This window comes from Phragmites australis, chromosome 6 (assembly GCF_958298935.1).
Source record: "Phragmites australis chromosome 6, lpPhrAust1.1, whole genome shotgun sequence".
NCBI classification, from domain to species: domain Eukaryota; kingdom Viridiplantae; phylum Streptophyta; class Magnoliopsida; order Poales; family Poaceae; genus Phragmites; species Phragmites australis.
This window is the reverse complement of record NC_084926.1, coordinates 43,250,657-43,392,222: the sequence shown is the minus strand read 5'-3', so window position 1 is coordinate 43,392,222 and position 141,566 is coordinate 43,250,657. Positions and strand designations below refer to the sequence as shown.

General features: G+C 42.1%; 9 protein-coding genes and 3 pseudogenes across 23 annotated transcripts; 11 read left to right on the top strand and 1 right to left on the bottom strand.

The window, feature by feature from the left end:
• The first annotated feature begins 8,527 nt into the window (after positions 1-8,527).
• Positions 8,528-13,586, top strand: LOC133922677 (uncharacterized). 4 transcript variants are annotated; one of them, XR_009910521.1, is made up of 3 exons: positions 8,528-12,456; positions 12,996-13,050; positions 13,140-13,586. XR_009910521.1 is itself a non-coding variant. In XM_062368105.1 (2 exons), the coding sequence occupies exon 1, from the start codon at positions 8,609-8,611 to the stop codon at positions 12,449-12,451; it is 3,843 nt and encodes a 1,280-aa protein (XP_062224089.1). In that variant the 5' UTR covers positions 8,528-8,608; the 3' UTR covers positions 12,452-12,456; positions 13,259-13,586. The 4 variants fall into 4 exon arrangements, 2 of the variants coding, with proteins under 2 accessions (XP_062224089.1, XP_062224090.1); XR_009910520.1 differs by having other exon boundaries at positions 12,996-13,053; XM_062368105.1 differs by lacking the exon at positions 12,996-13,050 and having other exon boundaries at positions 13,259-13,586.
• A 3,040-nt stretch (positions 13,587-16,626) lies between these two features.
• LOC133922679 (dolichol kinase EVAN-like) lies at positions 16,627-22,706 on the top strand. The gene is made up of 14 exons (XM_062368107.1): positions 16,627-16,918; positions 19,141-19,253; positions 19,433-19,621; positions 19,716-19,820; positions 20,090-20,160; positions 20,238-20,312; positions 20,376-20,602; positions 21,023-21,212; positions 21,320-21,385; positions 21,504-21,592; positions 21,686-21,800; positions 21,882-21,933; positions 22,015-22,115; positions 22,210-22,706. Exons 1-14 carry the CDS (start codon positions 16,686-16,688, stop codon positions 22,321-22,323), a joined length of 1,740 nt encoding a protein of 579 aa, XP_062224091.1. The 5' UTR covers positions 16,627-16,685; the 3' UTR covers positions 22,324-22,706.
• A 3,260-nt stretch (positions 22,707-25,966) lies between these two features.
• Positions 25,967-29,655, top strand: LOC133922676 (eukaryotic initiation factor 4A-3-like). Its single transcript, XM_062368104.1, has 5 exons — positions 25,967-26,177; positions 27,434-27,506; positions 27,636-27,742; positions 27,823-28,253; positions 28,749-29,655. Exons 2-5 carry the CDS (start codon positions 27,436-27,438, stop codon positions 29,382-29,384), a joined length of 1,245 nt encoding a protein of 414 aa, XP_062224088.1. The 5' UTR covers positions 25,967-26,177; positions 27,434-27,435; the 3' UTR covers positions 29,385-29,655.
• Positions 29,656-40,326: 10,671 nt separating this feature from the next.
• On the top strand, positions 40,327-48,181 carry LOC133922675 (26S proteasome non-ATPase regulatory subunit 2 homolog A-like). Its single transcript, XM_062368103.1, has 25 exons — positions 40,327-40,614; positions 40,761-40,861; positions 41,162-41,282; positions 41,372-41,431; positions 41,580-41,647; positions 42,229-42,271; positions 42,840-42,905; positions 43,026-43,064; positions 43,160-43,242; positions 43,399-43,507; positions 43,587-43,670; positions 43,882-44,040; positions 44,128-44,232; positions 44,314-44,418; positions 44,501-44,641; positions 44,746-44,850; positions 44,935-45,156; positions 45,565-45,678; positions 45,853-46,068; positions 46,678-46,737; positions 46,822-46,935; positions 47,046-47,131; positions 47,210-47,318; positions 47,408-47,586; positions 47,672-48,181. The coding sequence occupies exons 1-25, from the start codon at positions 40,501-40,503 to the stop codon at positions 47,742-47,744; spliced, it is 2,676 nt and encodes an 891-aa protein (XP_062224087.1). The 5' UTR covers positions 40,327-40,500; the 3' UTR covers positions 47,745-48,181.
• A 5,650-nt stretch (positions 48,182-53,831) lies between these two features.
• Positions 53,832-57,757, top strand: LOC133923260 (cyclin-D6-1-like; annotated as a pseudogene).
• Positions 57,758-62,104: 4,347 nt separating this feature from the next.
• On the top strand, positions 62,105-68,594 carry LOC133922674 (pathogenesis-related homeodomain protein-like). Of its 6 annotated transcripts, none has more exons than XM_062368100.1 (13): positions 62,105-62,387; positions 62,490-62,533; positions 63,241-63,694; positions 64,408-64,573; positions 64,659-64,779; positions 65,202-65,317; positions 65,413-65,760; positions 65,896-66,093; positions 66,307-66,396; positions 66,671-66,721; positions 67,053-67,130; positions 67,425-67,667; positions 67,758-68,594. In XM_062368100.1, exons 3-13 carry the CDS (start codon positions 63,276-63,278, stop codon positions 68,208-68,210), a joined length of 2,283 nt encoding a protein of 760 aa, XP_062224084.1. In that variant the 5' UTR covers positions 62,105-62,387; positions 62,490-62,533; positions 63,241-63,275; the 3' UTR covers positions 68,211-68,594. The 6 variants fall into 6 exon arrangements, with proteins under 6 accessions (XP_062224084.1, XP_062224080.1, XP_062224081.1 ...); XM_062368096.1 differs by having other exon boundaries at positions 64,408-64,585; XM_062368097.1 differs by having other exon boundaries at positions 62,105-62,393; positions 64,408-64,585.
• An 11,732-nt stretch (positions 68,595-80,326) lies between these two features.
• LOC133922671 (protein CHLOROPLAST IMPORT APPARATUS 2-like) lies at positions 80,327-84,082 on the top strand. 3 transcript variants are annotated; one of them, XM_062368093.1, is made up of 3 exons: positions 80,327-82,381; positions 83,475-83,685; positions 83,798-84,082. In XM_062368093.1, the coding sequence occupies exons 1-2, from the start codon at positions 81,164-81,166 to the stop codon at positions 83,658-83,660; spliced, it is 1,404 nt and encodes a 467-aa protein (XP_062224077.1). In that variant the 5' UTR covers positions 80,327-81,163; the 3' UTR covers positions 83,661-83,685; positions 83,798-84,082. The 3 variants fall into 3 exon arrangements, with proteins under 3 accessions (XP_062224077.1, XP_062224076.1, XP_062224075.1); XM_062368092.1 differs by having other exon boundaries at positions 80,328-82,381; positions 83,475-83,680; XM_062368091.1 differs by having other exon boundaries at positions 80,330-82,381; positions 83,475-83,639.
• Positions 84,083-88,189: 4,107 nt separating this feature from the next.
• LOC133922673 (mitogen-activated protein kinase 3) lies at positions 88,190-92,326 on the bottom strand. Of its 2 annotated transcripts, none has more exons than XM_062368094.1 (3): positions 92,014-92,326; positions 89,927-90,355; positions 88,190-89,146 (listed from the first exon to the last, which is right to left on the bottom strand). In XM_062368094.1, exons 2-3 carry the CDS (start codon positions 90,347-90,349, stop codon positions 88,457-88,459), a joined length of 1,113 nt encoding a protein of 370 aa, XP_062224078.1. In that variant the 5' UTR covers positions 90,350-90,355; positions 92,014-92,326; the 3' UTR covers positions 88,190-88,456. The 2 variants fall into 2 exon arrangements, with proteins under 2 accessions (XP_062224078.1, XP_062224079.1); XM_062368095.1 differs by having other exon boundaries at positions 89,927-90,352.
• A 1,359-nt stretch (positions 92,327-93,685) lies between these two features.
• Positions 93,686-104,397, top strand: LOC133922670 (COP1-interactive protein 1). 2 transcript variants are annotated; one of them, XM_062368090.1, is made up of 9 exons: positions 93,686-94,025; positions 94,123-94,308; positions 94,399-100,284; positions 100,784-101,567; positions 101,700-102,388; positions 102,506-102,632; positions 102,714-102,795; positions 102,875-102,989; positions 103,870-104,397. In XM_062368090.1, exons 1-8 carry the CDS (start codon positions 93,945-93,947, stop codon positions 102,972-102,974), a joined length of 7,935 nt encoding a protein of 2,644 aa, XP_062224074.1. In that variant the 5' UTR covers positions 93,686-93,944; the 3' UTR covers positions 102,975-102,989; positions 103,870-104,397. The 2 variants fall into 2 exon arrangements, with proteins under 2 accessions (XP_062224074.1, XP_062224073.1); XM_062368089.1 differs by having other exon boundaries at positions 100,781-101,567.
• A 9,610-nt stretch (positions 104,398-114,007) lies between these two features.
• LOC133920711 (uncharacterized) lies at positions 114,008-125,585 on the top strand (annotated as a pseudogene).
• An 832-nt stretch (positions 125,586-126,417) lies between these two features.
• On the top strand, positions 126,418-129,753 carry LOC133922669 (protein At-4/1-like). Of its 3 annotated transcripts, XM_062368087.1 has the most exons (9): positions 126,421-126,629; positions 127,190-127,264; positions 127,367-127,472; positions 127,898-127,953; positions 128,441-128,518; positions 128,595-128,668; positions 128,770-128,903; positions 129,004-129,099; positions 129,295-129,753. In XM_062368087.1, the coding sequence occupies exons 2-9, from the start codon at positions 127,238-127,240 to the stop codon at positions 129,444-129,446; spliced, it is 723 nt and encodes a 240-aa protein (XP_062224071.1). In that variant the 5' UTR covers positions 126,421-126,629; positions 127,190-127,237; the 3' UTR covers positions 129,447-129,753. The 3 variants fall into 3 exon arrangements, with proteins under 3 accessions (XP_062224072.1, XP_062224071.1, XP_062224070.1); XM_062368086.1 differs by lacking the exon at positions 127,190-127,264; XM_062368088.1 differs by lacking the exons at positions 127,190-127,264; positions 129,295-129,753 and having other exon boundaries at positions 126,418-126,629; positions 128,770-128,868.
• A 2,909-nt stretch (positions 129,754-132,662) lies between these two features.
• LOC133920710 (serrate RNA effector molecule-like) lies at positions 132,663-135,649 on the top strand (annotated as a pseudogene).
• Positions 135,650-141,566: the final 5,917 nt, after the last annotated feature.

Genomic DNA, 141,566 nt, shown 5'->3' with positions numbered 1-141,566 from the left:
TACCTATGGACTAACAATGGTGTTGAATTTGTTAGTAGGTTGTTCCATAGGTGATGCATGGATGAGAAATATGTATGAGCTCTAGGTAAATGGGGAGATTGAAAATGCATCAAGATGCATGAGCTCTAGGTGATGCTCGGGTAAGTGATGACAATGCCTATGGACTAACAATCATATTGAGAATTGCTATTAGGTTATTTCATAGGAGATGCATAAATGATGAAGCATGGATTCTTTGAGAAATGCCATGAGTTCAAAGAATTACATCAAAAGTCATTAAGATTTTAGTGATGCTCATAAGAAGAAGAAGAAGCTCAATAAGATTAGCAATAAGCTTGAAGGCTAAGTTGCTTGTGAAGATCAAGTAACTAAAGGTATGATTTGTTAATAGAGTTTTATGGACTAACCCGTGTGCTATGTGTTTAAGAATGAGTGGCGTTAGGTTCTATATGAAGATTGACAATATGCATGAAGGCTAATAAGTTACTTGTGGAGATCGAGTAACTTAAGGTATAAATGTTGTCATTTAGGTTTTACGGACTAACCCATGTGTTTTGTGCTTGAGAGTGAGTTAGGGTTAGGATCCATAAGAAGGCATGAGTTAAATTGAAATCATATATGCCAAGAGTGAAGAACAAGAGTGGACTCCATATATGAAAAAGTGAATTCCTTGAAGATGTCGAATACAAAGTGGTTTTCTATGGCAAGACGATGAAGGGCAAGCAAGACTCAGCTGCGATGGACCATCCGTGGTGAAGGGCAAGCAAATGGCTTGGCGCCGAAGGACCAAGGTGGTGGTGAAGAGCGAGTGAAGGCTTTGCGCGATGGACCGTGCGAGGCTATGGGAAGCTATGGATGATTCACATCAATCATATGAAGAAATCAAGAAGAAATGGAGTGAAGAATATATGGAAGTTGGCAACCCTCAAGGTTTGAAAGAAAAAGAAGCGGTACTTGAAAGTTTTCAAATGCTCAAAGTGGTTCAAACGAGTTTTATCTTTGAATTTGAGTATAGGTATGCCACACTATTAAGAGGGATGCAATGTGAGCTAATTGTCGCGTCTCAGTGCTCAAGAGTTCCCAACCAAACCCAAAGTGAGAGTTTGTTGTTAAGAGTCCGAAGCGGAAAGTGCGGAAGTGTCCAAAATGGGTTTTGGAGTGTTACTAATTTTATCCTATGTGTTTTAGGTCATGAATTTAGTTGGGATGTGTAGCCCTCTGAATAAGCTTTCTATAGAGTCCAAAATCGTCGAAATCAGACTCCGGGATCAAAAGTTATCGCCGTTTTTCGGAGGTCAGCTGTGCTGTGGCCGGAGACTCCGGTGTATGCCGGATACTCCGGTACCTGGAAAGGCCGGAGACTCCGGTGAAATCCAGATACTCCACTACCTGGAGTGGCCGGAGACTCCGGGAAGTCTCCGGGGCTGTTTTCTAGATCAAGTGCCGACCGGAGACTCCGGTGTAGGCCGGATACTCCGGTAAAAGTCCAGAAAAGAGCATAACGGCTAGTTCTGACACATTCTGTGACCATTCTGACGCCGTATTTGGATTTAGGGCCGGATACTTCGGTGTTCACCGGATACTCCGGTCAGTTCTGACAAAAACAGTAACGGCTAGTTGTTTGGAGTGGGCTATTTATACCCCACTCACCCCATCCTTTGGGGCTGCTGCAAGGGGCACGAAAGAACACATTTTTAGAGCCAAAAGAACCTCTCCCACTCAATTCTAGTGTGTGATTTGAGAAGAAAAGTGAGTTGGGTTAAGAGATTGGAAGATTGAGTGTAAGTGAGCTAAAATCCAATCTTGAGCACTTGAGTTCTCGGCAAGAAGTTCGATTGCGTTTGTTACTCTTGGAGGTGAAGCCTCCTAGCCGGCTAGGTGTTGCCCGGTGAGCTCCCGCGCGTGTGGTGAGCCGCGGGAAAGTTTGTGAAGGTCGATCTCGCCTCCGAAAGGGAAGAGATAAAGCTAGTGGATCGAGGAAAGCAGTTGAAAGAGACTCGGCTCGTTGGAGCTTCCTCAACGGAGACGTAGGATTCACGGTGGTGAATTCGAACTTCGGGAAATAAATCTTTGTGTCTCCTCTCTTGTTTCCTTACTTTTATGTTCTTGCTCAAATCTTTGTGCATATTGCTCGATATACTTGTTTGTGTGTATTTGTGTGTAGGTTCTTCGTGAATCTACTTGGAATCATCTCCGGGAACACACGACATCATTTGGTTTGAGCTAGAACTCTCCACTCATTAATTTTATTCAGTTTCGGGCTCTGTTCTGTACAGAAACCGGAGAATTCGGATTTTACCGGAGTTTCCGGACCTGTACACACCGGAGACTCCGGATAAACAGTAATTTCAGGCATATGAACAGTGTTTTCAGCCTTTTTCAATTTAAGTTTTATTGCATATCTCTTGCTAGAATTGAGTAATTTTTGTCACCTTAGGATTGTAATTTCCACACTTATTGAGGGTGATTGTGCACTAGTTGAGCCTAGCATATTTGGGTTTTTTTCTTGTGAAAAACTCGTTAGTTTATATTTCGCTGCAAGTTTAGGCCAATGGTAGAAAGTGTTGAATTTTTGTAAAAACGCCTATTCACCCCCTCTAGGCGACATCATTGTCCTTTTAGGCCATCACTTGGAATAAGATAGACTCATACACCCCATCCACAACCTCTCTGGTATTTGATAGTGTACCTCTCCTTCGCATAAGAATGAATCACGTCGTATGGCTTGTGTTGCCACACTGAGTAGTCCCTGAACTAGAACTTTACTTCCTCAAAACTATCAAATATTATTCCCTTCTTAATCAACTCCTTCTCACTGTCTCGTTCCTCCTTCGTAGACATTAAGCCATTATCACAAAGAGCATTCTTGGTCAATGAAATGTCCATATAGCCCGACACCTTAGGCACATCCACATGTATAGCCTTCAATGTCCTTATCTCATGCTCCGTGTAAATTCTATCCAACCAATCCTCCTTCTCATCCTCACTTGCTTCTCCTTCCACTTCAGCAACCACATGTCGTGTAACAACCTGAGTTTAAGCATGCCAATTAAATTACAAAATTCACTCCAAATTAAAACTTTTTAGGATTAATTAAGCTAACTAAGATTAATAAAATAGGTATGTGGATGTATATATACCAGTATATATATACATTCATATTTATGGGTTGTGCTAAGTTGCATAGGTATTTCAAAGTGCACTAAAATCAATTTCAAAATAGTCTCTCATTAAGTTGGTTTATATGCATTAGTTTGAGATTTCTATGGTTCTTTTGTGTGGAGGTTTGAAATTGAATGTCTCTCAATTTCAAATCTACTCTTAGATTCTATTCAGCTCCAATCCAATTCGAGTTCAAATCCCCTGATTCCAATCATCCGAGAAAGCTCAAGATCCAAGTCCAAAGCCTAATTCAAATATGTCTCTTTGAATTGATCTCAATCAAAAATCAAAACCAAATTCAAATTCTCCAATTTGAATTATTCCAAAATCCTTTTTTTTCTTCTCCTTCTCTTTTTCCTTTTCCCTTTTCTTCACCTAAGCCGGTTTCCTTCTCCCCTTTCTTCTCTCTCGGCCAGCCCAACAACCGGCCTTCTTCCTTCTTCCCCCGTGCGCACCGGCCCATTCACCGCGCTGGCGGCCCGGCCGCGCCCACACTCGCTCGCCCGCGTCCGCGCGTGAGCCCTGGCCATCCATGTGTCGTCAACCCCGCAAGCGCCCGCGCCTCTCCTCCTTTCTCCTCCCTCCAACGCGACGTGCCCATCGTCGGCCGCTGTTTCCCCTCTCCAGGAAATATCTCGTGCGCCCCGACCGACCTCCGCTTCTCCCGCTCTCTCCCTCCTCTCTCTCTCTGTTGCTGCCCATGCTCCGCGCCCATATCGTGTGACTTCCAGCCCGCACCCACGCCCACGCTTGGTCGGCGCAGGCAGCCCATGCCCCGGGAAAAAGGGTGAGCGTCGGCCGTCACCTCGTCGCCGATGTCACGTGACGCCAGCAAGCCACACTGACTCTCTATGTCCCTCTCCCCTCTATAAATAGAGCTCTAATCTCTCTCTCTCCCTCTTTCTCCCTTTCGCCAGGCCATAGCACTGCCATTGTCGCCGTTGTGACTTCACCATCACCGACCCACTGTCGACGTGTTGCCGAGGAGCACCGGGGAGCCATCGTTGTCCCTATGCCACCGCTTGTCTGCTGGAAGCCTAACAGGAGCCGCCCACGCACGGAGCCGAGACAACGCTATCGCTGCTGGTGCTTCTCGCCACCGGCTGCCTTCTCGTTCCTTCAACCCAGACGCCGGTGAGCCTTCCAGTCCCCCCTGACGTCCGTGTAGACAGCATGTAGGCATCCCCCGGGCTCCCTCTTAGCTTGTTGCCGCGCGTCGCCGTGAGTTTGTCTCTGCTGTGCTTGCGCTCGCCGCTGGTGTGCCTCTGCTCTATGATGTGATCCGGCCATCATGCCGTGATGTATACAGACGTTAGGCCTCTTTTCTTTGCAAGTTGGCCCCTCCTTGTGCAGGGGAGGTGCTTCCCGTTTTCCCCGCGTCGTTGCCCCCTCTCCAGCCGTGATCTCGTCGACGAGCTCCCAGCCGAGTCTGTTGTATCGCGTAGTAGGTCGACGTGCTTTCGTCCACGTGAAACCTCGACTGGAACCCTTCTCCGGCGAGCTTCCCAGTGCGCGCTACCATCAATTTCACGTCGTCGACCGACTTCCCCCATCCCCTCCGTCGCTCGCCCGGCACCAGTGCCTGCGCGTGCGCTTGAAGCAGCCTCGGGCTATGGCTCGGCCTGGCCGATTAGTCCATGGCTCGGCCCAGTGGCCAGCTAGCCTGCCAGGCCGACCCGACTGTCAAAGGTCGTGTGTCCGTGGGCTGACCCAGCTTCATTAGCCCGTTAGCCACCAGCCTAAGACCCGAGCGGGCCTGCACTATGCAGGCCTGGCACTATACAGCCTGACCCCATCCAGGCCCAAATTAAGCCCAACTCAGCCCATCCGGTTGATGTTCATGTGGGACCCACCAGGCTACTCCTCAATGGGCCCATTCACTGTTCACGTGGGCCCCACCTGTGGGCCCCACCATGAATAGTAATATTTGGTAATTTTCTGATTTAATTTAGGTTAAATCTTCCGGTGGCATAACTTCTCCGTTCTGGCTCCGATTTCGATGATACTTTCGCCGAAATTCATCTAAAATCAAGATCTACTCATCTATCACATTGTGATATATATTAGGGCTCATTTGGATTTTCATTTGATGTTATCTGATTCTTCTCTAGTATAGCTATTATTGATCATAGTCACAATTGCAGAGCAACCAGAGTTTTGTGAGTGTTGTGCGAGAAGTGTCAGGAGTGAGAAGGATCTCGACTACAATCAAGACTTCGAAGAAAACTCTGGAGAAGGCAAACCCTATCTCCTTGATCATATTGAACCTATGTTTTCAAATAATCTGCATGCTTAACTTAAAACTGGATTTATATCGCATGTGCTATGTATTGCATTTTTACAACTGCTTATGGTAGCTAATCCTATTAAACACTTGCCATGACATAAATGTTATCAAAATATATATCACCCTAGAATTACCTATTATTATCTATATTAATGACAGACGACGTCTTGATATCTAGCATGCTTAGGATTGAATACGTCTCCTCGGAGACGTCACTTTTAAAAACACATCTCCTCGGAGACAAGATTTATTGTATCAATGATAACTCATATACCATGAATCCTCGATGGTTGTGAATGTCGTGATGGTTGTGAAATTCTTGATGTCGTGTGGGATGTGGAGGGTGACGTGTAAAAATGGGTGAAAACTGTTTTGGCAGGGGGGGGGGGGCAAGTGGAGTAGTACTCAGAATGAGGATACTCTTGGGGACTTGAGTTATCTTTGTGGTATTCATTACCGGAAGATACTTGCCCTGGCTGTTTAAGAACCGAGTCATTTCGCAGCCATACCTTAGCAACTCCCGTGCAACCATGCGTCATGAATGGGCAGGACTTGACCTCTCCTTCATCGGACTGGGTTGGGCATCATACGAGGAGGCTGAGAGCAGCGAGCAGCTAAGAGTCCATCTGTCTCGCTGTTTGGAGGTTTCAGGAACCGGCCTAGGCTTAAAAAGGGAAGCTGGCCTTCGGAACATGCAGCTCTGGTACCTGGCGTGTCTCATGGAAAAGCCCGTCAGGAAAAGTGTTTGAAGGGTCTCGGTATGATTCTCTCCTCTGCTGGCTACGGATGGAGGCTAAGCATATCGCATGGGTAAAGCTGTACAACCTCTGCAGAGTGTAAATCTATTCGAATAGTCATGTCCACGGTTATGGACATACGAAGGCAGAACCTTTTTGACTAGACTCCGGGTGCGTGTGTCTTGATGAGTGAGTGTGTGGACTAGATGTCCGTGTGATAAAGTTGCTGGCTCAATCCGCCAAGATCTGTGTGGTACTAAAGGTACACTAGATATGACAAAAGGGATTACGGAGTGTGGTGTAGCCCCTTCCAGGACCGAACCCCCCTCCCCCCCAAAAAATATAGCTTGTTACCTGGCTTTGAACTACTTAAAATATTTTGAAGTCGATCATAGTTGATACAATTGGATACCTGAATAAACTACTTTACGGTTAAATCTAAGCCATAAAGCTTTATCCTTGAATAACCCCTTTATGCATCTATCAACATTTTGAAGTAGTTTAGGGCTTGCTGAGTACCTTCCGTACTCACTCTTGCTGTCATTCAGATAAGGAAGCCGATGCCGACTTCGCCGGAGGTGAAGCCGAAGATGAAGAGTAGTCTTAAAAAGGTCTTGTTCACACCCTAAGCTGCATGTGGCTTGGGCTTTTGCTTTCCACTATGCTTATTGGCCTCTCGGTCAGATTTGTAATATACAGTTTGGTCTGTAAACTTTTTATGCTCTGAATTGTAATACTTATGTACGAAGTTTGACTACGATTTTACTACTGTTATACTGTGCGTATCAACTACTTGATCCATGAACTGATACAAGAGGTACAGGAGATCCCGGGTCAGGGGTCTTACATGTCGTTCCTCAATACCAGACACATATTCCACTTCTTCTACCTCATCATCTTCATATTCGTCCTCACTATCTGACAAAAAGATTGGTGTATCCTCGATATTTCCTTTGGCCTTCGCATCCTAAAAAACCATCGCCGAAGTCATTACATACCACAGTCAAATCAAAGTTATTGCAACCACTGGTGGCTACCTCCTGAACAGAGGCACGAGGTACCTCCGGAATAGTAACATCGACGAGTTCAGAGACACCGGCAACCTTTGGGACAATGGTGGGAATTTCCTGAGTCAAATACTCAATAGACTCCATTTACTGGCTAATACTGCCCGGCACATCTTGAACCGATGGCATCGAGCTTCCTTCGATACCCACATCAACTACCAACTCAGCATAACAAACTTACGAACTATTCACACAATCCTTGTATAGCTTCTAATCATTCTCCGACATCAACTCCATAATAATATAATGAGCATTACCACCCCGGCCAGCATCAAACCTTCCACGTGCGGTTACATTACATACATCCACATCAATATTCATAACTGACATAACCCGAGCAACAATTTTATTGAAGCAAGAATGGTTCTCAAATTTCAACACTTGCTCCCTCATCTTATCGAACTCCCCATTTGCATTAACCATGCCACCACAAAATATACGAACAATCCGATCCATCTACACAAACCATCCAAACATTACACATATACAAAAATTTCATCGCTATAACACTAGCAAATCCTATATATTATTATCCAATTCAATCCCTACGCCTCATCATTTCATCCCAACAATTCAAAAATACTCATATATATATAGAAGAATATGCATAACTAATATACATTAAGCCTAACCATATATGATTTAATTTTCTACGCTTAAATAATTGCATGCAACAAATTCCACACAATATACAGAACGATATATGACCTCCGATCTAACTTAAAACGTATATATTTCATAGATCAACATCAACATAATCTTAAACCCTAGCTACCCTAGAACTACGAATGCAAGTCCCCCCAAAAAAAACTTAGAGGGAATAGAGAAATTACCTTCCTAAGATATGCTCCCACTAAATCCCTTTCGAATCGGGTCTGATTGATGAAGAAATGGGGGTTGGAGCTACCGCCAGAGAGGGAAGCATCGCCTGTGCTCGCGTGCGGCTAGAGGAAGAGGAACTGTAGGAGAGAATGATCAAAGTGGTCCCATGTATGCAACTGAGTTATGTTAAAAGGATTGATACGATAGGTGAACGTACCAACTCCATAGCGCGACTCAAACCTCCCACATCGATGACGCATGCCACGACACTGGATTGTTTGACTCCTTAGTCACGTTAATATAAAATTGACGTGACTAAGAAGAGAGTCACGTTAAGAAGGGAGTCACACCAGATTTTTTATACGACTAATAGGCTACTTATTAGAATTCCAAATTCTGTTATTAAAATATTAATTTAAAATATACTTAAAGAAATTTCCCACACACAGAGAAGGCACAGAACCTTTCTAATCTCTTCCCCAATCTCCCCGTCTCGCACCAAACCCTAGCTATCTCGCGCACGCGCCGCCGCCATGGACGCGATCGACGCGGAGCTCGCGCTCGCGCAGGAGGAGCGGCGCAAGATGGAGGAGGCGCTCGCGGCCGGCGCGCCCATGGCCGTCTCCTCCGTCACCTTCGACACCGACCTCTACGGCGGTGGGGGTACCGACCCCAACCGCTTCGCCGACTACGACACATCCATCCCGGCCTCCGAGGACGACACCGCTGAAGACGATACGGAGGCCGCCAACCCGGCGCCGCGCCGCCTCGCGACCTACACGGGCCACGCCATCGCCGCCGCCGACCTCCCCCGCGCGCCCGACGATGACGGGCTGCCGAAGCGGTCCCACCGCATCATCGACCGCGAGGACGACTACCGCCGCCGCCGCCTCAACCAAATTATCTCGCCGGAGCGCCACGACCCGTTCGCTGCCGGTGAGGCCACACCGGACCCCTCCGTGCGGACCTACGCTGATGTCATGCGCGACGCCGCGCTGAAGAAGAAGAAGGAGGACCTGCTGCGCGAGATCGCCAAGAAGAAGAAGGAGGAGGAGGAGAATGAGAAGCAAAAGAAGGCTGCTGCGCCCGAGCAGCCAGCCGCCGCGACGAAGCGGCGCAACAGGTGGGATCAGTCTCAGGACGGCGATGCTGCTGCAGGGACTAAGAAGGCGAAGACGTCCTCGGACTGGGATGCGCCTGATGCAACTCCTGGGATTGGGCGTTGGGATGCTACCCCTGGACGTGTTGGAGATGCGACACCCTCGGTGAGAAGGAACAGATGGGATGAGACACCAACTCCGGGGAGGATGGCCGATGCAGACGCCACGCCTGCAGCTGGTGGTGCTACGCCCGGCGCAACTCCATCTGGGGCTTGGGATGCTACTCCGAAGCTGCCTGGTGGGCTTGTCACACCAACCCCTGGTAAGAAGCAGAGATCAAGGTGGGATGAGACACCGGCGAGTATGGGGAGTGCAACCCCTGGCAGTCTTGGTGCTGCAACACCTGCAGGCTACACTCCTGGACCGACTCCATTTGGTGCAGAAAACCTTGCCACACCAACACCTAGCCAGATTGCTCGCGGCCCGATGACTCCAGAGCAGTACCAGCTCCTGCGGTGGGAGCGGGACATTGAGGAGAGGAACAGGCCTCTCACAGATGAGGAGCTTGACGCCATGTTCCCACAGGAGGGGTACAAAATTCTTGAACCTCCAGCTTCTTACCAGCCCATAAGGACTCCAGCAAGAAAGCTTCTTGCGACGCCAACACCTATGGGGACACCACTCTATGCTATTCCTGAGGAGAATCGTGGGCAGCAGTTTGATGTGCCCAAGGAGTTGCCTGGTGGGCTGCCACTAATGAAACCAGAAGATTACCAATACTTTGGAACATTGCTGAATGAGGAAGAGGAGGAGCAGCTGTCGCCGGAGGAGCAGAAGGAAAGGAAAATCATGAAACTGCTGCTCAAGGTGAAGAATGGCACACCCCCACAGCGCAAAACAGCACTCCGGCAGCTGACAGACAAAGCCCGGGAATTCGGTGCTGGCCCTCTGTTCAACAAAATCCTGCCCTTGCTCATGCAGCCAACACTAGAGGACCAGGAGAGGCATCTTCTGGTGAAAGTCATTGACAGGGTGCTGTATAAGCTGGACGAACTAGTACGTCCATTCGTCCATAAGATTCTTGTGGTTATTGAGCCACTTCTGATTGATGAGGACTACTATGCTCGTGTTGAAGGCCGGGAGATCATCTCAAATCTTAGCAAAGCAGCTGGTCTTGCCACTATGATCGCTGCCATGCGACCGGATATTGACAACATTGATGAGTACGTGAGAAACACCACAGCTAGGGCATTCAGTGTGGTGGCTTCAGCTTTGGGTATCCCGGCCCTCTTACCGTTCTTGAAGGCTGTCTGTCAGAGTAAGAAGTCTTGGCAGGCTCGGCACACTGGTATCAAAATCGTTCAGCAGATTGCTATTCTCATGGGCTGTGCTGTTCTGCCACATCTCAAGTCACTAGTTGAGATCATTGAGCATGGTCTGAGTGATGAGAACCAGAAAGTGCGGACAATCACTGCCCTTTCTCTTGCTGCACTCGCTGAGGCTGCTGCACCCTATGGTATTGAAAGTTTTGATACTGTGTTAAAGCCTTTGTGGAAGGGTATCAGATCTCACCGTGGAAAGGTCCTTGCTGCCTTCTTGAAGGCCATTGGTTTCATCATCCCTCTTATGGATGCTCTGTATGCTAGTTACTACACAAAGGAGGTGATGCAGGTCCTCATTAGGGAGTTCCAGTCACCAGATGAAGAGATGAAGAAGATTGTCCTCAAGGTTGTAAAACAGTGTGTCAGTACAGAGGGTGTGGAGGCTGATTATATCCGGAATGATATCCTTCCAGATTTCTTCAAACACTTCTGGGTTAGGAGAATGGCTTTAGACCGTAGGAACTATAAGCAGCTTGTGGAAACTACAGTGGAGATGGCAAACAAGGTTGGAGTTGCTGATATTGTTGGGAGGGTTGTTGAGGATCTGAAAGATGAAAGCGAGCCCTACAGGAGAATGGTGATGGAAACAATTGAGAAGGTGGTGGCCAACTTGGGTGCTTCAGATATTGATGCTCGTCTAGAAGAGCTGCTTATTGATGGTATCCTGTATGCTTTCCAAGAGCAGACGAGTGATGATGCGAATGTTATGCTTAATGGTTTTGGAGCTGTGGTTAATGCACTTGGACAGAGAGTTAAGCCTTACCTTCCTCAGATTTGTGGTACCATCAAGTGGCGGCTAAACAATAAGAGTGCAAAAGTTAGGCAGCAAGCTGCTGATCTGATCTCAAGGATAGCCATTGTTATGAAGCAGTGCCAGGAGGAGCAGCTCATGGGTCACTTGGGTGTTGTGCTGTATGAGTACCTAGGAGAGGAGTATCCTGAAGTGCTGGGTTCAATTCTTGGAGCTTTGAAGGCTATCGTGAATGTCATTGGTATGACTAAAATGACGCCCCCAATCAAAGATCTTCTTCCTCGTCTTACCCCCATCTTGAAGAACAGGCACGAGAAGGTCCAAGAGAACTGCATTGATCTCGTTGGTCGAATTGCTGACCGTGGAGCAGAATTTGTGCCAGCTAGAGAGTGGATGAGGATTTGTTTCGAGCTGCTTGAAATGTTGAAGGCTCACAAGAAGGGTATTAGGAGAGCCACTGTAAACACGTTTGGTTATATTGCAAAGGCTATTGGACCACAGGATGTGTTGGCCACTCTGTTAAATAATTTGAAGGTGCAGGAGCGACAGAACCGTGTTTGCACTACTGTAGCAATTGCCATTGTTGCTGAAACTTGCTCACCTTTCACAGTTTTGCCTGCCCTCATGAATGAGTACCGTGTCCCAGAGCTCAATGTACAGAATGGTGTTCTGAAGTCTCTCTCTTTCTTATTTGAGTACATTGGTGAGATGGGCAAAGATTACATATATGCTGTCACTCCCTTGCTTGAAGATGCTTTAATGGATAGAGATCTAGTTCACCGGCAGACTGCTGCCTCTGCTGTTAAGCACATGGCTCTAGGAGTTGCTGGCTTGGGTTGTGAGGATGCTCTTGTCCATTTGCTTAACTATGTCTGGCCCAACATATTTGAGACATCTCCCCATGTCATAAATGCTGTCATGGAGGCGATTGAGGGAATGAGGGTTGCGCTAGGTGCAGCTGTGATTTTGAATTATTGCCTCCAAGGTCTTTTCCATCCAGCAAGGAAAGTACGTGAAGTGTATTGGAAGATCTACAACTCACTATACATTGGTGCACAAGATGCACTTGTTGCTGCTTATCCTGGCCTGGAGGATGACGGGGATAATATCTTCAGCCGTCCAGAGCTGGCAATGTTTGTCTGATTAAAGTGAGTCTTTCTTACTTCAACTTTCTCTGTGCAAGGATTATTGAAAGATCTGTATATTTAGATCATGCAGCTCAAATTTACTTGTTTAGGTATCTTTTATATTCTAGTAACCAATCTTATAATTCCTCCCTATGTTTATTCCTTTTAGTTTGCTGCTATGCTTGTAAGTGGTTTATCATGTTACAAACCTCATGCTGGGTGTGCTGTTAGACTCTGAGATGATTATTGTTGTGATGTTTACTTAAAACACTGATACCAATTTTGGCCTTGCAGCGATTGTTATAGCATCTTTCACTATCAAGTGGACCTACCGTCAAGGCTATCTAGAATGAAAGGAACTAGGTTTTGGGTTTGATAGATATTTGCATCTCTAGCGCACTTGTCAGCAAGTCCAGAACAGAACTCTTTTTTTAGCATTTGAGAATTGTAGTAACAAGAAGTCGTTGGTCCGTGTTGTTGTGTTCCTTTTTGCATTTGTTTCTGTATGTTCTGTTTTGCTCTTTGCAAAGGAAGGATCTGATATGCAAACGCATTGGCAGGCTGGATGTGCATGTCCATGTATCGTCATCCATATGCATGTGAAGCTTAAGCTGGGTGGTATTTGAGTTAGAGCTCGTATTTAAATTACTTGGTGTTACCTCTTGTGATGCATGTTATTGAAGTTGCATTTTTTGTATTTGCAGGATTGTTCCTTCTGAAGGGGGGTTGCAATGTTTAAGAATTATTTTTCTGGTTTACTGTAATGCTAAATTGCCTTCATAATTTGATCTACTAACCATTTTTGGAATTGTTTGTTTTTCAGGGTATTTTGGTCCTAATTGCTGAAGAGAGTTCCATTGCACTTCAATCTATGTTGAGAACAAAATCCGCCCAAGCATGCATAGTTTATTGCAACTGAGAGCTTGGTAACCTACCATGGTCATATGTTTTGAAGGAGAAATGATAATCCTTGTGTACTGTCGTATCATCTTGAATATTAGATAGACGGTTGGGTGTTATATTATAATGTAATGAACCATCAACATTGCGTACTTCATGTTTTGTTACCTTCACTTTATTGTTAAGATGACTGGAACATATGTATGTGGTATGTCTGGAAGAGTTGATTAGCTGGTGTGGTTTGCTGGTAATTTAGCATGACATGACCATGAGTGTGTTGCTCAAGATCCTTACGCTCTCAGCGGTCTTGATATCCTGGTTGCTACAGGTTTCTGGATAAATACTATTTGTGGGCTTCGAGATGCATGTTTCCTTACTGAATTGCATTTACCTACCCCTTGGTGTTAGATCTGTTGGAATGGTGTAAAGATTACTTCATACGCCAAACTTTTACTTTTCCTTTTTCAAGACAAAAAGTTGATCTTAATTTTGGACAATATTGATGCTGGATTAATCATCTTTTACCATCTGGGGATCTTGCTACATGTTTATGTTCGCCTGTTTTTTGTTGTGCGATTTGGAAAGCCAGGAACCGTGTTTGTTTTAGACAACTGATTCGGCATCCTGGAGAGATGGTGTGTCGCGCTTGTGCTTTGCCGCGCTTTTGGGCACGTCTTGAACAGGAAGGACTTCGGCAGGCAATGGAACAGCTCCAGGTAGCTTGGCTCGTGATTGAAGGGAGATCACTGAAGGGGCCAACACTGCTGCTACCTCCACCTACTGCACCACCTTCAGATGACGAAGGGAACCAAGCAGACCAAGACTGAGGATCGTCTAACGGACGTTTGGTGTCTACCTTGGTCTGTAAATTGGGCTAGCTTCTGTTCTCGGTATCTTATATCTTAATTCGTAAAAGCTGCTTGAGATTCAGCACTCTAACCTGAGCTTTTGGTTTCTTTCTCCATCTTTTTCCTTGTATCTTCGGACAATTGTTTTCCGTTCTTGTCATGGAAAATGGGAGAAACCCGTATCGGGAGAGAGAGAAAACGAGACTGTAAAGCTATTCAACTTTCTTGTGTAGCGTCCCTTTTTCTCTCTGTTCTCTCTATGTAAGAAACATTTCCCTTGAAAATTCTTATCCATAGACGTGGGCCATATGACTCGACGCAATGCAAGTGCGATTGTGCTCGGGAATGATCTATCCTTGCCGCGAGGAGAAAAACGTCTCGTTGGCGACACGCCAAGGATCTCTACTTGTCTACTCCTCGTGCAGTCGTACTACTCTCCTTGTTCCTCCCCATCCCCATTCAACATGGATAAGGTTGCTATCAGTTGCTCTGAACCAGGTTGACGATGGATGGAATGAGTCACGACATGAGACAATCTAGGTGTTTGATTGTGGGATTGTACCAAACCATCTAGGATCTAACTGGTAGCACTCAATGGGATATTCTTCCAAACCATGGACAATGTGGTCACTTCCGGTGAGCACGCGGATTTACCAAGGACAGCCTTTGGGCAAGTACATGGTACACCTTAGCAAACTTTGCCATATAGGATATTAGATGATATGGACAAGAGAGGGGATAAAAGAAAGGTGTTGTTTCACGAAGCAGCTATCTCATAAGCTAAGATTTTGAATTATAGTACTACTCTTACACCATCATACTAGTTATCTTTTAGCATATAACTCATAATATTTATTTATTCCATATATAAATTAAGTAATTATAGGATTACTAAGACAACTCATTATAGGAGTTGTATGTTAAATCATCTCAAAACTACGTATTAATACATAAGATGACTTATAAGACAGCATGAACATGATTGCCCTTAGCTAGGTGGATCATCTTGACCATAGAAACAATATGAGACCGGGCAACATCCAACGCCCATTTTCATCCGGATAGTGGCTGAGATGAGAGTGCAGTTAGATGAGCATTTTTTATGACAATAGCGACATTGGTGCCTCCCTTAAGGGGGTGATTGGTTGCTCCTACCAAGGGATTTCGGCTCTGAGGATACATATAATCTCAAAGAGAAACGTATTTGGTTGCTCGTACGCACTATTCCAGTTTAGCTCAGGAGGGAAGCTAGATCGAGCTTCCCTCTGCAGTCTGGTTGGACGGATGCAGGCTTTTGTATCCCCTTATACAAGCGGGTTCACTTGTCAATGTCACAAGATCATCTTCTTACGAGCAACCAATCAGAATCTCAACTCTTGCATCCGCTCATACGACCTCAGATTCAACCAACCAAACAGAAATTCAGCTCAACTTGCCCAAACAAATACAACCAATTAAACACTCTTATCTTAACTCTTACATCTATTCAACCTGCTTCCCCTCAGCCTACATATACGATCCATGCGAGCAACAAAACGAAAAGAATGACCAAGCGGGGAGATAAGAGATTTAGTGTGTGACTCACACCCTAAATCTCTTCCTCCTCTTTCTCGCACACGATTAAATGACGTAGAAACACAAATGATATTAAAGCTGTTGCGCACAATTTATGTTTCGCCAGCTATCCAGTTTGCTAATTTTTCAAATATATTTTCTAATCAAATATGTTTATGATATTAAATGTTTTCTCAAAGATTTTCCCGAAGTGGGTATTGCCTTTTCCTTATACTGACCCCATCTCCTGTTTATTTCCCAGATACAAATATACACGTACTGAAAAAATTAAAGGATTTTATATTGCAGCACATATAAATTTATTAAATTGCCTCAAAAGCTATATATTTTTTAATACAATCTCTACTATATAAAATACGAGTTAATTCATATGTTACTTCTTCATTTACTCTCCTCCTATCTAATAAAACCTCTTAAATTTTAATAATTTATCTACTTTTGTCCTCCACTATCGTTTTCCAGCCTCGTTAACAGTTACAGATATAGAACATATTTTACTAATTAAATTAAATTAATTAATTAAAAAAATTAGCGAATAATCTCCTTCTACTTCGAATCTCATCTGAAATCAAACCACGATATTGCTTCTGACATATTTGTTTTACGGTGCTTATATGATGCATTCACATCTCTATACTTAAATTTATACTTAATATTATTATATTTAATATTTATATTTTTATTGAGACAGACCATCACTTAGCTAGTTTTCTTAAATTTCCTCCAAAGTTACATATTTTCTCAGATACAATACCGTATCAGATGGGTGTTTACTTTATCCGCCCCGTTTTTCACGCAACAAACGAGCCGTGTGCGATACGCGGCACCGGCACGAGCCGGCCACCAACTCTGACCGCACCACCACCCAAAACCACACCACACCGCACCAGACCAGACCAAACCCGCCCGACGCGTTAGCGTAACCCAATGACCGGGTTCGCGCGCGCCATCGCCTCCCCGCCGCCGGCGATGGCGCCGGCGCTGCTCACCGGCGAGCGGCTCGTGGTCTTCCTCTTCGCCGCGCGCGTCGCGCTCGCAGCCCCCGTCCACCTCGCCGCCCCGCTCGCGCTCCTCGCCGCGGCCGCACTCGCCGTCGAGCTCGCCGTGGACGGTTCCGCCGCCGCCTCCGATTCCTCTCCACTCCGCCGCTTCAAGACCAGGTGCGCCTTTACCCCTCTGATTCAGTATCCCCTACATCTCCGTGAAATTGGACTTGAAGTGCTCGCGACTTGGTTAGCTCTGTGGATATTCCGCGGTGTAAATTTGATCATGTTCGGTTGCCCACCCAGCGAAGTAGGTGCGTACGAGCTCCTTGTAGTGGATGGGGGGGGGGGGGGGGTGCAGTATCCTGCAAAGCTCCTAATGGAGCTGGGTTCCTGAGGCGAATCCGTACAAAAGGATTGTTGAATACAGGTTGCCTCCTTGCGTGGGTTGCGATGCACACGCCATTGCGGAATAATTAGGCATTAGCAGATGCACTGGAGATAAGGTGATATAAGAGATGACTCCCTACTCTCGGATTGCTTGATATAACATACAGTGGAAATGCGGGAAACTCCCTGGCAAAGAAATGAGGTTAACCTGTGGCTTAGTTACCCTTCGGCTGGCAAGAATGTAAATGTCAGGCTTTGGTTTTCTGGAATTTTTTTTTCTAGAATACGCAGGAGGATTGCGTATCGTTGTATTAAAAACGAGGAAAGATTAGAATGTTAGAACAACTGCCATAGAAGCTGGCCGGTTAAATAAAAAACAAGAAATACAGGAAGGGGGCACGATGTGCAGCAGCAGCGAAGACTCTCTATTGTCGGACGACTACGGCAATAGGCGACGGTAGCAACAGCATATTAAGTGATGGTGCCGGTCGTGCGGAGCCGGTGTAGGAGGACGCAGAGGTGAGTCGCGCCTGCTTGGCACCAGAGGTCGGCATCAACCCCGATCCGGCTAATGTAGCAGTCCATTGTAGGGTGGTTATTGTTAAAGACAATGGCATTCCGAAGCAACCATAGTCTCCAACAAATGAGAAGAAAGAAGTAGTCCATCCCTTTTCTGAGAGCAGTGGTGACACTTTGACGCAGTAGTAGCCACCACTGAAGGATTGGAATTTCAGTTTGAGGCGTTTGAATCCTCAACAATTTCCACCAGACCTCTCGTGCGAAGGGGCAATGCAGTAAGAGGTGTTCTGTTGTTTCCGGCAACTAAGAGCAGAGAGCGCAGGAGTCATCTTCCTGGAGCCCATGCCGCTTTCTCCAGGTTGCTGTCCAGAGCCTGCCATGGAGCATAAGCCAAGCGAAGAGCTTGATTTTGGCTGGCGCCCAAGATCTCCAGATTAAGTTGGCACCCTCGTATCTAATGCTTCCTTCAAACATGAACCGGTAGGCAGATTGTGCAGTGTAGGTAGTAGCAGAGGGCCCTTTCCAAACAAGTTGATCTTCGTCTGCACTGAGGTGAATGCCTTCAAGTTCTTCCCATAACATCAAGTATTGGATAATAGCCGATAAGGACAAGGGGCCGGAGATGTCTTTAATCCATTTCCTGTCCTGTAAGGCCTCGTGCAGAATTCTGCGCTTACGCACCGAGTGTTTTATGCAATCAAACAGCTGAGGGGCTGAGTGTCTGATTGATCGTCCATGAAGCCAAGCGTCTGTCCAAAAGAGTGTTGTTTTGCCATTGCCAACCCGGAATGAAGTAGAAGCAACGAAGTGATCCACAACCTGCTTCTCGTGCCGCATGGGAAGGCCAGTCCAAGCTTTAGGTGATAGACTGCGCTGCCACCATAGCCATCTTAAGCGCAAAGCTACTCCAACTCGTTGAAGGTCCTAAATGCCCAACCCTCCAAACTCTGTCGGCCGACACACAACAGACCACGCCACTGAACTTCGGCCCCTCGAGGTAGCATGATCATTGGCCCATAGGAATGCCTTTCGGACTTTGTCAATTTCCTTGAAGACCCATGGGTTAATCTGAATAGCCATGATGGTGTGGATTGGGGTTGAAGAGAGGACCGCCTTGACAAGGGTCACCCTGCCCGCTCTGGAAATTAACTTAGCTTGGGGTTTTCTGGAATTTGGAGGAGCAGCTGTTTTTACTAAAAGTAGTTTGGTGTTTGATAGTGTTTAGTTAACTCTTGCTGCAATGGGAAATTCAGAGGTGCTTTGGTTTTACATTCGAGTAACACTGTGGCCTCTCTTCAGATTAATTGGGATTCTATGACGTGCAAAACCACTTGCATGCTCTTTTGAGGCTACGCTGTCTGTAGTTTCTCAATTATTTGTCCGCCTTTTGTGTTGTGTGTGAGCTACCTAGTTTCTGCTGGCTGGGTGCTCTTGTGTGTGCTTCTGCCAAAATAAATAATCAAATAACAATGATGTATTGTATGCTGCAGGCCAGGTGCTTCATCAGGCATACTTCTTGGTGCCACTACTCTACCTAGTGTCATGCTTTCTCGGTTAATCCAACTGTCGAGGATCTTACAAGCAGATCCTAATGGACCTGAAGGTATATTTCTATTTTGTCATCTTGATCGAATTGGTTATTAAATGAAGATTTGTCTCAAGTCTACATTGACATTTCACGATTCAACAGGTTTCTGAAGTGTCTTTGTTGTCTATTTCATTGTTGATTAGATTTCTATGTGATGCATACAGTTGCTAATTACGTCCTGCTTCCATGGCCAGAATTTGCGTACCTTGAAATGCAGTACTGGGCAGCATCAATCAGCTGTCTCAGTGTGCTAGCTTTCTTCCTTTGGCATCTGCGGCAGTCTCCCAGCAATAAAATTTCTATAGATTTGAAATATGGCTCATTGTTGGTGGTTCTATGTCTTATGACATACTTTGTGTCCTTTCTATTGAAGACTCATGGAGGTATCATGCATAATTTAGCTGCATTTGAATGTATTTTAGGTCCAGCATATGCAAGGAAGTTGACAAACTGATCTAAATGCTAAATTTGTTGTAGGTCTGATGGCAATGACCAATATGATGTATTTGCTCAGCCATGGAGTGGCTGCTGTGATCTTAATCAAGCATATTCTAGAGAAGTTTCCTTCATGTTCATCTTTTGGTTTGTACCTGAAGTCTAAGACGTAATTAGATCTTTATTTCTCTTCTTTTTTGTTATGTCTGATTTCATATGCTAACAGAAATTAATAAATTTTATATCTTGTAGTTTACATAAAGAATGAATGCTGTTGTACCTACATTGTTTAATATTTAAGCCCATTTATCTTGTGTGGTTCTTTTTTGTCTCTGTAATCTATCGGCATATTTCCCATTTATCTTGACTTGGAGGTATTCTGTCCCCATTTATCTGCACTCTTTTGTAAATTTCAGGGGAGGCGCTTCTTGTGTCAAGTGGTCTTGTTCTTTACTTTGGTGATATGTTGGCTCATACTCTTTCAAAGGTGCGATTTATTCTACCAGCAAAATAGTAGCAAAGCTGACTTTATTTATTTATTTTTCTTTGTATTTGTGCTGGCAGATGGGGTTCTCTGTGTCATCAGAAGCAGTCATTCATACACCTGGAACTAGAAGCGACATGGCCACAATTATTCAGGTAGAGTTACTTTTGATGGCATGAGCGTAGTAGCGCATTTATATTTATTCCCTTTTTTGACAGGGGATTTTGCTTGGCCTTTTTCTACTTCCCTTGCTGTACAAAAGTTCTCTTCAAGTTTGGGATTACTGTAGAACACAGGAGAAGCAACGACCACAAGCAGTTAAGGAACATACACAAAAAAGAATTGGTTCTGCTGTATTCTATGTCTCTTTGTTGGTGGTGTTACTGTTTTTAGTGCCATCATGGACACGCCTTATTAAAGGTCTCGAAGTGCATCCTTTTGTTTGGTAAGCGTTGCAGTTCGCCTTTCATAGAAAGAGCCTAAAAGCATTCATGCAGCCATGTCCTTCTTAATCATAGTTGTATATCCCTCTGTTTAAACATAGTTGTCTGGTTGTTGGGATTTGTTGTTTCAAAATATTAGTCTTTGATAGAATTGATAGTGAACTAAAAAATGTGAAGTTTCTGTTTTCCCATCCTATACCTGTGCTATTAATGTTGAGAAAGATGTTAGAGTGGTTGAGAAACATCATTTGACTGGGATAAGTACTATCTATTACTTTGATTGTGTGACTCCTTGGTCTGTGTGAATAGGGTGGTTGGATAACTATTTTGAAATGAACTATTTACACTTTGCTCTTGTTCTTGCTTGTAAAATATTCATGGATGTTGAGTTGTTCTTTGCTTAATGGTTCATTGTTTCACAGGATTGTCAACTATATGTTCACTGATTCACATGAGCGACTTGCTCTATGTGCATACTGGATATGTGTGATATATGCATCAGTTAGAAGGTTCTACAGTATATCAAAGCAAAGCAAAACAGAGAGGATTCTTTTGCGCAAGTATTACCATCTTGTTGCTGTTCTGATTTTCTCTCCTGCAGTTATATTTCAGGTGACTTGTGCATTTCTAAGTTCAATTTCCATCAGTGCTAAAAATAAATTTCAAATTCCATCAGAATATTCAGTAGTTTGTTCTGGAAATATGTTTATGTTTTGCAGCCTGCTTTCTTGGACTTGGCATTTGGTGCGGCATTTGGAGTTTTCTTAATACTGGAGATGATTCGGGTAAGAAACTTTTTTTTCTTCTCAAGTTCTTGTTCACTTACCTTTTCTTTTATTTGAGCAATATCTAATATGCTAACTCGTGCTCATTTCCCCCACAAAATGTTTAACCATGCCTCAGATTTGGGAAATATACCCTCTTGGGCGTGCTGTGCATCAGTTTATGAACTCCTTTACTGATCATCGTGATTCTGAGATTCTTATTGTTAGGTAGGTGGGGTTTAGTAGCCTTCGTTATCCACATTTCATATCTCACTTTTTTCGTGTTCTGTGGTATGATAAACTTAATATTGGTGTTTTCAGCCATTTTTCACTCTTACTGGGCTGTGCACTTCCTAAATGGATGTCATCTGGATTAAATGACCGACCACTTGCCCCTTTTGCTGGAATTCTCAGCTTGGGGATAGGTGATACCATGGTAAGTTCTGTCTAATGTGTGTGGTCTTTTAGTTATTATCTTTGGTCTATTTGATGAATTTTCTCTCTCTCTTTTTCTTAGGCATCGATGATAGGGTACAAATATGGCGTATTAAGATGGAGCAAGACAGGAAGTGAGTTTATTTTCTTCAGTATTTGTCCTTCCACTCTTCGTTCTCTGAACTCTTATGCTTCTGTCTTATCTGACATATTAGAGAAAACAATCGAAGGCACAGCAGCAGGCATAACCTCGGTGCTAGCAGCCTGCTCGATTCTGGTGTCACTCTTAGCTTCCAGTGGGTACATTCTTTCGCAGGTTCGATCTCCTTCTTGCTTTTAAGCTATTGAAGGTCCAACGAAAACCAACAAAGTAAGCATAAACTCTTACAATCTTTCTCATGTTGTTACAGAATTGGTTATCGCTTTTGATAGCTGTAACATTGAGCGGATTATTGGAGGCATATACAGCACAGCTCGACAATGCTTTCATACCTCTTGTATTCTATAGCCTTCTATGTCTATAGGAGTAACCTTTTGTACATCAAACTGACCTTGAGGACCTCTTTTTTACTAATATATCGCTAGTATATAGTGCAATATGGTATTTCTACAGTAGCCATTTGGTCTCCTTGGTGCATCTACTGCCTGCTTCAATCACATTCTCTGTAATCCTGTTTTCAGAAGTCACTTTCATGGTTAAAACAGTCAGTATAGGTTTAAGAACAGAAGTAGGAAAACATAATGCTCTTCGGTCCTTCAGTAGAGAGCATTTTTGGTATAGTAGACTGTACATAGAGTCTTATCTAAATGTATCGTTGGAAGATTACCTGCTGTTCCTCCAATCTATTTCTGGGCACGGTGTTACTGTTACCTGGGTCACCCACGAGCAAGAATGGAGATTTTGGTAGCCGGAGTGTGTGTGTGTGTGTGTGTGTGTGTGTGTGTGTGTGTGTGTGTGTGTGTGTGTGTGTGTGTGTGTTTTGTTGCTCGTGTATGCAAGCATATATTGATGTGAATTTGTAGATGCCGATCTCAGTCTGTTCCCATCAAGTCTTCTGGCCTTCTATTTATTTTGCTGGTAGGCCTTTTGATGGTCGTGGATCCTTCTGATCATCACTGTGTGTACTGATGACTGGTAAGACGACGCTAAGCGCATGAACATTACTGGTAAGGCTCTTGATCTCAACTGAATTTCACGTTACTTTTTAGTGACAGGTAATAATGATGGGCGTGATCGTCTACTCCCAAAAATTGGGGTTTGCATTATCAATCCACCATAATGGTTTTGTATTTCTCTTTCTTTTTGAACTTTGGAACTGGATGAAGTTTGAGCGATTTCCGGATGATAATCCGTGGTGGTATTGGATAATTGAGCTGTGGTATCTGTGTATCTGATTCAGGTCCCACGTCCCAGCAGGCGCTCCTAGCACACTGCGTGACTTCACCGTTGAGTTATCGAATAGGTTGGGATCAACGGCACTAGCTGTTGTCTGTGAGGGCCGGTTTGTTTTAGTTTCAGATCGCAAGGATTTCATCTATTTTGTGGAAGTTTATTTTCATTAGATTATGAATTGTATAATTTCGTAGTATAACTTACTGTAAAAATCAGTTTTTATATTATGACTATTATTTTTTCTTCGAAGCTAGAATCAATAATTAAAATAAAAAAAAGGGCCTGAGTCGCCGTGCCTCAGCTTCCTGCCCTTTTTCCACGACAGAGCATGTCGACCTGTACGCCTTGGAACCTGCACGTCGCCCAGTTCCAGAGACGTCGTAGATTGGACAGAGCCTGCACTAAAGAAAAGAAAAAAAAAGAGTGATGAAGTTGCTGAAAAGAAAGTTTCTGAACAAAATGAAATTGCTGAAGTGGCATCGTAAAACTCAGGAAGATGGCATCGGAAATTGCTAAACTCCACCGGTTCATAGTCTTGTGAAAGTGGCATGGACCTATGCATGATGTTCCCGTGAACTACTCTTTCTTGGCCTGGTGTTACCTATGTTACCCACGAGCAAATCGAATGTTACGATGAGAGCGAGGTCAACCATCTAACTTGCATTTTCCAGAAGAAGCCAAGAATGTATTGATATTTTATCAGCTGGAGTTTATATATATTGCACGTGTTCGTGTTTTGTCTTTCATGTACGTGTGAATTTCCAGCAGCTGATTTCAGTGTGTTTCCATCATGCTCTTTGATCCACGTGGACGATTCAGATCATCGCTGCATGGATGGATGACTGGGAATGCACACTTTTAACACGGGATGCTCAATTGATCATAGCCCGTGGTGAATTTGGAAAGTGGAAATTTCCCTTTTCTCCCACACAAATTAAACTGTTCTCTCTCTCTCTCTCTCTCTCTCTCTCTCTCTGCCAAAGTCGCAACTTCCAGAATCCAGATCAGACCCCAACGGTAGGAAAGAGATTTTATAAATGAAAAAGAGTAGGAAAGAGTTGTAGGTGGCGTGGTCACGTGTTGAGTTGTGCCCATGACAAATTGGTAATTCCTGTTGTGTATTTTAAGGATTGTTTGGTTGCTTACCAAAATTTTCTATTTAAAATATGGTTTGTCATAGTTTCTATAGTCTGTCACAACTGCCGTAAGATCGGTACGAAATCAAGTTTTTGATAGCTAGACCCGGTGAACAGATTATCGAAAGCAGTACGAGTACACTTTTCCTTCGATGCTCGGTAGTACAAGAAAAGAATCCAAAATTAACAGCCAAGAGGCAGAGGGTTCGTCGCCTTGACTGGAGTCTGGAGGGAGGGAACAAAAAGATTCCGTTCTCTTTTTTCCTTTTCTTGATTACTTGAAAAATATTCCATTCTGAAGAGGCAGGAGCCGGGACTAGCCGCTAGGTGCAGAAGGATCGGATTTTTTTTTAAACCGATTGACCATTTGAAAGGGTTCAAATAGTATTTCGAAATAAAAAATCGGATATTTGAGATTTTTCCGGATACCGGAGTCTGAGTCCGATATTTGTATCTAAACTTATTTTTCGGAACTTATAAATTGGATATATCTTAAAATTATCTAAGCTTATTTTTGAATCTTATAAATTTTCCATATAGGGTTGGATGGAGATAATTTTTATATGAAAATTGTAGCTCTTGACAAGATGTACAATTTTCAAGTTGAGTCTTTTCATTTAAAGTCATTAATATATTCAAATAATTATAATAACTTTTAGCCAACATATTAAACACTCGCAACTTCTCCGTTTTTACTCTAACATGACTCTTTTTACGGGAGTATATTGCTAATTTGCATGTAGACTCGCTAATACAATTGAGTTTTAGACACATGGAATAGTCCAAAGATTATAACATATACAATATATATATATATATATATATATATATATATATATATATATATATATATTATTGTTGCTTTTATTCAATATCCAAAGAAGCATTCGTGACTGGTATTGTCTGCATTGAATTCGTCACATATTCGATTTGTACCCATATGTATTTGTTACCAAAAATATCTATATACGTATCTAGCCTTAACTAAAAAAATATTGACTAAGATCAGATCAGGAATATATGTATCCGATCAATTGCACCCTTCTCGCTACCGAGAGAAAAAAAGCAAGAGCCGTGCTGCAAGGGCCCAATTCCAAACAAGCTAAGCCCACCCACACCCAAGCTTTTCAGTTTTTTATGAAAAAAAAAAGTAAGAAGCTAGCCAACGGTTAAGTTCCTGTGGTTTTTTGGCTGACTAAAAAGTGATTATGACTGAAATAAATTAAAGTTAAGAAGTAGATTCTAACTAGCTTTTTAAACTTTTATATATTAAAAAAATTAAAAATTTATTATAAAAACTAACTAATTATAATAACCACCACCATTTTCGATATTAAAAACTTCAAAACCACAGCCTATGCAAATTTAGGATCTGTTTGTTACAATCCGAAGCTGAAACAAATAGACAGTTTTTAGTTATAGTTTTTTAAAATCTGCTAGTTGGATTGTGAGAATCTAAAATGCTGATTTTTTCAGCTTTTGATAGATTACAAAAGTTTATTTTTCTAAATTATCCATCAAAAAATTTTAAATCTACAACCTAAAAACTTTTTATAATCTAACTTTTTTAAACCTAATTTTTTATAATTTAATTTTTATAAACTGCTTTTCAGAATCACCAGCTGCCTCGTCCCAGCCAGCGCGAGTCGAGAAGGAACGAGTCGAGCCGCGCCCCGCTTCCGTCGGAAACCCATATAAGCCGCCAGCCTCTGCCTCCTCCAAACCCTCTCCTTCGTTTCCTCCCCAAGCGCCACCGCCGAATCGAATCCGAGACGCTGATCTCGGATTCGCCCGCGACCGCAGCGCCCAGCGTCCTCGCCGTCGTCGTGCTCGCCCCCGCGCTCGTCAGGTAAAGCCGGCACAGATCTCTCTATCCCCTCGTGCTGCCTGTTTCGTCGGGTTCTGTGGCATATTGCTCGATCTGTCGGTGCGGTGGAGTCTGGTCTGATTTGGTGCGTGGTTGGGTTTGTCTATAGTGGTCTGATTTGGATCTGGGTCGATTCGAAGGGAAAGGTTGGTGTTCCGCTTATGGAGGCGCGGAAGGTTTTCTGTCGCCCTTAGCCACCCAGTTTCATGAGTTTGATCGGGAGATACGTTCCTTGGTCTTCGATTTAGGGGGGTTTCTAGGCTTTTCCTGCAGATTTTCTGCCGCTCTAAGCGTGTGGTTTTACTGATAGCAGCACCGGAATATCAAATTTTTGTCTGTTTTTGTTGAGGAAACAAAGTTAATCACTTGTTATCTTCAAGCTTGGTACGTCGCAGTCGTTTGTTCTGAATCTAATGTTATGTGTACTGTGGAGTGGTCTCGTGCACATGAGTTTGGTTATTGTACTGTTACTGATGCGAAGTTGCTTGGAGCGAATTAGTAGGGTGTTGTGTTTCCATGTGCTTGCCGTGCGTGGGTCTTAGTTATCTTTGTTGTGTGCGTGTGTATAATAGTGCATGTAATCATGGAAAGGCATGGCCTATTTTGAGGTCAACTTGTTTCCTTTGCTGCTCTGTTTGATGTGCTTCCATCCATAATAAATGTGATACCGGTTTCCATAAATGTGTTACGGTTTCCACTTGGCCTATATGTGGTGTGTAGTCGCTCCTCGGTTCAGGTTTTTTTTTTCCGAGGGAAACGAGCTCTTTATTAATTAGAGAATGGCGGCATACAATCAGTACTTAGAAGATGAGCAATACAACTTGGAATACCAGCTAATCAAACCGCCGAGCTGTTTGCTCCTCGGTTCAGGTTGCTAATGGTACAACTGTACAAGAACTATTTAGGCTGATTTTGGGCCTCCTGCTAACATTATCAAGTGAAGAGCTGAGCTTGATTTGAACTTCTTGGTCAATTGTGCGAGTTTGACTGCAGTGTTGACATCTGGAGTTTTTGCAGAGTTGATTGAAGTTATTTAAGCACATGGTTTCATAAGTATTTAAGCACATGGTTTCATAGTACTTCGTGCAATCTTTGCGAATTTCCTGTGTTTCTCTTCTTACTTAAAGAGAGCATCTGCTATTTTGTGATGTACAGTAGCAATGGAATGTTTTAAAAGTTTATTCTGTTAGGTTGTACCTTTTTTTTAACCTCCTCTTTTTTTTTTCTTTACTATACAGCCATGTCAGGATTGGCACCTGAGGGTTCCCAGTTTGATGCTAAGCAGTTTGACAACAAGATGCAGGAGCTGCTGTAAGTCATCTTACATCAATTTTGTTATCTTGGCCACTTTGAGGCTATATTATTTAGCTTCCATTTTCTCCCAACACGTTGTTCTACAGATTTACAACTTTATTTTTGTACCATGCTTGCAATATACAGGCAGCAAGGTGAAAGCGAAGAATTCTTCACTTCGTATGATGAAGTTTGTGAAAGTTTTGATCTCATGGGGCTCCAAGAGAACCTTCTGAGAGGCATTTATGCCTATGGTATACAAAAATCCCATTTATGTCCCAATGTTTGATGGTTAAAGTTTGATTGTCATACAAACACAATACATGATTTGCAGGTTTTGAGAAGCCATCAGCTATTCAGCAAAGGGGAATTGTTCCCTTCTGCAAGGGGCTTGATGTGATTCAGCAAGCTCAATCTGGAACAGGAAAAACAGCTACATTCTGTTCTGGAATTTTGCAGCAGCTTGACTATGGGTTGGTTGAGTGCCAGGCATTGGTCCTTGCTCCAACCCGTGAGCTTGCGCAGCAAATTGAGAAAGTCATGCGTGCTCTTGGGGACTATTTGGGTGTCAAAGTGCATGCCTGTGTTGGTGGAACGTCTGTTCGTGAGGACCAAAGGATTCTTGCTAGTGGTGTGCATGTTGTTGTGGGCACACCAGGGCGTGTGTTTGATATGTTGCGCAGGCAGTCACTCCGCCCAGATCACATTAAGATGTTTGTGTTGGATGAAGCTGATGAGATGCTCTCTCGTGGTTTCAAGGATCAGGTTTACTTCTTACTCCTTGTTAACTTCTAGTGCTATATTGTCATGCTTGATACTTCTTACTCCTTGTTATGCTACAACTTCTAGTGCTGTATTAGTGTAGCAATTGGTGATGTTTTTGGTTAGTAATTATGTTACATGACAGATATCTTTAGGTGTTACCCATGAAGTCCCAAACCAGATCTAATATGATTTCTCCAACTCTTTGTTGATTTATTGCAAAGTTAAATTGATGTAAAATTTCTGGAAAAAACATATCTGATTCTTAGAACTGCCTTATTAAATTGATTTTACCTGTTTAGCTTGAACTGCTGTGCAGCAGATTGCAATCTCCTTTCAACTAATTCATATTTGTACTTGTTGGGGTGAATGTTCCTGAACCAGCTTTGAACTGTTCATCTTTTACATAACACTTCATCTAATGTTCCTGAACCATTATGGAAGCTATCTTTTGAAAACTTTAGCTGAATTGCTTGGACTGACATGTGCCCTTTGCAGATCTACGATATCTTCCAGCTTCTTCCATCAAAGATTCAGGTCGGTGTGTTCTCTGCTACCATGCCCCCTGAGGCCCTTGAGATTACCCGCAAGTTCATGAACAAGCCCGTCAGGATTCTTGTCAAGAGAGATGAGCTCACCCTTGAGGGTATCAAGCAATTCTATGTCAACGTGGAGAAGGAAGATTGGAAGCTCGACACCCTCTGTGACCTGTATGAGACCCTGGCCATCACCCAGAGTGTCATCTTCGTGAACACCCGCCGCAAGGTGGACTGGCTCACTGACAAGATGAGGAGCAGGGACCACACCGTCTCCGCCACCCACGGTGACATGGACCAGAACACCAGGGACATCATCATGAGGGAGTTCAGGTCAGGGTCCTCCCGTGTGCTCATCACCACCGACCTGCTTGCCCGCGGTATTGATGTCCAGCAGGTCTCCCTGGTCATCAACTACGATCTGCCGACCCAGCCCGAGAACTACCTCCACCGCATTGGCCGTAGTGGTCGTTTCGGGAGGAAGGGTGTTGCCATCAACTTTGTCACCCGTGATGACGAGAGGATGCTGTTTGACATCCAGAGGTTCTACAATGTGACCGTCGAGGAGCTGCCGGCCAACGTCGCTGACCTTCTCTAGATATTGCCCTAGGATATGGGTAAGCTGCTGGATAAAAAATTCTGTTTTTGTTAAATATCGCCAACTTTTCTCAGCTTTGGAGGAGTGTTAAGGTCCAGGTTCTATTTGAATTGTGGCAAAGGACGGGTTTTATGTTTCTTTTTCACTATGCAACGTTTGGAAATTTTTGTAGCGGGTAGGCCGTGCCGCATCCTGGGCTAGCTGGGAGTGATGAGACACTACTGGAGTACTTTACTTTCGCTGTTAAGCTATGCTTGCTTCTGTTCTGCTTCTCTGCGCGTTCATTCTGTTCGGGAGCCATTTGCCGGCAATATAATTGCCTGATGAATGATTGCTGGAAGGCGTCGGATTTCTCGTCGTGTTTGAAGTAAGTTTTTCCTCAAACCTGTTAAATTGGTTTCGAACATTTTATATGAACTAGATGAATGAAAGTTTTTCTCCAGAACTGATTGCTAGTTGTCAATAGGACACGGGAAAGCAAATCTAGTGGGCACTGACTGCGCGCGTGTAATAGAAGAGTTGTGCAGAGAACGACACTGGACGGCTCAAATCGATGTCGATTGATTTGGACCTGTGTTGTCGTCCAATTCAGATCCTCGTCAGCATCTTCTCTCCTTCGCTGCCTTTTCTTTCTTGGAAGTTATTTTTTAATAAAAAATTTAATTGCCTGACTCGAACTGAATGTGATGTGATCAAACTTATGGTTGACGTCACATATGATACAAAAGCCAATATGCGAAATGGCCAAAGGAGGAATCGCGGATAGTATTTATGATGTTCATAGGATTGTATCTAGGGATAGTCAACAAACCTTGGCTATTCGTTAGGTCTTGGAGCACCCTTCAACGCTTCTTCGGTCTTCGGGAGTGTGATGTTGTAAGTATGTATGTTTATGACTTATACTGATGTTTATAAAAAAAACATGGTTCATAAGCTCGGAGAAATATTCATTTGCTGAGATACTAGATGCTTACCCATGGGATCTCTCCTTGTTCCTGCGTTTGTTGCTTAAAAGACACGAGTTGTTGGTCCAGTTGGTAAACTATGTGTTTGGTTGTCCAAATTAATCTAGTCTTGGCTGATGAATGCGTATAATTTAAAAAAAACGTGTTTGATTGTTTGAATGTACTGTTTAATTTGAGCTTGGGTCAACGAGTACATATATATGGCATCAACCTGGCCTGAGAGTGAAGTTTGATTCGAGTTTCACTCTGTAGTATGGTTCGGTGGATATAAGTTTTGTATCTGCTTATGTAAACCGGTCTATTTGTTAGTGTCATAAAATTATCTTTATGCGAGTAATCAATTATAATTTTAATTTTTACATCCGTTTATACGACTTCAGATTGATTCAATCAAATATAATCTTAACTCAGTCTGTCTAGATATATATAACCAAACAAACAATCTACTTTTCAAAAAATATAACTCCGAGCAGCATACTTTCCATAACTTTCTTATACAATATAGTTCTACGAAACTTCATCCAGGGAACCAAACACAACCTAGGCATGAGTAACATTCTTTTGCCAGGCTAAGTAGCTACGGGTCTGATTAGTTACCCATATGAGAGCAATCTGGTCCGATAGATGCGTATAATCTTAGAGAGAAACGTGTTTGGTTGCCCGCATGCACTGTTTCAGCCTGGCCCAATGAATATAAATATACGCCCGCAGTCTGGTCCGAGAGGTAACCTTGAATCGAGCTTCCCTCCCCAGCTTGGCCCGATAAATGCAGGCTTCTGCATTCGCTCATGCAAGTGGACCCACTTGTCAATGTCACAAAATTATTTTTGTACGAGTAATCAATCACACTCTCAACTCTTGCATCCGTTCATACGGTCTCAGAATTGGTCAACTAAATAGAAACTCGACTCAACTTATTCAGACAGATACAACCAACTAAACATTCTCCTTTTCAATAAATATAACTCCGCTCAGCCTGCGTCCCCCAGCCTGCATATACGACACATGTAAGCAATACCCATACGGGCAACCAATCACATCCTAACTGCATTCATACCTTTTTTGGGTTGCAGTTGTAGATCACCCTGCGCTGGCTTAGGCTCTCCAGGATTTCTCACCGTATCAACCAGGGAAAAAAAACCTCTCTACAAAATAATCATCATTTTTTTACATAGAAAAAAGTCCACTTTTCCTCCTTGAACTATTAGTCTAATTTGAAAGACCACCCGCAATTGGGATACCAGAAATAGAACTCCCCTCATGTTTGGAAACTAGATGTGGAACCCCCCTCGCATCTGACGTGGCACATAAATAGCGGTTTTGAATCCACGCCGGATGCTTAGTTGGACTGCCCATTTGGCTAAACACGGGATGCAGGCAGAAAAGAGAAAGAGAGAGGGAAGATTAGGTCGAGAAGTGAAGGAGAGGGTGATGGCACTCGAGGAGCCCAGCTATGTCGGCTGGATCCGGCTTTGGTTGCTCATTTGGTGGGTCTCACTGACAACAAGAAGGGGGTAGCTTGACGTCGCCCATCCCATACAGAGAAGGGTCACTGCAGTATGAGCATGTCGTGTTGTGCAGATTCAAGGCGAAGGCAGCGCGGTGGATCTCGTCATGTGGGGTGTTCAAATCTAGGGATTTAGGGTTTGTGTTCTTCCGTGGTCAAATTGAACTTGATTTTTTGCAGGTGGGGATGCAATTTCTTCTCTTGGTTCGATGGTGCGACCTCAGATTTCTTACGGCAATTGTTGTTGGATTTGCGCAATAGTGTGAGGGCTCTGAAGATGGAAAGAGAGGACCTGAGAAGTGCACTTGAAGATGCTAGGCAAAACTGGATGAACAGAGGAGAGTGATTGAAGGCATGCAAATGGAGCTTGATGCAGTTGGATGTGGGGAGGAAGAAGCTGATACTGATGTTCTCCATGTTAGACTTTGTAGGATAGAGAAACATGCATATGTGTTGATTTTCATTTTATTGGTCTGTCTTGTTGTTGTTTTGTCTTTGTTGTTTGGCAAGGGTGTCATCTAATTATAACATTTGAAAGTTGTAATGGATGCCTTTAGCTGATGGAGTGAATTGGTCTGCTAGTTCAATTGATTTGTGTTGAAATGGACATAAATAAGTCATGCATTAGTCAGCCAATGATTGAGAACAAGACATCAGTCGATGATTAGTCAGTTATTTGTGTTGAAATGGATATAAATAAGTTAGTCAATGGTTGAGAACAAGACATCAATAGTGCATTACATAAATTTTGCACAAGTTGGCTATAAGTCATGCATTACATTAATTGTTCACAAATAAGCAATAAGTCTAGCTTTACAGACATTGTCCACACACATAGGACATAAGTCTAGCTTCACAGACATTGTTCACATACACAGGACATAAGTCTGACATTACAAACATCGATCATAATAGTAGTAGAAAACAAGTTTCATTAGAACATTACACAAAATTATAATAGTTTAGCATAATCCATGGAAGTAGAATTAGTGGCCCTGTGGTTGTAGCTGGAGGCTTTGGAACTGGCTTCCTACTTGTTGGCTCATGAGCAGAAACACTAGTTGAAGCTGTCCCAGATTTGATGGTGATGGATACACTGGAATTTTCTTGTGATCTTGGCATAGTGGCATGGAGGTTGACAATAGTTGATCCAACAACATATGTGGTCACCTTTGCCTTGGAAAGATACCTGACCATCTTCTTTAGTTTGATAGATTCCTGAAAGGTACCAGAGTTATGGTCAAGCATAATATAGTGTAAAAAAAATTAACTTAAAGACATGCATATTTACCTTCTGTGAGTTCCCAGATGAATGTGTCTTTCTTTTCCTTGTGTTAGCAGAACTCAACTGTGTTTGAGACACCACTGCTATGTCATCGGGAGCAAACTGAATCAAAGTGTTACTTCTTTGTGACTGTGCAGAACTTCTTTGTGTGTTAGATCCATTTCTCTTCTCACATGTGAATCTGTTATGACCAACACCTTTGCATTTTATGCATCTGGTGACTGTCCCAACATTTGAAATTTTTGTGGCCTTGGTTTTTCTGTTGGCCCTCTTATCCTTTCTGTCCTAGGTCTACCAGTCATCCTAACATAGCCAAGAGCTTTGAGTTGAGGCCTACCAGAAACTGGCCACCCTCTTATACCATCCACTAGTTTAAGGCAGTGAGTATAAGTTTTCCTAAATTCTTTCATTGTGTAGCAGTTGGCAATATAATCATCTAAGGTATTGGTCTTAAAGAAAAATGTAAGAAATTGCATAGGGGCAAGGCAATCTAGACAATTGCCAATACTTGCATGAGCAAGATTAAGGATCTTCTAGGTCTAAGTGTCATAAAGGAGATGAATGACACTTAGAGTAGTATATGTCTATTTTCTTAGTCTTTTGATCATACTATAAAGATAGGCTAAGAGTAGTAGCTTGACCTAGTGAGTCTAGACTTGATTTGATGCACACTTATGAAATTCTAGCACTAGGTAGCTCAGAGAAGCTCATGGTTGAGATGTCGAGGAGTTGGAGCTCAAGAAAGTTTGAATTGGACGAACTTAGAGTCTTTAGTTCATCGGATGATCCGATCTTGTGAAGCTTGTTCTCACCGGACCATGTTTGGTCATCAAGTCAGAAAACACATTTCATACACATGATGATCCTGTGATTAAAGTTGTAGAATCATTGAATGCTTTTCTAGGTGACACGTGTCCAAGAATATTAGAAGTGTTACACCAGATGGTCTGGTATTAGTTTGTTCAGAGCACCAGTTTAATTTTAGTAGAAGTGGAATTGTCCAGGAAAAATTAAGTTCAACTTACCGGATTATCCGGTGATGCAATGATGAAATCATTGGACTATTTATTCCAGAGGTAATTCCAAGTGATGAAGTTTACCGAATGGTTCGGTGATCATGATGTGTGCACCTGACTCTTATCACCGGCGCAATATTTCTAGAGAGGGTTGCTTCAGATGGTGTGAAGAAGTTCTACTCACCGGATAGTTTGGTGATAGTCAAATATGTACACCGGAGCATTTCCTGTAGAGAAGTTTTCGATGCCAGAAGAAGTTCAACTTAGTGGATAGTCCGGTGATGGTAATGAAATCATCATCAGAGCATATTTTCCAGAGAAGGTTGCAAAAGGGTAATTTTTCTATGTTGTATTCACATGATGGTCCGGTGCTAAGTGTGTGCTCACCGGATGATAACACCTGACTATTTCTCAGCAGTAACGGTTAATGACAGCTGGTATAGTGGGGATTAAAATTTGTACTCATTGGATTGTGTGGTGTGAGTAAGGAGATACTCATCGGATCATTCGGTGTTAACATAAAAAGTGAGTGGTCAGACAATGGCTAAAATTTAGACCTCTAGCCTATAAATACCCCTCCACTTGGTTTCATTTGGTTCTCTCGCGACCCAAAGGGATTCATACACTGTGTGTGTCATCAAGAAGCAAGACAGAGCACTTGAATTGATTTCTAAATCTCTAATTGAAGATTAAGAACATCATTAGTGTTTGGATAGTACCAAATGTGCATCTAGTCAAGTGAAACTATTGGCTTGTTACTCTTGATGGTTGGCAACACTTAGCCGGTATTTGATGATTGAAGGTGTATTGGTGAATTGTTGGAGTTCTTGTGGGAGCCCTATGACGAGTTATGTACTTGGTTTGATGCCCGTCAATCCGAAAATAGAGAAGTGGTAATCATGAGGGAGCTGTCGGTGTATCAGGAACCGGGGGTCCCTGAGGTCCGAGGCCAGGCCAGCCGTCTGCCACGTGTCACCATCCCGCGAGGTCCCTCCCGCGGGATGAGGAAATCTAAGTTCCGGGAGAAGGTGCTTGGGGCCACAACCTCTGGTCTCCGAGCACCCCAGTTTCCCGATGACCCGCAGAGTCCAAGTACCGGGAAGAAAGTGCTCGGGGAGGTGCCTGGTCACCCCCGAGCACCCTAGTCCCCCGACGATCAGAAGAGCTAAGTTCCGGGAGAGAGTGCTCGGGGGGCTGCGTGCGGCAGCCCCCGAGCGCCTAGTTCCCCGAGGGTTAGTGCAAAAGTGCTCGGGAGAGAGTGCTCAGGGTTGCACGTGGCAGCCCCCGAGCGCTCGGTTCCCCGAAGGTTCGTGCGAGAGTGCTCGGGGAGGTAAACAGTGCCCCCGAGCGCCCGGTACCCCGAGGGAAGGGTAGGCGTTCTCGGGAGAGGGTGCTCGGGGAGGTGAACAGTACCCCCCGAGGGGCCCGCCGATGAGGTGTCAACCAGTCAGAGGTCCGAGGCCGTATTTAATGGGCGTGCGCGGCCTGACATCCCCAACTGCTCCTGCCGCAGTGTCAGTCCCTACCATGCTTTGGCAGAGAGGCGTGGGGCCATTAATTGCAAGGGTCCCGTCCCGTATCATCCGGTGTGTCTCGGGATAACATCGCCAGGATCAAGGCGTTCCGCCTGCCGCCCTGCCGTGGCAGAGGAACAAGACAGGGCGGGTACGCCGGGTGCCTCTGTGGCTGCCTGGTGGGCCCTCTCAACGGCGCCCGTCGCCAGGGCGTCCACAGTGACGAGTGACCGAACGCGCGCCGCGTTTTTTCACCGTCCCAGTCATTTCACCCAGAGGAAATGATGACGCCTATTTCAGTCATGGCGTCTTGGAACTTGTACCCCTTCCTTCCCGTTCGGGGTATGTCGTGGCCGGTGAGTGCATAAAAGAGTCGGCACACCAGAAGAACGGGGGGAGACGAGGAAGATGAGCCCCACGACGAACCAAGCAAGCAAACAGAGACATTGTGAACAGGCTTGAGCATAGCTCCAGCCGAAGAACAAGGAGCCTCAAGCTCTTAGATAGATCATCTTTCTTGTAACCAGATACATCCTCAGGGGACATCCCTCAGGACAGTTATTGCATCCATACAGGAGTAGGGTATTACGCCCCCGTGCGGCCCGAACCTGTCTAAACCCCGGTGCATTTATTTCTTTGCACTAGGTCAATCGTCCCCCACCACCGGCCGTTACATTTACTCTCTCATTCATTTCTCCAACGAACTTATTCAGGATCATCCCCCCGGTCGAATCCCTAAAAAGGGGTCTCTCGGGATCCCTGCGACAGGAGTAATCCTCCGACAGGAGCACTTGAGTCTTGATGACTCAAGGGGAGCGATATCCTTGGTGGATGCTCCAACGAAGACTAGGGGAAGATCTAACTCCTCGATACCTCGAGAAAAAATTCGGTGTTCTCTTTTCCATCTTTTTACTATTTTGTAATTTAATTTAAGCATCTACATTCTTACAAGCTTTCAATTCCGTATTTTTTTAGTGTCTTTGATTGCTTGTTTTGTTGCCGTCTCCTAGCTTGATCATTTAGTCGCATTTCCTTTCTTCTAGACTAAGGTTGCTATTTGTTCTAGATTACGGTAGAAGTTTTAATTGCCCATTTCACCATCCTTTTGGGCCATTCGATCCTTTCAATTACGTACAACCTCTATTTCTTGTATCATATCATCACTTTCATTTGATTTTCCCTTAGACATCTCTTTCATTTCATCCTCAAAGTCACTGACCTTAACACCTCAGCCCTCATCCTCATCTGGCAGTGCTTGCACAAATACATCTTCTACATATATATCAGCAACCCTTCCTTTCACAATGCACTTAGACATATGCTGGTAACCCTTGTCATCTACTAATATTCGAATGCCATCATGAAATTACTAGGAAATTACCAATGCAATAGGGTGCCATCAACAACAGTGCAATGGTCTCTAAGGTGTCCTACAATCTCAAGCAACGAAATCTTATCACGCTCTATGTAAGACATAGCCTCTCTGCTTCCTACATAGTGCACATCCTTTCCATAGTGCAAGAACTCCCCATCCAAGTGAAATCGAATTGGGAGCGTGGCACACACATCCATTTCAAGCTACCCTACGACAAAATCAAACAATCACCAACTACACCCAACTAAGAACGAACTCAAATCACCACATCTGGGAAAAACCAACAACAAAACAGTGAGGAACACTACTTACCTCGCACGATTCTTCAACTCTGATCGAACTACACCGCCACGCTATGAATGTCATCCCCGGGAACCAATTTCTTCAATGCCGACCACACGTGGGTCGAATCCCACCGTCGTTGCCGACACTTCCTCTCCCTCAACCATGCGAGCTCGAATGGGGAATGGGGACCTAAACCCTAATCCCCAATCGGGAATAAGACGCGTCTGAATGGCCGTTCCAACTCATATTCTATGTGGATTCCATTCGGGCCAGTGTGAATTTGAAACCGCTATTTATGCACCACTCGGACACAACGGCGTTTCCACATCCATTTTCCAAACATGAAGGGGGGGGGGGTTCTATTTCTGGTATCCCGGTTGCGGGTGGCCTTGCAAGTTGGATCAATAGTTTGAGGGGGTAAAGTGGACCTTTTCCTTTTACATAGTAGAATAAATAATCCCGCTCAGGCCCACCAAAGGTAGGCCTCCCGTCGCTCTAGGTCAGGCTCCACCGGTTGCTCCCATGCTCCGCCCAACAGGGAGCCCGGTGGCGCTAACATCTGCACAAGGCAGACCCTCGTAGAACTTAGCACGTACTGATGCTACCAAGTCTCAACCAAGGTTCGCGTTACCGACCGGAGGTCGGTTACCGACCTCCGGCGGTAACCGAAAAACCGCGGTAACCGCGATTACCGGTCAAAAATTCAAAAAAATTCGGAGAAAATTCATTCGGCAAATTTTAAATTTTTGCGAAAAAATCATGTTTTTGCCCTCTCGGTAACCGAGCGGTTTGGGTCGGTTACCGAGCGGTTTGGGTCGGTTACCGAGCGATTTTCTCGCATTTTTGATTCGGTCGGTTACCGAGCGGTTTGGCTCGGTAACCGCTCGGTTTTCTCGATTTATCGAGCGGTTTTATCGAATTTCAGCGCAGTTCAACAAAAAATCTAAAAAAGGGTTCAATCTTGTAAAATCAATAACTAATTCATCCGAGCTTCAAATCAAGTGAAACAAATTTTGTTGGATTCCTTGTAACATGATCTACATGATAAAAGTATTTATACTCATAAAAAGTTCAAAATTTTCTGTGAGAAATTTTATTTGTTAAACCAAGGTAAATGCATAGTTTACTCTTTGCTAATCCAAAAATCATGAAACTAATTTTGTTAGTCTTCTTACATGATCCTATATCTTTTAAAAATATATGAACTCATGAATTAGTTATTGTAACATGCATGATTGTGTAAATGTGTTGCGACTAGATTAATTCATAACTGACCCATCACACCTTAAAAATTAGTGAAACCACTTTCATTAGCTTATTTATATTATGATTTACGTATAAAAAATAATAGTAGACATGAAAAAATTAATTACAGTGATTTTTCTTAACATATTCACTTTATGCTTGTGAACTTTGTAAAAATCATAGAGAATTTAATAAAACTCTAAATAAAGTGAAATCAATTTTAAAGGTTCTCTTAAAATACGTTTTATACAAGAAAAATATGTGTTTGCATGTTACACTTTTCCTTAACGTGAGTTAATAATTGAGCCGCACGCTTCAATTTTTTTCATTTTTTTCAAACTTTCTCCCTATAGAATATGATGCAAAAGACATTATTTTTGAATTTTTTTTCACAGATGTTCTTAGAATTGTGTCTAGTTTTTTTTAAGATTTTTTTTGAATTTTTTTAAATTTTTTTATTTTTTCAAATTTTTTGAATTCAAATTTCGGTTACCGAGCGGTTTTTGAAATCGGACCGGACCGGGAAGGTCGGTAACCGCGATTTTTGAGCGGTTACCGACGGTTTTTTGAACCCTGGTCTCAACACTTAAAAAATAGCGCTAGAATAATAACGCACACTTGGTGTGATCTGGCCAATCATCGATAAAAAACATACGAAAAGCATGAACTAACGACCTGTTTAATTCATATAGTAAGGTTGCCACTATTAGTCATAACTTTTTGTCAAACTCGCCTTAAGTTAGTTGGTGAAAAGCTTCGCCAAACTTTGGTAGGACTAAGGAACCTTGCCACACATCTTTAGTCATTGACATACGGGACCCAAGCATCAGAAAAGGAGTCTTGCCATAGCTGCGGCTACAAACCAAACCGGTGTTTAAGCTAGTTAAATTTGTCTAACCTTAGGCGTGGCAAGCTGTGGCTATAACCAACCATTAATCTCTACTATATAAAACATGAGTCGGTTCGACGTCATCTCTTCTCTTACTTCCCTCATATATAATAAAAATACCTAAAATTCGAATAATTTATCCACTTTTATCATGGACCCTCATCCTTCAGCCTTTCTACCTCATTACCAGATATGAATATAAAACATATTTTACTAATAAAATAAGTAAAAAAATTAGGAGAGAAATTAGCGAATAATCTCCTCCTTTTATTTCGGATACCATCTAAAATCAAACTACGGCATCGCTCCTAACGTATTCGTTCGTCGACGCTCTTATGACATATCCAAAACTACATACCTTGAGCTTGTGCTTGATGTTACTATATTTAGTGATTAGCAGATGATCTCCTCCTTTTGTTTCGGATACTATTTGAAATCAAACTACGGTATCGCTCATGACGTATTTTTTCGGCGACGCTCTTATGACACATTCAAAACCCTATATCTTAAGTTTATGCTTGATGTTACTATATTTAGTGATTATATTTCTGTTACAACGCACAGACACCTGCCTATCTATACTATACTGACAAGATTATATGGGCTTTGAGCGGGCCGTACCGCACGGGTTGCGCACTGCAGAGCTGGCATAGTCCGGGACTAGACCTGTAGTGGTGGGCCTGACCTTGGGCGATGTCGCCATCAAACCGCTCTTCCGAATCAGCCCAACAAGCCCGTGAGTCCAGCCTAACAAAACCAATCACTCTGGATAAGGACGGCCCACATCCAATGGAGCCGGTCGAAGAAGCAAACGATCGTACGGCCCAGGTCCATTCTTGGAGGAGGGGCAAAGCGAAGCCGAAGCGGAACAGGAAGAACGGCTCGGCCTCAACAAGCAAGCAAAGCGAGAGATCCCCCTCCCCTTCCCCTCCGCCTTTCGCCTTCCACCGCAAGCGACCGGGAGGAGGCGGCGTCCTGCGCTCTCTCCATCTCTCTCTCTCGCCTCCCGAGCCCTAACCCTAGCTCGTCGGAGCCATGTCGCCACCCGAGAACCCCAGCCCCGCCGCGCCGTCGGAGCCTGCGCAGCCGCCGCCGCCGCCGGCCAAGTCCAAGGGGAAGAAGAAAGACGAGAAGAAGGACGACGATCTGGTGAGTACGCTTTCCTCTGTCAACCTCTCCGTGCGATGCCCAAGCGGAACGGAATTGCCGGAGGGCAAAATCTCGCTTTGCTTACTTCGAATCGATCTGGGGATTTGCTATGCCTGATGCGTGGGATGGTGGTGGTTTGGGCGCAGTCGGAGGAGGATCTGGCGCTCAAGGAGCAGCTCGAGCTGTACGTGCTGCGGGCGCAGGACGCGGATCCAGGCGTGCAGAAGCTTGCGCTCGAGGGCATGAGGTATTTCGCTTTCTGAACCCAGCAGTTGCAGTTCTAGGATTGCGTTGCTCCCCCCCCCCCCCCCCTCAATTTTGCTGGGTAACTCAGTTTTGTTGTGCCTATTATACTTGTTCTAGGTTTAAATTTACCATCTTTGTGGGAGATAGTTGAATGTCAACTGTTTTTTTTCTAATGCGTTGAGATTAGGAGCACCTTTTTGTGAGTGAGAAGTATAATTGAGTGCTGCTACTGTATTTTTGTGTAAACCAGGAGCTTGTTTCTTTAACTCCTTTTGCTTCCGCTGAAACTGATCCTTTACAGGCAGGAGATTCGTTCTGCCACAAGCTCAATGACTTCTGTCCCGAAGCCACTGAAATTCCTCCGCCCACACTATGGAACCCTCAAGTCCTACTTTGAAACCATGCCAGAATCTGATCTGAAGGTTTGTGTGAACTGTTGGTCTCTCAGTTGCGCTGTGGTTTTAGACGTGGCTTTGGTACGCTGCTGATGTCACCTTACTACTATTTGCAGAAGTACATGGCCGACATACTGTCAGTGTTAGCCTTGACAATGTCTCTTGAAGGAGAAAGAGTATGTGCCTGCCGCAATAAGTTTTTCCCCACTGTCATAGACAAAGACAAGACATTTCTTTGATTGAAAAGAAATCCTCAGTTGTTCCTATTTAACCGCAGTTGAACTCACCTGCTAAAGTTTGATTTCCTCCTTTTAATTGTTTCAGGAGAGTCTGAAATACCGTTTATTGGGATCTGAAGGTGACATTGGTTCATGGGGTCATGAATATGTGAGGTATGAACAAAACTGAATTATATTTTTCTACCTGCTCTTCCAGATCTCCTTTAGTTAGTGAAGTCTAAATATGTCTAGCATGCTGTATTGACAATATTATCCGTGCAAAATTATGGGAAAATATTTCTCTAATCAAATCTTTGTAAGCATTTATTGACTGATGTATCACATTATATCATGAAACAAGAAGTGAACCTCCTGCCTCTATTCACAATTTACAAACTTGGTCAAATCTGGTACATATTCTTTATCACAGTCATATTATTTTAGGCACTATGCTATTTACTGCTTTCCTTTTCTTCTCCCTAATTGTTAGGTTGAACTTCTTGATTAACTTCCTGCCTACTTTTCTGTACTTGGTTTTCTTTTAGAGGACACTTGTCGTATATAGTTATCTCATCCCGAAATGCCCATGATTCAGCTATGTTCCAATACCTTAGAGGAATTTAATCTATTGTTTGTTCTGATGATGTGACATATTTTTTCCTGTTGTTTTTATGCTACATTTAAATTTTTTTGTTTACATGTTATTTCCTTATAAAATTGTTGGATACTAAACAAATAGCTGCCTCAATGTACAGAAATTTGGCAGGCGAGATTGCACAAGAATTCCAAAAGCGCCAGGTTTCACTCTCATTCATCGATAATACAATTACTTGAATCCTTTTGTATCGTTATTATTTATAACTTCTACCAGGGTTTTAATCTGCCTCATTCTTCTATTTAACACCCTAATGAAGTTGGGAAAAAATGTTTTTCGTTGTTTCTAAGGCTTAATTTCCTACCACATCTGACCTATTTGATTAATTCCTGACAAACAATACTTTTTTTTCATTGATAACAAAGTTGTAGACTTTTGCATAACATAAATTTGAGCTCCTAGTGTCGATTGTTGAATAGCTGAAAATGACGATGTGTCTTATTTGATAAGGTTGGCGGCAACAACTGCCTTTTATTCCTTTGTCTCAGTTTCTTTATTCTCCCTCGTTATTTAGCATTGTCATCATTTCCGCGTACCTGGTAACCATGTGAAATTTCTTTTGCTAATCACTGCAAATTTTTATTGTTGCTTGTTCTGTCTTTTGTCCCAATTCTATTGGGCTGTAAAAATGAAACTAAGTTGTGGACCCTGTTTATTCTGTTCCGTTCTTTAGCTTTCATGCCTCTAATGCTTGTTTTTGTTGTTTCACAGGATGATGAGTTGCCCATTGATGCCTTAATGGAGCTAGTGCAGCAAATTATTTCATTCCACATGAAGGTTCGTTCTGATTAGAATGATCGAATGTCTACTTATTCTGTTACAGCATTTTGAACAATGCAGTGTGTTCTTTTTTGTCATTTCTGTTGTTAATTATTTGTTCTGTTGTTTTTTTATTAGCATAATGCTGAGCCTGAAGCCGTAGATCTTCTTATGGAGGTATCTTCAATTTTTATACTATTTCTCTCAAAGTATGCTCCCAATATTTGTTTGCTAAAGAATGCACTGATGCATGATATTTCATTGTTTTGTAGGTTGAAGACCTTGATTTGCTAGCTGAGCATGTTGACTCTACAAACTACAAAAGAGCTTGCTTGTACCTTACTAGTTCATCCAAGTAAGTGAGCACATTTGGTTATACACTGCTATTTTCCTACTGTATGCCTTTGTCACATTGTGTTATTGCTTCTGCTCTTGCTTTGGATTGAGTCTATTGTTGAATTTCTGAGAAATTAAATTAACACTTTTCTGTGCCCGAACATGAAACTTGCAGATACCTTCCTGCTCCTGATGATATGTTGGCACTTGACATAGCATATACCATTTATATGAAGTTTGGAGACCTTGCAAGTGCTTTGAGAATTGCTCTGCTCCTTGACAAAGTGAATACATGATTATCCCATGCTATACCCCTTCATTTATAACCAAATTTAAACTGACATGCATTTAAATGATTTGCAGTCCATGCAGTATGTGAAGCAAGTTTACACAACAACTGACGATCTTCTGCTCAAGAAACAATTCTCATACATCATTGCACGCCATGTATTCCCCCTTCTCTCTCTCTCTCTGTGTGTGTGTGTGTGCGCGCGCGCGTGCGAGTGCTGCGTTCGTGTGTGCCAGACTGTTCATCCTTGCACACAGATTTCAGTTTTGCTTTCTTCTGTACCCTGGGCTACACCTTCCTGCATGATTTTTTTTTCCATAAAAATGGCTTTTCCCCTACTTTTTAACCGTGAGCTCTACTCTTCTGAAGGGTTTGGCCATGGAGATTGATGATGAGATAGCTGCTGATGACAATGACAAGGAGGTTTTGCAAGAAATAGTTAATAATACGAAGCTGAGTGAGGGATACCTCACTCTTGCTCGAGATATTGAGGTCATGGAGCCAAAATCTCCAGAGGATATATATAAGGTGACCTATATTTTACTTCCTACAATATTTGTGGAGGCACAATTCAATCATCCATAATAATTTATGGTTATGCTTTATAATTTGCAGGTCCATTTGATTGATGGCCGTGGTGCCAGCTCCAGTCTTGATTCTGCAAGACAGAATTTGGCTGCAACATTTGTCAATGCGTTTGTGAATGCTGGGTTCGGCCAGGTTAGCTTTTCAGAAAAATCTGTTACTAGTGATCCTTTTTGTGAGGAAATAGTGCATCTTAAGATCATTTCCTTTGTGCAGGATAAGTTGATGACTCCACCATCTGATTCTTCCAGTAGTGGGTCTTCTGGAAATTGGTTATTCAAGAACAAGGAACATGGAAAAGCCAGCGCAGCAGCTAGTCTGGTATAATTACAGTATTTTCTATGTTTCTAACGATAACATCTGGTTTGAGCTATCCAATAATAGGAAAAAACTTTATTTCCAGGGAATGATTCTCCTGTGGGATACTGATTCTGGGCTTGCTCAGCTCGACAAGTACTTGCATAGTACTGATGCTCATGTTGTTGCTGGAGCTTTGCTTGGTATTGGAATTGTTTCTTGCGGTGTGAAGAATGATTGTGACCCTGTATGTGCTCCACTTTATTAGTTCCCTGCTCTCTCCCTCGTCCTCCCCCTCCCTCTTCCCTTCCTTCATCTTTTTTTTTCTTAATAGCCTAACCGTTTTGCCAGGCACTTGCTATTCTCATGGAGTATATTAGCAAGGATGACTCAAGCATACGGATTGGGGCAATATTGGGTCTCGGTATTGCATATGCTGGTTCCCAGAAAGATGAGGTGGAAATGAGGGCTTATTATTGTGTCTTACTGTCTCAAAGATTGGTTAAATGTTCCTTATTAACAACATTTCTCAAATTTCAGCTTAAAATGCATCTATCGGGTGTGTTGGGAGACTCCCAATCACCTCTTGAGGTCTTGGTCTTCTCAGCCATTGCCTTGGGATTGGTGTTTGTTGGTTCTTGCAATGAAGAGATTGCGCAGTCCATCATCTTTGCCTTGATGGAGCGTAGTGAGGCCGAGTTGGCTGAACCCATTATACGGTTGCTTCCAGTTGCACTTGGCCTTCTATATCTTGGAAAACAGGTAATTTTGAGCAACCGTTGAGAGATTGTTCAATTCTAAGGTTTGCATTTTCGTTGAGTAGGTTGAGTATGAAATAAATTGTTGCTAGGTGCTCCTTAGACATATCCATCCGGAATACTATTCGTTACTTTTGATTTTAAGTATTTACCTATTCTTTTACTTAAAAAGTTATTATTTCTTTATTATGAGTCACCATGCTTATTCTTCTGTGGATTCCATTTCTTGGATCCAAAAAATTGCCTAAAACTTCTGATTGTAATTGTTACCACTTTCTGTTTACCCTGTTGCTGCATGCCACTGTTTCCAAATGTAGTTTGGATGTATCATTGCCCCTGCTTTTTTATAGGTCACTTTAGTGACTTTCAAAGATGTGGTTAACTTATCACTAATAGGCAATGCCTATTTCAGGAGAGTGTAGAGGCTACCGCAGAGGTCTCTAAAACATTTGATGAGAAGATAGGGAAGTACTGTGACGTAACACTTATGTCACTGGCATATGCTGGAACAGGGAATGTGCTTAAGGTACTTTACCTTAAATGATATTTAATATTTTGAATGGCTTTTAAGCTGAAATTTCAAGGTTTTACTAGTTTGTACTTTCTAGGTTCCTTATTAACATTTCTAGGTTTCTAGCACAGCTTCAAACTAGTAAAAAATTTGAATGGCTCAAATAAATGTCTCGAATTCTGTGTGCAGGTTCAGAAACTTATTGGCATTTGCTCACAGCATCTTGACAAAGGTGAAACACACCAAGGGCCAGCTGTCCTTGGAATTGCTCTTATTGCTATGGCTGAAGAATTAGGGGCTGAAATGGCTGTACGTTCACTTGAGCGTCTTTTGCAGTATGGTGAGCAGAATATTAGACGAGCAGTTCCTCTTGCTCTCGGTATACTCTGCATATCTAATCCCAAGGTATGTGAATAAAATGATCTTACATCTCTCAAAAATGTAGAATCTAGCTCATGCTCGAATCATTAATGCCTGATAAACAAAGTGTTAAGAGCTACAAGGTTGCAAGCAAAACTGTATTATGTTTGAATCCTTAAATTCCCCATGGGAAATTTTCAGTGCTGGTTGGTAAAATGGTCAAATTGTGTTAATGTGCTGGGAAAAATCCCTCTAGTAAGACCATATTAATGGAGTTACTACATGAAAGTGCTAACCTCTTTGATGCACTTGCACCAGCACACACACAACCGGGAACATGTATGCATGCTTTCTCAATAAATTATTGATCACCATTTTTTTGGAAAAAAATTGTGATTATGAAGCCAATCTTGCAAAGTTAGGTGTGCAAGCTAACTTTGTTTTTTTGTCCTCTTAATTCAAGACTTCCTTTCCCTAATACTGTTAATATGGGCCCATAACCCAAGAGTAGTCATCAAGTTGGACCCAGTGCCATATTAGGAACACAGCACATCTAAGCAAGGCAGATTTTACTGCAACACCTTATAATAGACACTAGTATACTGTACACCCCATCAGGTATTCTGATTACATTTCTAACACTCACCTTGTCAGGTAAATGTGATGGATACACTGAGCAGATTGAGTCATGACGCGGATGCTGATGTGTCGATGGTTTGTACCTTTACCTTTTCTTAACCTAGCTGTTCGTTTCTTACTTCTCAGGTTATATCTTACATCCTAATTACGTTTCTCTAGGCTGCAATCATCTCATTGGGTTTGATCGGTGCTGGCACAAACAATGCCAGAATAGCTGGCATGCTTCGCAATCTTTCAAGTTATTACTACAAAGAAGCTGCTCATCTATTTTGTGTAAGTATAATTCCACAATGATCTTTTGGCATCCTTACTCCATGTAGATACAATGTTTTCTTGGTTATATTGAAGTTACATAGATTGATTAATTTTAATGTGTTCATCAGGTAAGAATTGCTCAGGGACTTGTTCACCTTGGTAAGGGTTTGTTGACCCTTTCTCCATACCATTCTGATCGATTTCTTCTTTCCCCGTAAGTGACTACCCATAAACATTCAATTCACACTTAAATGCTACTGGACTACACTTCATTTTTTTTGTGTCTTTGTAGAATGGCGCTTGGAGGGCTTGTAACTGTTCTGCATGCCTGCCTTGATATGAAGTCCACCATTCTAGGGAAGTATCACTACATTCTCTACATCATCGTCCTAGCAATGCAGGTATTGTTCATTAGTCAATTGCTACTTCCATGAATGGACCAAACAGGGTTGGATACTATTGTTGAACCTTTTTTTTTTGGCTTATACAGCCTAGGATGCTTTTAACGGTGGACGAGGATCTGAAGCCCCTCTCTGTTCCAGTCCGGGTTGGGCAAGCTGTCGATGTGGTTGGTCAGGCCGGAAGACCTAAAACAATTACCGGCTTCCAGACACATTCGACACCCGTCTTGCTTGCAGCAGGGGAGCGAGCTGAACTAGCGACTGAAAAGTAACCTGCAATTCGAGCAATGTGTTATATCATCTGTATATGTTCACCACAGGAAACCTATTAACTGTTCATTTGTGTTCTGCAGATACATTCCACTGACATCGGTACTGGAGGGCTTTGTAATTCTTAAGAAGAACCCAGAATATCATGAGGAGTAAGACAATTTATTGGCCTGATATGATACTGATTTCGGGGCTCGCCTGCATTGCGGACTCATAGCCCTGTTGGTCGTCGTCGGGGACCCTTGTTATGCCCTTCCATCTCTGGCTTGGCACTTCCTGGTGGTTCATCAGACATTGCTTTTCATACCAGTTGTAGCTGACTTAAGCGCGTTTGGTTTGGTTTTGTGATGACTGACATACCACTTCGTATCCCAACCGGGGCACGTAGGAGTTGAGTACTTAAGTTGCTGTTTACTTCTACCACCAGCTTTTTTGTATCCATCAAATATGTATCAGAATTACTGGGGACATCTTTAGAACTGATTTGGTGGAGGTGATACGATGGCATACAGTAGCATTTTTGTTGTTCGACTCGGGCGAGAGACGCAAACTTTTGTTTGGTAAGTTGCGCCATAATTTGTCCTGTCATAGCATTTCTGTTGTTATAGCTTTCAATGTTTGCGCTAATTGTATTGAGGTCGTGAAATGCATGGCCTATTCAATTGCCGGATATTCCTGTTGTGAAGCTGTGATACTGTCCTGCACCGTGCGTGTCTTCCCCTCCTGCACCTTGCTTCACCTCATTTATAAGGCTCAAAATAATAACATTGTCTCTAGTAACAAAGTTCCCGAAAAATATAAGTATGGTGGTATAGCTTCTTAAAAGCAAAATTTGGTATATACCAAACCAAGCCAAGTATTTCTCCTGTAGAGCCTTCAATTTAGGCAAGCCGACTGAAAAAGATAATTCGTTGCTTCAACTTATTTGAGATAACTCGTTGCTTCAACTTATTTGCTACAAAGCCGATACGTTGCTGTGTTTGTTTCGCTGAGTGATCCAAACCTAATGAAGTCACATCCTTTGCGCATGTTTGATAGAGCTCTAGCTAGTAAGTTTTGAAGTTTATATCTCTTATTTCTAGAAATGTATGGTGTTGAAGCTGTTGAGAATAAACATATGTGATTAATTAGGTGTCAACTACAAGAGTTATATGAGTGTCTCCTTAATAGATGTTCTCACATCATGTCCATTTAACATGTATAAATATATAAATATTCTTATCAATGAATATAAGTAATCACTCTATATTCTCCACTTTCTGTCTTCTATCAATTTTCTATTCTCAAGACATTATCAGCCTTTTTCTCTACATGCTGTCAAAGAACAAGTACAGTCACGAAGGCCTTCATCACAGGATGTTCTATATTGCTAGTAGGCCAAAACAGAAAGTATTGTTGGTTCTCCATTCGAGCAATACCTAACAGTGGAGAGACGATCAGAGTAAGCACATCACAAACGACAAATAGAGGTCGATCCGTTGCAATGAAGGCATCGGGGCCATACCAGGAGCACATTGGATGGCACCGCGCGCAAGGAAACATCGCCATGGATTCATCCACTCCAATAGAGAAGCTCAAATTCTATACTTAAGGAAACCAAAATATTTCTAAACTATTATTAAGAGATAAGAAAATATTTTGACAATAGTTGGACGTGATGCAATTATTTTTGGCTCTACTCGTGCCATAATTACTCTTCCTATAAGTACACAAGTCATAATCAACAATGCTTTATTGTATCCTGATTCAATCCGTACCTTACTAAGTTATAGAGATACCTATTAGAATGATTTTCATATTGAAACTCATAATGACAACAAAAGAAAATTTTCTCCTCTTAATCTTAATCAACGGATATGACAAACTTCCCTATATACCATATAGATTTTTCTATACATACATCAAACCCGTATCACATATTGCGTACAAAATAATTTTCTATCTTGATCAAATCCTTGGTCACTCTATCTTGGAGATGATGAGGAAAAAATATTAACAATTCTATTGGTCACAATATTTCTAAAATCTTTTAGATTTGTGTCCATCGCATGTATCACATGGAATTTAATTTTAAGCATTCTTACCTTAAAATTCAAAATGCGCAATCTAATTTCTTGAACCCATTCAAGAACATATATGTGGCTCTATTAAGTAATTTTATGGACTATCTAGGTACTCTACAATGCTGATTGATATATCTACGAAATAGTCATATATGTGTCTCTTATACATAAGGCAGCACACTTATGCCAAACTCATTGCTCAAATAATAAAAAATAGAGTAAATTATGCTGGACGTAGGATCAAATCCATTCACATGGACAGTATCGTTTCTTAGCATGCATTCAATTATTATTTAACTTTGGGTACTACTGTATTAAGTACCATATGTGCACATTTATAATGGTCTAGCGGAATATCTCACCAAGAGAATCAAATCATTTGTATGACTAACTAAAGAATTACAATTTGCTAACATCTTGTTAGTGACATGTGGCTTTACATACTGCATCATTAAATCAAATTCATCCAACTGCAATTATACGACTCTCTCTGTTGCAGTTAATATGTGAAATTTTGGCTTGAACTAAGTATTTACTATTTGCAAATCTGTTATGTTTTGCGCGTACCGATATCACCACTGTACAGCATACATCAAAGAGCATTGGGGATCTATATAAAGTATAATTATCCGTCAATCATATAATACCTCGAGTCCCTCACAGAGTACGTATTCATTGCCTATGTTCATAATATTTTGAGAACAATTCTCGGCATTAGGGGGAGATTAATACCACGAAGAATGTCAGCAATCATAAGAGAATATCACACATGTTCACACCCAGCCCTCATATCCACGTACCAGAGATCTGAACTCTTATTCAGAACATCTTAGATTTGCAACATATTGTAAATAATCTATCAGATGCGTTTATTCATCATAAAAGTGTCATTAAATCCGATTCTCGCTATTAATATACCAGAAAGAGTGGAGATACCTAACAAAACCACTCAACTCCCACACCAAAATAAGAGGGGAAGAAGTATGATCACAAGAGATATAACATCTTGCAAGCATTATCGGAAATAGGGAAAGAACATCCTCTAAAATAGTAAATACAAATCAACATCAAGTTGATAGACACCTTATAGATATTCACTATCCAAATGTCTATGAGTGTTCAGCATCCAAATGCTCAACACATATATGTACACAAATTTAGACGATGGGTCATAGGAACACCATAACTCTATTGTTTTGAGAAATACACAGAGTCAAATATGATAATATTTCCATGAACTATATTGATTTTATAGCCGTACAAATTATCAAAAAGTCCTCAAAATAGCCGTACACCTTTAATTGGATCTAGACCAAAAGTCCTAGGTAGAGTGCTTCGGCACTCAAATTGGTCAAATCCAAAGGTGATAATTAAGGAGAATTTCTTTCATTCAACAACACAATGTCTTTCATATGGAAGCAAAATGGATTTTTATTTCATAAGATAGTGAAATAGCGAGGCTTGTAGCACAATGGCTTACATAGAGACTCGGCATCCATTATGATGCTACATACCCCATGTCATGTGCAGAAATTATGTTCTCATATTCAATATCATTGGCAGATCAATGAATTGGGTAGATTCAGATATATAAGTCCCTAATGGACTTCGTATTATGAATCTAAATACAAATCACAATATACATTATGTACAACTTAAGTCACTACATGACTTCAAGCAGTTAAGTTGATTATGGTACAACTGACTAAATGAGTTCCTTCCATTGAAGGGTTACTACAACTATGATGATTGCATATGTGTGTTCATAATAAAATTTCAATTGAATTTTGTATCATCTTCAATCCACACACGACAAAGTATGTAATTATTTTAAGATGGAATTTGAGATGAATGATTTGAGTAAAACCAAATTTCGCTTAAAGTATACAACTTGAGTGTGAGGAAACGTCCAAATAGTGTTTGAGCTAATCATTAGGACAATCTCGCCCACAATGATTAACCGGAATACCATTCCGGTTGTTCTGGCATGTGTTTACTTTTAGGATCGGAACACACGCCTTTACAACAAGCACATCATCACAAGATATGATAAAGAGCGAGTAATTAAATTCAGTTACAATTCTTTAAGTAGATTAAAATTTACATCAAAATACATAAATTGAACATTTGCTAGAGTAGCTACACAACGGAATAAGTTACACAACAATAAAAGATGGGTAGCGTCATTTGCCCTAAGGCGCCACCCCAACATAACAACACACAAGTAGAATGACACCACTCCTGTCCGTCGCCAACATCGGCGGGCATAAAGTAGACAAAAACTAAATCTTCCTCACCTGAAGAGCAAACAAAGCACGTTAGTACGAAGGTACTCGTATGACTTAATCCATAATAGATACTTATAAATAGCCGACTACAAGGAGAACTTATATGAGTAATTAGCAAGGACTCGGCCACAAAGGTTAAGTAACTTCATATGCAAAAATGATTTGGACTTAAGTGTAAGCATCTACACCTAACCAACACAACATTGTATCCTGATATCATCAACATAACAAGCTGTAACTTGTACCATATCAACTCCTTATTAACACCACCAACCACTTTCCAACATACCATCACAACATCCCAATATCGAAAACTCTAAAATTGATGTAAATGAACAGAAGCATGCTCATAACCGAGAGCGTGACAATTCAAATTATTTTTACACCCTGCAAAGGGGACATCTTTAACCACACGACACGAGGACCCACACAACATTTAAATAATTAATTAATTATCAAAAAGTATTTCTAGAGTTCCAATATTTTTAACATGTAGTTCATACTCATATGAAGCTAACGCAACTAGTCTCATAATTTTTAGAGTTAGTATGAATTAACTATGAAATTTACAAGCTATCAGCAAAGTAAATAAAAAAAGAAAAATGTCTGATGAACAATAGATTCCGGAGGGTCCGGATTGAACTCGGAACCTCTGTGTATCGGAACCTCCAGGTGAACCTTCGGGTGGGGGTCCTCTGTTAAAAAATGCTTGGATTAACTCGGAACTTGTGGGTTGTAGCATAACGCGAGTTTTCGACGATTCTTCGACCGATTCAACTTGCATATCTCTCTAAATTGATGATAAACATGTTTAGAACTAATTCAAGGATTCTAGACCTCAATTAACCACTCCACAAGCATGAATCACTAGCTCTATCACATCCAAACTCCTCATATTTGCTCTATTTCAACACGAACACACGACACTTTGTAACCACATATTCGGAGCTCAAAAACCTACCCAAAACCGAACTAAAACTGTACATTACAACCCAAGAAACCTAGGAGAACTCACCCAAGGTTTTTATTGTAGTCGGAGACCTTCGAGTGTGGTAGAAATCGAAAAGAAAGCTCAGAGAAGAGAAGACCCCATTGCTGAAAATTTCAGAACAACAACAATGGTGACAAAAATGATTTGGGAATCACCCAAAACCTCATGCACGCAAGAGATTGTTGGGTGGATAGAGAGCTAAGGAGGTGAGGAATGTGTTGGTATAACATGCATACCTCAATTCCTTGTGTTTGAAGGGGAGATTTGAGGGAGACGGGGAGCAGCAACTCTTGCTACCCCTTGTTGTCCAGTTGAGAGTGAGGGAGTGAGAGAGAGTGAGTGGGGAGAGAGGGGTGGGGCTGCTGCCTTGCAGCCAAGTGAGAGAGGGTGAGGTGTAGGGCCGGTCAAGATGGGTCCCACTCATAAGAGAGAGAACTATTTTATTCTGCAGAAATTCTATTTCTTTTCTTCCCTTTCTAATACCCCAAAGAGAAATTCTAACGTCGGGTATTTTATAATACTTAGAAATTTTTAAACCACCAAAAGAAATTAATAAACACTCAATAATTAGACATGATCCTAATGATGCATAAATGACATGATGAAGGAAATGAGACGTGACATTGAGCATATTCCTTTAGGAATATTTATCCATTAGTCCACCAATATCCAAACGATATTGAACAATCATATTCATCAAAACACTTATAATCATTCAATTCCTAAATATGAATTAAGATCAATTCATACCTTGAGTTGACGATGAAAAGATATTGAATCTAAATTTCTATATCTTTATGCCATCAAAGCACTCATGTATCTTGTAAATCACAATAGGCCTGATATTGCATTTGAAGGTAACTTGCTACCTTAAATAGCGTAGCTTTAACAACACCATTAGATGGGAGTCAAAGAGGATATCCACGTATATCTTTATGGTGCCAAAGATCCATATTTTCTATTAGAAAATCAAGATACCAACATAGTGGGATATTCAGACACTAGCTATATAACTGATCCCCATAACGCCAGACCACACACTGATTAAACGGTGATATAACATTCTCATAGGAGTTATCAAAACATATTATAGAAGCTACTTCCATCTATCATTCTGAAATATCACATACATGTGTATGGCTTCATAAAATGACAAACCACATACAACAATCATGTAGTTTTGGTTCCATTGAATTACCAATAATTATCTATAAAGATAATTTTGCATGCATTGGTCAGATGCAAAACATGATACATAAAGAGCAATATAACCAAACATATTGTCCCTAAAATGTTCTATCCTCGTAATGGGAAGACAGAAATCTTGCAAACTAAATCATACGATAATCTCGTATATTTATTCACCAAGTATTTACCAACTTCCATATCTCTCCTACTTAAAAAGTCTTTAATAAGTCATGTGTCTTCCTGAATCCCATGTCTCCTGAATCCCATGCCCACCACCCCTCACCTTTTCGTCCCACGGCTCTCATCCCCCTCACCTTTTCATCGTACGTGCCTTGTCATCTTGAATTCACTCCCCTCCACTCCTCCCCTCATCCCCGTGTAACCGTGTCGTCGCCATCCTGCCATCGCTCAGATCCCCCACCCTAAAACCCTCCCGCCACTCCTCTCCAAGCGCCCCCAAATCCCCTTGTCGGTGCCCTGTGGTTGCCTTGAGTCGCTCACCCCTCAATATTCTAGTAGCCGTCATCTTTGACCCCTCAGTGGGAGGAGGACGCCTTTGAGTACGACTTCAACCTCGAGAACCCCTTCACCAGCCCCGCCACGAGCCGATCGCCAACCTCCTCAACGCCGAGGGCCACCACTCACCCTCCGTTTCTGCTGTGGCCTCCAGTGCCCGCCGCAATGCCACCGGATTCATCTCCATGGTTCAGGTGCGCACCGCATTTCTCCTCTCAGCTCCCTGTCTCCCTCTATTTGTCTCTGGTTCGTTCTTGCAGCTTCCTCTGTTTCTTGACGTAATTGGCCTCGATCAGTCCAGGTGCGGTTCGGCGTTGAGCTCATCAAGCACCCATGCGTCGCCTACCTCACTCTCAACTACGTGGATCGCTTCCTCTCTAAGCGCCAATTGCCCGTAAGAACACAAAACATAGGAGTCTTTCTGCCAAGATTTGTGCGAGAATTCACTCCAATCTGATCCCTCATGGTTCCATGTAGTTCTAGTAGTAGCCCTAGGTGCTGTGGCTACTCGCCATTAGCTGCCTCTCCCTCTCCGCCAAGATGCACCGCGTCGCTGCCTTCTCCATCGCCGACATCCTGATACAAGATTAAGCATATTTGTTGTTTCTTGCCTGCGACATAGTGAACAATTGGTTTGAGGATTGTTGGTTAAAACTCGTGGTGTTTTTTTTTGTTGTTGTGGTGGGTTGGTTTGTAGAGGGAGGAGGAGTTCATGTTCGACGTGGTGATCATCCGGCGCATAGAGCACGTGGTGCTGGGTACGCTGGAGTGGTGCGCGCTCCGTCATGCCGCTCGCCTTCCTTAGCTTCTTCCTCTCCGCGTGCTACCCGCTGCCATGGCATCTGCCATAGGTCATCGCTGTGGTCATGGCGCGCACCGTTGACCTCCTCCTCCGTTCCCAACCTAGTATGTACGCCATCCATGCCCTCTCGTTTCAATGCCAATGCCATGGAATGGCATCGCATCCAAGACCAAGAAACACCACCTCAACGAGAGCTCTACTGAACTCTTGCTCTGATGCCTTTTGCAGACCTAGTTCAGCATTTCAAACCAAACACATAGATGCGAGATTCCACTTTTTAAGAGACCACAATGAGAAGGGAGATATTGAGCAGAAATACATAGATACCCAAAACCAGTTTACCGATATTGTCACCAAGCCTCTCAATACTTTCAGATTTGATTTTCTGAGGGGAGAGCTTGAAGTTTATCATCCCTACAGCATTGTGTGAGGGGGAGTAGCAATTGTACATACTCTATCTTACTTTTGTTGTTTTTGCATTGCATAGCATCTTGTAAGATAAATATAGTAGTTGAGCTTTGGCTTGTATGTCTTTAGCATTTTTGGTTTGTTAAACTTGGATTTGGACTAAATTGAGTAGTTGTGTGGAACAATATTTTAATCTTAGACTTCTCTTGATGCTTTAACATAAAAATTTCATGTAAGATAGCTTTTCTAAAGATGAAATTTAGCAATTTTATGAATCATGTAAATTATAAAATGCTACATTCTTGATCACCATATTTATAATCACCTTGGCTTAGTTAATACTTGTGTTAAGGCTAGTTTGATTAATATCTTTCTCTAGGCTTCTTGGTTCAAAATAGTGGATTGGAAAATATTAGACTGTGTTTTCTGTCTTTTTCAAATGTTTAGCTCATGATAGAATCTTGAGAGAACATATGTTACTTGTGTCGCAAAGACAGTACTTGACTTGATCTTGTGAAAACTTGATAACTTGTGCAAATTGAAAAATCTTGTAGAATCAAGTTTTTTGTGCTGAAATGAGATCCAATACGATTGTCTTACAGCCTCGAAGTGTTTGCCATATCTAGTCGCGCGACACTTCGCTTGGATAAAAGATAACTTGGGGATAAAAAGAATAATAATGAACAATATGCCAAAATGATCAACTATGTTTTAATTACTTGATCTAACTAAGTCTTGATTTCATATATAAGCATTTACAAAGCCTTCTATCCTGAATGCTTGTTTGCCTAGTTTGATATTGAAGTTGGCTAGTTCTTAATACTTGTATTGTCTTGGCACGAGTGGATACTTATGTGGCCATCTCATTTAACATGATTCAACTATAAGAACCTAAATGAGCCAATAATTCTTCAGCTTAGCTTGTGTAGTTTCATTTTCTTGTGTAATTGTATCTTTTTGAGAATTTGTGCAATTGGGAGCTTCTCATTCGACTCTTCATAGACCTTTTAATTGTCTAGCTCTTATTTGTGAAAGCTTATTAGGATTGCATGTTCATTTATTGCATGGTGCTTTTGTTCTTGATATTTGCATTACCAAAGGGGAGAAAATATGCTATACACAAAGAATCTTGCATAAATGAAAAAGGAGAAAATATGCTATAATGAACCTATGCATTCATCAAGGAGGAGAAGTTGAGTTTTCATTGCAATCTTCTTATGCCAAGTGACATCTTCTTTTATTCTTTCTTGAGTTCTTAGACACTTGGATGAGCTTCTTGAGTTTTCTTCAAAACAATTATTTATGCTTTCTGAAATTGTCAATGCACTTATCAAGAGGGAGATTAAGAAACCAAGTTGAAATGTGTCTTGGTTCATATGTGATGAGTGATTGGCATTCGTGTTAATTTGGTTTGATGGTTTTGAGGTTGCATGTGCATGATTATGTACTGCAATTATAATCATAACTAATCAAAGTTGTAGAGAAAATAGAGTTAGCGTGTTTGTCTGTAAGTCCAGGAAAATTGTACACATCGGATAATTTAGCGCTGAAGAAAATGAACTCGTTGGATGATTCGACGTTCGGCATGAATACACGCAAGACTATATCTTGCAGAGAGGATCTTAGGCGGTCTAGTCTGCTGAGTTGAACACGTCGGATGGTCTGGCGCTCAGAAGGAGTGAACACCGGATCACAATTTTTCAGATTTTTCAGAGTTGTTTCATTTCTGCATGGATTTTGATTTCGACTAACTTTTGATGGAGTTAAATGGTGTTGGAAGTACATGTTTGTTTGTCTTATGGTGTGTAGGTGATAGATACAACTTGGCCGCCGATGGCGGGAAGATCGGGGCAATGCAGGGAGCTTGGTGCCAGACGATCAAGGGAGTCAGGCAGAGTCAAGAGTGGTATTAGCTGCACATGTGGAAGTCAAGCAAAGTTTGTGAAGGTGGATTAAGACGGCATGTGGACAAAGTGTAGCAATGAGGATGCCAGTGTAAGTGACAAGACGGCATGAGGGATCGGGAGGGGAAGAGACTTACCGGCGGTCAAGATAAGAAGACGGAGTACATGTGTCGTCATCATAATTCTTGTCTAAGGTGTATGCAAGTGGCTGTGAGTCATGCTTTGAGAAGCGTGCAAGACGGTTTCCCGGTTTGGCCATAAAAACCGCGGGAGGATGGAGTGCATATGGCATCATCACGAAGCTTGTGTCGAAGTGAGACTAAGTCATGAAGGCGCCACGACCATCCGATGGACAGAGAAAAATTCGGATAAAACTACCACTAAGGTAGGTGGAAGTGCATTGTAAGTTAAGGACAATTTAGGGACATGATTACTTAAGGGTTAAGCAAGCCCTCTAGACCTATAAATAGAGAGGTATGACTGGTGAAAATACTTAAGCCTCTGAGAGTTTTGAGCCTGCTAGGATGATGTTCAACTCAGTCCGGTGAAAAAAAAAAATCAAGTCCTGCCCATATATGATGTATGGTTGCACTGAGGTGGCTTAAACATAGCGGCAAAAGACTCAAGCCCCTAAGAGCATCCTTATCCAGAGTACTACTTTATTTGCCCCCACCAAAATAGTTTTTACCTATTTTTACACACACCACCATATCCCACATGACATCAAGGATCTTACCACCATCACATAATTCACAACCATCAAGGATTCATGATATATGAGCGAGCATTAATAACGATAAAGTGATGTCTCCGAAGATACATATTTTGAAAGCGATGTCTCTGAGGAGACGTATTCAATTATAAGCATGCTAGATATCAGGGCATCGCTCGACGTTAATATATATAATGACAGGTAAATACTATGGTGATATGTATTCTAAATGATAACAATTAACGCATAGCAATTGTTTGATAGGATTAACTAGTATAAGCAGTTGAAAAGCACAATAAATAGTACATGCGATAATAAATTCAATTTTTTTTTATCATGTAGATTATTTAAAAATATAGGTTCAATATGATCTTGGAGATAGGACTTACCTTCTATGACGTTCTCCTCTAAGCTTTGGTCGTAATTAGGATCTTCCTCGCACCTGATGCTTCCTGCGCAGCACTCACAAAACTCTGCTGGTTCTGCAAATGCGACTATGATCAATTTATGAAAGAATCAATTAACACAAAATAGAAAGCCAAATGAGCCTTAATGGATATCACACTGTGATAAATAGGTCGATCTTAAATTTAGATAAATTTTACCAAAATAATCACCAAAATCGGAGCTAGAACAGAGAAGTTATGACTCCCAAAATATTTAATCTAAAATTAAATCAGGAATATATGAAATTGCACTAGTCATAGGTGAGACCCACAAGTGGGACCCACTGAACAGTAACTCAGGCGTAGATTGGGCCAGGCTTAAGCCTGGGCTGGGCTACATAGTAGTCGGTCTAGCGCACCAGGCTGACTGCGTTTCCGGGCTATGGAAGCTAGGTCGGCCCATTGGGCACTGCCTCGACCGGCTGGGTTGGCCTGGTAGGCCGACGATGCGCGGGCGCGCCAGTAGAGCAAAGCGGCAAAGGGGGGAGGGGTGGCAGTGAGAAATCACGATGGATACACGATGAAGGGCTCGCTAGACTCGGGCTCTCACTAGTGACTCACGAAGAGAAATGAACATCGGACCTCTATGTGTAACGGGGATTCCGTTTGGGGGCTTAATGTCGTGCAACGACGGCTGGAGCGGTGTCAGACGACGGTCGGAGTGAAGCTAAGCAGCAGAGCTCGACTGGAGCAGCGAAGAAGAGGAAAGTGGGTGGGTTTGACCGACTAAAGGTTTCTACGGGTGCGGCGCGATGCGGGGAATTCGGCCAGGGGGACTAAGGGTCGATGGCCGAACTGTGGCCTGGCCGGTGGCATGCGGGTGAGGTACGGCGGCTCTCGGTCACTGTGGAGGGGTGCGCCGACGTCAGGCCAAAGGAAAAAATGATGCGCACAATTGAAAGGGGAGGGCGATGCGGAAATCTGTGACATTGCGCGATCGTCAGTGAGCAGCGTAACGGTGAGGTGGCGGGGTGGCGCCCACCTTAATTCCTGTGGCATGGCCGCACTGCATCGGCCAGGCGCATGCGTGGGCGAGAAAGTCGCAGGTGTCAAGAGACTCGGCTACACGTAGGGAGAGCAGAGAGAGGGGAGAGAGTGCGAGAGCGTGGAGATGGAAAGGAAGTCACCGTCACATTGAATGCGCCAGCCGTCATGGTGGTAAGGCGAACAGCGCGAGCGGGCTAGCGCGTGGGGAGAGCTGGGCCGGTGGAGTGTGCTGGTGGGTTGAGCGCGGGAAGAAAACAAGGAAGGGAAGCCAGGCCAATGGGCTGGTTTGCCGAGCCGCGCAAAGATTGAGGAAGGGAAGATTAGGCCCACGGAGAAAAAGTAAAAGGGAAAAAGGGGTTTTAAGATAAAATTAAAAAAGGGATTTGAATTTAGATTTGAGTTAGGTCTTGGTATAAATTGAATTGGAGAATATTTGAATTATGAGATGTGAGTAAAGCTATGAGATTTGGAAGATGATTTGAACAATAAGATTTGAATTCAAATTGGATTTGAGTCAAATGGAATCTAAGAATAGATTCAAAATTGAGATTCAATTTTAAATCCTCACTTAAAGAACCATAAAAATAATAAACCAAATATACACGAATCAATTAATGCACGAAGAAGTTTAGAAATGAAGGTAGTGCATTTTGAGAATACTTAGCCGATTTAATATATATGAATATATGCATACTAGTGTGTGTATATATATATTCATATACATATTTTTTTTAATTTTATTTGGTTTAATTAATTATAATTTTTTAATTTTATGTAAAATTTGCTATTAATTAATATACTAAAGCTCATAATGTTACAAGAGTCTTCCACTTGTGTTATGTGGAGAGAGAAGTGCTTAGCTTATGTTTAGGTGAGAACTTTTGTGATTAAAATACTTTGTAATCTGTCAAAAAAGGACATTCCTCTAAGCTTAATAAAGAGTGTATACGCTTGAGTTCATCTCTTCCTAATCTGCTGCTTTTGGATCTCATATTTTCGTGTATGTTTTTGGTGTTTCCTTGTTGATATTCGTTTTTCTTGAGAGTTGCTTGTTTTAGGTCGGATAAGATGTGTTCTTGTTGTTGTTAGAGGATGAATTATCTCATATGAGTTAGTCTTGAACCATCCTAACCTACTAGATCCATTAACTTGAAAAACCCTTCTTTTGACGACTAGTTCTCTTATGTTTATGTGTTTTTAGATGTTTTTCTTCAAGTTACTTGATTTCTTATCCTATGACTTTTAATATGGTCTCAATTAAAATTTAGTGTTCATATTTATCTAAGAGGAATGTTAGTTTTGAAAGTATTATATTTGTTCTCGTCACTCTTGCTTCTACATATACTTTTGAGATGGTTTGAATTTAAAAATAAAAACTATCAATTTTGAAAAAGAATTGTTAAGTTATCTATTCGGCCCATCTAATCGCGTATCTCCATCTTACATGTTCCGAACGATATGAACTCGTTCGTTCATCATGTATACGTATGAGATCAAATCAAATCAATGAACACCGATTTTCATTCTAGTTCCACGGAGTCTCGATTACACTTCTATCACTTCTGACACTTCTAACACTTCGGTAACTAATTGGGCTATTAAAAAAAATGCATTTTCCAGTTCTTTTCACTCGATTCCAAAATTCTTCCCCAATTTTTTTAATATTTATCACTTTTGACAAACACATATATTAAAGTAGCATCAATTTTAAATAGAAAATGGTAAAAATATCTTTAGAAACTAACTTAATAAATATTCTATAACTTAGCGTAAATAAATAGTAAAAGATACTATTTTATAAGAAGAAAATTAAAAACTATGATAAGTACTACCTCTGTTTTCAAATAATTGATATCGGTACTGTAACAGCTAGTAACTTTGATCAATAATAATTTTAAAAATATTTAAGCAAGTAAAATGAAAATAGTATTGTTATATTTGTCTAAAAAATAGTTTAAGTATGTTGTATATTTAGAATAATTTACGTGTGCATTTTAGTATTTAAAAACGTTAAAAATAACGAGTATTGAAAAATTGAGGAGTAAAATGCCTTCTCGTCTATTCCTTTCCTGTCATTGACTGACGACTGACGAATAATAATTGTTGCAGCGTCCAAGGTTCGATGCACCGTCCGATCTCCGGCCCTTGGTCATCCAGCCCGTCCACCCTCCTGCCTCTGGCGCCAACAAGAAGCGCAGAGAACGAGACGACGACGCGTCATTCCTGCCTCTCCCGTCTGCTCCGCTTCCTTTCCGTGTTGTCTTTAATCGGCAGCAGCACCGCCTCCGCCTGCTCCCCCGCCGCCTCCGCTCGCGCCGCAGCCATGCCCTAGCGCCGTCCCCCGTGCTCCCCGGTCTTCTTCTCCGCCGCGAGCTCCGGCGGGTGGCTCTTGCGCCGCCGTGGCCGGCTGCGCTTCCCGCATCTGGGCGGGCCGGTGGTCACGCCCCGCGTCCTCGGCCTCCTCGCGCTCTGCCGCCCCGTCGGCGGTGCCATTGTACGGGTTCGCCTGCCCGCTCCTAACCCCTACCACCCTCTCCCCTTTCCTTCCTGGCCTCTCTGGTGTGGCCTCGATTGAGTTGCGGTGTTTGTCTTGCAGGGCGCTTGAAGCTGCGCTGATTCGTCCTCGAGGGGATTGATCAGGTAGGTTCGTTTGGTTTTCTTCTGATGTTATAGAGTCCAGATCTGCTGCCCCGAGTGGATCGAGAGACGTTGCTTCACCTGCGGTAGACAACATTTAGACTGCCAACTTGGAATGAACCAACTGAAATCTAACAGTTTGGTGCACTTCAGACTGGCCACTTGGAACTGATGTATGCGAAACATGGTGTGTGCACCATTTCTACTTTGCGACGGTAGTTGCACACAGTTGGGAAGTAGTGCGCAGCACCGTCTGAATCTGGGGTCTTAAAGTATGTTCTGTGTCAAAGTTTGTCAATCTCTGGATAGATTAGTGCTCTATATTTCCCAGTCTAGCATGACGACTAGTGCAGTATATAGATGTATCGGGTATGGTCAACTTTTTCCAGATGGCATCATTAAGAAATAAATACTTGGTATGAGCGTAGCTTTGTAAAAAAATATCTACGTTTTTTTCTCTAGCATGCTATAGTCATCATCCTGTGTACTAGTCTTGTTACTACTAAATATGTCATGCAGCCTAATCGGACAACCCGAATCCGAGTCGGATTCCAACACTTGTGACCGATTCAAGTAGTATTTCGTGTGTCCAAAGTTTTTGTTCCAAATAGGACACCCGAATTGGAGTTGGATTCCGACAGGTGTCCTTGTCCAGTTAACACTGCTTACTGTACCTGTCTTCTGTTTAACATATTTCTTTGTGGTATTAGGCTGCAATCCCCTGTGATAAGCTCTGTTGCTAGCGATGCATTCTTCAGAAAATAAACCAGTATGCTCCAACTCTCGAAGATCATCGCAACAGAGGAAAGAAATCGCTTCTGAGTTGGTTCCTGTATCAAAAAGACCAAGTCGACGCAATGCTTCCCGCAAATATGAACCTGAGTCTCCTTTCAAGAAATCGCCGAGAAAAGTTAGGAATGCTACTCTGGCGAAATGCATAAAGAATAAATATCATTGTAGTACCTTGAAACGACGCAGGGGTTCAGATTCTGTTACTGGGAAAACTGTAATGGGACCAATGGCGAGGAGGAAGCAGAAAAGGAAAAGGCAAAATACTGATGAGGCAACTCGCTTGGAAAGAAGAGCAAGATATTTACTGATCAAAATAAAGTCGGAGCAGAATTTAATAGATGCATACTCTGGAGATGGATGGAATGGGCAAAGGTGCACACTTCACTCACTGTTGTGAGCTTCCAGTGAAAGAAAATTTCAAATCCAAGCATCCAACTAAAGTTAATGCCATAAAAAAGGGAACCTGAATAATCTTATTGAGTTGACATGAATTATTCTGGGAGGAAGAGCTCAAATAACAAATAAGATAGCTTAGACTTTTTGGCTTGTTGCCAAAGAGACTCCAGTTTGTTTAGAACTTATATGCATATATGAGATTTATAACTTCCTATGAAAAAGATAATTGCATATAAACCATATGACATAGGCATGTAAGTTTTAATCGCTTACAACTTCTCAATTATAGGAAGATCACAAGTCCATTCGCTGCGCCCATTTATAACTGATTAAACTTACAACTTTTTAATTGCAGGACGATCACAAGTCCATTGGCTAAGGCCATTTATAACTGACTAATGTAGCTTTTCATAACTTAGGTGTAACATTTTTGTGTTAGTTTGTGGTAAGTAGCCATTTGGACTGATTGAATTGAAGTTTTTTTCGTGAGATGAAAGTACATTTTGTTGACATTTGGTAGGTTTTGATGGAATCGTGTCAACAAGTCATATTACTGTTCTTAAATCAGTTCCACCACATTGTTGTATACAATTTTCTTGCTGTTTTTGTTCAGTTGATTTTATGGTTCCTACAGTTAAGTAAGGTATGTTAGTAAATACGGCACTAATTAAGTGTACCTTTCCAAACAGCCGAGAGAAAATAAAGCCAGAGAAGGAGCTACAGCGTGCTAAGAAACAGATCATAAAATGCAAAATTGCTATCCGTGATGTAATTCGCCAACTTGATTTGCATAGTTCCAGTGGGTGCATCAGTGACTCGGTGATGCCTCCAGATGAATCTGTCAATCCTGAACATGTACGTGTATCGGTAAGATGATTGTTAGATGCTCTACTTCCACAGGATCTCTCAACTGATAGATTATCAATATTTTCTTTGCTAGACCATATGTTCAACATGCAAGTCTCATGAATCATCTCCCAGCAATGAAATTATCTTCTGCGGAGGGGCCTGCAAAAGGGCATATCACCAGAAATGTTTGGATCCTCCTTTCGACAAAATTGGTAATTCTTTTCAGTGACATTCATGTCATCATAGCTGCTGCTTATTTTCCCATTGACATTCTTTCTTACCATTGGCAGCCACCCTTCCTTCGCGATAGTGATATGCCAACATTTAGCTCAGAAACTTTAAAACAAACAAAACGCCTGTAGTCTAAACCTACTTTTAGCATGTGGTATAAGTAGATATGTATTTAAATCTTGTTCACCTTCCTAACGATAAAATAAAAAAAGTGACATAAGTTAATTCATGTCATTTAATTTTTGTTGCAAACATTAAATGTACACATTTATTTCTGATGATTTTGTACCCATTTCTGGTTTCTCCTGCAGTTTTTGCTCCACATCTGAAATGCACATATATTGCAGTACAAGTTTCTTTACCACTCATAATATATTTATCCTTTTCTTCTGTTTTCTCTCAGCTCTTCTGACCAGTAGCCATGGATGGCTTTGCAAATTCTGTTTGTGCAAGGTGAAAATTTTAGAAGCTATTAATGCACATCTAGGAACGATCTTTACAGTGAAGTGTCCCTCTGATGTAAGTGTTTGTCATTTCTAACACCTATGTTTTGATCATTTTACTTAAGTAATTTCATCCTATTTCATTCTGTTGACTCTACTTTCTTTTTATAGGATATTTTCAAGGAAGCAACTGAACAAATAGACTCTAAGGATGGACTAGGTGAAGATTGGCTTTCTGAGTATTCAGGTGATGAGGACTATGATCCTGAAGAAAATGAGGTCAGCAGCAGCATTGACAGTGGGGAAAAAATTATGTCAGATGGTTCCAATGGTTCAGGAAGTCCACTTTATTCTCCAAACGATGATATTCCGGACTTCATATCAGCAGATTTCAATGATGCTGAAGGATTCTGTCATGTCAATTTAGACTTGGGCATTGATTCCGGTGAAGATGATTTTGCACAGATCCTTACCTACCAAAGACCAAGAAGAGATGTTGATTATAGAAGACTCAATGAGGTATGTTTCACCAATATAAATTGTATCCTATCATTACTGCAATTCAACGATTTTTACTTAGCAATATTAATTGTTAATCGAGCATTAATTTATACAAACAGGCTGTAACATTTGACTACTTTTTACCCTGCGCAGGAAATGTTTGGAAAACTTGTCGAGAATGAAGAGCAGAGTGAGGATGAAGATTGGGGCCATAACAGAAGAAAGAAAAGAAGGGTGAAGTCTTCTGTTGTTGGGGCTAATTCTGTTGAGGGTTCCCCAAATGCCATGTCAGTTGAAAAAGTACAAAAGCAGAGGAGAAAACTTTTCAGGATTCCCCCTGCGGCAGCTGAAGTAATTGATGATTTTAATCACCTTAAATATTTAATCCACATTGCACATTGTATCTGCATATTGTGATACACATGTATTTGCTGTGATACAAGGCCGACTGATGCCTGCAATTAGATGTCGCATTGGTTTGTTGTGCCTGCAACTGTGAATCAATTGTTTCCTTCATGTTCAGCCTTGCTTACTGGAATATCCTCTGTTCTTCACCTAAATTAGGTGCTTCGCAAAGTTTTTGCTGATAATGAGCTTCCACCCCGGGCTGTCAAAGAAGATCTTTCAAAAGAATTGGGCATTTCGTTTGAAAAGGTATGAAGTGTTGGATTGGTGAAATTTTGACAGCTTTGCGTTACTGATTTCTGGTGTGTGTTTATGCATCCGAGGATTTCATTCTGCTTGTCAATCACCCTTTGGCCTCAACTATGAACTGAACTTCTGTTATATTACAATTCTCTCTTTTCTTCTAACGAGATTTCTTGGCCTCTTGGGCAGAGCTTCTAAGAAGTATAGAATGCTTACCAAGTTGCTTTTCTTATAAAAAAATCTTTAATGTCAGTAACCAATGTCTGCCATCCATTTACAGATCGACAAATGGTTCAAAAACACAAGGTGTGCTGCCATCAAATATCGCAAGGCATGGATTTCTGTCTCATGATTATTCATTCAATTTGGGTGTTCTCATTGAGTCATTAGTGTTTGCGCATTATCAGTTGTCTCATTTGTTCCCTTTGGTCCTGGTTTCCCACCACTCTCTATGACTTGTGTTTTCTCTATGCAAGCATTGCAGCTGATTGAACAAATAATTTTTTTATACAGAAATGTTACAGTCATGAGATGCATGACATAAACTGTATTTAAATATTGCATTCCTCTACTAGCCTAATGCTGTGACCTAACTTTTCATTCAGTATATCGTGTGGTTATATATTCAACATAGTTCTGTTAACATTAGTGCTGTCATGCAGGCTGAAGGGAACAGTCATAATACTGTCCCCAGCAAAAGATCAAGAACAAGTGTAGAAAAAGCTGGAATCTCAGGCAAGGTTGATTCAGCAGACAATTCTTTGCTTCTTTGTCTGAGTCACTAATTTCCCTAAACTTTTGCAAATAGATGTGGAGTCTGAAATGATTTCATTGATTCTGGTGGTTATAATGCAATGAAATGCGTGAACTAAACTATACTTTAAGTATTAAATTCCTCTATTATGCCAAATATTTTGATTTCATGTGTAAATTTATTGTGGATAATCAGTGCCAAGTTCAAATTTTTGTTCAGTTTATCTTGTGGTTATATATTCAACACTCCAGTTTTTGGTAACTTCACTGCTGTCGTGCAGGATGAAGGGAACAGTCATATTACTGGTCCCAGCAAAAGTTCAAGAACAACTGAAGAAAAAGTTGGTGTCTCGGGCAAGGTTGATTTAGTAGACAATTCATACTTTGTTCCCTTGTCTGAAATCATTAATGTGCCTGCACGTTTGCAAAGAAATCTTGAGAAGAGGAAGACAGAATCAACTAGCAGTCCTCTGAGGAGGCTAGACAACAAAGGAGCTTGCTTGTCTCCAACTGGCCAAGTAAAGGTAGTAACAACACAAGGCTGATTATGTTTATCTTGGCTAATATAAATTAACAAGGTCATAATTCCCCCAAAAAAATCTACTTGTTCGCAGGAGAGTACGTCACCTACAAGCAAGTCTTGTTTGCACGAGAGTACATCACCTACAAGCAAGTCTTGTTTGCAGACAGATTTAAGCCATCCAACAAACAATGAAGTCAGCGCGGAAGAGCAAGCTGCTTCTTGGATGGACACTGGGGCGTTAACATGTTTGCAAGGGAATACATCACCTATAAGTAAGTCTTGTTTGAAGACAGATGTAAGTCATCCAACAAACGATGACATCAACGCTGAAGCACAAACTGCTTCTTGGATGGACACTGGGGCCTCAGATTATCAGCCTTTCTTGGATGTGATCGATGAGATGTGCGGCCTTGAGTATAGGCTGCACAGGTTAAAGGAGGACATGCTTTCATCAGCAGGAGACGGCAATGCTCATAGTGAGACTAACTTGCAAGGCCAAGCCGTGGTGCTTGTACCAGCTGCTGAGCTCAAGGAAAAAGCATAGCGTAACATCTAAATGCAAATGCATACTTCATCTGGGCATCACATAGGTTTTTATACAGCAGAAAAATTGTATAGAGAAAAGAAAAAGGTTCTAGCACTGGCTGACCTACTGTCTGGTGGTCTTTCTTGGGCCTCAACGATTCTGGTACTGCATATCACATGAAACTGTCTTTGGAATTAGTATACAAGCTAGTTTGTACTGGACTATGAGACAGCTATTCTTTTGGATACATTTAGATTCAGACGTTTCGGATTAGAGTTTTGCTTATTAGCAAAGTTGTAACCACCGAATCCAAATTTGAACTGCGACTGCGGGCAAAGTCCGTTGATGACTCTGAAATGATTGTATCACTCTCAAATCTCAACTGCTGATTTAATTTTCTTCCGGGCTGTCTCAAAGACAATGATGCTACAGTTTTTTTTTTTTTTGGAATTTTTACTGTCGTAAAATTTGGTACGGTTTTTTTAATGTTGTAAATTTGTATCAAAACATTGCTACGTGATGTGAATTTTTAACCTGAAATACTCGAATTACAGAAACTGGTTATCGTACAGATGTTGCCATTCCAACCACACTCTGAACCCAGACATCCTTACAAAAGAGATATTTCCACAGTGAAACAGATCTCCAAAATCCAACTGAAATTATCTAACATTTTTCCAGTGTCAAATTAGCTAGAGCAGAAAGAGGAAGGTAACTGGGTATGACGGTCCCCTGTTCATGCGATGAGAGAGAGGGGCCTGCTGGTTGCACTTGCGCGGTCCATTCTTTTCACCCATCCGTGAGCTTCTGGTACTGCACACACATTAGCGCCCAGTACACTGCATGCTTTGCATTATCCAAGCGAACGGAGGATGGTTTAGGGGTCCAAGTGTCTGCCCTGCTCACCACGCATCCCTCTGTTAGAGATTGCACTACGTGACAGAGCTGGGGAGGGGGAGGAGGAGGAGATAAGATGGGCAGGCCATGGGTTTTGCTGATTGGGACGGCAGATTTGTTTGCTTGGAACCTTGCGACGGGCTCAAATCAAAACGGTCACCGACTGGTGGATTTGATTTGATGTGGTTTTGAGAGATTTGTTCTGGAAAGGTGTGTCTTTGTTTGGCAAAGATCTGTATTGCTTGTGTGCAGTTGCATGCGGATTAAGGTCAGATTGTGTGTTTACTGACAGTGCGGTGGATATTGCTCGTAGAATTTGGGTTGCAGATAAGCTTTCATCGGTCTACGGGTGATCTACCGTGTGAAGTGTGAACAGGGATAGCAGTAACATTTTTAACCTCGCAACTCTCTCTCATTCTCTCTCTCGCGGATAGAACAAGACCTCTAGTAAGAGTATAGAGATGAACAGCAGTCAGGTAGAGAGACGGACGTGCAACACCCTGCAGACCTGCTACGGTAAGAGTAGCAGTATCAAATGTGTTACAGATTGCAGTTGCAGCAGAAGGAACATTTGCAACAGGAGTACGTCCCTCTCTTACGTGCACGTCAACAGCAAACTATCCCTGAACAATTAAAAAAAATCAGGCTTCAGGGACATGAATATAGTGGGGCATTTGATTTTTTAACCACTTTATCATTTGGTAGAGTGACAAATTTGTTAATTGGCTCACAGTTTATAGACTCAGTGTCCTAACTGTCAATCTTAGCGAGGAATTGTCACTCTAATAGAGTGGCAAAAAGTTAAATATTCCGAATATTAGCTAGCTGACCGCAACACACATGTATGTAAGGATCCATGATGCTTAAGAAGAGGTAAATTAGTATATTTAAAACTAAGGATTAAAACTATAAGATAAACATGTTTTAATTTTTATTTAAATATGTTCTAAGTTTATCTAGTGTTCCTACTCTATCAAAAAATATAATTTTATACCCTAGTAATCAATCCTACCAATTACATATGGTAATTTTAGAAAAGGTAAATACAGAATAGTAAGTGTAAGAAATAAGTGTGGAATGTAAAAGTAGAGATAATACAAACACTCGACATGACGGATTTTTTCCGAGGTATCGACATATTGTTATCCACCCCTAGTCCATCTTAGAGCTCCTCGTAAGAGCCAAGCTAACTGGTCGGATAACTCTATAAATAGTCGTTAGAGCTCTCCACTCGCAAATAGGTTTCCTATTAGGCATCTCCTGGATGCTCACTGTTGTCTTCATTATGATAGTGCTTTGCTACTCTGGCACAGGTCACTACTCCACTCACAAAGTTTACAGCCACTCCACAACCTTCTTTGAGGGTCTCGTAAGACAAGAACATCACCATGCCCATCTAGGTGCCGGCAAGCACCAAAAGTAACAAGTATGGATCACTCACTTGATCCAACTCTAAGCTAATCATCAAGCTAGATACACACTAGGCCTAAACTAGCACTAATCAAGTCCTTAATTTTATGCTAATTGTCTTGGTCTTCATTGTGCTCAACTTTGGTGACAATAACTTCTCTCAAGTGTATATGTATGCTTCTGAGTTCTAGCACCCTCAAATGTTGAGTGTGGATCTATTTATAGCATCAACTCTCAAAACTAGTCGTTGTCTCTTAGGCCTAGTAAACTATGAGCACCAGATAATCTGATGAGCACATTTTCTTAGCACCAGAACTTTCGGTGAGTGTAATATAAACTAGCCATTGGAACCCACTGCCACGTCATCGGGTCATCTGATGGTATTCAATCTTCATCACCAGAACATCCGGTGAGTGCATCTTGCCAACTCCAAGCCGAGCAACCTCTCTACATAAACCTTTCGACATGCTCATCGGAACATCCGATGAGCTTAATGTCCATATTCTAGTGAGAACAGCGGATTATTCGATGAGTGTTGGTGACTAGACTTCTTAGCTTCATCCCTCCCTAGAAACTTGTTCCTGTGTAATCTTCTGGTGCACATCGAAACTTATGATGAACCTTTTAGCGTTCACATCGGATCATCTGGTGAGGGTAATGTGACAGGAGCTTTGTCCCATTCAATCCAACTTTTGTCATGACTTGATGATTTTTCTTCCTTGATGTTTTTGGTCTTCCTCTTGTCTATTAGGGCTAGCTAAGCCTAGTGTATATCACTATTAGGTAACTAACCTAAACACACTAGATCACGCTACTAAACACAAACCTGTCTTTGTAGTATGGCTCAAGAAAATAAATATATCACGCAAGTGATAATCTCAACACCATAATCACTTGTCCAAACAATATGTCATTATATATATATTCCTGAACCGTTCTTTTTTTCCTCCCCATCTTTCTATTCTATTTGGTCTCCTCCTAGTCGTCGCCCCATCCCAGGCGTCTTTGCACCCCCCGATGCCACCCCCTCTTCGCCACCACCGCCCCTTCGCCCGCTAGTCGCCGCCCCTGTCAACTCCCCGCTGCCCTACACCCACCCACGTTGCGACCCCTTCAGCCACCGCCCACGTCACCGTCCAGCATTGCAATTAGCATGGTAAGCCTCACACGAGGTATTATTGGACATTACACAACCAAAATAAATATCTAACCCACCTTAGAATCTAGGAACCAAACCATCCTCAAATTTTAAACTCTCAGCTTTTTACCTAGCTCTTTAAAATCTACAATTTAAAATCTGCTTTTCAGAATCTCAATGTCTTAAACCTTTGCAAACTAGTAACGATATTAGTCCCATTAACTATAATAGTATTAATCATCAAAATATATTAATCCTATATTAAAGTTATTAATCTTTCCACACAAAAAATGGCTACAACAGAGCAGAAGTATGCGTTACTTTGTTTGCGCGGGGTTACGTGGTGACAATGCAATACGGGTCGGCAGCAGTAGGGATGAAAACGGACGGGATAAATTCCGTTCCGTTTCGATCCGTTTTGTATATTATCTCATCCATTTTCGATTCCGTTTTCGAGAGAAAATGTGAAAATAAAAACGGTTATGGGGTTTTTCCGACCGTTTTCGGATTTCCCATTTTTAATCTAGAATTTCCCGTTTTTCTAATTGAGATCAAACTTCACAAATCACAATGTAGCCCACATGCCAAGCTCGGCTAGCCAATCCAAACATAACCCCTATCCCAAAGTTCAACCAGATCCCAGTGGTCCAATCTCAGTCGGCTGATAACCTACCGATGTTGTTCAAGCTCTTACACCACCTCCAATTCTAGTCTTTGTGTGATTGTATGTTATGTCGAGTACTCGAGTTACGACATGGTAGTTATTTTTCAGTTGATACTTATGTCATTACGTGGTCCATCTGTGTATGATATAAATTACTTTTATTGGTGTGAATTAATTATGTGTCACGCCGATGCTTGAAATCATTGTTTTACGGATCGGTATTCTCATTTTAAATTATCGGTTCCTGACTGATACCTGCATATTTATGTTTGGATTGGTTCGTTTTTGATATCCCGACATTCCCGAGTTCGTACTCGTTTCCGGTTTTCCCGTTTTTGATTCCGTTTTCGAGCGAAAATGTGAAAATGAAAACGGTTAGAGGGTTTTCCCGACTGTTTCCGTTCGTTTTCATCCCTAGGCAGCAGTGGCACAGTGGGAATCAGCAGGGACCATGCAAGCTGCCGCGCACGTGCAGTGGTGTGACGCTGCCTCTTCCCCTGGACCGCGTGCACCCTTTCCAAGTTAAATTTCTGCTCCTCCGTCTCAACTCGCATCGTCTAGGAGACGAAGCAATTGGACCAAGATATATGCCTCTCTCTCTCTCTGGTTCTTCTCCTGTGTAGTCTGTAGTGATCACGCACACACACTATTGCAGTCGGGCGCACAGTCACATGCACGCATCGGTTGCAGTGAGGGTTTGGTTGCATTAGACCATACCTAATGGATCCTCTTCGTGACTCAAAATCTCTTTGTGGAAGGATTTTTTTAACGTTTTAATAGTTTTTTTTACGATTTCTTTTATAAAATAATTCTCAATATTATTTCCTTTAGGACGGGATTCTCTCTTATTTCTTTTTACGAATCTCTTCGAAAAAAACTATTAAAGATAAGAGGAAATAAAGAAATAGGAACCGAGAAAAAAATCAAAAGAAAACGAAATGAAGAAAAACAATAGGGATGATCTTAGGGCAGTACACACGTCCTTTTTTTTTAGGAAAGTACACACGTCCTTGGATGCATGTGAATCGTTATCTCAAGATCAAGAGGCCATGGATGAATCATGACGAAGCCTTGCAATAGCTAGCTGCATATGGACTCATCTATATATAATTATATATGTCCAAGGGCCCAATAAAGGAAAAAAACACGTCTGGCCTGACTCATGCAGACGATCGATCGGTTACAGGTCTTGATCTCCGAGCACGTACTGGTACCGCGGTGTACGTCTCTGCGCGCTCTTGGATCTTACCGGTAAATGGCAAAGCGCGCGGCACGCAGATCCCAAGAAAAAATATTCTTACTGTTCGCTTTTCCATCGGCAAATGCTCCTATGGTACGTATTCTACTTGCAGTTTTACTACTAGCCAGCTACATAGAAACATTTAACTTGGTCAGCTACTACAAGTTACAAAGAGCACGCACGCGTGTTCCGAACGTCTCACTGGCCAAAAAAAAAAAAAAAAAAAAAAAAAAAAAAATTGGAGCGTACAGTCGACCATCTAATATTAAGTTGCACTAAAACGAGATGGTTCCCAGTCAATTCCTTGGATATATAGAGATTGCCCATCCAAATCCACTCTATCATAAGTCACATCTAGGAATTGGAGTTATAGTTCCATGTGGATTCCCGAGTTAGAAACCGAGCCTAGCTCAGGACGTGTATGTACACTTACATCATCCCAAGTTGAAGTGCTATATGGCTTGAATATATATACGGTGAGTCTATTCTGCGTCTAGATGTGACAGTGAACTATGTTGTGTCACTCTCAATTGTTGTAGCTACCTTCGTACCACCCCAGTTACGACTAAGAAACTAGTCAGTTACGATAGTACATATAGGTGAGTTTCAATCACATGATAAAAAGTGTATAATTACGAGAAGTATTGTAGTTTACTGCTACGTCACCCCTAGTTACGATTAAGAAAATAGTCAGTTACGACAGCACAGATAGTTGAGTTGCATCACATTAAAAAAAATCAATTACGATAACAACTATACTGTTTTTTTTATCATAATTAGGGTGTACGTAGAGGTGACCCAGTTGCGATCACAGTTACGACTAAGAAAATAGTCAGTTATGACAGCAGAGATAGTTGACTTACGATCACATGACAAAAAAGTGAGTCACGATAGCAACTATACTGTTTTTTTTATCGCAACTGGGAGTGTACGCAGATGTGACCCAGTTACGATCATATGATAAAAAAGTGCATAATTATGACTAGATAAGGTACTCAGGTATGACTATATATGTTTATAGTAACTGACCTATCTTGTGAGTCGCAACTATACTATTTTTTGAATCGTAACTGCGAGGTGGCGTAACAATAAACTACAGTGCGCCTACACACACATATATATGTGTGTATATATATATACACAACGAGTTTATTCTACGTCTAGGCGTACTATAGTTCATTGTTACGCCACCATCTAGTTACAACTCAGCCATCTGTAAGTTACAATCTGTTACGTAGACCAATTACAACCGCACATTCAGAAATACATAATTGCAACACGAGAAGCTAACGAGTTACGTTTTAAATTATACTACGATTACAATCATATTACTTAAATTGTACATCATTAGACAAAGAATTCATTAGGAGTTATGTTCATCCATAACGCAATTGCAACTCAATTTTTTTATTTATATTTGTTTGTAATTCCTTATCTTACTGATTGTAACTCTACTATTTTTTAATAGTAATTAGGAGTGATACAAGAATAACTAGAGTTGAATCTAGACACATGATATATATATATATATATATGTATATATGTATATACATGTATATATATATGTATATATATATGTATATATATATATGTATATATGTGTATATATATATATATTGTATGTATATTCTGTAGTCATGTCTGCGCACATCCCACAAGTTGTAACTCACAGTATTTCGGGTTGTAACTAGGGGATGTGCGCAGTGCGAATAACAAGTTGTAACCCACAGTGTTAGCTTCTCGTGTTGCAATTATGTATTTATGGACGTGAAGTTGTAACTAGAGAATGTGCGCAGTGCGAATAACAAGTTGTAACTCACAGTGTTAACTTCTCGTGTTGCAATTATGCATTTCTGAACGTGAAGTTGTAACTGGTCTACCTAATAAGTTGTGACTCACAGTGTTTCGAGTCGTAATTAGGGATGTGCGTAGTGCGAATAGCAACTGCGCAGAATAGGCTCGCATATATATATATATATATATATATATATATATATATATATATATATATATATATATATATATATATATATATATATATATATATATATATATATATATATATGTACGTACGTATGTATGTATATGTACGTACGTATGTATGTATATGTACGTACGTATGTATGTATATGTACGTACGTATGTATGTATATGTATGTACGTATGTATGTATATGTATGTACGTATGTATGTATATGTATGTATGTATGTATATATGTATACATATATGTATGTATATGTATGTATGTATGTATATATGTATACATATATATATATATGTATATATATATATGTATATATGAGTAAGATTAATTAGCTCGTGCATGCCGAGCAGATTAAGGACAGTAAAAACTCCAAAACTACAACGTACCGACGAAGCAGTAGAAGTAGAAGAAGCGCTGCAGCGTTTGACATTTTTGGCACAGACGGGCGGGTGGCCTCATGCGTCATGCGGTCACGGCTGGCTTTTTCCCAACGCGCGCGCGACAGCCCAGCCGAAAGGATAACGATCACAGGCAGCGGCGGCGGCAGCAGCAGCAGCTAGACACCAAGGAGAGAGAGAGAGAGAGAGAGAGAGGCGCTACAACTTGCTGCTAAACATCGCTGCAGAAAAAACACTGAAATTAAAGCTAGCGTGTTCTCTTTCATCTGGTCCTGAGCTAACGAGAGCTGCAAAAGAGAGAACGCGAATGGCACCTTAGCCTGAAAAAACCCACTGCTACTGCAGGAGCATGTGTACGCTCTGTGCTGTACATTTCTAGAAAGAAATTTAAATTCATCTGGTACAGAATTCAGATGGTCGAACAACTAAACTACAGAGTTAACAGTTCTCATCTAGCCAAAACAGTTTAATTCCCTTTCTTGTTACATTCCTTTCTCGACAAGATCTAGCTTAATTGCACTGCTAATTTTCTGGTAATAGTAATTAATATGGTCTCTGGCTCTCTTCTACAGGCCCAAGGCTGATATATTTGTCTGGCTGTCTCTCTGGCAATCTAAAATTTGAGCTTTTCCACCCCATGGATGCCTCTGCTTGGTTTCTTTGTTCTCTTATGCTCCAACGATCGTGGTACCACCAATCCACCATTGGGCGGGCAAGCTCTCGTGCTGCCATACACCATTCGCCATGCTACAGATCTTAATACGTTTGGCACTATAGCGACAACAATTAAACCGCCATGCATTTGGCCGTGATATTTTCCGTATGAAATCTGCTTGCTAGCTAGCTACGTAGCTATCTTTAAAATCTAATCTAGATGGTCAAATGCAGCAAGTGAATATCCAAAAGTACATGTCCTGTATATGGATAAGTACGGGAACTCATTCCAGTTGCACGCGTATTTTTCAACGTATGCAGAACATTGGACATATATCGATAAATAAAATCTCCAAAATATGATTGTGATCTCCGATTCCTAGCTACTAGCTAGTACACTGTAACGTATTTGAAAAATACAATAGAATACAAAAAAGAAAGATACGATAGAATACTATACATGAAATAAACAGTTCTCCGATATATATTCAACCTAAATATAATACTCGTAATAGTATTAGTCAAAATTGAATTAGCTTGTGTTATCCGGAACAGCTATATTCTGTGAATAGAGGAAACAACTTAGTATACGCGTTCAGCTGCGATATATGTAGTTGGATAAATAAATAAATAAAATGTTTTGGCAGCCATTTTTTGCAGACTTTGGAGAGATGTTTGTACATACTACATCCGTTCTCTTTAGATGTTGCTTTAGCCTTCGGTACATAAAACAAGATTTCTCTCACATTCGATCAATGACATATAAACCACCAATCACAATACTTATTGAATTAAAACTCTACTTTCCAATATACTTTAATATGAACACTTTAGTAAAATATCACATTAAAAATCTAAAACGATATCTATTTAAGAACAAAATTAAAATTTTAAAATGATATATATTTAAGAACGGAGATAGTATATATACATGAGAGCCGTAAAGCAAGCCTAGTACGACCACTATAAACAGACAAATCTCTCAAAATATAACTGGCGGCAAATGGAACACGCATCTGTATTTAATCAGTACGTTCTAGCCGTTCTAGGCACTTGATGGATGAGCCTATCTGAACTGATTTGCAGATTGTCCATGATTGGCTGAGCCTGAAACATCCTGGCCATTCAGAGATTGCATGTTGTGTTGGAATTTCAGTCACAACAGCTAAACAGATTTTTATCTTCAGCAAAAGAAATATCTCAAAAGGTAACTAAAATCCTTATATGTTACTAAAATATCTTGCAAAAAGATCCTACTAGACCGTGCCTCCAATGGACAAAGGGAAAACCTCATCCTAAACAAAGAGCCAAGATTAATTTGGTTGGCTGGAAACGGCTCAAATGGCCCCTCCCCTCTATCATTAGTGATTGAACCAAGGGGACACAACGTATGGGGCATGACAACCACACATCCCAATTCGCAAATATAGGGCCAGTGGGCCTTGTCCAAAGGTAAGAATTGAGATGCTACGCATACGAAGAGAACTATGTTCACTCACTCCTGACTTTCACTGACAGAAAAGAAACACGAGTCGCGGATGTAACTCGTGCCCCATCTGCAGTCAAATGTTATGATAGGCTCACGAGCTTTTCATGCCAAACTTTTGATATGCGAAACTTATCTGAATTAGGGTCTGTTTAGCAAAATAGCAGCTTTTAGTTTTTAGTTTTTAGCTTTTAGCTTTATAAGTGAAATTCGTAGGAGTAATTATCTAAAATTAACAGAAACTGAGGAGGAAAAAAATAGATTCCCTTAATTGACTTTTCGCACAGAATCATTTTCTCCATATAATTTATTCTAGAGAACCACTTTCAGCTACAGAATCACTTCCTCAGAGAATCACTCTCTGTAGAGAATTTGAATCAGAAAGAGTTCTACCAAATATACCCTTAAGAGGGGTCCCAAACTTTTAACACAATCCCAAATCCATTCTTAAAAAGAAAAAATCACATCATAGGATACAAAGATTATGATAATATTTATTCCATCGTCTAAAAAGAATCATTGAAAAAGAAAATGAGAAGGCACGAGCTAAGAGGCTGGTGTGTGCGTAGAACTGTTTCTCTTGGTACTGGACCAATCACCATCAGCCATGCATGCATACAAGCTTCCAAGATCCTGCGGGCCCCGCGCTTAGCCTTAGATGAAAATTGAAAAGGTTGCCGGAGCCGATAAAGGGCGCGCCACGTAGACCTGAGAATCCGGCACGGCCAATGGGAGGCCGCCATGTCAGCGGATAAGAGAAAATCATGGGGCCTTTTCCGTTGGGGGTGGATGGGAATGGGATGGGCAATCAGAAACTTGAAAGCGTCCTAGCTCGGCCGTTTGCTAAAATGCCCTTCTGCCTTGCTTTTGGTAGTTACAACTCACAAGGAAATATGCTTATGACTCTATGTAGGGTATGAACAAATGCTTACTGCAGGCTCATAATGAATTAGTTCTCCAAAACATTTCATATAGTTGAATTGAAGAGTGATGACAACAAATTAGTAATAATTTTGGCTCGGATTACTTGTCGTTAATTCGTAAAGTACGTACTCTCTCTAAGTATGCGCTAAAAAATCAGTAGTATTATGATATTGACGTGCAACTCTTATGACATAAAGTACGTACGTACTCATGTCTTGCTCAATAGACAATTTTTTTTTTTGAAACGACTACTGACCAAAGGGACAGATACTATGAAAACAAGGGAGTGGATACCTCGATCAATAAAAAAGATTTAGATACCCCCTTGTATCAGAATCTTAAACATTTTTCTAGGATACAGTAAGGATCTTGAATCTCCTTTTCTGCACCTACATTTAACTACTGACTGCACCTGGTTGGACCCCAGATGTTTTTTTTATCTTCTAACCAAAAGAAAAAGGGTACAGAAACCACATATACTTCATGCAGGTTAGCAACATATATACAGTGCTGAATCTATCGATACAATCGACCAAAAGTATGTATGTATATATACTTCACAGAAAATGCCAACAAACTAGTTTAAACAAACGCTATTGTATTATACCAGTTCACTGGAGAAATATCACAACAAAAATAACATACGATTATTACTAGGGATGCCGAATTAACATACTAGTATATTTAACATATGCACACAGACATGGATGGCATCAGGGCAAGGTGGCACTTGACATTTCACCAAAAACTTATGGGAGGAAAGTTTCGAGGCCTAGCTTTTCATACAGCACAGGAGGCATGGCGACAAGGTGTATTAGTCCAAAAGACAACGCAATTAAGTAATTTTTATTCCCATGTTTCATTGGTCAGAGCCGTCTCCAGAAGAAATATTGATCTGGGACATGGTTAACAAGAGACAACCGAGAAACAAACAGCCAATTAAAGTTCAGAAAAAGCTTGATAAACAAATAGCTTCATTTTATGGTATGTAAGCATGCCACGAAACCATTGTGAGTTCAAAACATTTAGAGATGTAAAATCCCAACAAGCCCAATAAAATGGTATTTTTTCTTAAAATATTAACCGCCTGTGAGTTATCCCTTAATTTCATTGTTCCCTTTCCTCAAATTTTTGCCACTTCTATTTGTTCAATCAAACTGGTAGCAGTTACAGAAATCACACATGATTCTAGCTAGTGCCAGCTGATTTCTCGCGGGCACACTTATGGGATATAAACTTCCAGTAGTTGGCTTTAAGGCTTTACTAAATCTGAAATAAAATGCCTTCAGGTATCCAGTGAGGTTCTTCAAAAAATGGTGAGGCTGTGAATTTTGTGAACCCCACACAACCTAGGGCAAACTGGTCTCGTCTCAGCCATTGCAAATCCCAGATGGCCCGAGCAATTCCAACACATGTACAACCTAGAGAGGAAACAGAGCACACAATGGAGTTGGAGAGGGGGGCCTGCAGTGAGAGGGTGGCTTGTGTCTTCCTCCATCCTCCTCCCTCCCCCTCTAAAACCCCACCCTGTACCCCCTTCTCTTGAACCCTTCCTTTTCTTCCTTCCCCACAGCTTCCTCTCTCTACAATCTCTCTCCCCTCCTAAGGATCCAAGAGGTATCATTGCTGCTCTTCTCATCCATCTCCAATCCCAAAACAGCTCAGGGAATTCCCCTTCTCCTGCTCTGGTGTTCTTGCTACCTCCCTGCTCTGCTTCTTGACCTCTTCTTGCCACAGAGGAGTACAGCAGAATATTTTCATTTCATCTTTTTCCAAGGTGTTCTTGGTGACCCAGGTGGAGGCAAAGTGCGTGGGTTCTTGATTAGTTTTTGCCTTTGGAGTTTGCCCATGCCCCAAGGATGTTGGTGTAGCTTTGGTTGACACTTTGTTTGTCCCTTGGAACGCCTCATTTTCTCCAAAGATAGCATTTTTCAGCTGCCTTCTTCTTCTTCTCCATCTTGCAAGGCAGCAGGAACTTTCACAAACAAGGAAATTCCTCGGTTTCCTTGTTTAATCATCGCAAGAATTCAGAGTCGTGGGGTTTAGAGGTTTAGACATTTCTCGGTCTTGTGTTCTTGGGTTGATCGTTCTGGAATTAATCCAAGAATAGCTGGAATTGTTCTTTCACCTTCCAAGAAGACGAAGTGACAGCAGTATTGTTGTCGAGGCGTTGCAATGTCGTCTTCCTGCATACCAACCGGCCTGCGGCTGGACCTGGACATGGTCAAGGCGGCGGCGTCGCCGGGCGCGCACTCGTCGCCGCTGCGCCCGATGCACTCGTCGCCGTCGTCGACACTGTCGGAGGCGTCGAACGCGTCGTCGTCGGCGATGTCCGTGTCGCTGAAGCGCGCACGCGCACCGCGGAAGCGGCCGAACCAGGCGTACAACGAGGCCGCCGCGCTGCTCGCGTCCATCCACCCATCCGTCTTCCCCGTCAAGAAAAGCCCCAAAACGGCGCCACAACCGCCGGCGCGGCAGCTCTCCGGCCTCTCGGCGGCGTTTGACCCCTCCTCCGACCTCCTCCCGCCGCTCCCAGTACTCGCCGACTCCGCATTCCTCCTCCGGGACATGCCAGCGCCGTCGCCGCAGCCGCAGAGCCCGTCCGGCGCCAAGAACTGCTCGTCGCCGGCTCCGGTGAGCAGCGTGTTCCGGGACTTCCGCGACCCGACGCCGTCTCCGGCGAGCCCCGACACTGTCAACGAGCTTGGCGAAATCGACTTCGACGACGACTGCTTTGACGCTGAGTCCATTCTCGACGTCGATGAGGCCACCGCCGGCGGCGCGGCTGAGGGCATCGACAGCATCATGGGTAGCCTCACGGTGGAGAGCAACACAGCCACCACGTCCGATGACTCCATCCTGTCCAGCTCCGGCATACACCCCTACCTCAGGAGCCTCATGGTGGTCGGCCTCGCTGGCAGGTTCGAACTCGGCCTCGGGTTCCGGCACGGCGCTCGGCCCAACCTCAACCGTGCACTGAAGCGGCGGGACGACGACGGCGCCTGGTGGATGTGGCCGGCCGTGCCGGTGAAGGACTTAACGGTTGCACCGCCGCCGCCACCAACACCGACAGCGTCGAACACCGCAATGCCGCAGGCACCAGCGGCGCCAGAGAAGAAGAAAAGCAAGAAAAAGAAGGTGGTGAAGGTGGAGAAGGTGATGGCGAAGGGGAAGGAGGAGTTGCCCAACGCGAAATGCAAGGAGGAAGCCGACGGCTCAGTGGATGCTGCTGATGGCGATGCCGATGCTGACAGCATGCCGACCAAGGCGCCAAAGACCGGGTTGGGGCTGAAGCTGGACACCGATGAGGTGCTCGTAGCGTGGTCCGACAAAGGGTCAATGTTCGCCGAGGGCAGCGTGCCGGAGTCGCCGACGTCGGCCGCCGACGCTCGGGTAAGTAATTGAGTAGCATCATGCATACATCTTCAGTATTCTTCAGTGCAGCTTCTTTCCCTGAAAAGAAAAGTATTCTTGCAGAGCAGGGAGGTAGAGGACAATTTTGATGCTTTCGCAGTAACTGAATTTTACCTTTTGGGATTGTCCTTTTAGATCAAATAGGATTTTAGCGCGCTTTGTAGCTGAATTTAGTTCTTTCATTACATTGTTATTCAGACTTGTTTCAGTAAAATTTCTGAAACTCTGAATACGTTTTATAAATAGAAAAATATATTTCAGTTCCATTACAAGAAACTACATTTGATATATTTCTTCAAACAAGAAAAAAGGACACCTCACAAGTAAAGACCACATTATAAGTCTCTAAACTAGGAAAATGTTTATCCAAAGGATGGTCCTTCAAACAAAGTACTCTGGTAGTACTGCACTGCCACACATCTGTAAGTACACATCTTTTTAAGTGGTACTCCAGTAACCCATAGAATAATATTTTTCAGAAAACTGATGATATTATTGAAAAGAAAAGTGCTAAATAGTGAGGCTTAGCCTCTGTTAGTCCATTAAAAAGATGAGATGTTTCATTTTTTTGTTAGCGTACGGGTGAAGAAGTGTGAAGGCACTAGACAAATTCAATTCAACCATTCTTTTTTGAACGGACAGTTCAACCATTCTATTCGGTTATAATTAGTTAAACTCAATTATTCAACAGTGGACCACAGACAGTTGAGCCTGGAGATCTTGCGCCAAGGATTACATATCTGTCTTCTTGCAAAGGGTCATTTGGGCTCAATTTTGGTGCCCTTTGGGGCAGTGATAAAGCAGATGCAACAAACTGTCGCCCCAATTCAGTTGGCTTTTCTGCAAATTGCTAGGGCACATGACAATATTTGCAGCTGTCAGAAATGACAAGAATCATAATCACAGATATGTCCAGTTTTTTGTAATATGGACATATCTGACATGCATCTTCTACCTTGAGAGACTTTTAATGACAATGTAAACCTGTAAATAGCAACTCTTTCCACGGATTCTTAAGTATGAAAATTGGAGCTCTTACAGTCTTACTGATGAAGATCGATCCTTGTTGCAGGCTAAACTTGCAGACATTGACCTGTTTCCTGAGAATGGAGCTGGTGGTGGCATCAGGGAAGCCAGTGTCTTGAGGTACAAGGAGAAGAGGCGCACCCGGCTGTTCTCGAAGAAGATCCGGTACCAAGTGCGGAAGGTGAACGCCGACTGCCGGCCTCGGATGAAGGCAAGCACTAGAACCGATTAGAAAGCATAAAAGATCTATTCGTAAGGCAAAAACTCATTGTCCACACCAAAATACCATGTGTTTTGCCTACAGATGCAGTTAAGCATTGCAAAGTTCTGAAGTACTGATGTGTTTATTTTCTGTTCTATTTCTTGCAGGGAAGGTTTGTTAGGAGCCCATCTCTTCTTCAGCAAGCCCTGGAGGAAGAGAGCTAGACAGTGATACTTGCTAGCCTTTTTATCAGCACCTTTTTGGCCTTTTAGTTTTTCATTAGCTAAGAGATGTGAGTGAGAATTTTCCCCGCTTTGTCTTTTTTTTGGAGTTTTGCCTTGGAGACGATAGAGATGCTTTAGAGTGAGTTGTCGTGGTGGTCACATAGTTTGTCTCAAGTTTAAAATGTGAGGTAAAGGAAGGAAATAAAGTGATGTTAGAATATACAGTCATATAGGAAGCAGAACAGATGATGCATCTTTATTCATTTTTACTGATCCAAATTACCACCTGAATACCACATTGCTTTGAAACATCCACTGCAAAAGCAAAACGAAAATTTGCAACTACCAAAATTACCTGAAATCAACATGTACTATGTTATACCATTTTACAACATCTGATATGCATGTTTTACGTTTATCACCATTTTAAGAGGCAAACTACATGCAAGTGTGCAACTACATGAAACATGTACTACAGTCACTAGCATTTTGTGATTAAAAAGTATAGGATCGAGAGTAGTGATCGAGAGTAGTGACTAGAGGGGGTAAATAGACGTCTCAATAAATTTCTTATGAAATAGACGACTTTCACCTATTTGATCAGCTAATACACCTCTAAAAGAGAATTACAACAAACCGCAACATAAACGCGCAGTGAAAAAACTTCACTCTACATAAAAGTTTCGGAGGTTCTGGAGAATTGTCCGGAGAGTCCGGAGAATGCGGAGATTCCGAAGTTGGGTCTGAAGGTTCCGGATTTTACAGAACAACGAACGAAAAATTAAAAACCAAACTTGAAGATCAAACAAGAAGTGAGTCTTATAGTTGAAGTAGAGCATAATGTGTCTCAGCAAATCAATCCTGACTCAACGCTATAGGCCTCCATCTCTCTACATCATTACTCCTCTATTTATAGGCCTCAGGAGGTGTCTTGACCTTTAAATTTTCTTGTTCCTAAAATATCCCTCACCGAGAATGCATTCATACTTACCATCAGGGTATTTTGGTATAATTTTCGCTCTGTCCATTGACAGGTCACGGCTTCTTCACGACTTACCTTTGTCTCAACGCAAGCTTCACAATGATGCCACGTGACCCTCCAGTTCTCCTGCGGTTTTGTGGCTAAACCACGAAACCCTAGCATGTTTTTCAAAGCGCGACTAGCCGCTACTTGCTTTGCCTCAAGAAAGTGCTCCGATATCGACGCATGTACTCTGTTTTGTGATCTTGTAGCCGACAAGTCTCTCCTGCTCTCGATCCTTCGGACCACCTTATCACTTGCACCGGTATCCCCTTCGCTTGACTTCGTCAACACGCCGCCTTCATCATTCTTCATCCCATACCTTACTTGATCTCCATGTATACTGTTAGGATCATCCTTGACTCTACCTGGCCTCCTCGATCGTCCGACACCAAGCTCCCCGTTTAGCCTCGATCATCTCGCCGTCGACCGTCAAGTTGTATCCATCAGTTACACACCATGAGATAAGCAAACACATATCTCCAACTATAGTTAGTCCATAATCAAAATAGTCAATTGAAATCTCAAATCAATTGAAAACACTTCCTAAAAAGTTCCAATACATAGGAGAAGTTCAGAGCTAAAAACACTATTTATCATGGCTGAAAACACTATTTAAGTGCGGACTCTCTGCAAAAAATATTCGGACACTCCGCAAAATATACGGATTCTTCACAAAAATATACGAACACAAATCCCAGTTAACTCCAATTCCGTGGATTATTCAAACAAATGTACGGACCCTCCACACATCCCAAACAATCGGAAACTCGACAAACAAAATCGACAACCTTATCAATCACTCATCACATATAAACTAAACATAATTTAACTTGATTTCTTAAAAAAAAAATACAAATCTCAAACATCACCATCACCTAAAAAACTTTGCTATTTCAGAAGGCGTCAGGTGTGGATCCGCACTGTAAATAAAGCAGCACGTGACTGAAGCTCTCAGATCGTATCTTTGTTACCTACAGTGCTTCAAACAAAAAAGAACGAAATGGCTAGCATAGCCCTGCTCACTTATCCACATCTGTACAAAATTCCAATGGCATGAACAGCGCAGATAAAAAAGTTCATGAGATGACAATTCGTACATAATAGCCTGCTGTTTCTAATTGCTTGAGGAAGGAGCGAACCACGTATCTGCTGCTTTGCATGGCTGATAAGAGATTATCTTAGACTCGTCATGGTGCTAGTATTTTTATTAAATTTTGAGAGGAATAGTAAATGTACACATATGTTTAATGGTTAAAGTATGTACCTGTGCTATGTGAGATTATATCTCTAATTTTATTTAGATGCGTGCTAAGACTCACCCCTTGGGTGTGTGTAGGGCTGGCCAACAAGTCAGCTCGGCTCATTAGCGAAACGAGAAAAAAGTACAGCTTGGTTTGGCTCATTGAAAGCTCGAGCGGCTCACGAGTTACTCACAAATGATGGCACTCAGACACATATGTACGCCGGCGCTAAACGCGAGCACCTTAGCGACCACACGAATCAATGCGTACGGTGGCGACACACTGCGCTTAGCGACCACATGAATCAACGCGTACGGTGGCGACATACCGCGGCAGCGATGGTGTGTGGCATGACGGCACCCGATGGATCGACGACGAATGTCCGACAATACAACACGGTGAAAACAAAACCAGCATGGCAGCACACGTCCATGGCGGCTCACCAGAATTGGTCAAGCCACGGCACGACGGCGAGATCCTTTCTTCCCTGGCGGACGGCGTGAATAAAGGAGGCTATGTCCTTCTCCTCCATCCAATGGAGGTGGTGGTAGCATACACAACAACGATGGTGTCGAGAGGAGACCGCGAGGTAGGGCAAGCGGCTGGATCTGAGGGAGAGAAGGCAGCGGGGCAAGGCGGCGGGCCAGATCTAAGGGAGAGGAGGCAGAAGGGAGGAGCGACTGCTCGGTGCAGCCGATAGAGGGAGAGAAGGAGTGAGGGTGAAGAGAGGATAAGATTTGCTAGCGTCTGGGAGAGGAGAGGAGCAGTTAGCTCACTTAGCTGCACCACTGGCTCATGAGCAGTTCGTTTGGCTCGCGAGCTAGGTCGTTAATTTAAACAAGCTAAAACTTTAGCTCAGCTCGTTAGATTTAGAGCAAGCTGAGCTGAGCTAGCTCATGAGCTTTTCGTTCAGCCCTAGTGTGTGGGCGTGAGAGTGTACTTAAAAAAAAGTAATTGGAGATTAAGTGGCAACTCATCCGAAAGTGCACCGCGCGGCTGCTGACCTGAAATAAGTGGTGAGTCTAACTCCTCGTCCCTCATTGTTGCCGCCACCGTCATTGCCATGCCTCTCCTGCTCCCCGCTCTTCGATCTGGTGCGAGTGGCGCCGGAGGAAGAGGAAGGGGACTAGCAGAGGAGGGGAGTATGCTGATAGATTCCAATCATTCCATCTCGTTATACTTCTCTCCACACGAATCTTGACCGTCTAATTCGAATTGAATGGTTCAAAATAAATAGACCCTGGTCGTTATTTCGCTTGCCGACCCCCCGGTTTTTATTTCATTTACGGACCATGCTTTGGACTACTTTTTTCCGCAAATAGGCTCCGAAAGGAGGGCCCTTTCGCGAAATGTCCACGTCCCCTGCCTCCCACAAGGGCACCGCAGCGGCGGCGGCGGCGGCGGCCCACATCGCCGGCTGCCGTGCGTCCGTACACCGTGACTTGCCTCTGAGCTACTGTGGATGCAAGCTGCAATGTGAGGCCGCGGACTCGAAGGAGTCTGAACTGATGGTCTAGCTAATCTTTCATTTGTTTCAGTTTCTTGCGAGCACAGTTTTTTTTTTGGGGTCAAAGATTAGAGTATTGTTTGCTTGGCTGATAATGTCCAATGGCTTGCTAATCATCTTTATTCCGTGTCAGCTTCTTTTGTACTTGAACAGTAGAACTAATGCGCTTTCCTTTACAAATTTTCCCCTAGGAACATCGCCTTTACACATTCAGATGTCTGTTGGTTCATAAACAAATTCAGATGTCAAATTTTTGGTACTCAAGAATTTAGTTTCAGGCTACACATCACCAGGGCACTTCAATTCTTTCTACACTTATTTTCAAACCGGGTCATCCCCTTTTTCCATTTAAAAAATAGAAATACAGAGAGTGAGTGTTCTACACTTGTACCAGTATTGTATCAGAATATCTACTATCTATAGCAATTTGGCCTTACAAGATGATCAATAGACCAGAGTTTGTAGTTACCAATTAGAAACAGGATATCTTAACATAAAATCACATTGAAATTTCACCAGGAAAGCAAGGAGTTCAAAGTTGAAACTAATAAACAGTAGAGCAGAATCCGGAATTTGAGCTTATCAGATTACTGAATTCACTTCAACAGTGATTCATGAACTCATACATGTACAACAGTGAACATATATACAGTTCATACACCAAGCAATGGTCCATAATAAGAACTATTCATATGCCGCTCTTATTGGGCACATATTTACACAGGCGAATTACCAAAAATACATTGTGGGTGCTACAATAGCTAGGTGCCATAATCGCAGTAGGCTTTTATCAAAAAGAGAGCCTGTCGAGTTTCTGGGGCAGTGGAGGATCATGACATGTTTATTGCTGTGACAATTTCAGGGTGGTAGTGGAGCATCTCCTGCCACATCATTTCCCGGATCATCTCTGCGTTGATATTTTCGTCTATGTCAAGATCGATGGGCACTTGGGCAGGAGGATTTGCACTTGGATCATATAGAGGAGACATGTAAGGGTGCTCAAGTGCCTCGGTGACACTGATCCTTTTGGTGGGATCGAAGATGAGCATCTTCTGTAATAGATCAATGGCGAGCGGGTGTGCATGTGGGTACAAACTTGCGAGGGGAACACCAGGAGTGTAGGGACAGGACTTGATATATCTGCGAGCTTTCGGGTTGTCAATGAACTCTAGGTCAGACTCGCTCATGGTGCCGAGAACATTGACTATGAGCTTGAGCTGGTTTAGGCACTCGGTTCCCGGAAAAATTGGCTTGCGGCCAAGTAGCTCAGCGAAGATGCAGCCAACAGACCAAACATCTATGGAAGTGCCGTAGTTGTCGCAGCAGAGGAGAAGCTCAGGAGCTCTGTACCAGCGGGTGACGACGTATTCGGTCATAAACTGGCCTTTACTACTGTTTGTACGTGCAAGGCCAAAATCACATATCTTCAGATCACAGTTTGCATTCACCAGTAGGTTTCCAGGTTTTAGGTCTCTGTGGAGTATCTCTGCTGAATGGAGATATTTCAGTCCTCGGAGCAACTACAATCAAGAAAAGAACAGTATCTTAAATTATCAGTAAAAAAAGGTAGATAGCAAACAAAAAAAACCCAAAATTAAATGGCCGAAAACTCAAAGGTTCTCAAGTAAACATGAAGCTGAACTGCTGAAGGATATGGTGATCACAGAATTTGTCAAACAGTTACTTAGGGCAGGTTTGGTAGAGATTTCAGAGCAGCTTCCTGCTTGTAATCGGAGGGAGTTCTGCTAAATAGCAGCTTTCAGCTTTTAACTACCTGGGTAGAATCCGTAGGAGTGATCACCAACTGTAAATGAGTTGTAATTAATAAACAACTAAACAGAGGGTGCTAGTCTTAGGCTGCGTAAAGCATGAGCCAATGACTGTCTAATCACTGTCTAATGTATTGATAAGCCTACGACATAACATCTGGATTTGTGAGCATGTGACAGCATAAGAGGATCAATTTTATGTGAACAATAATTTCACTGCAAAATGACCAGATCTGAAAAGATGTCCACCAGGTAGCAGATACAACTGGATCTAGATTGATTTTGAGATTAGGAAAAAACCCAAAGCCAGACAGGATAATCTGCCCAACAATATCAACCTCGAATTACCACAATTGTGAATAGTAATGCTCAGCTACAGTACCAGACTGTATTATCACTACAATGCACGCTACACAAAATAGATGATGCAGATAACTAATAGCTAAAAAACATTACAAGACAGGATTACTGTTTAAATACGTAAATATGGAAGAGTAAATTCACAATAGAAAAGAGCGATCAAAGAATTACCTGAAAAAGAAAATACTGGCAGTGGTCGTTGGAAAGCCCCTGAGGTGATTTGATAATCTGGTGCAGGTCAGTATCCATGAGTTCATAGACCAAGTACACATCCTTAAAACTCCTCCTGTGTACTGGCATCATTATATCCTTCAAAGCAATGACATTCTCGTGTCGGAGATGCCGAAGGAGTTTCAGCTCCCGTAAGGTCCTTAGTGCATCCACACGGTTGTCGAAAACATTGTGTATCTTCTTTATTGCTACTTTCTCATTTGTCTCACGATTGATGGATGAACAAACTATTCCATAAGATCCTCTCCCAATAGGCTTGATCGGCACATATTTGGTGTCTATCTCAAATAAGGTTTGCCACATGGTGTAGTAATGCTTTCCTTGGTTTCCCATTCCATTTGGAGGATCCACCATAATCGCCATTTTCTACTAAGGACAAAAAAGAACATAAGTTAGTACATTAGCAACACAAAAAACCGAGCTTAAACAATTACGGTATCAATTATGAAAACAGAAGACCAATCAACTTTGTAATCAAATATCAGCTATAGCAATGCCGGCAATGTGGCAGCAACCATCTAGAGGACCCCAGAAACTATAACCAACCACAGTACGTTCTGGTAATACAGTAGAATGCTCTCATTTTTCAGTGGAGACCAGATCCACAATAAGTACACGCCAGCATAGCATGTGCTCCTCTTTTATTTTGATGAACATTGATTTAAAACTCTGGTTAGTATACTTAGAACCTAAACAAACTGCAGAGTGTACCTTAACACAAGTTGTTCTTATCAATGAAGTACAAATAGTACATGTTTAAATGGAATTTACATGCAGTAATATGTTAATAAGTGTCATAAAAAAGGCAGAACAACAGAATGGCATCCTTGGAAGGATGTGCGAATCCGAGACGTTAATAAGTACCAACTTCAAATAAATGAAGTGCTTATGTTTCCCCCCAAGAATATGCAGGAGAGATGTGTATCTTTCCATTACGATAGAAAAGAGTTTTGGTACAAGATCTAAGCAGCGCGATGCACAGGGGCACTCGCCATCTAGCTAAGGTTTACATTACACGAAAGAAACAACCGAAAACAGGACAGGAGATCATGCGCGCGCACGCAGCTCTCCCGGGTGCTTGGCACCAGCGGACATCCACATATCGGCTTCGTGCTTGATCCTCTCTGCCAGCAACGTAGATGTGGAGGACGAGTTGTTGAAGACTCGGGAATGCCGCTCCTTCCAGATCACCCAAAAGACTGACATAACCAACGTGTCGATGCCCTTGACCTCACCTTGCGATTCTTGAGCCTGCTGCGTAGTCCCTTTCACATGAAGTGCTTGTTGAACTATAGCAGTTTTGGCTTTTGACAGCCAAGTAAATTCATTGCGAACTCAACCCATCTCCGTGACTTTGCCTCTGAATCCTGCGTCTTCCGCACAAAGTAGCTCTGACCATCACCATTTAGTTCCGTGGATTATCAATCCGAGGCTAACATTCACCCACTGATGCTGCTCCAGCTCGATTAAATAGCATGCATCAATTGCGGGCAAAGCCGTTAATTGCTTCATGTACACCTGCCGATGCGCCACCACCATGCAATGCTGCTACATCCTACCGCGTTTAGAATATCATGCGCGCTACAACCCAAAGCTAATTCCTAATCCCAGAGCCGCACAAACAGGTTCTATGCAAGAAACCAAAATCTACTTGGTCACCCTCGCTCATATGATTACACAAACAACTTAACATCCTTTGGGGAACAAAACTGGCAGATCACTGAAACAAACCAGCCAGTCATCACATTCCATGGCCATCACCGCGGATAGGGCGGAATCCCACCCCCCAAATTCATCACCAGAGCACCAGATGGTTGGTACCAAATTACACTCAACTACGCATGTGTCAAGTAGAGCTTGAAATTAAACACGGTTTACCCAGATCAAGAACTCGAAACGACGTCCCAGCTCTTCTGAAGCGGGATCGATCGATTACGGGCAACAACCCGCCGATCTTGGACCACGCGCCAAACCAGCCAAGACAGAAAGGGAAAGAACAAAAGAAGGAAGCGGAAAGATTCACTCACATAAGAGAGGGGAGGAGAGGAAGCGCCTGGCCGAGAGGCGTGCAGCTAGGATCAGAGCGGCAGCGGCACGGGAGGCCGAATCGGAGTCCTCGCTTCGTTTGCAATTGCCACCTCGGGGCTCCAGCCGCGAGCGGAAGGGAGAAGGAGCAGAAGAGAGTCCCGTGAGGATTGGGGAGAGGACGAGGGCGACGAATATTCTGACGGGTCAGGCGTGCCATCGCCCCGCGGGCGCCGTCGGTTCGGCGGCTGGACGCCGCGCGGGCGTCGGATGGGGAGGGGTCGGGAAATCGGGACGACCGGAAGGATTGATTGCTGCATGCATGCGAGACGGATCGGGCGGGCGGCACGCGACGCGACCCGCAAGCGACGCATGCGGTGCTTTCGGTCGAGGAGGGTGGTTGACGCGCTGACCAGAGAGCCAGCTGCTGCTCCATCCACGGAGAGATGTGGCACTTGCCACGGCACCGCATCGCCGATCCCGATACTCTGCAGCGGAGAAGGCAATGTGTTTTACCGTAGCAGTCAAAACAGTAAAATGTGAGTAGATGAACAGAGAGACGTGACACTTGCCCCAGCACAGCACCGCACCGCCGACCCCGATACTCTGCAGCGGAGAAGACAATGTGTTTTACTGTAGCAACCAAGACAGTAAAATATGAGTAGATTAACAGTGATTTGCAGCGGCTAGCCAAAACACTGGAGCAACAATATTTTGTTATACTGTTGCGACGATTTCTACCTTTCATCGGTTACTGTATCATCTGATTTTATCCATTATTTTTATCTAAGGGTTAAGGAGGGATCTTAATATATTTTTATTGTAGTTCTCTACCGTTGCTAGTTGCAACTGCAGCGAATCTTAATTGCCGCACCGCACAGTTTTGCTTCTTCAGCTGCTCGATCTATATGAGCACAGCATCCATTGATACGGGTTGACATTGCTATCTGGTTTCTGAGCTACATCTAAAATGGTATTTTGTTGTAAGATTCGGTCGGAGATAGTATTGTATCTCAAGTGTTACAATGGATCCTGAACTTCTATAGCTTCACGACATCTTTTTCGTATCATAGCATAGGTATATGAGCACATACCAATGGAAGGTATTCGAGCGAGAATTGCCCTGACAAGTGTATGGCTTAATGAAAACGATTCATTTATGTCCTCAATGACAATTGTCTTGCTAACTCTAAAACCGTGTATTTCTACTTTACATATTCCTTAGTTGACCAAAATTCTAGTTGATTGTGTTGAGAAATTTGTACCATAAATACAATATTACAATGTTTTATTAGAGATACACTATATTATAATTATCAGTGAGGTTAGGCACTTTTTATTACTATAATCGGCATCTAAATATTAATCTAGAGAAAGATCAAACATCTGAGAAGCGTGAGCATGAACTGATACCAGATTTGTTTTTTATTTTGATTATAGATTCTAGCTTAAAAATAAAAATAAACAGACAGCCTCGTTTTAAAAGTTGATTCTCAAGATCTATAAATTAAGTTACACTAAAAAATTCAACAATCTATAATTTAATAAAAAAACTTCTATATGAAATTTAAATTATGATAATTCATGCCATACGAGAAGGAAGGGCGAAAAAAAAAAAAATGGGAGAGACGCGAAAGCCGTCGTGTTCCTTCCTTCCCTCTCGTAGCTCTCGAACCGACACCGGCCACCAACCCGGCCGGGCCCAGCCCAAACCCACGGTAACGTGGAACACGGCGGAATTTCTCTCTAACTCTCGTGTTCTTCTTCTTTCTCCTCCCAGATCCCCAAATCTGAGTACGCGATTCCCTCCCACCTCCGAGATCTTCCCGGTTGGCGCCAACCCGGTTCGATTCGGGCCCGCCAGCGCTAGGGTTTGGCGGGATTGATGCCTCCGCGCCACGCGTGACCGCTGCCCGGGGCTGGAGATCTCCGCATGGATCACAGGGGCGGCGAAGGAGGTGGCGGCGGCGGAAACAGGAACCGCACCGATCTCCTCGCTGCCGGACGGAAGAAGGTATTGAAGCCCTCGAATTTCTTCTTCTTTTTTTGTGGTTTTTTGGGGGAGTTTTGTCACGATTTTTGATCGAGTGTTCTGGTTCGTCTGCATGTAGCTGCAACAGTTCAGGAAGAAGAAGGAGAAGAGGGGCCCCGGTAAGAGGGCTGAAGGCCATGCGGATGCTGAGGCCGAGGAAGGGGAGGCGAAGGCGGGGGCCGAGGCAGTGCCGGAGCCGAAATCGCCTGTTGGATTGAAGTTGCTCGCTGGGGAGAGTGGCAGCAGCCGTAGTACTCCATTTGAGGTGAAGATCGTGTTCTTCACTTGGGGGGGGGGGGGGTGAGTGGCTTGTTGTTGTTGTTGTTATACGTGTAATGCTCATTTGTCAATGCAGGAAGCAGAGAGATCGCAGGTTGAGCAATGCAATGGCCAAGGGCCTGGTGCCATGGGGTCCAGCCCTGTGGAGAATGTTGATGTGGTGCCTGGACAGGAGGAGGGTGATGATTATGAAGCACATAAAGTCAGTACTAGCGAGCAGGGGATTTCAGAGCGTGAAAGCTCTGGACCTGGTGATGGCGAGGGTCCAGCAATTCAGGCTATCAATGGTGATGACAGTGGTGATCTTGCAGAAGGAGCTCATCTGGGTGAGGTGTGTGTTGATAAGAAACTGCCAGATTGGATTTTGAAGGGAAATATGGAGTTGAATACTTCTTCTCAAGGTAGCGGCGCCGGTGATGATTTCAACCAACTAGGGGAACACCAGCAGGTGGAAATGGATCCTGCTGGCAGATCAACGAGTTCCGATTTCAAAGAAGTTGACGAGATGCCAATTCCTTCTCAAGACATCAGAGCTGATAATACTAATGATGAAGAAGGAGCTCGAGAAATGGTGATGGATGTTTCTGGGAGTCCATCAGATGTAATTATACAACATGATGTTGATCCCATAGTTTCTGCTGAAGTAGATGCAGAGACTACACATGAAGAACAGTTAACTGTTGCAGCTTCACATGAGATTCTTGAGAGTACTGCAAGAAGTGACACTAATGAGGAAGCTGAAGGAGTGGGCAAGGAAGCTGTCCAAGAAAACCCAAGTACAGCACATGTAACAGAGGAAGCTATCACTGCAGATGATTTGATTTTTCAGGCTAGGTCAACAGGGGCAGTGGGTATGCCGCTTTGTGAGGAGAACGTTGATCCAGCTTTATTTGGGACTGTTGTATTGCAAGAAATCATGACAGGTCATTTTGAGAATACTCAGAGGCATCTCTACTTGATAACTCTATCGAGGGATTTTCTTCAACTGCATCTAGATGAGGCTGCTGAAATGTATTCAGATTTTACACAGCGGTCTTCTGATGAAACCACCAAGCTCCAGGTACTACTAAAAGAAACTGAAGAAAGCAAGTTAGCAGTTAGCAAAGAGCTTCATCAGTGTAGACATGAGCTCTCGGAGGTGAACACAGTAAGGGGGGAACTTGAAGCAATCATAGCTTCTCTGAAAGAGGAAATCAACACTAGCAACTTAAAGTGCGCACATTTGGAAATTGAACTGTGTTCCTCCAAGGAGAACACACAACAAATCCAGAGTGAATTAGCTGACAGCAGATCGTTACTGGAAGCTGTACAAAAGGAGAATCTGGAGCTAACTGCAAGCCTTGCTTTTGAGAAAGAAGCCAAGAAGGAAGTTGAGGACCAGCGGGACCATCTATCTTCCGAAAACAAGAAGCTTTTATCGAAGTTGTCAGAACTTGAGCTTGGCTTAGTTTCTATGAAAGAGGAAATGAGTGCTAGCAGTAGCAGATGCAATGTTTTGGAGTGTGAGCTGTGTTCCTCCAACGAGAACATGGAGCATACTTTGACAGAATTGGCAAATTGTAGGGCTTTATTGGAAACATTTCAAAAGGATAATTCAGAGTTATCTGCGAATTTCGCCTCTGAAAAAGACGTAAATAGGAAACTTGAGGAGGACAATGTGTATCTATGTAATGAAAAGGATAGGCTTTCTTCAGATCTGTCTGAACTAAATGACAAGTTGCATCTCTCATATGCCAAACATAAGCAGCTAGAGTCACATGTCAAAGATGTGGAAACATACTTCGGACAACTTACTGAGCAGCTAATTGAGGAAAGTCTGTACAGCAGAAGCAGCGTCGATATTTACCAATCTGTAATCAAAGATTTGGACACAAAATACAATGTTGTGCCGGGCCAAGTTCAGAATGTTGTGCATCAAGAAAGTGAACTTCATTTGAAGTCACCTGAAGAAAATGCTGAAAGAGCCATTACGAACCCTGGACTTGTTGGGTATGGTACTAATCAGTGTTCTCTTAATCTGGTCAATGAGAATGACTCATGTAACTCTACTGCTTTGCAGTCACTGAAGGGCCATCTAGAGGTGGCAAAAGGTGATTTGCATGACCTTGAAAAGTTGCTAGAGAGGATTTCCTCTAGGTCTGATGGACGTGTTCTGGTATCAAAACTCATTAAATCCTTCGAGTCAAAAGGAAATGAGGATGATACTGGAATATCTGAGGGGGAGCATGATGATTTACAAAAGTTAACACGGGAGATGATATGCCGCCTTGGGGAAAAGTTGATGGCTATGAGCTCAGATCTTACAAAGACTGAAGAATATGTGTCTGAACTGTGTAACATAATTGAACTTTCGATCAATTCTGCTGTGCAGCATGATAAAGATAGACAACAGACTGTTGTTCTTGAGGACAAAATGGACGAACTTGCTGGGAAGCTGAGCAACTACAAAGATGCAATTGGTAATCTGCACAGTCAGCTCGCTATTGTGGAACAGGATGCAAACAGTAATGCTGGAAGGCTCATTGATCAAGCAGAACTGTTGCAGAAGGATGTGGCAGAAAGGATTTCCATTCTTGAGAAGGAGAGAATGTCTTTATCAAATTTGCTCAGTGAAGTAACAGATAAGCTCAGCTCTTTGAGAGGAATTGCGTTTCCTAATGATTTTAGTGAAAGCAAAGATCTTAATTTCCATGGTTTGAACTGTGTGGATCTTGTTGCCACATCATTCCAAAGTCTTCAGGAGAAATTAGAGGCTGCTCAAAATGATAATACCCAGCTAAGTAGTTCTTTGACAGAGCTCAAGAAAGCAAATTTTGTTGCTCAAGAGAGGAGTGAGCAAGCATATGGAATTGTCAAGAAACTGTATAATTCCCTGCAGGAACTTCTATGCGATTCTCTTAAAAATTCAGTTGAATTTGGTACAGGATATAATGATGAGGAACCAATTGAAAGTCAATATGGAAGACTCATTGAGCATTTAAAGAATTTGTTGCATGAGAACCATTCTATACTGTCAACCAATGCCGACCTAGAGTCGAGACTGTTGAGTAAATGCGAAGAAGTTGAGGAGCTCAACATGAGATGCAGCTCTCTAACAAAAAATATGAATGACATTTGCATTCTGAACGAGGAGCTTAAGTCAACTTTTTTGAGTAAGAATGCTGCACAAGATGAACTACACAGTAGATGCCTTGCTATAGCAGAAAAATTGGTTTCCCACTCAGCAAATCATTCCTCAACAATTCTTCCATTGATGTCTGATAGTGGTGAAGTTGAGGGGTCTAGCAAGGAAGACCATATTCTTACCACCTTTCTTCCATGCATTGAGGAGTGTGTGGCTTCGTGCATTGAGAAATTCGAAGATGCAGTTGAAGAAATCCGCTTATCAAAGATCTGCTTGCAAGGGATCAATACTTTTGACCATATTTCATCTGACAAGTGGTCTTCCCCCTTGCCTACATTGATCAAAGAAGAAATTGTACCAAAATTGTGTGACTTGCAAGACAGAGTTGACCAGCTCAATGCATTAAACATTCAATTAGAAACTGAAGTTCCAGTTCTCAGGGATGGCTTGAAAACACTGGGTGAAGCTCTTGATACTTCGCGTGCTGAGCTTCAGAAAAAGGTTTCTGAACTTGAACAGTTAGATCAGAAACTTTCATCTGTCAAGGAAAAACTTAGTATCGCTGTTGCAAAAGGTAAAGGTCTTATAGTGCAACGTGACAGCCTTAAACAGTCTCTGTTGGAGAAGTCTGGTGAGGTCGAGAAGGTGACGCAAGAATTGCAGTCAAAGGAAGCATTGCTGAAAGAGATGGAAGCCAGGCTCAAATCCTATACAGAAGCAGATCGAATTGAAGCTTTGGAATCGGAGCTCTCATACATACGGAATTCAGCTACGGCTCTAAGGGATTCATTTCTTCTAAAAGACTCTGTTCTTCAGCGGATTGAAGAAGTTTTAGAAGACCTAGAGTTGCCAGAGCAATTTCATTCTCGGGATATAGTCGAAAAAATAGAACTGCTGTCAAAGATGGCAGTTGGTGTTTCTTTTGCTCTATCTGATGGTGATAAGAGATCCTCCATTGATGGGCATTCTGAGTCTGGTGCAGCCATCGATGGCATAAATGATGAGCAAAACTCGAATTCAAATCCAGTGTCAAATGAAGTAAAGAACAAATATGATGAGCTGCATAGGAGATTCTATGAACTGGCTGAACACAACAACATGTTGGAACAATCACTAGTGGAGAGGAACAGTCTTATACAGAAATGGGAAGAAGTCCTTGGCCAAATTAGCATTCCCCCACAGTTCAGGATGTTGGAAGCAGAAGATAAGATAGCATGGTTAGGAAACAGACTGTTGGAGGTCGAACAGGAAAGAGATTCATTACAATCAAAGATTGAGCACCTTGAGGATTCCTCCGAGATGCTTATTGCTGATCTAGAAGAGTCGCATAAAAGGATATCTGAACTCAGCGCAGAGGTTGTTGCTATTAAGGCTGAGAAGGATTTCTTCTCACAAAGCCTGGAGAAACTGAGATTTGAGTTCCTTGGACTCTCTGAGAAAGCTATTCAAGATGAGTTTGTCAGAGATAATTTGCGAAAAGATCTATCCGAACTACAGGAGAAGTTAGATGAGAAAACTGAGAGCAAGAAGTATCATGATATGGACATAGAGATCAACAAACTCCTGAATTTGGTTCAAGACACATTGCAGGATGGCAGTAATTCTGAAATTCCATCGGATGCTACTTCTGCTGTGTTGTGTTTGGGCAAATTGTTGAGGAAACTTTTAGACGAATATGGTGCCCTTTTGTCCAAGTCCACTGTAAGCAGTTTTGCTGAGAGAGAGATTCATTTAGAGGAAACCAAGTCATCTAACAATGCATCTACATCAGAGACTGGTACATACGACAAAGAGATGGAACTGAATACTTTGAATAACGAGTTAGATCAAGCTCGCAATAGTCTGGCCTTGGTGGAGCAGCAGCGCAATGAAGCTGTGGAGAAGGTACAATCACTAATGCTGGAAATTGAGACTTTACAGGCTCAAATAAACAAATTGCAGGAAAGTGGTGCTGAGCAGATGCAAAAGAATCACTTGTTAGTTCTTGAACTAGAATCAGCAGGTAAGCAGCGGGACAATCTGCAAGAGCAGTTAAATCAGGAGGAGCAAAGGTGTGCCTCATTGAGGGAGAAATTAAATGTTGCTGTCAGAAAAGGGAAGGGCCTGGTGCAACACAGAGACAGCCTGAAGCAAACTATGGAAGAGATGAATGCTGTCATAGAGAAACTTAAAGATGAAAGAAAACAGCACATAGAATCACTTGAGACTGAGAAATCATCTTTAATGGGTCGATTGGCTGAGAATGAGAAGAGCTTGCATGATACAAACCAGTACTTGAGTGGATTATTAAATGCTTTGAATAAAGTGGATATTGCTCGAGAATTTGATATGGATCCAATCACCAAGGTTGAAAAGATAGCAAAGTTTTGCCTCGACCTGCAGGCAACAGTGGTTTCATCACAAAATGAAGTGACAAAATCGAAACGAGTTACGGAGCTGCTTCTAGCTGAGTTAAATGAAGCTCATGAAAGGGCTGACAACCTGCAGGAGGAACTGGTCAAGGCAGAAGCTGCACTTTCTGAATCTTATAAACGATATAATGTTATAGAGTCTGCAAGAGCTGATGCTGTTCGCCACCTTGAGCATATTATGCACGTGCAGTCACAAACAAGAAGGAAGCAAGTAGATCATTTGATGGAGTTGAACTCCGCCAGCAGTCAACTAAGAGAAGTCTGCTTTGAACTTTCACATTGTCTTGTCAATACATTCAGTAAGGACGTGGACCTTATTGGCCATATGGAGAGCTTCATGAAATCTTCTGGTAAATGGATGGACGGCGCTATGATCGACATACCCATCGCTTCTAAACATGCTTTGTCCAATAGCATGAACAGCAAGGTATACTATGCTATAAGTACACTTTTTTTGGCTTCGTTTCAATATACTCAGAGCACCTCCTATGGTTTATCAAGTTATATACTATTCTGAAGGTTAGACTGATTGCCCAGGTTAACTCATGTCTGTTTTTTTTTTATCACAAATGCTGCAGACATGTAACACCTAATCATTATCTTCTTTTTTTCGTAATTAGATAATTCCAACTTAACTTTCTTTAATTGAGGTTCATAGTGTTAAAAAGTAATATTTATATAGGATTCCTATGAGCTCATGTTACTTTACACTTGTTTTGGTTCACCATGAAAGCTACCAATGTTTTCCTTGGAATATGGCATTGCCACCACCCATAGTAAGATGGAAACTACATGACCATGCCTTTTTCCTGTGCTGAAAGAACACACAAATGTTGGTGCTACATGAGATTCTGAGAGCATTAATTTTGGATTTGCAATAAGTTATAACCGCTTTCTAATTCGTCTTAAAATGATTTGTACAGAAGGCTCATATTCCAAATGCTCCTTTGGAAATTAAGATGGACGATACCGACGAAAGACAGCTTTTGCATCATCTTGCTATTGCATGCCATGCTTTATCTGATTGTGTAAATGACTGTAATGATCTCAAAAGAAGCATTGATGAGCATGGCTTTTCAGTTGAACAGAAAGCAACCGAGCTATTTGATGTTATGTCCAACTTGCAGAACAGATTCACTTCTCAACATAATGAGTTGGAATCTTTGAGAGAAAAATTGGTCGAACTACAATCAGAGATGAAAGAGAAAGATGATGAGATTGTATCTATGCGCACGAATATGAGCTTGCTATATGAAGCATGTACTAGTTCAGTTGCTGAGGTTGAAGGAATGACTGTTATATACCCTGTTAACCGGAGCTATGTTGACTGTATAAAATCAATTGTTGAACAGTTAGTTGTGACTGTAAAAACTTATCGGAACAGTAATGAAGGCAGCACAAAGGAACTCAAGGCTACTGTTCTTGAGTTGCAGCAGGAGCTTCAAGTTAAAGATGTCCAAATTAGTACAATCAGTTCAGAGCTTTCATCTCAGTTAAGGGAGGCAGAATCTTCTGCGAAGCAGCTTTCTGTTGAGCTTGAAGATGCAAGGATGGAACTCTGCAATTTGGAGAAGCAAGTTGATGTGTTGCATAATCAGAAGAAGGCTTTAGAGACTCAAGTAAATGATCTTAAAGATATGGAGGCAGTGGCAAGTGAGCAGCATGGAAGAATGAAGGAATTGACTGATGAACTAAGCAGAAAAGACCAAGGTAAGCTGTTAGAACTTTCTGATTTGGTTTGGTTAGATTACTTGTATTTTATTCACTGCCACATGTTTTCACATCACCGAAGAAATGACACTTCTATTCTTGTGGTTTATATGTTGTTGGTGTATTGTGCAGAAATTGAAGGTTTGATGCAAGCACTTGATGAGGAAGAAAAAGAGCTTGAAGTCTTGGAGAACAAAAGCCACGACTTGGAGCAAATGCTGCAAGAAAAAGAATTTGCTTTAAAGAGCTTAGAAGTTTCTAGGACTAAATCTTTGGGAAAACTTGCAACAACTGTTGACAAATTTGATGAGTTGCATAGCTTGTCTGAAAGTCTTCTTGCGGAAGTGGAAAACCTTCAGTCACAATTGCAAGAGAGAGAATCAGAGATCTCTTTTTTGCGGCAGGAAGTTACAAGAAGTACCAATGAACTGCTAACCACTGAAGAGAGCAACAAAAAGTACTCATCTCAGATAAACGATTTCATTAAATGGTTAGAAACGGCACTGTCACAGTTCGGTGTGCATTGTGAGAGTATCGATGATTATGATTGCACCCATGTTCCTGCATATATGGATATCTTGGACAGGAAAATAGTATCTCTGATAGCTGAATCAGATGATTTAAGGGTTGCAGTCCAAAGCAAAGATTCTTTACTACAGGTTGAGAGGACCAGAATGGAAGAGTTGATGCGTAAATCCGAGGCTCAAGAAGCTTCTTTGAGCCCAAAGGATTCTCAGATAGGGTTGCTTCGCCGAGACAGGACATCCAGTCAACCGAGCAAATCTATAAACTTGCCAGGCACTTCAGAGATTGTGCAAATGGTAATTATGTTTTATTTTTTGTGAATATAAAGTACTTATACAAACTAGATAGAAGAAATTAATCATGTATTGGATTTGTTCATTTATGCTGACTTGCATATTTCAACTTGAGTGCAGACTGACAAAGTAAGCCCAGCTGCAGTTGTCACTCAGATTCGAGGTGCGCGAAAAGTCAACAGCGATCAAGTTGCTATTGATGTAGAAATGGAGAACAAACCATTGGATGATGAAGATGACGATAAAGGTGAACTGATGTCCTGCACGCTAAATACATACTTTTATTGTTAGTTTTGTTCTCCGGTTGATTTCACATTTGTTATTGCAGCGCATGGTTTCAAGTCATTGACCATGTCACACTTTGTTCCTAAGTTCACTCGACCTATATCGGACCGAATTGATGGGATGTGGTAACTGCAATTTCACCTGTTACTTTACTAATTGATGATGCTTTGCCTGGGTCACTCATTTTCTGTTTTATTTTAACAGGGTCTCAGGTGATAGATTGCTCATGAGACAACCGACCTTAAGGCTCGGCGTCTTGATATATTGGATTGCACTTCACGCATTGCTTGCTAGTTTTATTTGAAGTCTATATGTAAAGGTGAGCGGTGGTTTTACCAGCTGCCAATTAAACTTTCAACTGCTATAGCCCTACTGTCTATGGCGAACTGTGTTTGTGCACGTGGAAACATAACACATACTTGCACACATGTTTTATCAACACTTCTACTTTAGTACTTTTGCTGCATAGCATATGCACTTCATGATGAACATAATTTAGGGAGGGTGTATTCTGAAGCGTGTCGAAGTTAGCAATCCACGTGTTAGAACATAACTTATGCATTAGTCTTATTGTACCATTATTACTTTTTGTAACTATTACTAAGTACTTTTATAATCATTATTGTTCTCTTCATCATCTTTTTAGTTGGATCTTGTGGGTTTTATCTCTAACTTATCATTATTGTTTTCTCATCATCTTTTTAGTTGGATCTTGTGGGTTTTATCTCTAACCTACCCCAACTTGCTTGGGACAAAGGCTTGGTTGTTGTTGTTGTTTGTTTGTTTATCTTATGAGGTCCGACCTGCTGAATGTGCATCACTTCACACCACTGGTTTGACCAGAATCTATCTATTAGGAAATAAAACCAGATAAGCCTTATATCCATGTTCAAATATACCCTTTGATATGCCTCACCCACCGTTGATGATTGATGTGCACCCTCCAATCAGGTTTTCTCCAAGTACTGTAATGTTAGTACTTAGTACATTTACCGGTCCAACAAAATCATATTTAGTTGAGCTAAAAAGTGAATGAAACAAGTGCAAGCAGTAACTCTCTTAAGTAAAGTGCGCTGATAAAATGGGTACCGGTGAGCAAGGAACCATTTGGTATTGATAAAAGCGCACTGTTTTATCCAAGTGGAATTGTGTTTTTATTTTTGTCATATTAACTAACTTCTAGTAATGTTATTGTGCAGCTGTAGTAATCTCCTTGGCGAGTGACTGTACAGTACTATGTGTCCATGTCCATAGCAAGCAATTCAAAGCAAGCAGACAGTACTAATATGTTCTTTTAGAAATGTTACCGAATACATGAGCCATATTGGCAGCTGCGAACCATCTTCAGGCCGCATTTTCCGTCTTCGGCGTGCCTTAGCTTGGGTCCAAGAGCACCAGCAATGGCCAGACCGTGCACAAAAGGAGGACTACTGAAGAAAGCAGCAGCAACGAACCCCTGTACATACATTTTTGTTTGCTCTATTCTTCGCTTTTTTAGAAAGATGGTGAGCATTTTACATGCTAGCCTCTACATTATATGATACAGCATTACAGAAAAGTGTTATGGTAGTTTTGGAAGTTAGGGTTTTGGGATGGTAACAGGTTATCCCCCTCCCTTAAGTTGCTCTCTGTATTTTCTCAAGCCTTTTTTTTACATGCACAACACAGTAATTATTTCATTGTTATCAATACTGTGCAATGGGGAGCTTCAATTTTATTTTCTTCAAGTGAAACTGTGAAAAGGAATTGTATCAACATCGACCGGATGGCTGAATGTTCATACCAGATTTGCGCAATTGCACATTTGAATTAGAAGTAAATTTCTAGAGACAAACTGAAGTGCGAGCTGGAAAGCATTCAGTTATGTTTAGAAGACGATCCAATCCATGAGAGGAGTACACGGTAGGGTCGCTTTACCGTGCAAGATGATCAATCTGGGCCGTTGGATCTTGATCACAGATAAAAGAGAGCGTGGGAGGATTTGCCTAGCTGTCACTAATTTAGCTGTGTTTTAACAAAACATTACACCTCTCTTACTGACATATAGAGCTATATGTGTTGATGATATGTACTTAGAATGATAAATCTTCGAAACACGACTAATAAATTAGTGGCATACTAGGTTATACACACGTGCTTTATGTACATGGAATCAATCCACTATATAACAATCTGAATAAGAATATAGTATAAAAAAAAGAGAGATTTGTATATACGAAATTCATAATATGATCATATAATTTCAGAGGGAGAAGAATGATGAGTACTTGGATAGGAGGTTGGAGGGGGCAATATCGTCACAACTTGGCAATTTGTAGCAACGTTGTGAGTATGATTAAGATGATGCCTAATTTGTGAATGGATAAAAATAATTCTCACATAATACCTTGGTATAAAAATAATGCAATGGAGGGGATCTCTATAGTAGATGGCAATGGAGGCAACATATGGGCGGGGGCGCACCCTCTCTAGAAAGCTAACATAGTAGGCGAAATATGGGAGGTGGTGCACTATCTGGAGAAACTCGATAGTGAATGTATGAAATATAAATATTAAACGTCTAAGTATGAAAAATAAATAAGGTGAGATTGAGGGTATGTTTGGTTCGTGAATAAGTTCGCCACACCTAAGGTTAGCCAAGTGTGGTTAAGAAATTCTTAGTCACAAGTGTAGCAAAGTTAGTAAAAAAATTATGACAGTGTGGTTTGTCATAATTATGACAGTCAACCAAACATCTGTCTAAAAATCTATGGTGTGACTAACCTTAAGCATGACAAATTTAGACGCGAACCAAACAAGCTCTAAATATATTTTTGGAATGTATTAAAGATAAATATTAGACGTCTAAGTATGGAAGATAAATGATAAAATATTGAATATATTTTTAGAAAGAGAAACAGGTCTGTTGAAACTATTTCCTGCTACAGTAGTCGAAAGGGTTCGTAACACGCAAAGAGAGGAGAGTGGATGCGAGAGGAATTAACCGCTACCGTTGACCCCTTGGGTTCTTTATATAGGTGAGAGAGAGAGGTGAAACTTCCTTTCCAATCTTTGATGGGGTACAAATATTATAAGGAGACTCTTGGGCCTTTATACGGGTTGCTTCACTACATGGGCTTCTTTGTAGACTTGAGTCTTTCCTCTAACAGTAGCCAGTCAGCTGTAAGTTCTGATAGGATAGCGGGGCGAACAACTACGACTAGAAAAAGGTCTAGACCTATTGTCATCATGTACGTCTCACTAAAAACTCCATCCTAAAAACTGAAAGGACAATGATGTCGCCTAGAGGGGGGGTGAATAGGCATTTTACAAAAATTCATCTCCGGGTTGTACAGGTCCGGAAACTCCGGTGAAGTCCGGATTCTCCGGTTTCTGTATAGAACAGAGCCCGAAACTGAATAAAAAGGATGGGTAGAGAGTTCTAACTCAAACCAAGTGATGTCGTGTGTTCTCGGAGATGATTCCATATAGATCCACGGAGAACCTACACTTAAATACACACAAACAAGTAGATCGAGCAATATGCACAAAGATTTGAGCAAGAACTTAAAAGTAAGGAAACAAGAGAGGAGACACAAAGATTTATTTTCCGAAGTTCAGATTCACCACCGTGAATCCTACATCTCCGTTAAGGAAGCTCCAACGAGCCGAGTCTCTTTCAACCGCTTTCCTCTATCCACTCTTGATTTCTTCCCTTGCGGAGGAGAAATCGAGCCCTTCACAAACTTCCGCGGCAACCCACAACCTTGGGTGCTCGTCGGCGACGCCTAGCCGCCTAGGAGGCTTCACCTCCAAGAGTAACAAACACGACGACGAACTTCTTGTTGAGAACTCAAGTGCTCAAGATTGGATTTTAGCTCACATGCACTCAATCTTCCAATCTCACAACCCAACTCTCTTTTCTTCTCAAATCACACACTAGATTGGAGTGGGAATGAGTTCTTTTGGCTCTAGAGGATGTTCTTTTCGTGCCCTTTCACTAGTCCCAAAGGATGGGGTGAGTGGGGTATAAATAGCCCACTCCAAAGAACTAGCCGTTACTGTTCTAATACACCTACCCCGGAGTATCCGGTGAACACCGGAGTATCCGGTGAACACCGGAGTATCCGGTCTCAATTCCAAAAACGGCGTCAGAACGGTCACAGAACTGTGTCAGAACTAGCCGTTATGCTCTTTTCTGGACTTTACCGGAGTATCCGGCCTACACCGGAGTCTCCGGTCGGCATTTAACATAGAAAATAGCCCCAGAGACTTCCCGGAGTCTCCAACCACTCCAGGTACCGGAGTATCCGGACTTCACCGGAGTCTCCGGCCACAGCACAGCTGACCTCCGAAAAATAGCGATAACTTTTGATCCCGGAGTCCGATTTCGACGATTTTGGACTCTATGAAAAGCTTATTCAGAGGGCTACACATCCCAACTGAATTCATTATCTAAAACACATAGGATCAAACTAGGAACACTCTAAAACCTATTTTGGATACTTTCACACTTTCCGCTCCGAATTCTTAACAAGAAACTCTCACTTTGGGTTTAGTTGGGAACTCTTGAGCACTGAGGCGCGACAATTAGCTCACGTTGCATCCCTATTAATAGTGCAGCATACCTATACTCAAATTCAAAGATAAAACTCGTTTGAACCACTTTGAGCATTTAAAAACTTTCAAGTACCGCTTCTTTTTCTTTCAAACTTTGAGGGTTACCAACTTCCATATATTCTTCACTCCATCTCTTCTTGATTCTTCATATGATTGATGTGAATTATCCATAGATTCCCATGGCCTCGCACGGTCCATCGGCGTAAAGCCTTCACTCGCTCTTCATCACTGCCTTGGTCCTTCGGCGCCAAGCCATTTGCTTGCCCTTCACCACGGATGGTCCATCGCAGCTGAGTCTTGCTTACCCTTCACCGTCTTGCTATAGAAAACCACTTTGTATTCGACATCTTCAAGGAATTCACTTTTTCATATATGGAGTCCACTTTTGTTCTTCACTCTTGGCATATGAGATTTCAATTCAACTTATACCTTCTTATAGATTCTAACCCCAACTCACTCTTAAGCACAAAGCACATGGGTTAGTCCATAAAACCTAAATGACAACATTTATACCTTAAGTTACTTGATCTCCACAAGTAACTTATTAGCCTTCACGCATATTGTCAATCTTCATATAGAACCTAACCCCACTCATTCTTAAACACATAGTACACGGGTTAGTCCATAAAACTCTATTAACAAGTCATACCTTTAGTTACTTGATCTCCACAAGTAACTTAGCCTTCAAGCTTATTGCCAGTCTTATTGAGCTTTTTCTTCTTCTTATGAGCATCACTAAAATCTCAATGTCTTTTGATGCAATTCTTTGAACTCATGGTATTTCTTAAAGAATCCATGCTTCATCATTTATGCATCTCCTATAGAATAACCTAATAGCAATTCTCAATATGATTGTTAGTTCATAGGCATTGTCATCACTTACCTGAGCATCACCTAGAGCTCATTCATCTCGATGAATTTTCAATCTCCCCATTTACCTAGAGCTCATGGATATCTCTCATCTATGCATCACCTATGGAATAACCTACTAACAAACTCAACACCATTGTTAGTCTATAGGTATTGTCATTAATTACCAAAATCACACATAGGTGCTAGATGCACTTTCAAAAACCCAGTGTGAAAAAAGGGTATGGAGAAAAGAGCACGTGTATGGAACTAGTTTTTCTTTACATGACTGCTAGAGCTAGATACATTCTTATAACTACGCTTCATCTTGCTCGGTGGATGGGTCTTCGGCAGAGATTGTTGCCGAGGCTTCGGCAGGCACAACCTCAACATAGCCAATGAAGCGGAGGTCGAAGGCTGCTGCCGTGACTCGCCGAAGTTAATGATGTTCACGCATCTCCGCTCACGTGCGCCGGCCAAACTCTTGGGACCCTGGACGGGATTTTAACCCGGGTATCCACGTAGCCCCTCTTGACCGGTGTTCGTGAGTGGTGAAGGATGCCACATGGCTGGCGAAGTCATAGTCGACGCAGCAGAAGCCCCTCTGGTCGATGAAGTCGAAGTTGACAGAGGCATAGTCGTTATGGTCGAAGCCCCTCTGGTCGACTGAGTCGTAATCGACGTGGATGAAGTCATCGCGGTCGGAGCGAAGTAGTCACGTTCGAAGCCCCTCTAGTCAACAGAGTCAGAGTCAATGAAGGCGAAGCCATTACAATCGAAGCAAAGTAGTCACGACCGAAGCCCCTTTGGTCGATGTAGTCGAAGTTGACATAGGCGTAGTCGTCGTGGCTGAAGCCCCTCTGGTTGACGTCCAAGTCAACGAAGGTGAAGCCGTCACAGCTGAAGCGAAGTAGTCGCGACCGAAGCCCCTCTAGTCGACGTAGTTAGAGTCGACGAAGGCAAAGCTGTTACGGCCAAAGCGAAGTAGTCGCGGCCAAAGCCCCTCTGGTCGACGTAGTCGGAGTCGACGAAGGCGAAACCGTCACGGCCAAAGTGAATTAGTCATGGTCGAAGCCCCTCTGGTTGACTTAGTCGTCATGGCTAAAGCGAAGTAGTCACGGCAGAAGCCCCTCTGATCGACGTAGTCAAAGTCGACGTGGGCAAAGCCGTCACGGCCGAAGTGAAGTAGTCACAGCTGAAGCCCCTCTGGTCGACGTAGTCGGAGTCGACGGGGACGAAGTCGTCACGGTCGAAGCCCCGCTAGTTGATGTAGTCGAAGTGGATGTGGGCGAAGCTGTCATGGCTGAAGCAAAGTAGTCACGGCCGAAGCCCCTCCGGTTGACGTAGTCGGAGTCGACGGGGACGGAATTGTCATGGCCAGAGTGAAGTAGTCATGGCCGAAGCCCCTCTGTTCGACGTAGTCGAAGTCGACATGGCCAAAGTCATCACAACTAAAGGGAAGTAGTCGTGGCCGAAGCCCCTCTGGTCGACGTAGTCAGAGTCAACGGGGACGGAGTCGTCGTGTCCGAAGCCCCTCTGGTCTACGTGGTCGTATACGACACTTTTGAGTCGATGTCGAAGCCAAGGGTGATGGTGACTCCATCTAGAGTCTCGTTGATGTAGTTGAAGTCGAAGGTGACAACGACCCCGTCTGGATCGACGTCGAAGGCTAAGGTGAAGAATGACTTCGTCTGAGTCGATGCTGATTCCGAAGGTGACGATGACTCCCTCCTGAGTCGATGTTGAAGCCAAAGATGGCAACAACTCCCTCCTGAGTCAATGTCAAAGGTGCCAACGTAGCTAAAGGAGTAGCCATTGTTGACGATGGTGGTCAGCAATGCACCATGTAAGAAAGGACCTTTGGCTCCATGGGGCTTAAAGGGTTGTGTCTTCAAGACTTAAAGTCTGAGGTCCGAGTGGAGCGTTTCTTTTACCTGAAGCTGAGTGGCAGCGCAGTCCTTGCCTTTTAAGTCGATTGGTACGCTACCTTTACCTAAGGACCAACAACACTTTGACTTCCTGTCGTGTAGGACAATAGGTGCTTCACATCCCTTTTTGAGATGAAAAATGCATTATAATCGATGTATGTTCGGTGTGTGCACATAAAGAATAAATACTTAAATGCATTGATATAATCCAAAGACATGGTTTGTCTTCGATGCGAGGGCAGGCACTCTTAGACTCCGTCTTTTGTTTTAAGTTGAGAGGTGTGCTGTCTTTGTTTTAAGGTCAAGCAGCACTTCAGCTTTTTCTTTTCAAAGGTCTCTTTTGCCTTCGATGTGGGGGCAAATACTCTTAGACCCTATCTTTTGTTTTTAAGTCAAGAGGTGCATTGCCTTTGTCTTAAGGTCAAGCAACACTTTGGCTTTTTCTTCTCGAAGGTCTCTTTTGCCTTCAGTGTGGGGGCATGTACTCTTAGCCCCCGTCTTTTATGCATGTGTTAAATAGATGCACAGAAAGTACAATCGAAGAGTGAATGCTTTGGAATAATGAGAGCCCCATCCCACGAAGATAATAAACTTCTACGGATGAGCCATAAGGAATTTCTCATGTGAAGGTTAAAACCTGTGAATGAGGAATAAATATTCCCTCGAGCGAATGGCAAGAACCTGCATATGCGTAAAACAAATGCTTCGGTGCATTTATGAAATAAATACATAGAATGTAGTCCTTCGGCACTCAAGCAAAGAATAGATACTTCGTGTGGTAATGCAATGGACGTATGTGAAAATTAAGCGCTTCCGCATGTATACATTTAAAAGCACACTCTCATGGATCATGACAAAGTGCACAACAAGCATAATTCAATCAACATGTAATCAATAAACATGTGCTAAGCTTCGGGTGCACGTGAAGATTAATACTTTAGCAAATAAGCGAAGGGTGAACGCTTTGATGCGATTGATCACACAAAATATAACACTTCGCTTTTCATACGAAGGGTAAATCGCTCAAACTCGTAAGCAAGAACAACAAAATTAAATACTTCGACACACAGACATATCGCATATATAGAAATGAGACGCTTTGGAACTCATAAGCTAGGTCATTCATGTGAAGAGTATAACAGCATATATATAACGGAGAACAACGATTCGGCATGAGCGAATTGTAATCATGAGAGAAAGATCTTCGGCACATGGGTGAAGGATAAAGTAAAGTGCATTTGTAATGAAAATGCATGGAATGATTGAAGGCGAGGGATAGTTTCCTTTGACATAAAAAATTCGTTACCTTGAACGAAGGGTAGCAACCTTAGCTGAAGGGTAAAAACATGCATTCAAGACACAGTTCTTCAAATGAAGGGTTAATTCGTGGAAGTGAAGAAACGTTCACAAAGGGGGATTAAACCTGCACGTTAGCAAGAAAGATCTTTGGCGTGAACAAAAAATGAGCACACAAAGATAGCCTCTTTGGCAACAAGCGAAGAATGAACTTGCGCAGTGCATATAAGAGTGATTAAGATTACTGCAAGTGTTTCGGCATACAAGAGTGAATCATTGTATGCGAAGGGTTGAACCTGCAAGGGGTTAGAGCTTGCATATGGTTCGAAGGGTAAAAGTAAACTCTTCAATACATTTGTTGCCGTACACGAATGTTAAGAACATGTAATTGAGGAACAAGATCATTCAAGCGAAGACTTAGACAAATGTAATAAGATAGAGTCTCTTGGACCAAGGGTTAGAGACCGTGAACAAGTGAGATACTCACGAAGAGGGATAAATCCTGCAAAAAGGATTCCTTCGACTCACAAGCGAAGGGTGAGTAGTTCAGTGCATAAGCAATGCAAATGAGCGCAAACATGCAAAAAAAAAAAAATCCAATTTTCGTTGCATATACTATACGAGTGCACGAAGAGTAAATGCTGTGAGCATTCAGAATATATTATCTTAATCAAAGGGTAAAAACCTGCAATTTGAGGAGTAGAGTCCCTCAACCGAAGAGTTAGCATACATATTCAGAAGAATAAGTGCTTCGGCACGTGTGCACATGTGATACGAGTATGCGAAGAGTGAATACTTCGATACGCAATAGTGAGATTTCTTATGCGAAGGGGGAAACCTGAATGATGGTAGGTACAAATGCTCCCTCAAGTAAAGCATAAAAACCTACATGTACTTGTGAAGGGGAAAAACCAATACTTCTCTTCATTCATACCATGCAAGCGCACAGAAGATAAATACTTTGACACTCAGGCGAAGAAGAAGTGCACCCACACCAACCGATAATACATGGGCGAGGCCATGCAATCACATTAAAAAAACATGTTGCTTCGCATGACGTTATGCATGCATAAATGCTTCGGCATGAATATGACGGGTGATTACTTCGGTGCGCAAACACGATGCACGTGTGAAAGGTGTAGATTTCTGCATTTAAATACTTTGGCATATATGCGAAGAATAAATACTTTTTGGTGCATTTATGTAATGCAAACACGCAAAATGTAAACACTTCACTATACATGCAAAAACTAAACTATCTTAACCGAAGGGTAAAGCCCCTGCACAGCAGAAACAAAGTTCCCTGTGCGAAGGAAAACATTTCATTTGAGAATTAAACTCGCGCATGATACAAAGATGTGCGAACGTAATAAAAAAAGGAGTGCAGGGGGTCAAACCATTCTTCGTCACATGCATGCATGGAGAAGCGTGCATACATGCACTTTTCGCTTCTTCAACATGGTATAAAGATGTGAGGCGGCACTTTCTCAGGCACGCATGCACGCTTTTAGATCAAGTGAAAAGGATAAACTGTACCTATCAATACACGAAAGCACGAGCGGTCTGGTGGTAGGACTACACCCTACCACATAGCAGACTGGGGTTCGATTTCCGGTTGCGGCACACTCTTTTTTTGCGAATTTATCACAAAGTAGCTGGTGGAATGGGCGTGTGAGATTACATGGGCCATGCCCTTCGCCAGGAGTCGAAGGTGGATCATGTCCCTTTGCCAGTCGAAGTTCGGCTAGGCCTTCACCTGCTGAAGGTCAGATGGGCCTTGCCAGTGGAAGGCCGACCAAGTCCTCACCAGATGAAGGCAGGCCCGCATCCCACATCGAAGTCCAGGCCTCCATTCGAAGTCCTGCCGGATGGGCTTGGCCGGTCAAAGGCCTACTTCACCAATCGAAATCCGACTAGGCCTCGCAAAAGCCCACGTGTACGTTGAAAAGCCCAGCTGACACGCAACACATGCTAGAGTTGTGAAGCCTGCTGATCCAAAGGCCCACACACTGCTCGAAGGATTGGTCTAAAGGCCCAGTTGTCTGAAGGCCTGCTGGATAGAAGTTGCGGTGGAATGGGCGTGGTTGTCTGAAGGTCGGGTAGCTCGAATGCCCAGACCAAAGGCCTACACCCACTAGTCCGAAGGCCCAGTTGGCTGAAGGTCTAAGTATGAAGGCCAACTCCCATTGGTCCGAAGGATTGGTTGTCTAAAGCCCCACATGCGGCTGAGCTACGAGCGCGGAGCGAAGCCTAGCATAGTCCGAAGGCCTAAAGCATGGTTCAAAGTCCTTCTCACTTTTTGAAACCGGATCCCCACGAACGACACCAACTATTGAAACTATTTTCTGCTATAGTAGCCGAAGGGATTTGTACCAAGCAAAGAGAGGAGAGTGGATGTGGGAGGAATTAACCCCTACCGTTGACCCCTTGGGTCCTTTATATAGGTGAGGGGCAGAGGTAAAATTTTCTCTCCAACTCTTGATGGGGTACAAATATTATATTTTGCTACATGTGTTTCTTTGTAGACCTAGGCCTTTCCCCTAACAAGGTCCAACCTTATACGGTGACTGTTAATTAATTTGAGTGGATGGTGAAGATCGATGAAATTTTGACAACTCATATATTTTATAGAGTATTGATACAAGCAATTTTCCCCACCTTCTATATGGAAGCTCCCATCGTGCGCTCCTTCATGCTCGCGCCGCCGGCAATTGCCAAAGACGCGTCTCCATCCCCGTTGCTGCGTCGAGCCACCGCCACGTTCCCTAGGCCCTGTAGGATCCCCTCCACCCTCTCCATATGCACACGCAGGTCGCCTGCTCCTCCCCTCTGCGGCGTTTGGCTACTCGCTGGAGGAGGGGAAGACGGGTCCCCGAACCCCGCCAATGATGCGGGTGACCAGGCAGAAGCTTTTCCATTACACGAGGTATATTCTCTTTGCTGTTGGAAATCTAGCTCGTGCGATTTTGTGTGTGAGAGATTGTTCTTTGGTTGTTTGGATTCCTGCTCTAAAGTCGCTGAAGTTGGTGTATATTCAAGTTGCTTTAGTCGGTTACGAAGTGAAATAATTCAACATAAAAGAATTAAAACATTTGTTAAGTTCGATAGTAATTCAGATTATTTAACCAGTTTGAGAAATGAACATAGTGGGGGAAACTGCTCTTTAAACAATACTAGTTGCTCTTCCATGAGTAATTTGGCAACTTTGTTCATTTCTAGGAAGAAAATTTGGTAAATTTCTTCATGTCAAGGAGTGAAATAATGTTTTTATTTTCAAGGCTTGTAAATTGAGTTGGCTTCCTGTAGGAATCGATGACGTCCTAAGAGGGGGTGAATTAGAATACTTAAAACTATTTCGGCTCCAAAAACAACACAAGATAAACCTATATTAATTTCTATCTAAATATGCTCTAAGTTTATCTAGTGTGTCTATTCTACCGATTAAAGCACTTGCAATCTCTCTAAGAAGGTAAATTGCAAGTAAGTAAATACGGAAACATAAATAAGATAGAGAGAGCAAACTCGGTATAAGAATTTTTTTTTCCGTGGTATCGATGGCATGAATACCACCTCTAGTCCACGTTAGAGCTCCACAAAGGATATACTCCCGATCGGCACCCGGTCACGGCCTTTGAGCCACTGAGTCACAAAGACAAGGCCTCCACCCAAATGAGCCACCAAGCCACCAAGGCAAGGTCTCACCACTAGCCTCTCTTCCGGTTCCTCATTGCCGTGATCACTTCGGAGCTTAAGCCACAAAGGTAAGGTTCTCCGTGTCCCCACACAATCGTCTTACCGCCGCTCTACACCAAGTCGAAGGGTCAATAAGCTTGTCGGTGAGTCACCAAGACTCCAAGGTGCCGATGTATTAAGAGGTACACTATTGGATCACTCCATGATCTACTCTCTAGGCAGCAATCATCTAGCAACTCACTCTCTAGACCTATAAGCATTAATCACTCACTAATCTTATGCTTAATTGCCTTGGATGATCACTTTAAGCACTTTGGTGGCTTGGATGTCTTCTTAGGTGTATATGAATTTCTTTGGACTCCAGCACGCTCAAATGACTGAGTGGAGGGGTATTTATAGCCTCAAACTCGCGCACTAGCCGTTAACCCAACGTCTCTAAAAAGCTGTTAACACCGGATGATCCGGTGAGAACAGTAGTACTAACACCGGATCATCCGGTGAGTACATTCTCACAAACTAGCCATTGGAACCCCACTCAAGCCTCTGTGAACACCGAATTATCCTGTGATGACTCACTGAATACTGGACAAATACACCAGATTATCCTATGTGTATATGTTCATTTTGGAGCTCTTTGAAAATAATAGTCCGGTGTGTTCATTTTGTGAACACTGGATCATCCGATGAGACAAAAGACTCCGCTTCAAACTTTCTATGAACACCAGACTATTTTTCATTGTTCTTACCAGATTATCCGGTGTAGCACTGGACTAATTTTGATGTGAGCACCGGATTATCCAGTCAGACAAATTTCAACAGAACAACGTTATGTATTTTGGGCGTAACTTTTCGCTCCGAACTCCGATTTTTATGATCTTGGGTTCTATGGAAAGATTGTGAAGAGATCTACAAGATTATATAGAAATCCATCCAATTTGATCACATCAAAATTTATGGAACAAGTCCAATTCATTCCTCTCTTTGCCCCGACTTCTTTGTGTAAAATGCTCCGGTGAAACTATCTGGTGTGTATACCTTCAACACCGGAACATCTGGTGAGTTGATATACAATCTTCAATAGCTTCAACTCTCTCTAGAAGAAATAATCCGATGTAAGCATCTGGTATCTACACTCCGAGCACCGGACTATCCGGTGTAACACTTCAACTCTTTCAGGACACGTGTACCAAATAAAAACTTCGGTGTTACTCAGTGCCGATCACCGGACCATCCAGTGAGGTCTTCAGGTTTCTCTTCCCTACTGGACAAAATACTATGGTGTGTGTAAACATCATAGCACCGGACCATCCGATGTAGTCATTTCTCCTGAAACTTTTTCCAATTCAACTAAACTTTGTACTGGTTTCAGTAGCTTCTTCATGTATTGTATCTATGAAACCTATTAACATATATTCTTAACAAATATGTTAGTCCCAATGACTATATTATCATTAATCACCAAAATCACAATCATGGCCTAATAGGGTTATTTTCGCTATACTTCATGGTCAAACCTCTGTTGGAAGTAATAGCACATTTAGATTTAATTTAATTCAATTATTGATATAACATGAACATGAATAGATGTAGATAATCAATTATCGACTAGCTCAGACGAGCCCCGACAAGATTCGAGTAGAATCGACTAGAATTTGACCAACCCCAATCAACCTCAACTAGATACTCGAGAAGGATCTTGACTAGCTCACTCGAAAAATGTATCTAATAAAACGTTTGAGTAGTATATCGACTAGTTCACTTGATTAAGCACTCGAGTAGGATTGCAGTGTATGTACCCAATTGCGACGTGAGATGCAGAAGCCCCAGTGATGTCGATGCAGTAGGTGATAATGAAGATGAAGTAGTCAAAGTTGATCTCGATGTAGCAGACGATGATGACGGTGGCAATGTAGATGAAGTAGCACATGATGATGTAGAGGAAAGCAGATCGTGAGTAGTCGCGACAAGCTCTTCCTAAAAACCTTATTTGCCATCTCTCGGTGCAGGATCCCAAGAGCGACGGGTTCCAGAGACTTGCTCTCCCGTTCGTCGGTGCACACCGGTGCAACGGGATGGAGTAGTCTACGTGTGATGACGCAGTAGAGAGAAATTGGCAAAACCCTAACTACAAATATGCAACTCGCGTATCTATTTTGTGCGGTGGCTGACAGATATATACAGAGGGAGAATTGCGCGGTTGAGACGCATACAATCGAAGTTGGTTACACCGCCATGATTGGATTGTTGACCGACATGATTTTCATATATTTATCATGATCGGATTGTTGACCGACATGATTTTCATATATTTATCCGTTTGCCCACGCAACAAAAAGAATAAAACGACAAAAGGAGACCACACCTGCGCAAGCAATTGGACCTGATTTCGACAAACCATTCACGTAGGTACCGCGTGCCCGCGCTCTTCAAAGGTCGAGATGTCGCCTAGAACGGGGGTGAATAGGCGTTTCTACAAAATAAAACTTCACAGTGGATTAACAGAATCCGAAGCTTCTGGGTTCAATCCGGAACTTTCGGGTTCCGGAAGTTCTGAGCTCAACCTGGAGTATCTCGGTACAGAACATGAATTCGAAATTAAAGTACCCCTAAGCAAGTCTAACTAATTCTAATGGTTACCATAGGTTCCAAACGATGTCTAAAGACTTTTCCACGGTTCTCCTACAGTCACAAGCTCACAATCAAATAGATCGGATACCTTCACTTGAGGTTCCTACGTCTTCGTTGAGGAACTGTAAAGAGTCGGATCTCTTTTAACCCTAATCATCACCATGCGACCACCTAGATCGAGCTTGGGCTTACTCAAATGTCCTATTCCCTTACAGAGGCAATGATGAACCTTCACAAACGTCCCGAGGCACACCACAAGCTTGGGTGCTCATTAGGCAGCACCTAGCCATCTAGGAGGATGAACCTCCAAGAGCAAAAAATGTGATGTCAAACTGCTTTACAATGAACTCGATTGCTCAAAGATGAGAATGACGCTCACTGACACTCTTTCTCAAAATCTTAAACCAACTCTCAAATCCTTACAAGAATTAAAGCCAAGAGCAGTGGGGAGAGCTTCTAAAGGGGCTTTGAATGCTTTATCTCAATGTAGTTCAGCAGCAAATGCAAGGTGGGGTGAGGGGGTGTTTATATCCAACCCCTAAAAACTAGCTGTTACAACACTTTCTGGACTTACCCAGAACTTACAAGTTTAACCCGGAACTTCTGGGTTAACTATAGACTTAGCAACCGAGGACCCCTGCTCAAAAATAATCTGAAGATTCCGGCACCCGGAACTTCCGTGTTAAACTCGGAGGCCCTAACCGAGCACCCCTGTCCGGACTCAATCCGGAGGTTCCGGCTACCCAAAACTTCCAGGTTGGAATTAAAACATCAAATTGAGCACCCCTGCTCGGAGCTTCACCCGGAGGATCCAGCAACTTAGAACTTCCGAGTTGCACCTGAAACTTCTAGGTACACAGAGCAACAAAGAACTTCCTGATAATCGTGGGGTGTGTCACGTCCCGAAATCCATAATTGTGTGTTTTAATCCTAAAACATGCAATTTCAGCTTCATGTTCCAGTTTGGGTCACTAGAGCACTTCACTTTGAGTCAATGAGGTGGGAGAAGGAAAAACTAAGAGAAATAAAGGAGCTGGAAGCAAGTCTGGACTTTCCTCTAGGTAAATGGGGCCCACTTGGGTGGAAAATATCTCTCTATAAGTGGGCAACAGCTCTCTCTCCCCTCAAACTTGCCCATACGTACTCCTCACCCACTCCACCATATAAGGCTTTTTGAGGAAGCAAGTTGGAGTTGGCTGTCTCTCTCACTCTCTCTTAGGCTCCCTTTTTTCCCCTTTGGATCCCTACCTCTGGGAGCAAGATCAAGGTACGTATGTGGTACTCACGTGACCACCAGCTCAAGGACTACTCGTCCATCCAATTCATTTTCAGTTTCCCCGAAGGAATTCGAGCTGGTTCTGAACTTGTTTGGTGTTCTTTGGGAGAAGCAAGGAAGCAGCAGTTTTTCCTCTCTTCTCCAAGCCATTTTCCGTCGTTTCCTCCTTCAACTGGCGGTCACCAACCTCAGCAAAGGACCTTGGGTGAGTCTGCTAGGCTCCCATGGCAAGTATGCTCATTTTTGGTTGGATAGATCTTGAATCTGGAACTAGGGTTGCAAAGTTCTTAAAGTTCTGCAGTCTGGGAACAAATGAGGATTTATGTGGATTTGAGTTAGGAATCATGTTGCTAGGCGGTTGAGCAAAGTCTAGACCCTTTACACCCTTCTAGGCATTTTTACTTTTAATTTAGAGAGACTCCCAGGTTAGTTTAGCCTAGTTTTTCCCTTCGTAATGGCTGCTGTTCTGGAGCTGCGCGAGGCTGATTTTACTGTAGCGACGAGTACTGTTCACCCGAGCACCCCGGTACTGTTCACCCCGAGCACTCCCGAGCACCCCGGGTACTGTTCACCTCGAGCACCCCCGGGTACTGTTCACCTCGAGCGCCCCCCGGTACTATTTATCCCGGGTACCCGCGAGTACTGTTCATCCCGGGCACCCCGAGCACGGTTTATCAGGCTTTCCTGATAGCTGATAGCTTGTAAAATTCGTAGTTAATTCGTAGGAACTCCAAACTTTTTGAGACCACTTGGAAAATTCTGGTTTGGACAGTACGATCTTGGAATAATGTTGTCGTGTATTGTGAAGCATATTTTTCTTACATGATCGCATTTCATACATGCTCATTACATTGCACGCGTTGCTTTCTGTAGTGAACGCCGATCCGTCGATCCCGGAGGCCGTGGGCGATCGTGAGGCGTCCCACCTTTCTGATCCAGGGCAGCAAGGCAAGCATCGTTCATATTGCACCGTGTCTACTTGAAAATTTAATATGTTATCTACGCTTATGTATACATTGCATGTGTCGGGTACTGAGTTGGGTAGAACCTATGCCGATGCATTATCCCATTTCGGTCACGTGTCATGTGTTGTTCCTAGGAGCCTAGTGGTGTCATCGAGGTCTAATTTTAGTTCGCTATGCTTAGTGGTACTTAGGCTTTCCGGTAGAAGTCGACGACGGCGTCCACCGTTGTCGCGTGCCTAGGACTTATTACTTGTTCACACTTATGGTTGTGTTGATGATGAGTCGGTTTGGTGAGTGGTGAGTTGAGACGAGGTGTGGGCGGTGTTAGGGGTGTCATCTGCTCACGAGGAGTCCTCAGGCAGTTCGGGGAGGGAACCCCTGACACCGTAGACCGCTTGCACCGGTTAAGCACCGATCATCGGTGTAGTCGGCTTTAGCACATACCTTACTCACCACATGCTGATATAATGGTAGGCGAGCTGATTACCTTCGCAGACGTGGTCATGTGGGCCTCGTCATATACGGTGTGAGTCCGGTTTGAGTCCGGGCTTTTAGCGGTATTAGTTTGCTCGGGGAGTAGTTCTAATACCGCCGTGCCGAGCTATGGTTGATCCACATGGTTGGGCCTGGTTGGGAAAGGTTGTCACGGGTACCCCCTTGTGCGCATCTTAGCGGGTGGCACAAGCCGTATGGTCCCTGTGTCGTGTGAGTCCAGGAGTATCCCCTGCAGGGTGTATAATCAGTTCGAACTGCCGCGCTCTCGGTTATGAGCATCGCTATCGCTTATCTCCACCGAGCGACCATATTTTGGTCGTAGAGTTTCGATGTGGGTTGTGGCATGGTTGGATTGGGGTGGTTTGGTCGGTATGTGGTTGGTGGTTTGGTGGGAATGGTTTGCTTTTATACACTTGTTGTTATATATCTGTTTTGATCAGTTGGTTGGCAGGGTTTGAGTCGGTGGTTGGTTAAGTCAGTTGCTTACACCTAGAGTCTAGGTTGCTTACCGCTTAATGAACTTAAACATGTCTTAATCCTTGCTACAGCTTTAAATGCATGATCCTTGGAGTCGAGAATATATATACTCATACTGTGTAAGACTTGCTAGTACCTTCGTACTAAGGGGTGCTGCCCTTAAGTTGCTTTCAGGTTCGCAGGTTGGCGAAGAAGAGGCAGTGTTCGGCTACTTTGTGCCTGCCGATCAGGGTGGCGGGCAGGAGTAGCACCTTCTACTCCGAACTCCGGCGCTTTTGGTATGGAGCCTAAGGGCATACGGCTCCATACTCTTTTGTTGTATAGGTTTTTCTTCCGCTGCATAGTTGTTGTTGTTCCTCTTTTGTTGTAAATTGTGGAAGCAGTTGCTTGTTTAATAATGGTAATCCAGTTTAATTATTTGCTCTCTATTAAACTATGTTGTGATATTTGAGTTGGAAGGCATGTGTTCCGATCCTGGGCACAAAACACGTGCCGGGACTACCGGAATGGTATTCTGGTTAATCGTCGAGGTTGTGATTATGAATAATGATCCTCCTGATGATTAATTAGAATACTATTTGGACGGTTCCTCACAGGGTGTTTTATGTCTCTCATTTTTTGTCTAAAAGTGTTGAGCACTGAGACATTTTCAAGTAGATCTACACGCATCGCTCTTGATAGTACGACATTACTAAACTCAAATTCAAAAGTAAAAGAAATTTAAATCTACAGATTATTCATATGCCGCTTCTCTTTTTCCTTTTTAGGGTTCCTAGCGTCATATACATTCTTCATGGGACAAATACATGTTAATAAACTCATTTAACTTCATTAGTCTCTTAACCGCTTGTCATCAATTATCTAAAACCCACATAGAGGGCATAGATACACTTTTAGCCCTTCGCCCCTGCCACGGCCCTGCTTGGTGAGGCAAGGTGAGCGAGCGCGCTTGTGTTCTTCTAGTCCTCTCATCCACATATGCTAAGTGGGTTGAGGGAAGAGACTCTTTTAAGTTGTCTCTATCCACTCAACTAGTAATGTCAAATTAAAGAAACACATATCTCTCACATGGTTGTACCTTTAAAATTTATTTAGAATTATATAATATAATTGGCTAAGCCCATATATCTAACAAACTCACAACTGGCATTTTTAAACAGTATAAGAACACACCCTTGTTTGTTGTTATTTATTTTGATGCCTAAAAGAGTATATACATATAAGAGGCACAGTGATGTTACAGTAATTACAAGCAACTGTAACAAATATGGTTAATTGTTAGGTTCCTTGCTTTAAAAGCTTCTTAATCCTTTCTTGGGACAATGTTTTCTTCACGGGCCCTTACCTTTGTGTATCAATGACACATGATTAATTGTAAGTTGATGATTATTATTTTTCCTCTTTGTAATATTGAAAGAATAATGTAACTCTACACGAAAGCCATGATATGGACACCACAAATCATGATGTGATTGGTATTCTGGAACTGGTGGGGGCAACATTGGTGGATTAGGGCTGGGCTATTCAGAACGCCTATTTCAGTGCTGTGCACAGTGCAACTGCTGTTCATGATTTACTGCCACCAGCTTTGGCGGTTCGCAACCTCATGGAACAGTTATTTGTAGTGCAAATTTTAATTTCTTTAGAAGAGACCATCTTTCAGTTGCTAGCAGCCACTAAAATTATAAATTGGTTTAGTTTATCCAAGATAAAAAAAAATTAAACATTCAAATCTGGAAATGGAAAGGGACTCTAAGGGTGCGTTTGGTTGATGACGAGGTTAAGTGTGATAGAGTTATCTATATTTTTTTTAATATGATGATTTAATTTTTTATTTGGTTAGGATGATGTGACGAGTCACTTTTATGTTTGGTTGATGAGACGAGTTGGATAGGATGAGCCAGTTTTTTGTTTGGTTCGTGGGATTAGAGTAGATAAGATGATTAATTCATATTTATAGTATATCACATGAAAAAAAATATTGGTGAATTTTTTCAGGTTTTTGGAAATTTATTTGAGACATTAAAAATTGTTAGAAGTTAAAAATATGTTTTTTTAAGAATTTTAATTAAATATTGGTTCATATTTTTTATCAAATCAATTAAAATAGGTTGCTAGTGAGCTCTAATTTACTTATAAAAATATTTAAAAAATTTAGATCACTTTTATACTTCTAAATAAAATTATAAGTAAAAAAAAAAAATCCCAACTACTCATGCACGGAACGAGCACGGACGGCAAGCTAACCTGGACAGCTTCGTCCGGTCGATTTGGCCGGGCCGAGCCATCCAGGATCTACAGAGAATATTCTACATCAACTTGGATGGCCAGCTTCCGAACGGTCCCATCCAGCCATCCAAACGGATCCTAAATAACTATGTTCATGTCTCTTTTTCAAAAATCAGGCTAGATTTGCTTATTTGTGCACTGTCATGTCTCGGATGCGTCATCGCCGTGCGGGATACCCATTTGGTTCTCTAGTGGATTTTGCACCTGACCCGATAGGCCGTAAGTAATGTCAACATCTCATCTTGTATCTACCAAGTTTCAAAAATTGCACGCATGTCAAAATTTTGCAATTTCTTCATGCGGACCCAATTTTCTCACTATCCCCATTAGCTATCCACACGAGAAATTTGTTGGCAGATCCAAGATGCACCCTTGTTGTACAGGTAAATTTGACAATATACTATATAATCAGTGCTTGAAAATTTCTTTTCCCATTATGTGCTAAATCGTTCCGATCCTTCTGTAGATACCTGGATGGATGGACTATCAAATGCACGAGTAACTATTTTTGGTAACTTTGTACTAAAACTGTTAATCACTCCTTGTAATGTTATATCGCGTATATCATCTCTTCTCCTGAATACCATCATTTCCAAAGTCATGTCATTCAGTTTGGTAATTTTTTGGTTGATATTTTGAATCGATGGAGTTATTTCTGGAGAAATGTGCTATATGCTATTATTTTGCTTTACCTTGGATCTCTCACCTGACTGACAGTCTAGTAGTGTTCTAGGATCTCTCACCTGACTGACAATCTAGTACTGCTCTGTGAACTGTGTATTCCAGAAAGCTATCTCCTGCTGGCTTGAGCTGCTTATGTGATGCTTATATACGGAGTGATTAAGATAAGCTCAAAAGCAAGGCACCTGTTTGGACCCGCCTTCAGCTTAAGACCAGAAGTAAAGTCGCAGATAGTTATTTTTCATACTTCTGATCACCAATTCTGATCATATATCAGTCAATAGCAGCCCATAAGCTCCACAATTGAGCTGGACCAACGGCCCATTTATATTTTCATCTTGTTCTATTTTTAGCTGCCATTTACTGCCTAGTACATTACCACTTGACCAGCCATTCCAAAAAAGGGAACAAAAAAGATTCATGAACATGAGTTTAACTTTAGTCTTGTCTTCGGTTTGCAGTTCATTTCCAATGAGGCAGGTTATAACTGGGCCAGAAATCTCTAATATGAAGACTGAAGTGGAAACTCTTTGCATATGTTTCTGCCATGGATATTCTTCTCTTCAGTTTTTTGGCTGATTCTTTAATATAAATAACAACATAATCGTCTGTCAGGAATGGGCTCATCAGCAGTATGTTTGAAAGCACCAAAAGTGGGCATCCAAACAGTGGGGTAGCTTTTACTACTACAGAATGCATACAATAAGGTAGTTCCTGAACGTGCAATAGAGCGAACTATTTTCCTCAACATTTCATAAAAATGCTTTTTGAGATTTCATATGGATTGGTATTTCTATGTAACAAGCATTTTCGTCTTGCTTGTCTTGTTGGGACAAATGCAATTATTCTTGAAAAAAATACATGAGATGTACCCTCTCATAATTTGTTATTTCATTCTTTTAATATTTGAGATTCACTGAAAACTCAGATAATTACATGGGAACATTGTTCCAACGACGTATATTTCATTGGAGGATTTGGGACTGTTGCTTGGGTTGATGTGAAGGAATATGAGGCTCTGCAACCTGATAAGATTGCAATTGATGGTGGTGAACAAAATTTGAAGGTATGTTAATAAGCATTTACTGAAAAGACGGACTGAAGAGCAATCTTTCCCTGAATGTATATAGTTCATTTGTCCAGGTGGACCAGACCTTAGGCACTATATTTGAAAAGGTGTTTCCACTACTCTTTCAATAACTGACACATAGTATCTTTTGCTCTTTGAATAGGAACTCAATGCAATGTTCTCAAAGCCTCTGAAAGAACTTTTATCAACTGAAGGAGAGGTAGATGATGTAGCTCTTATATCAATGGGCAGCAAATGTATCGATGTACGTGTCCGACAAGGTGCACAGGTACAATCTTCTGAAGCTCATTTTCAGATGCGATTTTTTATGTTATGCAAAATGAGCATCTAAACTTCATTATTATATTCTGGTGCACTTGCCATGCATATCTCTGCACAACTGAAGTTTGTGTTATGTGGTCTTGACGTAGCACATAAAGAATGCACTTGCAGCCTTGCAGGCCAGATATACTGCTAATGTTATTGTTATTTCTTAACGGGTAGTGCAACACAAGAAAGTCCTGAAGCTTTTACTGTGCTGATTTTGCAGTTCAACATCCAGAGGATAGCATTTGAGGTGGATCACAGCGTAGAAACACTGGAAGAAGCCAATGAAGCGCTTAGGAGGATAGTCAGCAAGTTTAGATGGCACACGAATAGCTCAATTTGAGACGTCCTTGAAATCTGAAGCTGGATGCTCTCTATTTTCTCCTGGTACAGTGGCATTGTTTTAGTCTTTATGCTGTTCCAAATGGAATAAATGAACTTCTTTTTTGTGTTGTGTTAAGGGCTTAAGGCTGAGACTCATTTGTCCTGAGCTAATGTACCTATATAAAAAATGTTCTGGAGTAACAAAAATGTCAAATAAGTTCTGTTAGTGCTGTGTTGAATAAAATCAATAAACACGAAGCACGCATAACGGCCACTGTTACATTACAAGAGATAGATGTATTATACCTAAGTTTTAACTCAAGAAATGGTTTCAACTTATCCAGTCAGTGGCTGTCAAGTGCTTCAGTTGGACGAAAAGGCTCAGGAATAGGAATGCTGTACGCGTTTCAGATCACAGTTTGCAATGTCTTGGCACTTCCAAGAAAGTGATTCGGTAAGTGGAATGTTAATTTACTTAGCTCACTAATCTTTTTTTGAACTGACTTAGCTCATTAATCATGTCAATTGCAAGCTTAGGATATGTTTGTTAGAGCTCTCATTGATCCAAATTATCTAGGGAAGTGATCATATGGTTAAAAATGATTTCTTGATAAATTTTACAGAAGAAGTGATTAAGAAGTGAATCAATAAAGCTAGTTTTTTTAACTCCTATTATATAATTCATTTTAGATAATCAATGAAAGAACCGAAAATTACAAACTATTCTTTAACAAAGCTTTCACTAATTTTACTGTGAAAACGAATCTTGAAACTCTGCCAAACATACATAGCATCAGCAGCAGCTCATGTCAGCTCTCTTTTCCGGCGAGGCGGCGACACGTCGGGTGTGGCGATGCTTTTTTTTTGCAAAAGAGACCCCACAGTTACTTCGCATCACGTTCTGCTCTGCCTTTTTCCTTCCTTACCCACGCCGCGTGCGCCACCGTCGCGTCCCAGCACTACCGTCCACCCGAACGGCGGAGACGAGGCGATGCCATCGGAGGCGGGCGCGGGGGACGAGGAGTTGGAATCGCTGCTCCGAAACTTCCACCGCGTCTCCCAGGTCAGTGGCAGCGCGGCACCCCGTACCGCCCAGTTCAACCCCCATCGGTCGGCCGCGAATCGCGTTTGCTCTGCACCCGGTGTTACTGTCGAATCGCGCTCTGCGCTAGCCCGCTCAAAATCGTCGGTGTCTCGGTCGTGTGTTGTTGCTCCAGTGACCAATTTGAGACCTGAAAGTAATCGTTCGTTGAACCTTGCAGTCTATTGTGAGGCAACGCGTGCTCAGCTGATGTTTGATGAAATGTGGCAGACATGGCGAGTGTGAAATGGGTGTTCGGTGTTTCCAGGAACATTGAAATGTTTGATCAAATTTCTTCTCCAGAAAGTAGGGTGGTGTTGGTAACAGCTACCTGCCAGTTCGTTGTGGTATTAAACCAAGTTGTGGTTGGCATGCAATAGAATTTTTTGTTGTCAACTTGTGATAACCAAATGGCGCCTGCGAAAATGTCACGACGTGTCAGTCTCATTGACCCATCTTTGTCTTGATATAATTGACGCTAATTGCTTCCTGGAATTTATGGCATGTTGTCGCAGATGCTTGACTTACCCAAATTGATGTAGGAATAGGATAGTCCATCAGGCAGGAGAAATTGCATAATCTCTGCTCGGATGCTCAAGCTTTTTTCGAAGAAAAATGTATATGTCTAAATCTGTGAATCTCCATTGTCTAAGGAGATGGCCTATATCCTAGCACGTTCTGTGCTATATATTGATCTTGTGTAGTTCTTTTCCTAACAGGGGTATAAAGATGCACTTATGGAGGTCCAGGCTTTAAGAGTGAACTACAGTACTGAATCCAAGAAGCGAGAAGTCCTTGAGTCACGTATTACAGATCTGCAGAGAGGTTATCTAAAATTTCAGTGTTCTCTACCAGTTTAAATTCACTTTATTGTTCTTCTAATAATGTAAATTAAGTACTACCTCCGTTTTCTTTTAGATGTCGTTTTAGCCTTCGGCACACAGGACAATGTTGCAATAAATTCTTTCATACATGACATGTTTACCCCTCTTGATTTCTCCAACATTAAATCAAAAGCACACAAGCCACCAATCCAACACACTCATTGAATTTAAACTTCACTTTCCAATAGACTTTAATACGGACACTCTAGTAAACACCACCTTGAAAACCTAAAACGACATCTATTTAAGAACAAAATCAAATTCCTAAAACGACGTCTTTTTGAGAACGGAGGTAGTAATAGCTAATGATTTACTCTGCTTCCTGAGGTCGAAATAAAGAAATGAGTAATTGTTCATGCTATGCAGATAATGAACGATTAAGAAGACTGTACACTGAAACTTTGTTCAAGTTCACCAACCAGGTAGGTTGCTATTTACTATGTGCAGTTATAAGGGGGTGAAAATGTAGTACTTAGATGATGTCACAACTAAACTAAGAGGCATGTTTCAATGCTAATACTTTATATAGATGGGAGCAAGTAATAAATTGAGTAGCTCAGCTTGAGTCCTGTGCAGACATTTTCACTTATGATCTTAAGTTAATTTGGGACCGGGGTCTTCATTCCATGGGAACAGTTTTAACAGAACTTGTTGATTGCCTAATGCTTCTTTAGCTTGGTCTTGATTTTTTGTTTCTTTTGTGGAAAATTCAAAATATTTTGTACATGTACTATCTTAGCACTTCAAAGTGTCTCAACATCTGTGCAAGGACATTGTGATGGCCAGAAGATAGGATGGTGGGGTTGTGCCATCAAATTAAATTATATGAGACGTGCATTGTTCAGTATGCAGAGCCTATTACTGTTGATAAAACTTCGGATCATTTCTGATATGCTTGCTGTTATTCAGGTGAAATTTCACGCAGAATCTCAAAGCCTGAAGGAAGAACTGGAAAAGGCAAATAGCAGATTGCTATCCATGGAAGAGGTAACTAACCGCCTCCCAAGTCCTAAGCATCCATGTCATACATAAAATGAATCTAACAATTGTCAATCTGATGCAGTATCATAAGAAGGAAATCGAGCAGCTTAAGCACAGCAATGAAATGAACAGCAATGCGCTGGAGAGTGAGCTCAGGTAAGAAACTTTGTTTTGCGGGAGACAGGATATTCAGATGAAATTTTCCTGTGTGATTGTCTTACGAAAACTGAAAGAGCTAATAAATGTCCTACAATCAGCCGTGCTCTTGTTCAGCAAGCAACAGATGAAGCTGCGATGAAGCAACTGAAGTTGGAGCTGAGTGCTCATAGAGCTCACATTGACATGTTAAGTAGCAGGTTGGAGCAGGTTACTGCTGATGTGCATTCGCAGTGTAAAGTTCTAACTTCCCTTCCATGTTTTAGGAGTAATTCTGCTTCTTGAATACTGTCCCTATGTTCCCTGATGGAAATTCTTCCTGGTTCCTGCTACAGATAAAAATGAGATCCAGGATTTGAGGGATGTAATTGCTGTTGAACAGGAGGAGAAAAAGGGCATGCTCAGGAAGCTTCAGAATGCAGAAAATGAGTGTAAGTTTAATCTGAACTACTCAACTGAAGAAGCGATATAAGTTTTTGCAAACCGCACAGACATCATGAGTCAATTCAAACAGCAGAATGATGTATTGTTCCATGGATACGTATTTCAATTTTCAGCCGTATGTATGTTTAATCTTATCGGTCAGTTGCGTTGACAGCATTATTCATTGTTTTCTCGTGGTTCAGTGAGGATTATGAGGATGAAACAGGCAGAGCAGCATAGGGATTCCGTCTCCGTCCAGCACGTAGAAACGCTGAAGCAGAAGGTCATGAAGCTCCGGAAGGAGAACGAGTCCCTGAAGAGGAGGCTGGCGAGCTCTGAACTGGACTGCTCATGAAAAGTGAAAACTGGGGCCGCTCGCGCAGCACAGGAGTCAGCACCGTAGTTTTTGTCCCGATGTGCATACCATCATACTAAAAGATGTCAGACTTAGGCAGCTAGACTGCTGAGATGCATGCACGGAACAAAAGTATGAATACCATGCAGCGTTCTTGTTTTCTTTTCCATTTTTGTAGCCTATGGATGAACGTACATCGTCTCACTGTTTCATAGTTCATATTGTAATGTTCACAGAATTTGTTGTTGTTGTGTTTTCCTATCATTTTTCTTATATAAAAACTGGTAGTGCTCTTTGCAGAGGATCATATGTTAATGCATGTGCCACAGTAGCATGCAATCGTTTCACTGACTGCAGCGGATCTCCTTCGGGCCTTTTTCACGCAGCAACATCGGGACACTTGGTAGTTGAGACCTGCCATCTGATATCGCAATATTTTTCTTGAATGTTAGTCTAATGGTCTCCAATGTAGTAGTCGTTAGCAGGAATCAAAATTTTGCTAAAATTTCATGCTCGGTAATTTCGGAGGAGGACAAAATATCTTTTTCTGGAAAAAAAATTTCACCGACATGTGAGACCCACATAGCAGTGGACGAAAAATGACCAAAATTTCAATGAAATTTCATGAATTTCAGTGAAATTTTGTGAATTCCGATCTTTCCACCTGTGATCGAAAAAAAATGTAAAATAAAATTGAAATCCCTTGTCGCTACTGCTCAGCAATCAGCATGCATCATGCAGCATGTGCTGGCTCTTCTGTTCATTGTTCTGACAGAAGTTATTCATACCACCACCAGCAGCAGCAATGTACTGTACCTTCTATTGGGCTTTCAATTTTCAAACCCGTTTTAATTTTGGCCCGTATCTTTATATGGCCCAACCCAAGAATCATCAACCCATGTGTCGTAACTGTTACCCATATGAACTCCCTCGGCCAGCTGGCACCACCTTCGCGGCGAGCTCTCTATGATCACTTTCCTTCCCTTCCCATCCCTCCGCTCCCTCACTTCCACTTCTTGTCGTCTTCCTTCTCCACTCCCTTCTCTTATATTCTCTCCTCCGTTCCAACCGCCAAAACCCTAAACCCCACTCCTTCGTCTGCCTCGATGCCTCCAATGGAGTATGTGCTCTGCTCCCCCAATGCATCCCTCGTTCCCACGCCGCCGCCTCCGAACGTCGACGATCACAAGCATGGACACTCGCCGGAGGACTTGCTTCCGCTCCCTCCCCCTCCCTCACTGGGATCATCACAGCCTGAGCACATCAACAACTGCCTCGAGAGAGGCAAGCGGCCTTCTGGAAGAAGGAGGAGGAGCGCCAGCCCCGGAGCGGGAGGGGGCCAGTGGGGGTGGCACCGCCGCTCCCCATTGCAGAGGTCACCGTCGTCCATGCCACCAAAGCAGTCCCACTACGATGATAGGTCTGGCCTCCTTGGCCCGTGGCCCGCAAGAGGTGAGTAGGGCCGGCCTTGGAGGGGGGCAAGTGGGGTGGCCTCCCCTGCCCCTCAAAATCCAAGGCCTCCTCCCATATCGTGCATCAGTAATGCATGTGCGTTGACATTTGATTATGGTTAATTATTTTTATAAGCTAAGAATGTTTTTGAAGTTAAATATTTTTGTTATGGTTGATATAACAAACACTTTACTGAAAGATAGATTTGAAGAACTCTAAGTATTCATAAGTATATTTGGGTTTCTACTTAGCTCGACAATCTTGAAGTGGTTAGATGATACTGAATAAAAAGATTGATGCACTAGATTTGCAAATATTTTTTCTCTAGATGGTTTATAAGATGTTGAGTTAAATGATCTAATGTCTAAGTTAAGAGTTATGCAATTGACTTTGCCAAATATGCTAATATCTTATATGAAGATTTTTGAATATATCAAAGAGATATATTGTTATCGTAATGTTTCTATTCATTATCAAATCCTATTTACTGTGCTTATGGTTGTGGCGTCAGCTGAAATAAACTTTTCAAAGTTAAAATTATTGAAGAACTATATGAGCCCAACAATGTTTCAAGAAAGATTAATTTGTTTGGTAACTTTATGAATTGAGAAGCAATTTCTAGATGAGATTGATGTTGATACCATCATCAATGATTTCACATCTAGAAATATTAGAAGAAATTATTTAAAATGACATCTAGAAAGTATTTAAGGTGAGCGTTATTTTTTATATATTTTAAGTGTTTGTTAGAAATAAATGTTTTTAATACACATAATATTACCTTTATAATTTACATATTAATTAATTTTTCAATGTTTCAATTCAATGAGCCCGTTTTTAATTTCGTCTTGAGCCATCAAAATCTCAAAACCGGCGCTGTAGGTGAGGCTTCGGGTGGTGGACGTTTCAATTTGTTCTCCGGCCGGCTCGTCGGGGGTTCCAAGCTGATTTATGATACTAATCTTGGTTTTTGTGTTTGGGATTGTGTGGCGCAGCTCCGGGGACGAGCAAGGCCGAAGTGGAGACTCTGGAGGCAGGGGCAGGTATACCCGGTGAGCTAATTACGGTTTGGTCGCTGGCATTTCCGAACTAATTATTTCACAAAATTGTGCATTGAATTGATCTCAGTACGAAATCTTAATGGCACAAATAGTATGTGAGGGGTGTGGTTTGCTTTCTCAATCTGCCAGGCCTCCTCCTTCCTGCATTCACAAAAAGTTGATGAATTTGCATCGATGTCGATGTGAAAACTCCTTACCAACCATTTCCTCAAACAAAAAATATTTCCTCAAGAAACTCCTTACCAACCTTCAGAATTCTGAAGAAACAGACTTCGAACCTGTCAAGGTGGATATAGTTCGTCGGTTACTGTTCTAAGCTGCTTCCTGGAACACTATAGGTGTCGGAGATTTAATTTACATTGTGTGATAGCTAGGTGGGCGTCTGATGTGATTTCATTGCTACACATAGTTTGAGTTGTGTAGCTCCCTAAGTTGAACATCTACTCCATCAATCAATACGGTGCTTATTGGCACCCTTATGGGATAAGCTTCTTGGTAGAGTTACTATGCACTTGATAACACGAGTTGGCATAAGTACTTGTGGGTCTACCTCTAATCGAAAGTGAAATTCCTAATAATAATCAAGCATCAGATAAGCTTCTTGGTAGAGTTACTATGCACTTGATAGCACGAGTTGGCATAAGTACTTGTGGGTCTACCTCTAATCGAAAGTGAAATTCCTAATACTTTTAGGGAAGGATTAATGACATACAAACAGTTTGTCCAGGTTCTTGAGGATGATGTTTCGCCAGCTCAAGCCGAGGGCAGGGTGCGGCCGAGCCTGCCGGGTTCAGCCCTTGGTGTCGCGCTCCTCTATATTGGTTTCTAATGAAGGCTCCGGATAAAAGAGACCCGGTGTTAAAAAAACAAGAATGAAGATTGGTATGCTGAAAAAGATTCCTTATTCAAGCGTTAATTGTACTCTATTAATTACATCATTTGATTGGTTCCTTGTGGTTTGATATTGATTGCAGGTTGAAAGAAAAGTACCACCCAACAAACTTGTTGTCAGTTATCAAAAGGTTAAAAGTTTGCTTGCCCATTGTTCTCGTAAAAAGTCTGTGGATAGCATTTACAAGTATTGTGGTCAGGAGGTCAAGGCTTGCATTTAAATAAGAGATAAGTTTGGTAGGAATTAGATTTTATTGGGTCAGGAGATAAAGTTTGATTAGTATCGAATTCAGAGGTAAGTTAGGATTTAGAGTCAAATTAGGATTGTAATTCTCCCTCTGTGTAAAGATGTAGCCGCATATCATTGTAATCAAGAAAAGAAGAATTAATCTAGTCTCTCTAATATTCTAAGTCACTCCAATCTCTAGTCTAATATCTCCACTAGTAGCCGACGCCGTCTGGCTATCCTCCCGGTGGGTGTTTATCCCTATTATGATCTTAAGATCATAACTTCTGGTATCAGAGACAGACCTTCCTGAGACCCCCACCATGCCAAGATCAGCTAACTGGGCCACCCTAGACGTCATCCTACAAAAGCTGGATGCCATGTAAGCCATGTTGCGCGACATCGAACTTCAGCAACGGGCGCACCACCTTGCCATCATGCGCCTGGAGGCACAACACGACTCGTCTTCATCCACACACGCGCCAGCTGCGCCACCACCCTCGACACTATCTAGGATCGCATGTCTCCACAGCGCACAATCAGCGTCATTGGCCCGCATGTCGACATCGTTTGCCGCCGGACCGCACACTGACCCTTCTTCAATAGCACCGGATGGCTCCGTACGATTTGCGTCTGCGCCACCAATCAGCTCGCACCTAGTTGTTATTGCCACGACTATTGTAGCACTGCCATCGCTTCCCATGATGATGACGCCAGCTACGACACCACGCTCGACAACATCTCGATTCGGCCATCTCTCTTGCGCATGATCTGCATTGCCATCGCGCAAGCCAATACCTCTCAACACCAGATCACACGTCGGTTCTCCTCTTTCAACACAATCGCCCCACTCCATGAGATCCATGACTCTGTCGGTTTCTTCACCACTGCAGGCCACAGCCATCACTCCGTGCCAGGATCCGCCCGCTCGCCGAGCTCTTTCATCAACGTGGGGCCTTCTTGGACTTCAACCATGACCACCACCACAGCTCGAGGACGAGTTGTCTAGAAAGGAGGGGTGGAGATGTTATGGGCAAGAGATAAGGCTTGCCATTTAATTAAGAGATAATGTTGGTAGGAATCAGATTTGATTCGGTTAGGAGATAAAGTTTGATTATTTTTCAATTCAGCCAAAGATAAAGTAGGTAAGTTAGGATTTGGAGTCGAATTAGGATTATAATTTCCTCTCTATATAAAGGGAAAACCACACATCATTACAATCAAGAAAAGAAGAATTAATCTAGTCTTCTTAATATTCTGAGTCACCCCAATCACTGGTCTAATATCTCCCATATCCTCCCGACGAATATTTTTCCCTGTTATATCTGAATCATAACAACAAGAGACATAAGTTTTCGTAAAATAGTCTGTGGATAGCATTTAAAACAGACCATAACATGTGTCCTAGTTACATGGAACAATTCCTTTTGATATGTGCTATTACTTAGTTTCTTATTTCCTTAGTTTTAACTGAGTTTTTTTTTTTGTTGCTGATTGCTAATTATTAATGTGCCATATTATCTTCACTCAGGAGGAATGAGTTTTGCAAGACTGTAGCAAAGAATTTGATTTTTGATTTGCGGACTGGAACTTTGGACCTTTGAGATGCATCTGTATAATCTGTGTCACTATAAATATTGTGATGTTTTATTATTTTTTGCCGATATCTTGATTTTTTGTGGTGTAGTGGTCCTAGGGTGACTGCTGGAGCAGCAAGTAAATCAGGAAATGGCAACGATGGAAGCTCTCAGGATGATGCAGATTATGGTGGCAAGAAAAGAATGCATGGAAGAGGTCACCATAAAGAGATTGAACCACTTTCAGCTGTTCCTAAAGCTCATCCGGTCAGTTCACGGTATCTACGAATTCAAACTGACATAGACCAAACTCTCGCTTTAGTGAAGAAGCTTGATTCAGATAAGGGTATTATGGGAAACATCCTGTCGAATGTTGACAAATCACATGTCAGGTCCATGGGGCCTTTGGTTATTGTCCGGGGCTTAACTGCTTACGTAGTGTCAAGGGCCCTGAAGGTGTTGAGCTCCTAGACACTATTCTTACACTATTCTTACCTATGTCTGAGATGAAATATGCAAAAGGTTTTCGTCATGTGAGAGCTGACAAGAGTGCCAGTACGTCTAACATCGATGCTGCTGAATGGGAGAAGAAACTGGATTCCTTCTGGGAAGAAAGACTGGTGAATGAAGAGGATCCTCTAGTTGTATTGACTGCCAATGAAAAAATTGATGCAGCAACTGTTAGAGTTCTAGAACCTTATGTCAGAAAAATTAGGGACCATAAGTACGTGTGGAAGTATGGTTGTGGAGCCAAGGGATGTGAAAAACTTTTCCATGCTCCTGAGTTTGTTCAAAAGCATCTGCCCGACTTGGTCTCTGTTTGACTTTGAGAGTCGAAGACGACATCTATTTCCAAAATTACATGGAGTAAGTTTCGATGCGTCCACATACAACTGAAAAACACTATATGTAGAAGTGACACAATGTGATGCTTATCCTCTTTTATCTTTTTGATGCAGTGATCCAAATGCCCCTGGTGGAATACCGGTTATGTAGCGATCCGTACCAGTAATAATCTATTCGCTTTTTAGTTTGTTCCTTTTTACTGATATTATTCTCAGCATGTTTTTGTTTGTTTGTACCGTGGGCGAAAGAAAATGTGATGCTTGTCTAAACAAACTCTAAATATGAACCGCATGATCTAGAGTCCTCCTCGGTCTCGCAGCGTGCACATCGTGGCAAAAGTGCCCGTTTCTTGTCAACTTTTGTTGTTATAGAATTGCCTCTTAGATCATCCTAATAGTTATCTTAAATTTTCATTTTAAAAATATTATTACAGTATTTTTTATTACTGTTACAGTATCTTTTATTTTTTTTCATCCTCAACAGCTACCCTATTTCCTACCTTCTATTACTCTTCGCCTTCCTCCGAACTCACCGTCAGCTCTATGAACAGCACTGCTACAGTGTTGCTGCTGCTACAGTAACTCGGCAAATGTAGAACAACAGTTTTCTCCGCAGCACTGTAGCACTGGATTCCCCTGGATGGGAATCTAGTGGACAAGAATTTCCAGTGCTACAGTGCTTTACTAGGTACCGTAGCACTGGACCACTACTGGAGATGTCCTTATGCTCCAATTTGTTGTTTATTCCCATTGTACTGCAAACCTGCAGCATCACTCTTTTTGCCCATGCTTTCAAAAAACAGATAATGTTACATATAAAGTACGGACCTGCCCTACCATACTGTTTCCTTTCAGAAAAGAAATAAAGAAAGAAAAGAAAAGAAGCAAAGAAAAGGTCACCTTCCATTTCCAGTCACCTTTGCTTTACAATGAACCAGCTACCGACAAAAAAGAAGTATGGATAATTTGGCAACTTGCTAAAGTCGAGATTCCATTTTTAGATTTATATGTCGCTTTTCTTATGGTATACCATTCAGCTTTGATTAGAACCTCAAGTGAACTTTTCTCTTTTGTTGCTACATACTTATTTTTGCCTTATGTATGTTGGCCAAGGGAAATTATATCGTATATTTAATTACTGGTAAATATAGCAACTAGTGATATTCCCTCAAATTCTAAACTTCCTTTTTTACATCTTTGTTGTTAACCCCACTTCCTTTTTTGCAGGATAGAATGAAACAAAGCCCTGACGAACAGATATTTGCTTTTGGTGGACGGGGTTCAAATGTCCCAGCTGTCGTTGAGTTCCCGCCTTTACCAGTGCCAATACCTGTGCCTGGTGCTAGGTACGTTTTGTATGAGTCAGCTAATAAATTGGTTAGGTGGTCCAGTCATACTAAAGTTGGCGTTTGTTTTCTACTTCTGATTTTATATTTGTTGCTACCAGAAGCTAGAAGTTAGAACAAACGGGGTTCTGAAGAAGTAGTTTCTGGAAAAGTCAGAAGTCTGTTTCTGAGGAAAATAAACTAAAGCTAAGAAGCTCGCTGAGAGACGCTTTTCTGATAAGCTAGGTACCGAGAAGCTAAAAATTTATTGTAGAAGCCAACAACATATTTCTAAAAACAACTTTTCAAACAAACCAAAAACATAAACTCAAACAAACAGACCCTTAGCCCATTTTGGTCCTTTTGTTCCTGCGCCTCCAGAGGGGATGTGAAGTCAGAGATGAACAATGTTCCATGAGAGAAGCTCTATAGATTTACATTTATTTATTATAGCACATGGAATTGGACCTTTTTTGCGAAAAATACTGTACCATCAAATCTGATTATTCCATCTCAAATCCAACGGTCCATAAGGATTTGAAGTGGTGAAGTCAAGGATCCCATTGGTAGCCTTGCAGATGCTGCTAGTGCAAAGACCTCCAAGACCAAATGGTGCTCAACCCAGGAAGCCTGCGATTCTGGGATCAATGATTTCCATGTATCCGTCATTCCTGATTGGCCCTCGTCCTCTGGGAAGGTTAGTAATCTTGTCAAGTCTGCTTCGTTAGCTTGCTTTTGATGGTGTCTATAGGAGATAATTTTTACTCCACTGCTTTCTTGTGGGTTAGATAAATGTAAGATTCTAAAATGTTTATCACATTGCTTTATGATTCTATATGAAGAATTAGTGTACTGCTATATAAGTATGTCGCTACCACATTCACTTTTAATGCAGCAGAGTCTCTGCTTGCAATGTCTTGTAAGTTGTAACCTTGTACTCTGAATTTAATTAATGAATTCCCTAGAAAAAACTTCAATGCTATGTTTACCTCCTTTTTCTTCTGCCATTGCCTGTTTTGCATAGAAAACTTCGTACCTTCGACAGTTTTCCAATATGTTGTAGTCTTGTCATGTAGCAACTGATTGTGGGGTTCAATTGTCGTATATTTCGCTGTTTCACTATTTTGAAGCTAAAGAATGTCATAATTGATTTATTGTCTTATTGAACCTTCACTTCCCCTGATTATCCTTTTCCCGGCTATTTTTTTTAAGAAAAAAATCGGCGAGTGGCTATCTAGTGAATTGTTGCTGATCTTGATTGCAGTTACGAAGATCTTGACGCTCTTAAGGAAGAAGTTGCCGCTCTTGACTACAGCAGTTTGTAGAGAATTTCCTGTTACCCAGGCTGATCTGCTGATAACAATATTTCATCCAGATATCAAGTATAACTGACACGAGAGCAAGGTCACGTTCTGTTACTGAGGCATGACAAGTAGGGAATATTTTAGGTCTCAAATGTGATGCGATGTCGTATTCTGGTTTATACCTCCTCCGATGATATACGAGAGAGCATATTAATAGAACCCTTATGTAACAATTCTCTAATCTCTACTATATAAAGCAGAAGTTGGTTTATGCGACATCCCTCCAGCTCCTTTCCGCACTCCACCTAATAAAAAACCGTTATCTAATAAAAAAACAATTATGTCTACTATATCTATACAGTCTATCCCAATAACCCGGGAAAAAAGCGTGCCCCACTCCCCCACGGTGCCCGACCCACAGGAGGAGGCGAAACGGTGCCAGACCCGCAGGAGGGGCGGCGGGACCCATGGGAGGAGGTGGTGGAGGGGCGGTGACAGAGGTGCGGCGGAGGGGCGACCCGCAAGAGGAGGCAATGAAGGTGCGAGGAGATCGTCTCTATTCATGGTATTCAGTTTCAGTATGCTAGCTCTACAATGAGGGTGTGTTTGATAGGGATCTATATTCTCGTAGAAACGTTTCGGTTCTAGATTTTCTCTGAAAATATTTCTTTGGTGAATCAGAATCACCTCTAGAAACCGTTTGGCGAGATGTCTGAATTCAATTTCTTGAAAGAGAGGATGGTGGTGCAGTTAACCATTTTTCCCTTTGCTGATATGTTTTTTTTTAAAATAACAACAATTGACATACATATACATCATGAGCATCATCTCTGATCTTTTTTGTCAATTGTTGCATGCATTTGAATTTAATTGGAATTGATTAAATGTATGAAAAGTGAGGCCATGTGAAGAAACCTGAAATTTCACTATAGAGCTGGAGATAATTTAGAAATTAGTTCATTAATTAAGATGAATAATGACGAATTTTTACTAACTTTTGGGAATTATTTTAAAGATCTAAAAATTCATGGGAGGTGCAAAAACATTCAACTTTAATGAATTTTAGTTTTGATTCTGTTCAGGCTTTTTAAGTGCAACCAGTTAAAATGGATTGCTTATGGATTATAGAACCTACATAAAAATTAGTAGATTTTTTTAGAGCCTTTTAGAAGGTCTAAACCTATAGGGAAAATAGATTGAAAATATGGATTTTTGAGATATCTTGTTAGCTGGAACCAAAGGGCAGTCCGGGACAGAAACGGCTCAAGCGTTTCGTCCATTCATCGGAGAATCATTTCGACTTTCAGCGTTTGGCTCTGCAACAGGCCATTTCAGAGGAGAATTGGCCCGGATTCAGACAACCAAACGCACTCTGAGATGCGACGAATCCACCTCTTTGAGACTTCATAGCATCACCACCGTGGACCATCCAGCAACCACACGATGTCCAGATGCAAACTAATATGGAGTGCCCCAAGCGCCAACATGATAACATCTACCAGGTTCAAGGGACCAATTGATTTCAGAGTTGGTTGCTGTGAATGGTATAGTTTTGGTTGAGCTGTCAATGTACTTCAATAGCAGGAGTATGTTTCTTTGCTTGGCAACCAATTTAATCATCTATAGGACCATGTGCCTTTCGGATCAATCAATATTCAATAGTTGCTCCGCTGAGGACGGTGTTCATCTGCAGTTACCTTAGGTGTCAATATTTAATGCACACTAATGCGTAAGGATTACCTTTAGGTGTCAATATTCATCAGCAATTACCTTTTGGTGTCAATATTCGTCTGCAGTTAACCAACATGCCTCGCTGAAGATGGTGTTCATTTGTAGTTAACAACACAAAAGAGAAAGTAAGGGTCTGTTTATTTTAGTTGGGGATTTTGAAAAGCAGCTTATAGAAATTGGATTGTGAAAAGCTAGATTGTGAAAAACTTTTAGATTATAGATTTAAAAAACTTTGATAGACAGTTTAGTAAAATGGATTTTCATAATCTATCAAAAACTAAGAAAAATCAGCTTCTCAGATTCCGACGAAACAACCAGCAGATTTTAAAAAGCTATAACCAAAAACTGTCTATTTGTTTCAGCTTTGGATTGTAAAAGCTGAAAGCCACAATCCGAAGCTGAAACAAACAGGCCCTAAGACCCTATTTAGATCAATGGATCCTCATAGGAATTTTGCAGAAACGCGTTCCTCCAGAAAGGAATTGTGACGATGTGTTTGGAATGAGGGAATGCTGGGTTCCATTCCGAAGGAAAGGCAGCGGTTGATGTGCATTTCACAGGAAATAAAACATCCACTCTGAGTCAAGGAAAAAAAACTTTTACTCGGTCTCTCCCTCCCACAGTTGCTCTCTCTCGTTCCTACAATCCAAATAACTTAAACTTTAGATTCCTATGTTTCGGATTCATGTAGTTTTGTACTTTTTACTCTATTCTATTTCTGTTTTTTCCCCTTCCTCTGTTTTGTATTCCTTTGTTCCAAACGTGCCCTAAGCATTGATCATATCCATGAAGCAGGTAGTCATCAAGTTCACAGTTAGATCAATGTACACTTGTCCATCTAAACATTTCCTGATGTAAGTGAAGAGGCATCTTGTGATTATCATACACACCTGATACAACTGTAGAGAGGACAACCTGCAATTAGCAGGTATGAGACTGTAGAGATGTTGTACTACTTACATAGCATCATTTTGGGTCCTTCTCTGCATTTCTATGTTCTTTGAAGGAAAACATCAGCCCAGAAGTTGCAGCAGGCCTACAACAATAAGTCATTGTCTTATATTGGTTCTTATTACTAGATGATCTAGAGGACGAGAAAATTATAAACCAACAAGCATACACCTATTTGGATTTGTGACCGTGTGCATTCTAAAAAAATCTCAAAAATTTAAATATGTAAAGTATGTTGGAACATAACAGTTAGCAATAGAGTTGTCGAATTAGAGTTGGCAGAAGCTTCCAGACGAGAGGTTGCCGCTGTGGTGGAGGGGAGTACAGATAGAGAAAACTAGGCAATCGAGTACCAGAGTTGTCGTGGATGCGGTCAAGGTAGATCAGTTGCGAGTGGAGAGGAGAAAACCGGTGGTTGTGGAGGCAACAAGAGAGACTACCGGTGCCATGGTTCAAGTTATAGTAGAGTCCACTTCTCGTGACATTGTGCATTTGTTCTCACTGTCACCGCACATGCGGTTTAAGAGAACCATCACCTCTTGGCTCAAGGGAGAGCATCTCAGTAGCAGATCGGTTGGGTCTGTGTATGAGGCGATTAGCGAGTGAGTTTGGATTTTCCTACTTTGTTATAATTAACTAATTTGTTTTATTGTGCTGCTGTTTATGTCATTATATGTTTGCTTTTTTTTGAGTTACTGCAATGAAGAGGACAAAGAAAGAACCGTTATAGTTTTGGTCTATGTGGAATAGATATTTC

Excerpts from the sequence above, each read along its gene's own strand:
- LOC133922677 (XM_062368105.1), top strand. The coding sequence starts at position 8,609 with ATGGACGCGATCGACGCGGAGCTCGCGCTCGCGCAGGAGGAGCGGCGC.
- LOC133922679 (XM_062368107.1), top strand. The coding sequence starts at position 16,686 with ATGACCGGGTTCGCGCGCGCCATCGCCTCCCCGCCGCCGGCGATGGCG. Across the intron at positions 19,821-20,089 it reads TCCTTCATGTTCATCTTTTG|GGGAGGCGCTTCTTGTGTCA; the intron begins GTTTGTACCTGA and ends TGTAAATTTCAG. Across the intron at positions 21,386-21,503 it reads TAATACTGGAGATGATTCGG|ATTTGGGAAATATACCCTCT; the intron begins GTAAGAAACTTT and ends ACCATGCCTCAG.
- LOC133922676 (XM_062368104.1), top strand. The coding sequence starts at position 27,436 with ATGTCAGGATTGGCACCTGAGGGTTCCCAGTTTGATGCTAAGCAGTTT. Across the intron at positions 27,507-27,635 it reads AACAAGATGCAGGAGCTGCT|GCAGCAAGGTGAAAGCGAAG; the intron begins GTAAGTCATCTT and ends TGCAATATACAG. Across the intron at positions 28,254-28,748 it reads CTCGTGGTTTCAAGGATCAG|ATCTACGATATCTTCCAGCT; the intron begins GTTTACTTCTTA and ends TGCCCTTTGCAG.
- LOC133922675 (XM_062368103.1), top strand. The coding sequence starts at position 40,501 with ATGTCGCCACCCGAGAACCCCAGCCCCGCCGCGCCGTCGGAGCCTGCG. Across the intron at positions 40,862-41,161 it reads CTTGCGCTCGAGGGCATGAG|GCAGGAGATTCGTTCTGCCA; the intron begins GTATTTCGCTTT and ends GATCCTTTACAG. Across the intron at positions 42,272-42,839 it reads AAGAATTCCAAAAGCGCCAG|GATGATGAGTTGCCCATTGA; the intron begins GTTTCACTCTCA and ends GTTGTTTCACAG.
- LOC133922674 (XM_062368099.1), top strand. The coding sequence starts at position 63,276 with ATGCATTCTTCAGAAAATAAACCAGTATGCTCCAACTCTCGAAGATCA. Across the intron at positions 66,722-67,052 it reads CTGCCATCAAATATCGCAAG|GCTGAAGGGAACAGTCATAA; the intron begins GCATGGATTTCT and ends GCTGTCATGCAG. Across the intron at positions 67,131-67,424 it reads AAGCTGGAATCTCAGGCAAG|GATGAAGGGAACAGTCATAT; the intron begins GTTGATTCAGCA and ends GCTGTCGTGCAG.
- LOC133922671 (XM_062368091.1), top strand. The coding sequence starts at position 81,164 with ATGTCGTCTTCCTGCATACCAACCGGCCTGCGGCTGGACCTGGACATG. Across the intron at positions 82,382-83,474 it reads CGTCGGCCGCCGACGCTCGG|GCTAAACTTGCAGACATTGA; the intron begins GTAAGTAATTGA and ends TCCTTGTTGCAG. Across the intron at positions 83,640-83,797 it reads ACTGCCGGCCTCGGATGAAG|GGAAGGTTTGTTAGGAGCCC; the intron begins GCAAGCACTAGA and ends TATTTCTTGCAG.
- LOC133922673 (XM_062368094.1), bottom strand. The coding sequence starts at position 90,349 with ATGGCGATTATGGTGGATCCTCCAAATGGAATGGGAAACCAAGGAAAG. Across the intron at positions 89,147-89,926 it reads GCCAGTATTTTCTTTTTCAG|TTGCTCCGAGGACTGAAATA; the intron begins GTAATTCTTTGA and ends TCTTGATTGTAG.
- LOC133922670 (XM_062368089.1), top strand. The coding sequence starts at position 93,945 with ATGGATCACAGGGGCGGCGAAGGAGGTGGCGGCGGCGGAAACAGGAAC. Across the intron at positions 100,285-100,780 it reads CCAATAGCATGAACAGCAAG|AAGGCTCATATTCCAAATGC; the intron begins GTATACTATGCT and ends TGATTTGTACAG. Across the intron at positions 102,633-102,713 it reads TGATGAAGATGACGATAAAG|CGCATGGTTTCAAGTCATTG; the intron begins GTGAACTGATGT and ends TTGTTATTGCAG.
- LOC133922669 (XM_062368086.1), top strand. The coding sequence starts at position 126,558 with ATGCCATCGGAGGCGGGCGCGGGGGACGAGGAGTTGGAATCGCTGCTC. Across the intron at positions 126,630-127,366 it reads ACTTCCACCGCGTCTCCCAG|GGGTATAAAGATGCACTTAT; the intron begins GTCAGTGGCAGC and ends TTTTCCTAACAG. Across the intron at positions 129,100-129,294 it reads TCAGAATGCAGAAAATGAGT|TGAGGATTATGAGGATGAAA; the intron begins GTAAGTTTAATC and ends CTCGTGGTTCAG.